The sequence below is a fragment of the Xenopus tropicalis genome, chromosome 2 (genome assembly GCF_000004195.4).
Source record: "Xenopus tropicalis strain Nigerian chromosome 2, UCB_Xtro_10.0, whole genome shotgun sequence".
NCBI lineage: Eukaryota > Metazoa > Chordata > Amphibia > Anura > Pipidae > Xenopus > Xenopus tropicalis.
The window spans coordinates 79,194,415-79,309,711 of record NC_030678.2 but is presented as its reverse complement, the minus strand read 5'-3'; the positions used below and the strand labels follow the sequence as shown (position 1 = coordinate 79,309,711).

General features: G+C 38.9%; 3 protein-coding genes across 7 annotated transcripts; all 3 read right to left on the bottom strand.

Moving 5' to 3' along the window:
• Window positions 1-13,360: 13,360 nt before the first annotated feature.
• Window positions 13,361-27,927, bottom strand: ptafr (platelet activating factor receptor). 3 transcript variants are annotated; one of them, XM_018091192.2, is made up of 3 exons: window positions 20,893-21,835; window positions 15,668-16,660; window positions 13,361-15,132 (listed from the first exon to the last, which is right to left on the bottom strand). In XM_018091192.2, the coding sequence occupies exons 2-3, from the start codon at window positions 16,641-16,643 to the stop codon at window positions 15,077-15,079; spliced, it is 1,032 nt and encodes a 343-aa protein (XP_017946681.1). In that variant the 5' UTR covers window positions 16,644-16,660; window positions 20,893-21,835; the 3' UTR covers window positions 13,361-15,076.
• A 6,944-nt stretch (window positions 27,928-34,871) lies between these two features.
• dnajc8 (DnaJ heat shock protein family (Hsp40) member C8) lies at window positions 34,872-53,857 on the bottom strand. The gene is given in 9 exon segments (NM_001126759.1): window positions 34,872-35,293; window positions 37,819-37,894; window positions 42,679-42,770; window positions 45,977-46,048; window positions 46,332-46,426; window positions 46,693-46,759; window positions 49,591-49,647; window positions 52,656-52,757; window positions 53,755-53,857. Coding segments are annotated over 9 exon segments (753 nt in total). The 5' UTR covers window positions 53,824-53,857; the 3' UTR covers window positions 34,872-35,170.
• Window positions 53,858-68,507: 14,650 nt separating this feature from the next.
• pum1 (pumilio RNA binding family member 1) lies at window positions 68,508-110,324 on the bottom strand. 3 transcript variants are annotated; one of them, XM_002939357.5, is made up of 22 exons: window positions 110,130-110,324; window positions 97,016-97,392; window positions 96,070-96,138; window positions 87,729-87,837; window positions 87,300-87,478; window positions 86,585-86,751; window positions 86,233-86,503; window positions 86,055-86,148; window positions 85,563-85,679; window positions 84,692-84,843; window positions 80,749-80,887; window positions 80,280-80,423; window positions 79,880-80,164; window positions 76,728-76,964; window positions 75,823-76,090; window positions 75,455-75,584; window positions 74,572-74,706; window positions 74,158-74,295; window positions 73,594-73,719; window positions 71,726-71,847; window positions 70,326-70,518; window positions 68,508-70,107 (listed from the first exon to the last, which is right to left on the bottom strand). In XM_002939357.5, the coding sequence occupies exons 2-22, from the start codon at window positions 97,379-97,381 to the stop codon at window positions 69,976-69,978; spliced, it is 3,573 nt and encodes a 1,190-aa protein (XP_002939403.2). In that variant the 5' UTR covers window positions 97,382-97,392; window positions 110,130-110,324; the 3' UTR covers window positions 68,508-69,975. The 3 variants fall into 3 exon arrangements, with proteins under 3 accessions (XP_002939403.2, XP_017946995.1, XP_004911616.1); XM_018091506.2 differs by having other exon boundaries at window positions 85,563-85,667; XM_004911559.4 differs by having other exon boundaries at window positions 69,642-70,107; window positions 85,563-85,664; window positions 110,130-110,323.
• Between the last annotated feature and the right edge of the window lie 4,973 nt (window positions 110,325-115,297).

Genomic DNA, 115,297 nt, shown 5'->3' with positions numbered 1-115,297 from the left:
ACTTATTCCATAAGAGGGAGTGAAAGTTGACTTTTTCTTTAATTTTTTGAGAGTGTGAGTCTGATCTTGATTGTGGGGCTCAATATCTTCCCCTAGACTTTGTAAAATATTTAGTACTTCTCTATCTACATCTTCATCTAGTTGGATGTCAGTAATAGGTTTTTTAAATGCTTTTTTAACAGTATCTTTCTACAGAATAAGTTGAGATCTTTTTCTAATTCAAATGGGTCCCATTGTGGTCAGCATTAAGAATGTGTTTCGACAGATTAACAACTTGTAATGCTGCATTTTTTACCTCTTGAATGGATGTCTCTTGTAACTGTAATTGCGTCTGACTAGGGGTCTGAGGGTTTCTCTTTCTCTTTCCCCCTCCTGATCTTAAATTGCGACTTGGTGGGGGGGAATGTTCTGTTCTGTTTCTTCTTATAAGCGGTCTGTTGTGCCGCTGACGTTCCTCTAAAAAAGGTTTTCTTGATTGACTAGATCTGGGAAGCTCTGTATCAGTATCAGATGTATCTAGGTCTTTCTCATCTCTTGAGACTGAATTCTGTTTTCTGTGTGGCCAAATATATACCTTTCCCATATCAAAGTCTTGCTGATCCCTAAACAGCTTATGTTTTTTTCGCTCTACAATGATAGACTCAAATCTATCTACCTCTGCTATTAATTTGTCATAGCCTCTCTGTACTTCGGATTGACTGGTTAGCAGTTTCTGTTGTAAGGAATCAATCTCCTTTTCAAATTTGTCTAATTTTTCTCTTTCATTGGCGATTAAAATGCCCATTAATTTATAGGAGCATATAGATAGAGTCTCCTCCCATTTCTCTTTGAACTCTGTGTTGGAGAATTCAAATGATGGGTAAATATTAACTCGTAATCCTCTAGGGCAGTGCTGTCCAACTGACTGAGATTAACTGCCCCCCCTGCATGGTTCTCACCTCAGATTCAGGCTGTAATCAGGCTGTATTGTTTAAATATGTAATCCCCTGTGTTGTTCACACCTTTTAATCTCTGCATTGTTCACCCCCTGCAGTGTTCACACCTCAGGCTCAGGCTGTAATCACCCCCATTGTTCCCCTGTTCACACCTCAGGAGCAGTAGAAACCCACAAATAATCCCTGCATACTACAAAAAGAACATATACTGAGGTGGTACTGCAATTAAAAAGTTTTTTTAATATATAGTTATTGTGCAGACTGTAGGAGCACTGCCAGCATTGTGTCACTGTATGCTGCCTATGTGTAGGGCAAGCAGAGTATGGCACACACAGGCAGGGTATGGAAGGCAGAGTATGGCACACACAGGCAGGGTAGGGTAGGCAGAGTATGGCACACACAGGCAGGGTAGGGAAGGCAGAGTATGGCACACACTGGCAGGGTAGGGAAGGCAGAGTATGGCACACACTGGCAGGGTAGGGAAGGCAGAGTATGGCACACAGGCAGGGTAGGGAAGGAAGAGTATGGCACACACATGCAGGGTAGGGCAGGCAGAGTATGGCACACACATGCAGGGTAGGGCAGGCAGAGTATGGCAGGTTTTTGCTGTACTACAACCATTAATATGGATATGGTCATGTGATAACATGGGTGTGGTTTCAAGTGGGTGCGGTTTCAAAAAGGGGAGTGGTCAAAACTGGCTTCCATTATCGGCCCTCCACCACGTAGGTCGGAAAAATTCCGGCCCTCGGTACCACAGAAGTTGGACAGCACTGCTCTAGGGATAAGATTCTGTTTAGTATATTGTTCAAAGAAGTTCATGTTCCACCAACTTTTAGTCTGTTGGAACATCACTTCCTTCAGATCCTTCAGTAGATCATTATTTCCGCTCTTTGGATCATAATTTATGGTTTGGAGAAAATTAAAGACAAATTCTCTTTTCTTTGCTCGTTCCTCTCTCTAATATTGAGAGAGGGAATTTGGTTATATGATTGAGAAATCGTTCTCTGTGACATACTTGGCTTAATCAGAGAAAATGCTGGGTGGTGTGCTGGGGTAGAAAGGGTAAGAAAGACCCACAAAACTTTAACTATATGTTAGGAGAGACCCCGCGCTACAACCCACTTATAGGGTGCTCAATGTGTAATAGAATTTTGCAGAACAAAAGAAGGAAAGACACATATATAACCCTGGCACACCTATAGAACAAATAAAAATTAAATTCTTTATTGGTTATTGATTAAAATCAATTTTAAAATGAAAGAAAAAGCAAGAAAAAGAACTTAAAAATCAAAACCCTATGCCTGAAATTAAATTCTACTGACAAGTCTGTAAGACTAGTCACATTTGTGACATTGCATTTTTAAGTTCTTTTTCTTGCTTTTTCTTTCATTTTAAAATTGATTTTAATCAATAACCAATAAAGAATTTAATTTTTATTTGTTCTATAGGTGTGCCAGGGTTATATATGTGTCTTTCCTTCTTTTGTTCTATATAAAAAACATGGCTGTTGAATTTTCTAAAAGGGAGCTGGCTTTCTCCTGCCCACACATGCTGTGAAAATGGTATCATCATAGCAGTTGCAGGAACACATTGATATTATTATGCTATGGTGATCGCATGTGATTACATTCTTGCTTCACATTTTGATGCCAAAATAATCTTAAAGAGATACTGACACCACAAATGAAACCTTTTGTACATCTATCACAACATTGTTTTTGCATGCTATTTATAATTTTGCCATAAAAGTATTTGCCTGATGCTTTTACATTACCTATCAGATCCCCCATGTTACTCTGTGAGGGGGCAGCCATATTTGTGCAGCAGTAGTCCAGTAGCATTAGAAGCAATAACTGACAGGTTGAGAAGAGACAGTCAGGTTGGCAAAACAGTCAGGTTTAGGAACTTCAAGCAACAATTACTTATAAAAGCAGCCCTATCAGAGCAAAAAATTATCAACATGACCCATATGGAACTTTTTATGTAGATTCAGAATTTTAAAAAGTAATTTTTTCATGTCAGTATCACTTTAAAGGGGGATATATAATAATGTTAAACACTTAGGGGGAGATTTACTAATCCACGAACGCTCCGAGCGTTCGTTCGGCATATTGTCGGCGACTTTTTCGCACCTGCGCTGCTTTTTCGTATTTTTCGCTACTTTTTCTTACTTTGCGACAAAATTTGTGCAACAAAATCGTATTGTCGCGCCGAGTACGAAAGTTTCGGATTCATTCAAGCTTCGGTATCGTGACTTTCCTTGGGCCAGGTTGGAGCTGCACGGTGCCATTGATTCCTATGGGAGGCTTCCAAAATCATGCACAGAAGGATCAAAGTCAGAAAGGTTTTCCTGCATTTTACGATCATTCGGATACGAAAATTTCATGACTTTCAGATCGCCAATACGATATTATCGTGACTAATGAGATTTTTTTGTAAGCATATTCGTGATATTTGTGATCTTAAGAAATTATCTTATCCAATCTGAATTAATCCCATTTGGGATTCGGACTCACGTTTTCATGAATGTGCCCCTTAAGCTGGCCATACACGTGGCGATCTGACGATGTTTTGTGCGACCATCGGTCGCACGAAACATCGTTAGATCCGCCACACACAGTCAGGGCTGAAACAGCAGATAAGGAGGTAGAAACAATAGGATTTCTACCTCCTTCTGCCGATTCAGCCCTGAGGGCAGATTTTGGTCAGGCGCCTTCTATGGCGCCGATCAAGGTTTTCTAACCTGGCCGATCGGCGAGTCGTCCGATATCAGCAGCTTCCTGCGATATCGGTTGACTCGCCGACATGCCATACACGCACCGAATATCGTACGAAACGAGGTTTCGTACGATAGTATCGGTGCGTGTATGGCCAGCTTTAGAGTGCTCTTCTGAGCACATTTTCAATTTATGTTATTTGCTCTTTTAGATTTCTTGATATTAGTAGTTAACTCCTAATATAATGAATGTGCAAGAGAAGCACCCTCTGATGTTTACTCATTTAGAAAGCATCATCTGGCACTTCTCTGATCAGTTCTATTGCTCCTGTCACACGGAAAGATAAAAAAAAACACAAAATAATTATGTTGCAAAAGTGCCTGGGAGAGTGCTTGGAACAATTTTACATTGTTACATGTTTGGGTATATGTTTCCTTTATGAGAAGAGGGAAGAGTGGATGCTTGAGGTTATTATTTTTTCATTATCGTTTTTAAAAATTGTTCTTCTGCATCCTCAACTGTATATTTCCCCTAATGAAAACAACCCACCCACACTGTTTGCCTGTAATGCATTAAAAATCTGTAGTGACGTTTTCTAAGTGGAAATTGAATTTTAAATATATAAAACTGTAAAAAAAAATTGGAATTATGATTTTCCAAAAGAATCTCACTACCTAAAGCATAAAACCTTTAAAAAAATGATTAGGGGAAAGATATAACAGTTGTGACATTTATGCCCAAAAAGCACAACTTTGATCATCTGTCAGTCAAGGGATCTATTATCCAGAATGCTTAGAACCTGGGGTTTTCCAGATCAGTTTTTTTCCATAATTTAAATATCTGCTAAAAATCATTTAAAAATTGAGCCCAATAGGATTATTTTGCCTCTAATATTAATATTATAATTAATGTAACTTAGTTATCATCAAGTACAAGGTACTGTTTTATTATTACAGAGAAAAAGGAAATCATTTTAGGGATGCACCTTATCCACTATTTTAGGATCTGGCCGAACCCCAAATCTTTTGTGAAAGATTAGGCTGAATACACAACCAAATCCAAACCCTAATTTGCATATGCAAATGAGGGCAAGGAAGAGTTAAAATGAACTGCATACTTCAAACATTTTCAACTTCCATGTTTATGAGACAAAAAGTCACGTGATTTTAAGGATTTGGTTCAGCCAGAGGCATGGATTCGGCCAAATCTTGCTGAAAAAGGCTGAATCTTGGCCAAATCCTGGATTCGGTGTATCCCTAAAGGAACAGTCCAGTGTAATGATATACAACCATAATGTTACAATTTAGATTAGAACATTTTCAAGCCTGAAAAATAGTCAAAAGTTTTGTCAGATTCTCATACCTTAAATTTAGTCATAAAACCTCACATGCAGACATCTGTATGCACACAAATACATATACACTAACATGCATATAGGTATTTCAAAATATAGACAATATAGTGCTGCAAATAAAAAATATGCAAACATCTCATAAATTATTAGTGAATTTGTTTCTTGCTGCTGCAGTATTTTATGTTGTCACCAGAGGGAACCTGAGCCATGAAATAGCTTTCATTGGTTCCAAAAACAGTTACAGAATACACTATTTTTGCATTATTGTGACACCATCCATGTCTGAAAACTGCAGCAAAAGGTGTTAATCATAGAAATGGAAGATTCCAGGCTGTTTTTCCTGAACACTTCTCACATGATTGAAGTAAACAGGATTATGTGCAGACTAGGGTCTTGCTGTTCTTAACAATACATCTTATTGAAGTAAGGGCAGCAGTACCATGTGGCCCATCTTGATTCTTTGTGGAGTTGCCCTGTCAGGAGAGAGAGATGATAATTAACTGCCAATATGGTGGCCTCTTGTAGGAAAAGGAGAACCATAGTGCCAGATTAACATATGGGAATAAGTAAAGCAAATATAAGGAGCACAGATTTAGGGGTGGCATGCCGCCCCGCTGCAGCAAAATTTTGAAATTTTCCTCCCATACGGAGCAATGGGGAGAAGTCGATGGGTGTCGATGAATGGGGATGGCCTAGGGGCGCCCGGATAAGAAATCCAGCACTGCTTCTCTGGCAACATTTAAAATGCCACATAAGCCAAAGAACGTCATCTGTGTAAAATATATATATGGAACTGATGGAGTGCTGTCTTACTATGAACTACTTTAAATTTGATGTTATTATCTGCAAGTGAGCGGTACCAGCATGGGGTCAAATGTAGCTCCTGCCTTTGCCAATGTTTTTATGGCCAATTTAGAACAGGCGTACATACTTACCCCTTTTAAAGATGATATTTATGAGTTGTGGTGCTTTACTGATGATTTGTTCCTTTTTTGGATCGGTAGCAGTGAACAATTTTACACCATGACCATCTGAATGTTTACCGACTACTATCAAATTTACAGCACATATCAGTGAGTCTGACTAACAATATAATTGAAACCACTAGCCACCGTAAAACCACTAACAGAAATACATTACTACATTGGCAATCGTGCCATGTGCAAGTATTCCATATGCCCAAATGGTCAGAATGATGAGGAATAAACTCAATTAGGGGAGAGTTGCATGCCCAACTTGATCTAATTACAGGAGTTACACAGAAGGGTTACCCACATCATGAACTATTGGCAAGTAAACAGTATGTACTCACACTAAAGCAGGATAAAGCTCTCTATTGTGAACAATCTTTGGATGTAACTGAAAATGAAAGACTAACTTTTCGAACTACATACTCACATGAGACTTTGGAGATACCTAAGGCAATGATCAATCACTGGACTGTGTTGCAAAAAGATAAAAGCCTACTCCCTTTTTTTAGGAACTATGCACAGATAGCTTACAGAAGGGGATGTAACCTTAGGGATCTGTTGGTGAAATTGGACCCCGCATATTGCTATAGTAAAAGGAACAACCTCCTGCCTTACTAGTTCTAAACTGGGATGTTATAAATGTCTAGACTGTGCCACTTGCGATACATGATGGCAGGATCCAGCTTCACACATCCATATTCAGGAAGACCAATTAATATCCAATACAGACTATCGTGTCTGTCTTAATTTGTGATCTATATTATTAAATGCCCATGTGGCCTGCTCTATATACTGTAGGTAAAACCATTACTTCATTCAGAGACAGAATGGCTAACCACAGATTGGGTATTAAAACTGCTTTGGCCACTGGTAAGGGCAGCAATGCATTTTGTTGAATTTAAACATACACTGGCTAGCTTAAAAAGCATGATTATTGATCACGTTCGCCCCCCCAATTAGGGATGGAGACTGATAAAAATAACTTCTACTACTTGAACTGAGATGGATACTCCGACTGGACATGATTAGTCCTTTTGGTTTCAATGAACTAATCCCTTATGCCCCTTTCTATTTAGTATATGTGACATTATGCTATACTAAATACTGTTATTTATTGTATGGCTCACCCCATGGGACCCAATGGACTTATTTCTGAGTCTAAGATTGACAATTTTTTTATGTTAGCTATTCATTAGACCTTGCTTTTTCTCTTGATACTTTCTATTCTCTTCACACACTCTACTACCACGGTTTTGTGGATGTATCTCTAACTGCACCCCCCTCCCGGGGTGCCTGCTATCTGACTACATCTATCCATTTGTTTTACACTGTCTCCATCTATGCGGTTCTTGTGGTTATCGCTCTTCTGGACATTATTACTTTAATAGTTAGCTCACAATTGGAGTCTACAACTAGCCCCAACGATGGAGTGGTGGTGCTGAGACTCTGTATCCAGCGCTAATTTGTCTGATTAATAATAGGATGAGTCTATAACCATGGCCCCACAATGGAATGGTGGTGTTGAGTCTCCAGAGCTAATTCAACTGATTATTGATATTTGTGAGCTTTATGTAGGCTCTAATAAATGGGCACCGTGCTGGATATGTCACAGCCATGAGATACATTAATGCTTGTTTGGTTAGTATCCAGCGCCTTTACATTATTTATATTTGTTTTGGAATACTTTCAAATTATGTTTAATATATTCTGATTGGCCACCTGTACCATAACCATTAAAGCTGTATACTCTAGGATCTTGCAAAGTACACTATTGGAGCTGCTGGGAAGTGTAGTCTGTGTGATGCTGACCTCCGTACACGTCATTGACACAGCTACTTCGACTCCTCTGTGCCTGTTAGCGATCCAGTGTTGGGTTTCACTTTACACTCTCTGAAAACTCGCTGTTCTGCTGTTTGTTTTTTCAGCATTCCCCTACTCTGCAATGGCTTTTACTCTCTTTTAAGTATCTTCGTCTTTTTTGTTTTAGGTACATTTATGGGCACTGATACAAAGTATCTGATACTATGTAACAACTTTTAACCTTTACTTTATAGCCAATGCACATTATGCTATAAGTTTATTTGTGTGACATTATGTAGTATTTAGTATTAGGTTTTGGTTTTTTTCCTTTCAATTTGTTACGTATTCTTTACACTATAACATCAATTCTGAGTGCCTGCTGTCTCTTTCCTGCCACAAGTGGTTTATTAGGCTTGTTGCTTGATGGATGTGGACTTTGAAAAAGTCCCTTGGTGGGTCAAAATGTCAGTCTCCCTTCAATAAATCTATTTGATATTGGGCATATATTGAATTCCTCCTTCAGATCATATATATATCATACCTCCCAACATTAGAAAAATAGAATGAGGGAGAGAAAGAAATGCTGCACGTAGCGCAGCAAATTTTTTGACCATGTTTGCAACTACACCCCCTAAATACCACTCAAATTTTACTAAATTTGGCTGGTTATTTAAAGTTTGAACACATTTCTGGGGGTTTTGGGTTTGTTTTATGTGTTATTACAGTCTTGCTAAATTGCCCTTTAAGCTGCAAATCTCAGTTCCCCCGAGAGACAATTGTATCTCAGTGCAGGTGTAGCTTGTTACATTTCTGGGCTCTCTGCCAAAAGCCCACTTATTTAACTAAGTTTGAGAAACAATGTATGTAAGTGCAGGTATTGCTTGTTAAAATTTCTGGGCTCTCTGCCGAAAGCTACTTTTTAATTAAGTTTGTATCTTTTTTAGCGTTCAGTGCAGGAGATTAAAGGGAATTGAGGGACTTTTCAGTAAGAATTCGGGACTGCGGGCTGAGCTGTTAAAAGTGGGACTGTCATGCAAAAATCAGGACAGTTGGGAGGTATGGCTTAGAGCAGTGATCCCCAACCAGTGTCTCGTGAGCAACATGTTGCTCCCCAACCCCTTGGATGTTGCTCTCAGTGCCCCCAAACCAGGGAGTTATTTTTGAATTCCTGACTTGGTGGCAAGTTTTGGATGAATAAAAACAAGATTTACAACCAAATAAAGCCCCCTGTAAGCCGATAGAGTGCATAGAGGCCCCTAATAGCCAATCACAGCCCTTATTTGGCTCCTCCATGAACTTTTATGGTGCTTGTGTTGCTCTCCAAGTCTTTTTACATTTGATTGTGGCTCACAAGTAAGAAAAGTTGGGGATCCCTGGCTTAGAGTGTGGTTAGGAAGTGACAGGTAATAAAATACTTTACCTTTTTTGAGAGATTTGTGCAGAGACTGATGTGAATGATGAACCTTAAATGTAAAGTGCAGTGTAATATGTCACTTTTTAAAAGAGTTTATTGAGGAAATGTAGTAAAAGTCTTAGGAGCAGATTTACTAAAACTCTAACATTTGTTATTGTTTTTATTTTAAAATTTGAATAAACTCATTTCTACAAATGTCTCATATTTACTAAAAAGTCTGAACTGAAAAAGCCTGTGCAGGAAAGTGGCAAAAAAAGTCGCAAAATTCAGAATTTTTAGACTTGCCGCATGAAAACTGCGAATTGTTGCTGAGTTACTGCGAGTGTTGAAAATTCAAAACCTTCAAAAAGTTTGGAAGCAAAAGAAGGATCCTCCAGGGAAGGGACATCTGCCATTGATTTCTACATGATCTCGCCAGGTTTTAGCTGGGGAATTGTTGGATTTGGATTTTTAGTCGTTTTGACAAAAAGTAAATCTCGGAAAAGTTGCAATTTTTTTTAGCACTAAATATCCTAACTGGAAAAAAAAGCACAAGCAATCTGACGAGGGAGTGTGGAGAGTTTGGTTTTTGTACTCCTAAAACTGTACGAGGAGAAATGTTTAGAAAATGGGGAGAACAAAGAAAAAGAAGATTGAGAACTAGAAATGGAAGTTTGAGAACAAACTGTTGATTGGAAAAACGTGAAGTCACTGAATAAAATCTGATCTGTTATTGGCTCCGACCACTTTTTCTAACCTTGGACCACAGTTATATAGTAAAAACCACCTTGCAAAGTTTGGGGATTTTAATAGTTTCTGGCAGCAATTTAAATTTCCCCACTGAAAGTCAATGAGTGACATCCGATTGGTGATAGTGTGAGAATGACAGCATTTTAAAGGAAAAGTCAACCCAAAATATAATTTTTTGATAAAATAAATATAAAATAAAGATAATTCTAAGCAACTTTGCAATATACATTCATTACAAATTTGTAATGGTTTTTCTACTTATTTGTATATATAATTGCTATTAGAAGTAGTGTTTGCCTGTCACTTTCTATTCTCTGCCCTGGTGGCTCTGGCATATGAAACAATGTAACACAAGGCTGCAGAATAACGGACCTAACTTGCTGGAGAAGCAAGACCTTTGCAACATTGTTTTAAAAGTAACAACCAGGAGTTCAGCGAATGCTGCTTTCTATAGCAATTACATTTGCTCATAACTTTTAAAGCACTAAAAATGTTCAATAAATTCACATTGGAATTATGTTTTCTTTTGTTAGGCACAAAATTATTTTTGGGGTTGACATGTCCTTTAAATTTAAACCAATTAAATTCAATGGATGAAATCTGATTGGCTGTTAGTGGCCCAATCCACTTTTCCATCCACTTTTTCTAAACTTGAACGACAGTTACCTGACTCCATGACTATGTGAATCAAGTTTGGTTAGTGTAGCCTCAAAGCTGGAAGAGAGCAGTTTAAATTTCCCCATTAAAGTCAATAGTTGAAATTTGATTGGCTGTTGTTGGCTTCTCCCACTTGGGTCATCCAACAAATGTCTATGTTTCATTTGGGGTGACCCCGTGATTATGTTATTGAAGTTTGGGGAGTGTAGCTTCAAAGCTGTAAGACTGGCAGCAGTTTGAAAAATTTCTCAAAGTCAATGTAAAAATTGGGGTGATCGGAGTGGTGCTACAAAAAGACAGAGTGTATGGATATTTCATATACACGAAATGTGCAAAGTTTCATTTAGCATCTAGTACTTTATTTAGGGGAGTGGCTTATAAGCTTGCCCCTATTTATACCTTGTGTGCTATTTCATTATCTTGTTACTTGACAAAGAGGCGGGAGCCTCAAAACGTTGTATTTGACCTGCGTGGTGCAGTAAAGATTTCTTTTTTTCATTATATTAGTCTGGACCTTTTTGTTTTTTCTATATACATTGTCCATAATTTTGGATTAGGTAGTCAGACTAAGTACATTCTATAGTTATCTAGAATGCTCGGGACCAAAGGTATTCCGGATAAGGGGTCTTTCTGTAATTTGGATCTTCATACCTTAAGTCTGCTAAAAAATCAGTAAAACATTAATTAAACCCAATAGGATTATTTTACATCCAGTAAGGATTAATTATATCTTAGTTGGGATCAAATACAAAGCACTGTTTTATTTTTACAGAGAAAAAGGAAATCAGTTTTCAAAATCTGAATTAATTGATTAAAATGGAGTCTATTGGAGACAGGCTTTCCGTAATTTGGAGCTTTCTGGATATCGGGTTTCCGGATAACAGATCCCATACCTGTATATATTTTACTTTTTTGTTTGGATTATTGGCTATTTGGAAATACCTGGCAAAATCAGATGACTGAGCAAATTTTATACTGTACTAATGATTAGCATTTCACCAGAAACTGTAGGAGTCGCTCACTGCTGATATGCACTACAAGCATTTTGCCTTGTGAAATTATGGAAATGCTATGGCTATGGAGCAAGGACTGAGAGGAGACTCAGTGCAGCGTTTCTGTGAGTGCTTATGGCTGTATTTACATAGACCTTTCTGATAAAGCTCACTTAGTTTTTATCTTTCCTTCTTCTATAATAGCATGCAGCTCAGTTTGTCAGAGGGTACTCTGCAGCTCTATATTAATTTGTGTAATATTTTTAGAAGCTAGCAACTAGTAAAGATTCTCTCTACAGCTCTCTTTTCACTTATATACTAAGACTTATATCCTTAACTTCCAAACTGTCTGGATGGAGTTTATTTGTAATATGAAGGCTGTGTATGTTTCCTGTGTTTTGGTAAACTTTTGCAGCCCAAAAAACATTTCCTTTAGTTTAATGGACCATCTGGGATCTGGAAGGTAAACTGGAATGGACAATGAGCTAGGGTCCCTGGTTCCATTGAAAACAACTCTTGACAGTTACTTGCTTTCTACTTTGTGACAACAGTTTGGGGGATTGTTGCAGCACATTCATGCCCCCTGTGAACTAAGCAAAGTTTGTACATCATGGATTTTCTAAGATGGAAGTGGAAGAATTGACATCCCTGCAGAGAGCCCACGGCCTCATGTCAACTGAACACATGGGGGTTGATTCACTAAAGGTTGATAAGCATTATCGCATGTTTTTTTGCGTTCAAAGTGACACAATAAATAACAACCGATTCGTCAAAGTAATTTTGCATGCGTTAAATCAATTAATTTTAACGCATGAGTTAATTTGCACGTAGAAATAATACTAACCCATGATTCACAAACACATAACAAATAAACGCGCTAAATATCGCATTAGTCTGTGCAAAGATTAACACCTACTTGGGACAGGCGGTACTTAAACAAAATTGTGGTTGGTGAGCTTTTGGCAACACAATATGGATGTTGCAGTGGGATTTTTTCAAGTATGTGTTGGCCCTAGAGTGATGCATCCTCCAGTTTTCAGGGAAATGGTCATTTTCAGAAAAGTAGTTTTATGAACATAATGGTTAATGTGTTAAATTGTGCGCTAATATAGAAAGCAGTGAAATATATCGTGCACAGCGGGAATTAACGCACATGCGGAAAATTACGCAAGAAAAATGCTAATCGTGACTTAAACAACACATACAACATCGTGTCTAAAGTAATGCAAGTATCCTTTTAGTGAATCATGCGTTAAGTCGCAAAAAATAAGAAGCGATAACATTTTTAACGCATGCTAAAAATAGCGCTCGTTTTAACGACCTTTAGTGAATCAACCCCATGGGTTGAATTGGAAAACCAACAGCAAGCTTTGCCTCAACCACAACATCAGCTGAATAGAACTAATCCTAACAACGATGTTCCAAAATCTAGTAAAAAGCCTTCCCAGAAGAGTAAAGACTGTTATAGCAGCAAATGGAGGACCAATTGATACCCTTGGTTTGAGAATAAGATGTTGGACAGTCAGGTGTCCAGATACTTTTGGCCATAGAGTTTATAGAAAGAGAGAGTTTATAATTTTGGAAAGCAGTGGAAGCCCAAGTCCTACTAAGCATGAAGAGTGAAATGTTGAATGTTGCATTACATACAATTTATCCACAAAATTACTCAACCTTTTCCCTCCTATGGGAGTCCATCTGTCAATTAAGAATTTGTAATGTGAAAATTGGAACCAGTGTCACTTCATAAATTTAGAAATACTGTATATTTATGCAACAAAACTCAGAACATTCATTAGGAAATTATGTTTATTTTATAAATGAAAAAAAGCGTACATTTCCTTCGTGTCTGTACTAAAGTTTAAAACATTCACATATACTAACAAAGTGCATAAAAGTGTTTGGGTTTGAATTGACTTGCAATTGATACTTCTGCCAATGATCCTTAGGATTATTACCTTCTTTTTTCAGTGCGTAGTGGTAGCAATCAACACCTTATGCCATAGTCCAAAATGTCCCATTAAATATAGAGGATACATTATATGTTTAACATCATGTTCTGTTCTTCAGCATTCTGGGTAAAGCAATTGACTGACAACACTTGCTGCCATTCTCTCACTTTTATCTTGTTTCAGTTTTTCAGCAGCTTACAAATCCTGGGGCTGGACACTGGATGAGCTGCATATTAGGTCCCTGAGCAACATGGTTGATATCTAAATTTAGGAAGACTGGATACAAATTGGCATGCAACCTGTAATGCCAACTCATGACCAGCCATATAAATCTTTCCTGGTCAGATCCGCAAGTGCGAGTCTAAAGCTAATGCCACACGGGCGTATTCTATGGGAGATGGGCTTCCTGTAATTCAGTCATTTTCTGCATAATGCTTTTCCTTCCTTATAACATACCTGTACTGGAATGCTTGGGACCTGGTCATTTGAACCTTAATGAACACACTTACTAGCCTAGTACTATGAATTTAATAGAAAACACTTAAAGGGGATTGAAACCCAGAGTTCTTCCCTGAGCACTTTTGCAATACACATTCATTTTCTATTGTTAGAAGATATTTGCATGTATAGATTGCTAAAAGCAGGTGACTGGCTAAATTGAGAGTGAGTGATGCTAGGGTTAACTGAATACAGTGCATAGAAAATGCATTTAGGTTTGTTGATACTCCGGGCCTTTAAAGTGAATTGTGATTTCAGAAACTACTTAAAATATGAAATTAGTGTAAAATGCAAAAGTGCTTTGAGGATCACTGTGAGTAAGTTAATGTCAATACATGTTTGGAGTTTATGTTTCCTATGATGCAGTAGTGCTGTGTTGTCAAATTTACTGCCCCGAATGCTGTGAATGAAATCTCCAAGCTTACCCAACAGACACAAAGCTGGTGAATCATCCTGAGAGATGTAGTCCAAAATAGCTTAGAAGGACATGAGTTTAACATCCCTGCCATGAAACATTATAAACTATATCATAACAATATAATACAGACATAGTAGGTTGGGAAATAAATAGTTAAGATTGATACATACACATGACATTTTTTGTGGCCTGTCATTTGAGAGCTTGTGAGTTACGTTGTCTTGCTTGTGACCAGTAACCAGTGGTTCCTTAGTTTAATCTAAAATTAAGATAACTATAAGGGGCTTATTATTTTTATTGTGCAGTACAGGTAGCTGAACTAATGAATGACTCAATATTTTAATCACATATGTAGATTGGTAGACAAATTAATGCCCCACAATTTTATTCTTGTATGTAAATAAACCAGTGATTCATTTTAATCATCTTGTATATGGAGACATGAACCAAGTAGTAGCTCATTGTTTTAATTCTGTTTGTGGACAGGTGAACCAATCAATGGAGTAGTATGCTGACTGACTCACCTGTACTCAGGGATAGATATCCTTAAAGCCTGGCAAATAAATTAACTTTGAAAAGTGCATATAGTCTATAGAATTAGACTTGTCATCTAATTTCAGGATTTTCTGATTCCAGCATTCAGGTTGCCAAATTCATTAGTTGAGGATCTTGGTTCACAGGTGGAATGGTTGTTCCTGAGAAGGACACAGAGAGATATATGGAATGTTTCCAGAATACTGTTGAGCTGATACGGTGAAGAAAGAGATAACACTACAACTCTAAAAGCTTTTATGGAGGTTTTTGGTACAATAACACTCAAGATTTAATATAACCTCCAGCTTTCAATTATTCAGAGTTTCAAATAGATCAAGTAAAAAAAATGCAAATATTAACAGCACTTAAAATTAAGCCTTTAGACTCTAAATGTACCTATTTTCTTAAAGCATTTATTTGTTTAAACCTTTATAGAATCAAAAGGCAAATACTAACGAAGCCTTAAGCCAGTCTTCTAGTCATTTATAACATGTGATTTTCTCACAGCAAGGCTTTAGGTTTCCTCTTTTACTTCCCTTACTGTGTTAGCATTAGCAAACTATATCACGTGTTCCCCCACATTATATTTATTAGAAAAAATAGATCATATTTATACACTGGTAATGTTGTCTAGCTTTTCTTTGAATGGCAATGTGGTCTCTAGGTTGGTGTCAGTGGTATTTCTAGACAACTTACGGCTGCTTTTAATGTTCTGAATTCGCTCACTGAGATGTTTCCTGAACTTCTTTGTGAGGAAACAGTAGATGATAGGGTCCAGCATACAGTTGGTGCTCATAAGGCACAGTGTTATTTGATGCGCATTGTTCAGTGTCAAGCGAAACTCACAATCTCTTTCATGCCACATTCTCAATACTGTCAGAGTCCAAGGACCATCTACAATATGGTGGGGTACAAAACATATGACAAAGACAGCCAGTACAGTGACCACCATCCACAAAGCTCTATGTTTCATATCTGAACTTTTCCTCGACTTCACTGGCTGGGTAAGTAATGTTCTGGCAATCACCAGATTGCAGGTTAATATGATTAGAAACACAACAAAAAATGCCCCAACCAGAATAAAATGGATAACAGCCACTGGTTCCCTGTTGTCAATGCTGTATCCTTCAAAACATCGGGTGTAGTTTTGACCATTAATGTTTACTTCATTAGTGCCAGGAAAAATAAGAAAATACAGTGAGCTGGCAAACAAAAGGATCCATACAGCTGCTGAGATACAGATGCCTCTTATTCTTGCTGTGGACTGAGCAGTTTCTACTGGACGTGTTACAGCCTGGAATCGGTTATAGCTTATGACTCCTAGAAATGCCACTGAACAATATGTGTTGAGGAAAAAAAAGCAGCCTGCCACATTGCACAGAAAGGAAGGCATAAACCAGTCTCCTCCGTAATGGTAATAAACAATCCAGAGTGGAAGCGTTACTAAAAACAGCAAGTCTGCAACTGTCAAATTGATCATAAAAATTTTAATTTCACTGAGATTCTTGGCAGGGTAAACTTTGCCAAATATCCACAAGACATAACAGTTGGCAATGAATCCGAAGACAAAAATGATGCTATAGGTCACGGTGAAGAGGGAGTATCTGAACGTGGAATCCACATTACAAGGATCTGTTTTACTTAGGTAGTTTGTAGTTGTCTCTGAAGACATTGTATTCCCGTTTTGCACTAGAATGAAAAAGTAAACAAAACAAGAAAAGTACAGTTAAAAGGGACATATTGTATAAAAAAAACACATGCCGGTGCATTAAAATATTAATATGCTTCTGGTGTTTTTTATTGAAAATTTCTCCAAAAACCCTATTAGTCCAACCCATGTGTTCCACTTCTTGCCACCTCCTTTCCCAGGCACTGTAAGTTAAAAACCAGAATCTAGGCTAACCTAATAGGGAACTGAAGTCTGTCTTTGCTCGAGTGAGTGCAGGACTGTTACTGGCTATCCCCCTCCTACTTTGCTTCTGGCAGGGAACATTAGGGCTCTGGCACACGGGGAGATTAGTCGCCCGCGACAAAACTCCCTGTTCGCGGGCGACTAATCTCCCCGAGTTTGCGGCGGCACGATTTCGCGCAAATTGCCGAAGTTGCCTCGCAAGGCTTTTTCAGCGGTTTGCGCGAAATCGCGCCGCCGCGTGTGCCACCGGCGAAAATATAAGTCGCCGGTGGGATGGCAGGTGAAGGCAACTCGGGGAGATTAGTCGCCCGCGAACAGGGAGACTAATCTCCCTGTGTGCCAGAGCCCTTAGAACACACCCATCCCCCCATGGGAACCATAGCATATCTATAGGGAGCTCCAATAAATGAGTCTCATTTAATGATTATGATTATTTTTATCCCAGAGTGAAACCAGCATCATATATTATTCATTACTGCCTACAAGATTGGGGCAGGGGTTTAGTTATGCAATATGTCTCTTTTAAAGGTAGTGTTTGACCCACTGTTCATAGTGGTGCATGTATCAGTTATCAGAGAATAAAGTCAACATATCATAATAACAATTATTTACCTATTCATCAGTGAAGGTTGTTAAAATGCTGACATGTCAGGAGCAATGTTTAACAAATCTAAAATGAAAGTTACTGATACTGCTGCTAAGATGGCCATAATACACTTTTTAACACAGTGCAATCTAAAACAGCAATACAGGTTGTCATGTGGCTTGGTCACATGCAGGAAACATTGTCCAAACAAAGCCAGTAAAAATCATGTATTAAATACCTGAGACTACAGGTCTCCAACCTTGTGTGGTAGTGAGCCACATTAAATCTAAGAGGTCTTGGAGAGCCACAGCAGAGAAAATAAAGTTCCTGGAGGCTATGATTGGTCTTATGTGGACTACCGACCTACAGCACTAACTGCAAGTTAGTGTCTTTGTGCCATCAAGATTTTCCTCTAAGCCAAGAATTTAAATGTGAGAATGTGTAAAAAGATTCAAAATTCATTGACAATTCTTGACTTTTAAGGGTCCTTATAATACATGGAGGATGCCAAATTGTTTATGCCTATTTGTCACAAAGTGTTGCCAAGGAACCTTTCTGATTAATTATTTTAGAGAAGTGTATTCCTTAGTAGGAAAATTGTTCTATTTCCTTCCTGTAAAAAACAGTTAGCACTTTATATATTTATAACTATATAATACACAAGCCCTGAATATCCTGTAACTTATATCCTTATAAACGGTGCTTAGAGATGTCATCAGTTTTCATCTATGCTTTGTAATTTAATTTCTGTCACAACTCACTAATTCTTGTATATAATAATAAATAATGTACCTCCTGTTATAAAATATGAGGATATTAGAAGACACCTCAGACTTCCTTGACCTGTATAAAAGCACAAGGCCAAAGGTGGTCATGGAACTGCTTGGTGACCTATAACATCCTTATATTTTACAACAGGGGTACATTATTCACTATATATAAATGTATAAGCCTTAGTTATAGAATTAAAAACATGTATGTTTTTGTATAAATCTTCTTTGTAATTGGTTATCAATATAATTATATTTAAATAGACAAAGTATAAGAGAATGTCATATTGCAGTATTATTCTCTATAAACATCAATAAAACAACATGCCTAATTGTTATAGATGCAGCTGCCACTTCTAAAGTGGTGCATCAGATAAGGCACACAATATGGTACCTCACAGTCACACAACTTAAGTGGATAAGTGGGATTCTGCTAAAGAGTTGCTATCACAAACAACTTTTACTTTGGGATTTACCCCCCGGTGCCATTTGGGATTTATCCAGTGACCAACAGAGTTGTCTAACACAGCACGACTGTGTTGGTAACAAATTACCCTAGATACATTGAGGGTTGGACTTGGGTTGGGCTTCTTTGAGTACAATCCAATTTGGCCTACCTCCCTGGTGGGAATGAAGAAACAGCAGCAAATGATCAGGAGGATGCCATTTGTGGCATCCTCCATAATAATTTAAAATATTAATTTACTTTGCAAGAGCATCCATTTAACAGAGAGGAGATAAGGGTTGCCACCTGTCCGGTTTTGACCCGGACAGTCAGAGCTGCCTGCTCGGTTTTCCAAACTAGGAAAATCAAGCAGGAATTGCCTAGATTGACGTGGCAATTGGCCAATCAGTGACAACTATATTATAGCCCCGCAGTGTCAATGGGCGGGGCACGGGGGCACTGCCCCATGACGTTTCACCCAGCCCTGCCCAGCTTTCGTGACAGGGAAAGGTGGTGACACTAGAGGGGATATTGTGAAATATAAAAAAAATTACAATGTCAAAAAAGAGCAAAATATGTTACTGTATATTCTAAAACCCTAGCCAAACAAGTTTAAAACAAAGTTTCATTGGCATGGTTGCTTCCAGATTATCTCTAAGGGAGCAGTCACATGAATATCAGCACATTGCGGTAAAACGGTAAAACTCCCACATGCGTTAGCATTAATAAAGTAACCACAAAATGACTCATTCAGTTATGAATGACATAACTGTTAGGCTCATTTACAAAAGATGGGCAAAGTGCATAAAAGCTGATAAAAGTATGTGTTTTGCCAATCATGAGACATGCTGCTTGCCCCCTCTGACAGTACATGACAGGCAGTTAAAATTATAAACAAATACCGCTACAGCTAAAACACTAATAGACATAACAAATCTTGTTTTTACTTGTGAGATGTGAGAAACGGTTAGGTAGAGAGTTATATGGAAAACATTTAAAGAGTTATATGTGGAAGGTTATATATATGTAGGGAGAGTTATTGAGAGAAGCTGTTGGTGAATAAAGTATGCAAGAGTTTTTGGTAAGCTCCCAGTCCTCACCTGATTAAGCATCTCTTCTCTAGTGTAAACATTCCCAACTTGGCCAGCCTTTCCTCATCACTGAAACCCATTTCTTTTATTAGTTTAATCACTCTTCTTTGGACTCTCCCTATTTCACCAATATAACTTTGAGCACTGGAAACCAAAACTGCGCTGCATATTCTAAATAGAAATGTATCAGTGCATTGTATAGAGAAGAAGAATCCTCTTTTCCACACTACACACTTTTAATACAAGGCAATACCTTACTAGCCCTTCCAAAATGTTGGACCACTAAAAAAAATGTTTTCAAATAAACCTTTTTTATGACCTGTGGAGTGCTGTGCTCCTTATTGAAGATATTTATATATCAGAATATTGAGATGAATAATAAAACAAATGTTAGCTGTTGAAATTAGCAAATACATTTGATATTTTTCTGCTATAGGGTTTATTTTAATATAAACAACAAAATTATTTTCTATGTTTCCTCCATTCACTGAAATAGCACTGACCAACAAAATTAGAGATAAGTATGTGATAAAATGGTATAAAAAATAATAATTACAAATAAAATAAACCTCTTACTATTAATTATGCTAACAATTAAAAACCAGGGTTTGCTAAACTGTCAGTGATAATGAGTCAATATGATATCATTTCTAGTCAGCCTTTACTAGTTACTGTGGGTGGCTATCAGAACATAATTCACCTCATTTAACAACACTTTTTGTGCAACAATTAACTGGGGTTCATTTATTTAAGTGGTCATATTTGCACCAGAGCAGTGACCCATGGCAACCAATCGGTGAATACATTTGTTCAATCAGTAGCAAGAAGAATAATAAAAGTTATGTGATTCGTTTTTTAGTTACTACCCACTGTTAATAAATGAGCCTAGTCTACTTTTACAGTGTACTTATCAGATGAGATTAATTATGTATGTAATATCCCCCGATACATTCCTTTTTACCATTCTGTGTCTACTTTTTTTTACCTTTTCTATAAGTCATTAAAAAAAAAAAAAACACTTTTACAGAATATGCTCCAAACACGCAGGTAAGACTGAGACAATGACGAAGAGCTTGCTGAGTCCCTAATGCATATTAGGAGATGGATGCAGACTTACCTTGTCTTGGCTAATGAGTCTGCAAGAAGTCCAAGCAGGGAGTGATTGTGCCAGATCTATACTCTATGTGCATGCTGCTGATCTTTCAGATAAACTCTCAGCAGGCAGAAGGGTGTGTAAGGGGCAGTGTACAGGAAACCTGCAATTTCCTAGGGGAAAGACTGAAAACAGGGAAGTGAATAAAGAGATGTTTCGCAAGCTTGTACTTTCATGAGGCCGAGAGCTTTTAAAATGAGCCTTCTTATCATATTCACTCAGTATCGGATCTCGTATACCAAGGAGTTGATTGGTAATTTTACAGACCAGAACTTTATTATGATTTTTTCATTTGTGTAACAAAAATACATTGTCCAGTCTTGCTGGACGATTTCAGCAGCACAGAACAATAACTGAAATGTGTTACAAAGAACTTCAGTTAGTCCTCATCTGCTACAGCTTTTATAAGAACTTGTTTTCATCACTGATAATAGGTATATTTCAAAAGGTACTTGGAGAGATCCTATAGGACAACCTTCACATCTTTGCTTTTGTTTTCAAATGTGTAGGTGACTGTTCAAATCTAATGGCTGATTGGTTTCTATGGGCAACATCACCAGGGATGTTGTCTTACACACTTATAATAAACCACAACAGGCTGATTCTTGGGCTGCGGATTGTATGCATTTAAGCAACTATGTAATATGGTGACACGTGACAGCAGGGGATGATAAAACAACTGCAAATATCTCTTAAATGCAAAGTAAGCAAATTGCATTGCCAGTTATATCACCCACCCCAAAGAAAATCCTCAAACACTGACACATAAACATGGTAAAGGGCAGATTTATCAACATTTTGTTTTTCTAATTTGAAATACCTCCAAAACCCAGAAATCTCGAATGTGAGCTTTTTTAAAAAAAACCCTGAACCTATAAATTTTGTTTAACTTGTTCATAAATGACTTAGGGGAGGGTATTACAAGCAATGTTTCAGTGTTTGCAGATGACACAAAACTCTGCAGACCAGTCAATTCTATCCAGGATGTGGCATCCTTGCAGCAGGATCTTGACCAACTGGCAATCTGGGCGGCAAAGTGGCAGATGAGATTTAATGTGGATAAATGTAAGGTAATGCTCCTGGGATGTAAAAATATGCAAGCCACTTATACCCTTAATGGGACTGCACTAGGCAAATTCATAATGGAGAAGGACCTTGGAGTCCTTGTAGATAATAAACTTGGCTGTAGCAAGCAATGCCAGGCAGCAGCTGCAAGGGCAAACAAGGTTTTGAGCTGTATTAAAAGGGGTATAGATTCACAGGAGGAGGGGTATGGTAAAGGTAAAGGTAAGTAAATGGTAAAGGGTATGGAATGTCTCAGTTATGAAGAAAGACTGGGTCTGTTTACACTGGAAAAGAGGCGCTTAAGAGGTGACATGATAACTATGTATAAATATATAAGGGGATCATATAATAACCTTTCTAATGTTTTATTAACCAGTAGGTCCTTCCAACGGACATGAGGGCACCCACTCTGTTTAGAAGAAGGGAGGTTCCATTTAAATATTCGGAAAGGATTTTTTACAGTGAGAGCTGTGAAGTTGTGGAATTCCCTCCCTGAACCAGTCATACTGGCTGATACATTATATAGCTTTAAGAAGGGGCTGGATGGATTCTTAGCAAGTGAGGGAATACAGGGTTATGGGAGATAGCTCTCAGTACAAGTGAGGGAATACAGGGTTATGGGAGATAGCTCTTAGTACAAGTGAGGGAATACAGGGTTATGGGAGATAGCTCTCAGTACAAGTGAGGGAATACAGGGTTATGGGAGATAGCTCTCAGTACAAGTGAGGGAATACAGGGTTATGGGAGATAGCTCTCAGTACAAGTGAGGGAATACAGGGTTATGGGAGATAGCTCTTAGTACAAGTGAGGGAATACAGGGTTATGGGAGATAGCTCTCAGTACAAGTGAGGGAATACAGGGTTATGGGAGATAGCTCTCAGTACAAGTGAGGGAATACAGGGTTATGGGAGATAGCTCTCAGTACAAGTGAGGGAATACAGGGTTATGGGAGATAGCTCTCAGTACAAGTGAGGGAATACAGGGTTATGGGAGATAGCTCTCAGTACAAGTGAGGGAATACAGGGTTATGGGAGATAGCTCTGAAGTGAGGGAATACAGGGTTATGGGAGATAGCTCTTAGTACAAGTGAGGGAATACAGGGTTATGGGAGATAGCTCTTAGTACAGGGAAAGGTTATGGAATCCAGTGCGGACTGGTCCAATTGCCATCTTGGAGTCAGGAAGGAATTTTTTCCCCTCTGCGGCAAATCAGAGAGGCTTCAGATGGGGTTTTTTGCCTTCCTCTGGATCAACTAGTAGTTAGGCAGGTTATATATAGGCATTATGGTTGAACGTGATGGACGGATGTCTTTTTTCAACCCAATTTACTATGTTACTATGTTACTATTTAAAAAAACCCAACTGGGATGCAGTGAAATCACATTCTACACTTCATTTTTAATACATTTGTGAACTGTTTAATTAACCATGAAAACACAAATCATTTTGGAAAGTCAAATGTTAATTCACTATATTTGCAGCAAAATAAAAACGCCAATTATAGTAAAATCGCAAATTTGAATGTTGATAAATCTGCCTCTCTGTATATTTGAAGGGAAGTTAGCTGTGAAGGAATGTATGCAGTATGATGTAGATTGTGATATTTTAGGCCTTTTTCTTGGAGCCCACTACATGATATTTGAATTACTCTGATGCACTTTCAGTTTTTGGTGTTCCTTTGCTTAACCAAATGCCTGCCTATTTATTAATTAAATGGGTAGTTCACCTTTAATTTTAGTGTAAACATGACATAGATATTCTGAAATATTTTGCAACTGTTTCTGTCTTTACCACCTGCCCTAAAGTCTCTCTGTCCCTACTGCCCACCCTAAAGCAGCCCTGTCCTTGCCCTTTTCTTACTGCCTGACCTAAATCAGCTCTGTCCTTACTGCCTGCCCTAAATCAGCTCTGTCCTTACTGCCTGCCCTAAATCAGCTCTGTCCTTACTGCCTGCCCTAAATCAGCTCTGTCCTTACTGCCTGCCCTAAATCAGCTCTGTCCTTACTGCCTGCCCTAAAGCAGCTCTGTCCTTACTGCCTGCCCTAAATCAGCTCTGTCCTTACAGCCTGCCCTAAAGCAGCTCTGTCCTTACTGCCTGCCCTAAATCAGCTCTGTCCTTACTGCCTGCCCTAAAGCAGCTCTGTCCTTACTGCCTGCCCTAAAGCAGCTCTGTCCTTACTGCCTGCCCTAAATCAGCTCTGTCCTTACTGCCTGCCCTAAAGCAGCTCTGTCATTACTGCCTGCCCTAAAGCAGCTCTGTCCTTACTGCCTGCCCTAAAGCAGCTCTGTCCTTACTGCCTGCCCTAAAGCAGCTCTGTCCTTACTGCCTGCCCTAAATCAGCTCTGTCCTTACTGCCTGCCCTAAATCAGCTCTGTCCTTACTGCCTGCCCTAAAGCAGCTCTGTCCTTACTGCCTGCCCTAAATCAGCTCTGTCCTTACTGCCTGCCCTAAATCAGCTCTGTCCTTACTGCCTGCCCTAAAGCAGCTCTGTCCTTACTGCCTGCCCTAAATCAGCTCTGTCCTTACTGCCTGCCCTAAATCAGCTCTGTCCTTACTGCCTGCCCTAAATCAGCTCTGTCCTTACTACCTGCCCTAAAGCAGGCAAGGAGGACAGGGCTGCGACTCCTGATGCTGCTGTCTTTATTGAGTGCCAGATTTTTATCCAAAGAGCAGCAAACCCCCCGGATTCCTAAATGACCCCTTACACCTTTAAAAATACATTTTCTTATTATTTCTTGCATTGGTGCACAACAATGACATATATAATAATTGCATATTCATCTTCCACTCTCATTTATTTTTCAGATCAATAGAAATAGATGGAGAAAGCATTTAATCAATTTGTCAGTTATCAAGTCATAATTATTTTTTTTGTATAATGAACTGTAAGACCGAAACACAGGCAACACACTAGTCCCCTTTATATACAGCATTTTACTTCTCTTTAACCATCTTTCCTCATTACATGGAGCAGGTGGGTGATTTCTAACAAATATATTTGCTGTTTTCTAATTAATTCCTAGAAGACAGTTTCAGTGCTGAACACCAATGAATACTGATACAGCAACTCTTCCACATTGTACATATAGGGTCAGACTGAATTCAATAAGAAAAAGTGATCTCCTAATTTTCAATTTCCCGATTGAATTTTTATGGGATAAACCACCAGATATGTTTTTCTTGCTGAACTGAATCTGACCCATAGTTGGCTAATGTAAGAAAGAACAGGAATCTAATATGTTTCTAGCCAATAAAAAAGGTACAGCTTTTTCCATTGAATTGACCATTTCCCTTGAAAGTTGGGAAGTGTGCAATTTAAAAAAGGATGTAAATAAAATAAATAAGCGTTTCAGTGTAACTTTCCTCTTATTAAAGGCCTCTTTCCTTGACTTGGTACTGACTTTTTAGAGACCAGTTTAAGTCAGGACTGCTACCTAAATGTTTTCTTGTATAATGTCTGGTTTCCTAATTTTCTTTGTAAAGAATCTAGTTACAATAGTCAGAATAATAAATACTGTTAATAACATTCATTATTATTACAATGAACATGGATTTGTAAAACACCAACATATTCTGCAGCACTGTACAACTGAACTCAATACAGCTTACAGTCTAAAAGATACCAAGATACTGCATGTGAAATGTCATGGACCATGTAAGATTTCCAAATACTTTTAACTCAGTATTGTGCCCAGTATGCTATAGACCCTAAAGGAGCCTATTTAATAACATTGGAGACATTACCGGTGATGTTGCCAATAGCAACCAATTCGATATTGCTTTTCTTCTCTAACTTGTAGGTGACAGTTCCAATCTAATTGCTTATAGGTGGCTATGGGCGGTGAATTTTCTTTTTTTAAGGTTAATAAATAAACCCCAAGGGTTCCAACTGCACCTGAGTGTAGGTGCCCATAAACTGCGTTCTTCTTTGTCTTCAGGTTTTAATAAAGATCATCAACCTGTCCATTGTTCAGAACTATTTAAAATGTAGACACACAGAGTACAATTTCTCTATAAGTTTAAGCACCCAAAAATCACTACAGCAGAGCCTTGATTTATTTTTATAGAAATAAAATCTCATTTATTATTCATTAGTGCTCAAAATAACAACTTTTCCTTCATAAAAATAGTTCGCCCCTCAGGCCTATTAATATGTAAGAAATATATATATGTCTGCATTGATGCAATTTTAACATTCTCTTTTCACCAAGAATCTATGCAGAGTTTTATAATACAGTTACAGTCAGTGTTGTAACTGGAAGTTTCTGAGCCCTGCAGCAGAATTAGGTCCCCCAAGCTTTGTGAATAGGCCATTTTCCTATAAACACAATATAAATCAGTACCCTGCAAACAGAAACCCCCATAATTCCTCGGCCCAATAAATGAACTAACAAGAGTTACAGAATGAAACAAATCAGTAGTGTGCCCTGCTGACAAGTGCATATAAGCTAAATGTTTGGCAAGAGATGGGTGCCACCTGGAACAGCCTGGTTTTACAAGGGGATGTCTAGTTCAAAATGTACAGGTCCAGGTTTTTTTACAACACTGAAATATCAGCTCAGTAGCATCCAAGTGATGTCTTAGCCCTTGGGTTGCCACATTTTTAGAATAAACTTACTGGACAGTGAGGGGGAGGAGTGACGTGCTGCCTTGGCAAAAGGGGTGAAGCTATGATGTCACGTACGTCACAAGAAGGATAAGGAAGGAGGAAAAGGAAGAGAAATGGTAAATCTTGGGCAGGTTCTGGGCAGATCAAGGGCTTAAGGGGTGGATTGGGGGATTAAGGGGGCAGGCCAGGTGCTGAACTTCAGGGTATTGCAAATTTACCAGCAGCTACGAGTCCCTGCCTTGGGGACTAAGCCGGCAAAATAACAGCTGGGTGGCAACCCTATTTAGCAGTACCCCGAAATCACAACTTTATTCCAAACTTCACAGACCCAGCCCTTGACGTCAGAGTTTCACTCCCAACATCATCATCTTCCCACCTCCCAATGTCATTGATTGTCCCATGTCTTTGTCCAGATTTTGCAGCAAAGGCAACAAACCTCACTGTACAGCTTATGTATATTTAAAATTTTTTACATATTTAAATAGAACAAAATAAATAAATAAATAAATAGAACTTACTAGGGGGCTGATTTACTAACTCACGAATCCGACCCGAATTGGAAAAGTTCCGACTTGAAAACGAACATTTTGCGACTTTTTCGTATTTGTTGCGATTTTTTCGGCTTCTTTACGAATTTTTCGTTACCAATACGATTTTTGCGTAAAAACGCGAGTTTTTCGTAGCCATTACGAAAGTTGCGTAAAAAGTTGAGCTTTTTTCGTAGCGTTAAAACTTACGCGAAAAGTTGCGCATTTTTTGTAGCGTTAAAACTTAAAAGGTGCAAAGTTTCGCGTAAGTTTTAACGCTACGAAAAAAGCGCAACTTTTTGCGCAAGTTTTAACGCTACGAAAAATCGCCAGATTTTACGCAACTTTCGTAATGGCTACGAAAAACTCGCGTTTTTACGCAAAAATCGTATTGGTAACGAAAAATTCGTAAAGAAGCCGAAAAAATCGCAAAATACCGATCATTACGAAAAAAACGCAATCGGACTCATTTCGACCCGTTCGTGGGTAAGTAAATCAGCCCCCAGGTGTCACTTTGGGAATAAAACAATTTTAAAATATTGAAACTGCTTATCAGTCTCACTGGTTCCCCACTGGTTCTTCTATTCCCCCTAACCTTCTATTCCCCCGTAATCACAGGGACAGGCTCTGCTATATCTGTATGGTTATGATGAAGGTAACAGGCTTTAGCTTAAGAAGAGCAGAGTGTAGAAGCTCAGTCTTACCTTAACAGTAGAACCTCTGAGAATGAAACAAGTTCCACCTGAGAATTGCTTAAGGGTAATGCACAATCTGCAATTCCTAATAAGTGTGTGAGCAGGCTCATGTAATGCCACTGAATCACTTACTGGAAATTCACACCTATCTTGCTTTTGATGTATGTTTTGCCTCTGGGTATAAGGTTTATGTATACAAAGTATATACATAGTAACATTGTTTAACTTGCTTAATTTTATATATATATATTTCCAAAATGGACAGCACACATAACAAAAGTGCAAAGATCTATTGTATAAAATGATCACATCATAATTTTACTGTACACATAAGAACTGCTATATTATATTTCAACGTGCTCGTGGATAAAATAGAACAAAAAATTACTTATTAAACAACTACATCTATTTGTTTCAACTCACTAGGGATCATCATCAGGATATAAAATACGAAGTGATTTTTTTTATTCTGTTAACCAGAATGCCTAAGATTTAATTTGTGTTATCATGCTTTAAACCAAATTTAAAAGAAAAACATTTAAACACTGAAAAATAGATTTCATTTTATTTAAATTAGGAGTCTATGGGAAATAGCAATGCTGTAAGCTGGAGCTTTCTGTATTATATTCTGTATATCCCATACCCTGATAGTGCTTTTGCTGAACTCTTTCCATGATTTTTTTTTTTAGTATTTTGAGCAATAATTACATTTGATTATTCGGTTAATTAAAGGGTTTTTATAAACATATGCTACAGGAATGCAGCTCCACCCTCCTTTGTGTTTCCTGTTTCTTTTTATAAAATGCTTCATGTTTTAGTGTAGCAATATTCAACTCCAGTGTCTTTTAGGGCCAGAATCAGCATAGCCCAAAGCTATATTTTTGTACTAATATCAATATAACCTTTATCTCATAGGAATAAGAAACATTATACAAAACATAATCGTTTACACATTTTGGAGGAATCTGATAAAAGTTGCTTGTGTGTGGCTGCTCACGCATTAAAAAAAATTAGCTCTTGTACTTATGTTGCTTTCAGAGACAATCAGAGTCATGAGACACAAGTGTTGTCCAAACTGCCCAGACAGGCACGGACTGGCAATCTGTGAATTCCTGCAAATGCCAGAGGGGCTGCTGTAAAATGCCATTGACAGTCACTATTTATTGGACTGGTGGGGAGGGGGGCTGACTGGGCCTCTGTGTACTGGAAATGCCAGGGCCTATTTTAATTCCAGTCACAAATAATGTATTTGATTACACCAATGGTAAACCAAGACAAAGTTTGTCTCCTAAACAAACCTGTTTTCACAAAACAACTGCTATCTGAGATAATAAAACACCCAAGAGCCATTTTCACTTTTATATTGATATTCTAGTAAATCATTACATTTTGCCCTTGGAGGCACAGTAACAGAAAAAAGAAACCAGAAAAGCCAGTGTAGGCAGAAAAGCATGTTGTAACCTATGACTCCACCTACTTGATTTCCTCTTACGTTAGTAACTGGTTGCCCGTGGCATTAGGGAACTACAGTAAGTATTGCTCAGTATGTCTACACTGGATTTGGGATTTTCCACTTGTTGTTTCTCTTTGTCATTAGAAGATGGCAAAAAGCAGCCCTGTTTTTATGTATATACTGGCTACTCAGTATCGCTTTACTTATAAAAATGCAACATTTCTGTACTAGAGTAGATATCTCTTATCTGTCCTCCCTCTGTTGGGAAATAAATCTGTAGGTCACAAGAGGCCAAAGTCTTCCATCTGTGCTATAGTCCATGGCTGTTCATAAATCTGTATTCGGGCCAGTGGCTTGCTTGCTATCATTATTTTTTTAACAGAATACAAATAGACTGAATACCACCTGACACCCAAACTCAGCTGATCCAAAATAAAATTCAATTTTCTAACACCTATCATGCAAACTATTGTCTTATTTCATGATTTTAAGTTTAGAGCATCTCACTGCAGTTTTCTTCAAAAGACTTTCAGTCAAAAGACTGGGGGTCCATTTGGAGAGGTTAAACTTGATAGACTATAGTCTTTGTTAATCCAACTTAACCATGTAGCTATGTAACTGTGGGGCTGATTTATCAATTTTCTTTATAGCTCTGTTCCAGGGATTTTAGATTTAGCCAGGGCAGCCCAGGACAAAGGTCTTATTGATGGAATACTGAGGCTTCCCAACAGATTTGTGGCAGTGCTACATTTTAACAGGAGAACCTGAAAGAAATAAGACAGGCAGGAAAGAAATGAGGGATCATATACAAAGTCTATACTTAAGTCTAGGTAATTTACCATGCCCTCCCCCATACATTTTCAGTGTAATTTTAGCTGCATTCAAATAGGCAGCCACAGTTGCTCCAGTTCTGTAAAGACAATTGCAGTTATTATTATTATTATTATTAACATTTATTTATAAAGCGCCAACATATTCCGCAGCACTGTACAATAAGTGGGTTTCATACATTGGACATACAGAGTAGTTATGTGTTTTTACATGTTGGATGCAAGTTACTTGCAATATTGTTAGACTCGGGTCAGTTTCTGGCAAGTGGCCCTAAAATTACATTTGCACCTGTTGCATTACTGTTGTACCTACTGCATATCTCCCAACATTTGAAAGAGGGATGATCTGCCGCATGAAGCTTAGTTAAAAAAAAAAAAAAAAAAAAAGGGTTGACAAAGTCCACTTTATGCTAACACCTCCAAATACCGCACCCATTTTACAAAGACATTTAAAAACACAACCTTTATCCATGGTTGGAATGGCAGCAATAGATGTACATGTATGGGGTCCATTATCTGGAAACCCATTATCCAGAAAGTTCAGAATTATGGAAAGGCCATCTGCCATAGTCTCCATTATAAGCAAATAATTCTAATTTTTGAAAATGATTTTCTTTTTCTCTGTATTAATAAAACAGAACCTTGTACTTGATCCCAACTAAGATACAATTAATCCTTATTCGAGGCAAAACAATCCTATTGGGTTTATTCAATATTTAAATGACTTTTAGCAGACGTAAGGTATGGAGATCCAAATCATGGAAAGATCCCTTATACAGAAAACCCCAGGTCCCGAGCATTCTGGATAACAGGTCCCATACCTGTACAAAGGGTGAGATTCCTCCAGCATTTCATGACACAAACATTGCCCAGACAATGACCCTGAGCGGGGAAGGGTGGCCTTTTGAGGAAGATAATTTTAAATCCTTTAAAGCTCAGCATTTCTCCAGCATAACAGGCAGGGAGGCTTTCATGAAATTAGATGACAATAGCAGGAGAGGCAGTGTATGTCTATGATGCACAGTCACAATGTTTTCATATAAAGTTTCCCTTTATCCTATATCGACTTCAATGCTGTGTAAGTGGGTCTTTGCTGAAAAGCACATTGCACTTGCTTTCACCAATGAGAAATCTATTACAGCACAGTACAATTGGGAGACCAAGAGCCAATATATTCTTCAACAACCATATAATTTATGCTCTAAATGACATGGGGATAGAGATGTCTGCTTGCACATTGCCTGTCTGTGTTATCCTCTGCAGTCTGTCTGAATCCTCTGTATTGCTCTGTGCCCTTACTAAGCTTGTGTAACAATAATGCAACCAACACAACATGCAGGAGAGCACAGCTGCCTACATAGTACTTAAGTGAACTGGCAGCAGAGCCTTTTCTGCTATATTAATCAGTTACATTTCAACAATGAACCACTTAAACATGGGTATACCTAAGAAGCAAAGGTTTTATGGGCTCCAGCTGGTGGGCCCTTGGCTTCCCAGTCCAACACTGAATTTGTGTCTGTGAGGATAATGTTTTGGGCAGTAAGAAAAGTTTTTAAAATAGAGAAAATATCAAACTTAGAAAGTTTTACACATTATTTGATCAAACTAGCCTTTTAATGGCAGTAGGCCTAATGGCATTAGCAGAAGAAATTAGAGGAAACATTTATTATAAATACAATGGTGCACATTCATCTTAAGAAAACTATGAAAAGTACAATGTGGATATTAAATGTGAATGACTACAATTGCAATGTATATTCACTCAATATCATAACATCAACCATTTACCAATCAACATGGTCTTTGTTGTAAAAACTGCATCACTCCCCTTTCATAGCAATAAAACCACCTATATTTCACATATGGAACAGAAGTGAAGTTTCGGACCATGCTGGTCCTTTCTCAAGCTAACCAGCATGGTCCAAAACATTGCTTCTGTGCCATATGTGAAATAAAGGTGGTTTTATTGCTATGAAAGGGGAGTTCTGCAATTCTTACCCCTAGATCCTCATCCCCTACTAACACTCCCTTTCCCACCCCTTTTTTCTTTGGGAATCAAGATATGTAATATTGAAATGCATGCATATTTTTTAACATCAATATTCACCATTTCTTGCATTGGAAAACTCAGTAAAAAACTGTTTCAACAGTGGGGGCATGCTATCTGCTATTTGACACATCAGGAGACAACAGGGTATATACTGTAGGTCAACAGTTGGCTAAACTGTTCATAGTGGGGGCAGATAGGAAAACTAACTTTGTTACCAAGTATTGGAGCGCATTGTGTAGGTGTGCTTTAAAAAGTAGTGTTTTTTGCTGATTCGTTGAAAATGTCTCCAAAAGCCCTAATAGTCCCACCCATCTGTGACCATTATTACACATAGTATTCATTTTTAGGACAAAATGAAACGAGCACCATATATTATTCATAACTGCATACAAGATTGGAGGTTTTTTTCATTTATCCTATATGTCTCCTTTAAATACAGCACTACCAAAGATTTTTTTTTTTTTTTTTTTTTTAGAGCCAACTGGGCATACATTTTCCACTATGCATTAGTCTCACTGTAATAATAAACACATATAATACGTGGAACTTTTCAGAATGGTCATAGGATCATTATAAAATACCGTAATGCACTAAAAATGTCCTTTTAGAGGTTGGAGTATATCCTTTTAGGCAAATGCCACAGAGGGCTGATTTGTGGCCTGCATATAAACACAGGCTGAAAATCAGCCCCTATGCTTGCATCAGCCTTTCCCGGTGCCTGCACACAGCCATTGCGTTGGGCTGGGTGCGCACACACACACACACAGCGGATTTCGATGCTGAAATGCATACTTGCGTTTTGGTGCAGAAATTCATTTTGTGTGCCTGTGTTTATCTGCCAGCTGAGCTCTATGTGGTATTAGCCTTAAAGGTGGCCATACGGCACAGACAACGGGCCTGTCTGACCAACATCTGGCCTGAAATCACGCAGATCTCGATTGTGCAGGTTTGATTTTTCTGTCACATTGGGGAGCGTATGGGCTCCTTGATGCAGTCCCCAAACAGATGGTGCCTATATACGCCGTTCTAATTAGTCTGATATCACCAAGCGAGCAATGGAACTCTAAATGTGCTGTCACCATGTTGTAAAATACAGTAAATATAAATATATATATATTTTTTTGACTGTTATAATGAAAGTTGCCACATACATTAGAAAGAAACACAGCAAATAAAATTTCTGCCAAGAAAATAAGGGAAGTTGAGGGTAGTTGGGTGGAAACATTGCACAACGTTCCTAGGCATAAAAGCAGTTTCTGCTAAACATACTGTAGCAATGTATACATTGTGCTTCCCACACTTCGTTATACCATTCACGTAATCATTTTCTGTTCACTAGTATGTTTGAACACACATTGGTGTTCACTGTAAGTGCTTGAAATGGTGATTAACCAGTGCCAATACAAACTGGTACTTTGGCAATTAGTGAGTGGTGAGCAACTTTCCTTTAGCTGGCACCAGTGCAGGTGCAATTTTCCAACCATTTGCGGCACTGATGATGCTGCAAGTGTGTGACTTATTAGGTGCAAGCTAGGTGGCAAGTGATTTTTGGCCTACACATAAGCCTCATTTTGCAGAAGCTATAGGGTCATTTAGAGGAAGGCAGTAAACAATCTATTTTTTTGTCTGCACTTTGCACCCTCTTGTGTGACCTTGTGTCACACATACTGAAACAGTAATACAAGCACTGACACTTATTCATATGCACTTTCATAAGCTTACAGTATATCTTACCAATAGGTACTGTCAGACTTCTACGGTTTTCTAAGAGACCACAGAAACATTTAGCTGAGCTGGTGACATAAGCAGCAAACACATTATTTAGTGTTTCTAATTTCCCAAATTATATTTTTCTATTTATTAATATATTTCTATTACTGTCACTTTCAGTTACAGAAAAATATTCAATCTAGATTAGGTAATTGCTTTATACATAAGTGTCAGTATTTAGAAAATGTGGCTATGGTGAAGGCTGTAGAAAAGAACAAGAATTAATTATGTCAGATACAAGGCTGTGATCATGGGTGCATTCTTGCATTAAAAATAAACCTATAGGAAAGCCATTAACACAGATAACAAAACTTGCTAATTATTTATGCTTATAAATGCACATTCATAGACACTTTGCAGCCAAATCATGACTATGTTTTCTGTAAAACCCAAATTGAAAGCAATAGTATTTATGCTGAATGGGTGTGTTTAAGAGACACAAGAAAAAAAGGACTTTGACTTGAACAACATCACATTTACAAGCACTAAAAATAACCAGCATGATAAGACACCTGACCAACTTTCATTTTTATCTGCTCATGCTTCCTTCAAGCAGAGCAAGGCCTTATAAAGTTCTAGGGGCTGCAGATTCCTTTGATTGTCACCTTTATATACTTTTGAAGTAAATATTCCCAAACAAAAGTAAAGGACAAAGAAAGTTCTCAGTAGGAGCTCAGTAGCAAGGCTGCTTTAAATAGTGTTGCTTACTCCTACTGCACAGTTTTCTTATGTCCCCAGATGCTGCGACAATGTCAATGAGCCCCTAAGTTTTTGGTCCCCTGTGCCATAAACATGGCTTAAGAAAATCTAATGTGGTTTTACTACCTGAAAATGTACCCAGTGGCATTCATTTGCAGTTTTCATCTCAAGCAAACAATGATTTTTACACATGGGCGGGGTTTCATTAGTGTATGCATACACAATTCAGAAGTTTCTATGCAATGGACTTCTAAATATTTCCTTTAATGTCACACTTCTAATGTACAATGGCTAGTTGACATCAAACGATAATGGTACAAAACATTAAATTACAAGCAATTCCCCGCCAAAAAAAAAAAAAAAAAAAAAAGCATTAAAAGGAACGGCTCAACTGTACAAAAGGGGAGTAAAGTTTAAGTGTCCCTGCCACCAGCAGATAGCATGAAATGCTGGCATCAGACAGGGAACTTAAATAAAAGGTATATAAGCAGTTCATAGAAACCAAAGTAGGGCATATTCTGTGTGCGGGGTGGGACAGGAAGAGTCACTCTCTTTGCTCCATCTTCACTTTTGGTGGTTTTAAAAAGGTCCTCGACTTTTTTTCTTTTTTGCCTTTTTTGTGGGCTTGGAAGCTCCGCCAGCTATCCACTCGCCCATCTCTACTTTCCTAACAGAAGAAATAAAAAATGTTAATATAATCAAACAGTGCAGTCAGAATATTTTCTTTTCATACCTGCTATGCATCTCTAGTTTTCATAAGATGCTTTACCTTAAAAAACGAGGTGGGCAAAATCAATCTGTCCCCCTTAGTTTCAAAAGCCTTTATTACTGCATGCACACTTTAGTTTGTTTATCATGCCCTTTGGTTTAATTATATTCTCACAGCTTAATAGGCTTTCTGGTTCCAATAAACCTGCACCTTATATGTTAAACCTGAAAAAGTGTGTAAGATCCCAGTAGACTGAAATATGCACTAAAAACACCAAAGGGGGTGAGAACCAGAAGGGGAAAAAAGCTTACAGCTCAAATTACTAACTAAAACAGAGTAACTGACCGTTGATTGCAGTTACAGGAAACCATGCCATGAGGCAACCATTTAATTTCCATTAGAGAGTTGTATCACAGAGAACTAGTAACCTACTGAAAACAAAGTGCAAACAAAGGAAAAACTCAAACATTATCTGTCATCTGATGGCTCAAGCTGGCACACACACCACAAAACATGCGCATTCCATATAACAACTCTGTTAATGCTTATAAATAGGTCTCCAGTTGCACCCTAAACTGGAGAGGTGGAGTCACCTCAGCTGAGGTACGTCTACATGACTGTTGCTTAATGGATGACTCCTTTTACCACATTCATGCACAAGCTGAGGGGATTGCAATTCTTTACAAAAAGGTAGTAGGTGACAATTTCAGCCATATTGCCGTCTACTTTTCTAGAGAAAACTCACAGCCAAAAAAAAACAACAACCCACAGTTAGACTGAAATTTTTTTAAAGCTTGATTACTTTCTGTGATTAGAGACTATTAGTCTAGTGATTATAACGACCTGGTCAATTTCTCTTCTTTTCTTTTTTTGTAACTAAAAGTTTTATTGTTTTTTATGCATGATGGTTGTAACAGGCATTCAATAGGTCAATAATGATAATGTAACAATACATTTATGTGGATCAAGTAAGTTGAAATTAAAATATACTGTACTGTTGCCCTGCACTGGTAAAATTTGTATGTTTGCCTCAGAAACCTTACTATAGTTTATATAAACACTGCTCTGTTGCCATGGGGGCTGGCCTATAGTCTTAAAAAAAAGGAGAAAAGGCACAGGTTACCTAGTAGGTAACAGATAAGTTCTGCAAAATACAATGAGATTCAGTTATCTGTCTGTGCCTTTTCTCCTTTTTTCAGACTGAATGCCTGCCACCATGGCTACACAGCAGCTTATTACCTAAACTATAGTAGTATTACACATACACACATTATAACACACCAGATTTACCAGTGCAGGGCAAAAATACAGAGTATTTTCATTACTTTAAAATACTTTTATATTTTGGTGTTACTGTTCCTTTAAGAAAGAGATGTAAATCAACTGTACCTCACCAATAATTCATATGGAGCAGCTTTGGCCAATACCTATAAAGAGCCACTTACTCAGGGGTACTTTTCTTGAGCCCACTTATGCAGAGCATTAATTACTTTCTTCAGTCAGAAAGAAAATAACCCTAATAAGGTCATTCTGGGTATATAAAAATGTTGGTAGCGGTTTAAGGGGTATATTTATCATGCGGTGTAAAAAGTGGAGTAAAACATTACTGGTGATGTTGCGCATAGCAGCCAATCAGATGCTTTGCTTTGGTTTTCTAACCGTTTAAATCTTATTTCTGATTGGTTGCCCTGGGCAACATCACTGGTAATACTTTACTCCACTTTTGACACAGCATGATAAATATACCCCTAAGTCACGTGTAGACCAAACAATGTTTTCACTGTGATTTACATCTGAGTAGTGCTATGTCTTTATTCCCCTTCCCTATGAAGGGGTACTTGACATGCAATAGCCACAGATCTGAATGTTGCCCCACTGTCAGAAAGGGTCTTGCAACAAGTTGTCTTCTTTTTCCTAAGCACTTTAATAACTGCAGACCTGTGATTTCCAATCTGTTCAGTTGTGGCAGTTGTATTGCCCACATAGACAAGTGATAATGTAAATCACAAATAAAGAAGTACTAGTAGTAAAGTCTTTCTTTACCTAGGTATCCCTGAGACTTTATTCCACCTATACCCAACATAAGTCAACATAATTCATGGAGACTGATAGATAAAATCCCGTTCCAGGCAAAGGCTGCCTTAGGGACACATTTTTTAAAAGTCTTTAAAGATGCAGAGGTTGCAGTGAGTATCAAGCGGAAATTGCTTGGTAGCTGCTGTGTTGTTACTTTTTTACACGAACACAGCAAACTGCAAATCTTTGCTAAATGTGAGAAATCCGCTTAAAATTCCTTGGCACCCAGATAAAATGCTCTAATATATCTGGAATATCATCACACCTGATCGTTATACACCTGAAGTATGCAATGGTTATGGCCTTTGGTTACTGACCCTAAATAAATGGTTATGGTTAATAACCCTAAAATATAGGGTGACTTCAGTCTGCCAATGGGAAGTCCGGATAATAGACTTACTACATACCTCAAAATTTTTCTGCCACTCTCTTTCCCTTTTGGCTTTTTCTTGAGTTTCTATTTCTTCTTCTCTCTGCCTCTTCCTGTTGGGAAAAATAAGAAAGACGAAAAAGACAGAATTATAATAATTTAAAATAAAATTATTGCTTTAAACATATGGCTAATATCACTAATGCTATGCCCTCCTGAATATTATTTAATAAAGCAGTGATATACAGTTTGGGAACCCCTCTCAGCCTGCATAATAATTTACTCCAGTTTCAACAAATAAGATAACAGTGGTATGTCTTTCATTTCCCACGAACATCCGAGTATGGGGGAGTTTTCTGAACAAAGATTTTTAGTGAAGCAGTATTTAGTTGCATGAAATTAAATCAAATGTGAAAAACTGGCTGTGCAAAAATGTAGGTACCCTTGTAATTTTGCCAATTTTAATGTATGTAACTGCTCAATACTGATTACAGGCAACACCAAATTGGTTGGATTAGCTTGTTAAGCCTTGAACATAGGCAGGTGTGTCCAATCATAAGAAAAAGTATTTAAGGTGGCCAATTGCAACTTGTGCTTCTGTTTGACTCTCCTCTGTAGAGCAACAGCATGGGATCCTCAAAGCAACTCTCAAAGGATCTGAAAACAAAGATTGTTCAGTATCATGGTTTAGGGCAGGGGTGTCAAACTCAATCACATAAGGGGGCCGAAATCTAAAACACATGCTAAATTGCGGGCCAAATTTTTTATTAATATACTTAGTAAGATACTAAGGGGTATATTTATCACAATGTGTAAAAAGTGGAGTAAGACATTACCGGTGATGTTGCTTATAGCAGCCAATAGATGATTTGCTACTGTTGAAATCTGATTACTGATTGGATGCCCTGGGCAACATTACTGGTAATGCTTTACTCCACTTTTTACACAGCATGATAAATATACCCCTTAGTCTTAGGGGTATATTTATCATGCTGTGTAAAAAGTGGAGTAAAACATTAGAGGTGATGTTGCTCATAGCAGTCAATCAGATGCTTTGGTTTGGTTTTTGAACTGTTGAAATTTAATTGCTGATTGGTTGCCCTGGGCAACATCACCGGTAAAGCTTCACTCCACTTTTTACACAGCATACCTTAGTTACTGTGTGAGGAAAATGGAAATTGATCAGGCTGGATGGTCAGACACACTCACCAAGGGCCACATAAAATAGCCAGGTGGGCCGGATTTGGCCCCCGGGCCTTGTGTCTGACATATATGGTTTAGGGCAGTGCTGTCCCCCTCTGTGTGGCCCCTCACCTGTCTGGCTGCTTTGATGGCTTACCTTTGTGTAAGCTTTAAATAGTATCAGTACTGTGTTTAACTGGCCCCCTGCATTGCTCACACCTCAGATTCAGTCTGTAAACCCCCTGTATTGTTTAAAAATGTAATCCTCTGTGTTGTTCACACCTCAGGCTCAGGCTGTAATCACCCACATTGTTCACCTGTTCACACCTCAGACAGACTGTATGAGCAGTAGAAACCCACAAATAAACCCTGCACACTACAAAATAATATTTAATATATAGCTATTGTGCAGACTGTAGGAGCACTGCCATCATTATTTCACTGTATGCTGCCTGTGTGTGCATAATCTGCCTGCCCTATGCTGCCTGTGATTGCCATACACACAGGCAGCATAGGGCAGGCAGAGTATGGCACACACAGGCATGGTAGGGTAGACAGAATATGGTACACACAGGCAGGGTAGGGCAGGCAGAGTATGGCTTACACAGGCAGCATAGGGCAGGCAGAGTAAGGCATACACAGGCAGGGTAGGGCAGGCAGAGTATGGCAGACACGCAGCATAGGGCAGGCAGAGTATGGCACACACAGGCAGGGAAGGGAAGGCAGAGTATGGCAGGTTTATGCTGTACTACCACCATTAATATGGGTATGGTCATGTGATAACACGGGTGTGGTTTCAAGTGGGTGTGGTTTAAAAACAGGGAGTGGTCAAAACTGGCTTCCATTATTAAAAATTCCAGCCCTCGGTACCACAAAAGTTGGACAGCACTGGTTTAGGGGAAGGCTACAAAAAGTTTTTTTTTTTAAACTGTAAGGAATGTAATTAGGAAATGGAAGGCCACAGGCACAGTTGCTGTAAAACCCAGGTCTGGCAGGTGAAGAAAAATACAGGAGCAGCATATGCAGAGGATTGTGAGAATGGTTACAGACAACCAAAGACCTGCAAGAACATCTTGCTGCAGATGGTGTATCTGTACATCATTCTACAATTCAGCGCACTTTACACAAAGAATATCTGCATAGCAGGGTGATGAGAAGGAATCCCTTTCTACACTCACGCCACAAACAGTCACTTGTTGTATGCAAAAGCTCATTTAGACAAGCCACAGTCATTTTGGAACAAAGTGCTTTGGACTGATGCAACAAAAATTGAGTTATTTGGACATTCCAAGAAGACAATGACCCTAAACACAGTTTGAAATCTACAAAGGCATTTATGCAGAGGGAGAAGTACAATATTCTGGCCGTCACAGTCCCCTGACTTGAATATCATCAAAAATCTATGGGATGATTTGAAGCAGGCTGTCCATGCTCGGCAGCCATCAAATTTAACTGAACTGGAGAGATTTTGTATTGACGCCTGGTGAAAAATACCGCCATCCAGAATCCAGACACTCATCAAAGGCTATAGGAGGCATCTAGAGTCTGTAACATTTGCAAAAGGAGGCTCAACTAAGTATTGATGTAATATCTCTGTTGGGGTGCCCAAATGTATGCACCTGTCCAATTTTGTTATGATGCATACTGCATATTTCCTGTTAATCTAATAAACTTTATGTCACTGTTGAAATATTACTGTTTCCATAAGGCATGTTATATAATAAAAGAAAGTTGCTACTTTTAAAAGCTCAGCCAATGATAAGCAAAACTCCAAAGAATTAAGAGGGCTTCACAAACGTTTTCCTATGATTGCATAACAAAATATAACCCCACCCCAGCATTTGTTAAATAGTAGTAATTTTCCAAAACGGATTAAAAAATGGATTCCTTGTTGAATCATGATGAAGTACAAAGTGAAGAAGTGACTCATTGCCCACACAACCTCAATAAGTGGGGGAGGGCACAGGAAATGGTTCAAAAATGTCTTTATGACAACAGATACAAATGAGGATGTAAAGGGAAGAGTCAACTCCTCTTCACTTTCTGCAGTTCTGGTTGTTTGGGCTGTTAGTCCAAATAAATGAAACCATGCAATGATAATTATGCAATGTTTAAGTCCATTCATACAGCACTTATCTGAAAGGCCTTCGGGCCAATCAGTCAGATACTATGCAAGATCGGCCAGTGTATGCCCACCTTAAAAGCAAAAGCCCTCTGCGCATTCTTTCAATCTTTTAACCACAAGTATGGATTACACCCATGAGACTTTGGGGTGAATTCACAAAAGTGGAGGTAGCCCTTTTTTGGTGTAAAAGTGGTAGAAAAACTGGTGGAAAACACTTTCTCCAGATTCACAAACAAAAATCCGCCTAAATTCCGACTCAACCGCCACTTTTCCATTTTTGTTGAAAGACGGTTTACAGACACTTTTGTGAATTTGTCGTTTAAACGACATTTATACAATGTTTTAACAACATTTTTCCCCGACATTTTCAAAATGGAGTAAAGCTCAGTGTAACTCTGTCAGCCAATTCTAAGCTTTTCTGTTTTGTTTCCCCCAGTCTCCATTTCACACCTAAGGTAGGGGCCCCATTGGGGGATCATTGACTTATTAATGGCGATTAGCAGCCTATTGTTAGGCGACAAGTTTCTGTCTAACCCTAGAACAAATAGGTGCAAAAAGCCTCATTAACATTTTATAAACAAGTAAAACGGATTAAAAAAGTTTAATGTATATCTTATATATAAAAAGTTTTTACCTCACATTTGCATGATTATGCCAGTTTTAGCTTAATCAATGAGGCAATAATAACATTGTGTGAATCTATTGTAAACATTTTTATTAAAAGGAAAAGTAAAGCCTCCCAGGCAAAGTTTTGGTTTTAGCTGCAGTGCCCCCTCTTTAATCACTTCACTGACATTTGCCACAACTGTGCCCCCATAGCATGTCCAGAACTACAGAGCTGCTTGACAGCATTGGTCCCAACCTGTTCCCAGCAGCCATCTTGGTGATCAGCAAACAGCACATACACACTGGCACCCAAACTGGTATATTGGGGTACAGGGTCGGAATGGCCCAACAGGGCACTAGATAAAAACTCAGTGGGCCCTAGTCTTGTTGGACATGTTGGTGTGTGGGTTGGATTGCTGCTGACCAGTAATGAGTAGGAGCTGGAGAAGAAGGTATATAGACCCTTAAATCTTGTTACAGGAGTGGAATTACACAGCAATATAGAAAACATTAGAAAGCCCAATTATCCTAAAAAATTATGTATAGTTTCCCTGGGCAAACTAAAATTACCCTTCAGGAAATGCCCCCAATGTGAAATAACAAATGGCATATGAAATGCAAAATCCTGCTGTAGATGTGGGACTGGGTTTGATGGCACCGACAGATTTACTAAGAGCTAAAGGCAAATTCATAAAAAGAGAGTCAGGAAAATGACAAAATCTGAAAACTGTCTGTTTAAAAGACAAATTCACAAAAGCGGAGGTAGAGGTTTGTGAATTAGGTGGAAAATCCAACAAATCTATCTCCACTTTTATTTTGTCTCAATATCATCACTTTTGTGAATTCCCCCCAATGGGTCTCACTATCCACCTAGGCTAAAACTGAAACAAAACTATTCTAAAGAATCTAAAATAAGATAAAATTAATTAATGGCTGTTGATCTGTAGGATAATTTAATTATAGTTAAGAAAGCAAATCACATACCGTTCATGCATATCCTTTGCTTCTCTCTCTTTTCGTTTGATTTCAAGCTCTGCAAAGAGCTTCATAGTCTGTTTGTACACAGCTTGTTTGAACTGTAGTAAAAAGGAAAGATAATAGATAAGTAGTCCTAACACTACAAATATTTTATAATATTGCAGGCTATGGCACATACAGTATCTGTACATAGCATGCTGCAGCAGTGGTAATAAATATCTCAGAAGATTGTTGGTTTTTGGTTTGACCTACTTGATGCACAAAGATGGCTTATGCAAGACTGCTTGCCAATTAAACAAAATTGAAAACATGCCTCTAATGAATAGTTATTTTGCTGAATATGTCAGCTGGAGTGGTGTCAAGGTGACATCTATAGGTCTGGACCCTGCCACATAGTAGGAAGCGTGAAACTGTCAACTGTTTGGGAAAGGCCATTTTTTCTTTAAGCATAACAATGCTCCAATGCACTAAGCGAGGTTCATAAAGAATGGATTTACCTCAAACCAGCTAAACACTTGTGGAATTAAGTGAAAAGCAGACCAAGAACCAGTCCTGAACACAAACATCAGTGCCCAACCTAATACTCTTCTGGCTCAAAGTCTACCAACAATGTTCCTACAAGTAGAGAAAAGATTTCTGGATACCATTAAAAACATGGTGTAGCGGTAAGCTGCAAGGACAAAACCAGTACTAGATGCAACTCACTATAAAGTGAATTGTGGCTGTTTCATGTTTTCTTGAGTAGTAAATGTCCTTATTACTTTTTAATGAGCAGCATCCAGCTTTGCCTGTGCCAGAATATGGGGAGAGGTGAACCATTTTATGCAATCATCACCTCTTTATTATTACCAAGTTTCAAATAGTTGATCCTGACAGACATATGATATTTATTTGGTGTGATAAAATAAAGTCTTACGTTTGTCCACATCAAGTAACCCATAGCAACCAGATTTTTTTTTCACAAACAGCTTATCAATAAGTGCTACCTGCTAATTGATTGCTATGGGTTACTATACAAACAGCAAACTTCACACCATTTGTTACATTACCCCATAGTATTATACATGCTTTTTTTTTGTATATTGTATCTTTAAAAGGTATTGCCATGTCATTATGATTTTTTTTTTTTAATTACAGTACTACACACTTTAAAAGCATTTTCCAAAGCCTTACATTTTCCAAATGTCCACAAGAATTTTAGAGTACTGGCTCTCAGTGCCCCCTAACCAGGTAGTTATTTTTGAATTCCTGACTTGGTGGCAAGTTTTAGTTGAATTAATGCAAGATTTACTACCAAATAAAGCCTTTTGTAAGCTAATAGGTAGCCTCTATCCACACTAATAGTCAATCTTAGCCCTTATTTGGCACCTCCATGAACTTTTCTGATGTTGTGTTGCTCTCCAAGTCTTTTTACAACTGACTGTGGCACATAAGTAAGAATGGTTGGGGACCCCTGCTTTAATGTATTTCATAATGCTAGATAGGTTTTCCCCTTTTGTTTAGCATAACAGGGTTAAAAAGGATAAGACGACACTACAGAAAGAGGAAGGAAGAGCATGCGGGTTGGCATTAAAACACTGTGGGGAAGAGCAAAGTAAGTAAAACGAACTGAAAAATAATTGTTAACTAGCCCACCAATATACATTAAACCTTTTTTAATTTGTAAATGTAAAGCGCTTTCATAAAAGATCTGTAAAATAGGGTGTATTATGTTTTTACCATTAATATCTATAAACATTAGCTCTAATACCTATCTACAAGTGGTTGCATTTCAACAACCCCCTAACCAATCACATAGGAGACCTAAAATATGCAGGATATGTTAGTGAAAGCTGGTTTTGGCTCTAACAAGAAGGACAGACAGATGACACTGGCACATAGGAAGGATGGAATGTACCCATGTTTGGGATGTGCACAATGTGGTTGTGTAATAAATGGCTCCACATTTAGTCATCCAAAATCTGGTAAAACGTATAACATAAGAGGGTATTATACATGTTCCACTAGTTATGTAATTTATTATATTAAACGTCCATGTGGACGAATGTATGTAGGAGAGACAATACAACCAATGGGGGATCATATTCCCCAGCATCACTCCACAATCAGGAATGAAGAAGTTAAATTGCCTGTTCCGCATCATTTTATACAAGCAGGACATATGGTCTCTCAAATGTGATATGCTGTGATAAAATGAATACTGGTACTTAGGCGTGGAGGTAATATAGAATTATATTTATATGTAAAATTATTTCTAGCTGTGTTATCACCTCACCTTGTATCTTGTACCCTTATAGACTGGCAAGGCCCTCTTTACCTTCTATATAGATTAGTACTGGTATGGGAACCATTATCCAGAAACCTGTTATCTAGAAAGTTCAGAATTATGGGAAGGCCATCTCCCATAGACTCCATTTTAATCAAATAATTCACATTATTAAAAAATTTCTTTTTTCTCAGTAAGAACAAAACAGTACCTTGTACTTGATCCTAGAGCTGGGCGGTATGACCAAAAATTTATATCATGGTATTTTTCAAAATGATATCGGTGTCACGGTATTTGACGGTATTTTTTTTTTCATGCATGATTAGGTGTTAACCCCATTTCCTAATAAATTAGATAATAATTACTGCAGTATTGAAAATCAGAGTCAGGCAAGCGAAAGATCGGCAACAGAAAGTCGTAAGGTAAATCAGGCAGGCTTAGTTTCCCAGGCAAGGCCGCAGACAACATAGCACAGAAGAAGGCGTTTGATAGCTTTAAATACCCCCCACGCATGCGCAGAACCGGCGCCGTCAGCGTGTCGTGGACGCGCACGCTTTGACATGTACGTGCGCTTTGACGCACGCGCACCTGGACAACGGGACGCGCGCACGCAAGGAGGCCTGCGAGACCGGGCCACACGGGTGAGTACCCTGACACCCCGGTATTGCGGTATCTGAAAAATGAATATAGTTTTAAAAAAAAAAACACCGGCATTCGGTATTAAACGGTATATCGCCCAGCCCTACTTCATCCCAACTAATATTTAATTAATTCTTATTGGAGGCAAAACAATCCTATTGGATTAAAGTTTAAATTATTTTTTAATAGACAAATTATGGAGATCCAAACTACAGAAAGACCCCAAGTCACAAGCATTCAGGAGAACAGGTCCCATACTTGTATTCGTATGCAATTTGTATAACTGATTTTAGGTCTGCACTTTCCTTTGCAAAGATGCCTGTATTTGCCACTTCACTCCACCGAGAGAGGGTGAAGAGTAGTTCTTTATTAGCCACAAAGACCTGCTGTTCAACTTACCACTTCAGGGTCATCTTCTTCAACTATTACTGATTTCCCTTCCTTCTTCAACTGTTTTTTTTTTTCTTTTGCCTAAACAGTAAATAAATTGACATTAGATTTTAAAGGATTAGAGACTATACACTTTTTTTCTGGAGCTTAACCTTTGGTTCTCAACCAGTGTGTCCAAAACTGGCTTTGAACTGCAGCTATTGCATGGGTTTTGAACTGTTCAGTCAAATAAACTGGATCATATGGGCAGTAAATTAAAAACTAAATTAGTTTCATACTGCCAGGCTCCACCACTCCACATTGTTGGGTGATTTTATTTTTAGCCCAGAAAACAGATGACATTTTAGTGAAACAATGCACTTACAATATGCTCAACATATTCATATCCAGCTTGGATGACATCTAGCGCCCTCTTTTTCTGCTCTGGATCTAGGAGACTCTTATAGGCTTTGTCTACAGCTGCAAAGGAAAGGTAAGAAGATAAACAAAAATGTAGTGGTTAAGAAGAAAAGTGAGGGGTGGTTATTTGCACGTATTAGAAAAAAAACAATGCACATGTTTAAGAATGTGGCATGGAGTAAAATGAAATTGAGGAGAGGGAACAGGGAGAAAAAAACAAAATATAATACCAAAAAAATTAAAAAGTAATTAGAAATAATAAGGAAGAAGGCAACTACATAAAACACTATACTGGGAGATGGCATTTAAGAAACCTATTTGTCTACCTTCAAAAGCTTTCTGGGCTCTGTCAACATCATCTTGATTTTTATCCGGGTGCACAAGTATTGATAACTAAATGGAAATAGCAAATTAATTTACAAAAATTCACATAGTTAAATAAATATTAGCACACCAAACAAATGATCATTAACACATAAGGTAGGTAGAAGCCTCAATAATGCTAAAAAGCTACAGCTACAAAAATGAGACCATCTTGCTTTATAGCAGGCAATTTTTAGAAATGTTACCAATGCAGTAAAGCAACTTTCTGCATGTCATTCACTGCTGCTTGAAATGCACTAGAAAATTCACTAGAAAAAGTAAAAGCTGGCAGGGGCACTTGTGAGGTGTGATCCAATATGACCGCATTCTGAGGTTGCTCCTCACCTGCATGGCCTAAATGATCCATATGATCACCTTACAGCAGTACAAAGAGGAACTGTGATAACCGCTCATACTTTTTGAATCCTGGTGATCCTATTTATGGCAAATTGGTGACACAATTGAGAGCAGAAGGGACTGCCTGCCATAGGCATTCGACCACAGAGAAGAGGAGCTCTTTTAACTAAGCCTAAGAACTCTGATCCAGTAGAAATGGGCTTTCATGACGATTCCTGGTTTGCGCCCAATACCGCACCAGATCCCACCAGATCTCAAGAATGGCTCAAAGTTGATGCATCCCTTCTTGATAAATTCAAGGAGCTACTACAGCCACAACATCTCTAAGCAGCTTCACGAATTAGGCCAACACACTGAAATGCTGGAGCATAAATTTGATGATATTGATATTACCACAGTCTTAGATGCCATCAAGCAGGATATACAAGACCTCCACAAACATTTTAAAACTAAAGGCGCAGATAATTGTTTGTGCAGAAATAACTATACAGACATATAATATGTATAATAATAATAACTATACATCAGTTGTTAAAGCTATCCTTCGAGACCTACATCTACATCATCACCAAATGCCGACAGCTATGTTACAAGCAGTATGCCAGCAGGGACCCAATTTATGCCGACCTTGCACCTGCCACATTACAAAAAAGCTAATCTCTTTCACCAGTCACTAAAGGTGGGCATACACATTAAGATCCACTCGTTTGGCGAGGTCACCAAGCAAGCGGACCTTCTGCCGATCCCCACCTACGGGTGGGCGATATCGGGCAAATGCGGGTTAATTCGATTGTTCGGCCCTTGGGGCCCCTACACGGGCCGATAAGTTGCCGAATCGGTCTAAGGGACCGATATCGGCAGCTACAATCGGCCTGTGTATGGCCACCTTAAGACATTACAAACCAGACAAGTCCTCCTTTTCCTAGATACCTACCTAGTACTGGACAGAATTTCTTACTCACTTGCTAGGGGTAATAGTAGGATTTTCTCAAGCTAGTCTTATATTTTGTGGAGATTTCAATCTGATATCTGATGGAATTCCATTGGCAACTTACATCTATTTCTATTCTAGGTGTTAACATAAGTTACCTGAAGCAATTATATCACACTAATTAACCTAATCTCTTTATAACACTCACTAAACTCTTGGAAGACTGGAGCAAATATCAAATCTCATGAATAGGAAAGATTTGGGCAAGATGACCTTGCTCCCCAAACTGCTATATTATTGTAGGACACTTCCAATTCCAGTCAATTGTGCTGACCTGAAGCATTTTGAAGCCAAACTAATCTCATTTGCCCTAGGATCAGCCGCACAGTATTATATAGACGTAGAGATTCGGGAGAGTTGGTGTTTCCATATCTCTACACTTTCTATAAAGCAGCTCAACTGCTTGCCATCCCTTTGCTTCATTGTAATATCTCAGGCCCCTCTTTGGGTCCCATTTAGAAAGCACCTTTACATCTGAACCATGAGTCTGGATGCAAAAAAATTCAGCACCTTGGTCTGGGCAGCTACCACTTACAACATGGGACTCCGTTGCCAAAAAGTACATCCTTTTTTCTCCCACATATATCTGCAGCACCACTATTTTAAAATCCCCTTTTTACACCAGGCTTCCAACCCAGGCTCTTCCTATGGTGGACCCAGCATAAACTAGAATAAATGCTATACTATACTATAAACTTCAAGCATCCCACCCATGTTAGAAACTAACCCTCAATCCCAGAAGGCATCCTTCTTTGAAATGTGGACCCCTGACAACCAGAGAGCTGCAGAAATTCCAAACTGGAGAGCTGCTGAACAAAAAGCTAAATAATTCAAAAACCACATAAAATAAAAAACAACAACCAATTGCAAATTGTCTCAGAATATCACCATCTGCATCATACTTAAAATTAATTCAAAGGTGAACAACCCTTAAAGGAACAATTCACCCTATCGCATACACGTGTCACCCCCTTCCCCAGTGATTGTACTTTTCCTTCTCCATTAAGGTGGCATATACGGGCTGTTAAATGGAGACTTGGTCCCTCCAGTTGTACCAAAGTCTAATTCTCTACTTGGTACTTAAGAGTCTGTGATTTTTTTACATGTGCAGACTTGCAAATATAGAATTTCATGGGTTTTTGGTCAAGGCAACTGCCAGTTAAAGAGTTGCGATATGTACTTAACCAACACGGTGACATTAAGAGCATTTTTATTGTAGCGTGTAAGCCAATAGCAAGCAATCAGATCTTTGCTTTTGTTTTCTAACCGTTCAAATCTCATTTCCGATTGGCTGCTATGGGCAACATCACCGATGGCACACTATAATATATATGCCCCAGTTCTTTCCTAGAGAGTAGCAGACATAAGGGGGATACTGTTTATTCATTGTCTTTTTTCAATAAATTAAAACATTATAAAGAACATTAAAATAAATTTTGTAATCACTGTATATGGGAATTGTGTCATAACCCTTTTAAGCTAACAAGGCAATACCTTAAAAGATTAAGCTTACCTGTCGAAATCTCTTCTTGACTTCCTCATCTGTTACTTCTGGATCAATCTGAAGGACCTACAAGATTACAATGTATTCTAATTATTAATTTCATCGCAATGCAGAGATGAAAACTTATGTCAACTATGAACTACAGTACCCATTCATACAGGGAGAAATATAGGTTGATGGGACCAAAGCACTAAAAGGTTAATGCAAGTTGGGAGCTTAGCCAGATATTGATCATGCTGGGCTGAAAATCCCATAGGACAGGCACTGCATCAGGCTCTAGAAGATGCAGTTTGCCACTAATAGTTCTGTGAGGGCTCACCAAACAATTGGATCTGCCATGCATGGTTACCTCTACTTTCAAGAAATTCTGTGCACCACCAAATATGAAAAGCTGTGGAAATCATCACTTAACAATGGAACTGGTAAGCAGGGCTGCCATCAGAAATCACTGGGCCCCGTACAACATAGTTTTTAGGGCCCCCCTGCCCCTGCAAACAGTGGGCCAGCCACATTGGACTGGTGGTCTTGGGGCAGGCAGCCATATTGTGTAGTGCGTGTAAGAATGATAAGCAAGTCTCAGACACCAGAGCTCCTGCCCTCCCTTACAAACTCTGCAGCTCACTTACATCAAGACCCTAAAAACCCACCGGGAGAGCAGGACAACTGCACCCTCCCCCCTCCGATTGTGGCCCTGCTTGTAAGGCTGGGGTTGCATTATACTGTAACCCTAAGGAATTCTGGTAGAAGGAAAGCCCTAGAGTTATAAACGCAGGGGCATAACATAGTTACATAGGGTTGAAAAAAGACCAGTGTCCATCAAGTTCAACCCATCCAAGTAAACCCAGCACACTTAACCCACACCTACCAATCTATACACTCACATACATACACTATATATACAACCACTAGTACTAACTGTAGATATTAGTATCACAATAGCCTTGGATATTCTGATTGATCAAGAACTCATCCAGGCCCCTCTTAAAGGCATTAACAGAATCTGCCATTACCACATCACTAGGAAGGGCATTCCATAACCTCACTGCCCTCACCGTGAAAAACCACCTACGCTGCTTCAATAAATAACCCTGTGCATAAATACATTTCTCTTCCAGCAAACTGGAAAATGAGGTTCAATATTGACAAGTGCAAAGTTATGCACTTTGGTAGAAATAATTTAACCGCGAACTATCTCCTGAATGGTAGTTTGTTGGGGGTATCCTTAATTGAGAAGGATGTAGGGGTTTTTGTAGATAACAAGTTGTCTAATTCCAGGCAGTGTCATTCTGTGGCTACTAAAGCAAATAAAGTGCTGTCTTGCATAAAAAAGGGCATTGACTGAAGGGATGAGAACATAATTTTGCCTCTTTATAGGTCCCTGGTAAGGCCTCACCTTGAATATGCAGTGCAGTTTTGGGCTCCAGTCCTTAAGAAGGATATTAATGAGCTGGAGAGAGTGCAGAGACATTCAACTAAACTGGTAAAGGGGATGGAAAATTTAAGCTATGAGGTTAGACTGTCGAGGTTGGGGTTGTTTTCTCTGGAAAGAGGCGCTTGCAAGGGGACAGGATTACTCTGTACAAGTACATTAGAGGGGATTATAGGCAGATAGAGGATGTTCTTTTTTCCCATAAAAGCGATCAACGCATCAGAGGCCACCCCTTTAGATTACAGGAATGGAGCTTCCATTTGAAGCAGCGTAGGTGGTTTTTCACAGTGAGGGCAGTGAGGCTGTGGAATGCCCTTCCTAGAGATGTGGTAATGGCAGATTCTGTTAATGCCTTTAAGAGGGGCCTGGATAAGTTTTTGAACAAGCAGAATATCCAAGGCTATTGTGATACTAATATCTACAGTTAGTATTAGTGGTTGTATATATATAGTTTATGTATGTGAGTGTATAGATTGGTAAGTATAGGTTGTGTGTGCTGGGTTTACTTGGATGGGTTGAACTTGATGGACTATGGTCTTTTTTCAACCCTATGTAACTATATGATTCTCTGAGACTGGAGAAACAAGTATATATTATTCAGAAAACAATTTAATTTCTCAGTCTCAGCATTTGATATGTGGTCTTTGTACTATTTGCAATAATATATTGGGTTTAAATGATTTGCAAATCATCCCATTCTCTATTTTTTACATTTTAGTATCCCAACTTTTTTGAAAAAGGGATTGTATGAGCTTGTGCAAGCTTATGTGCTAACATGACCTGTAGAAATACAACACCAGAAACAAATATTAATTATCAGTGCATTCAGGACAAATGACTTCAAATAACTTTAGCAACATCATTACCATTTTAAAAAAAAATTATATATAATATGAACATGTTAAATACAATTCATAGCGCATATTCGCCCGCTGCCTGGCTGTGTGGGGCATCGTTGGGAAGATATGGGCAAGTAACGAACTGGCTGCCTGTGTGGGGCTGCCCAGGCTTATTGCTTCCCTGCTGGGTACAGTTATGTACGGGGCTTGTCCCCCCTGCTATACTTAGTGGGGGAGGGAGCCGGCAGGGGCGACTGGCCTGTGAGCCGCTCATACAGGGGCCCCTTGCAGGAAGGACATGTGTGGGAGAGCGCCCTGTTGCCTGTGCAGACAGAGCAGGCAGTGTGTAGCGCACAGGCAGGGGGGGCGCAATACACAAACTGAAGTGGGGGGGGGGGTAGGCTTTATGCATAAATGCTAGTGACTCCCAGCACCCTTGGACTGCTGTTAGTGTGGGGATGTGGGAGTAGTAGTTCATTCTCTTTTGTATTGGGCTGTCCCGCTATGTTGTAGAGTTATAACAGCCTGTATATATCATATGCGTGCGCGCGACATCGTAAGCGACGCATCATTGTACCATTAAGAGAAGCCACAGTATGCTCCCACTTGTGAGTTTTTCTGTGGACCTCTATTCATAGTGTACCTTCTCCCATGTAACTGGGGGAGTCGGCTTATACTCGAGTCAATACGTTTTTCCAGTTTTCTTAGGTAAAATTAGGTACCTCGGCTTATATTCGGATCGGCTTATACTCGAGTATATACGGTACCTATAATTTACTAGCTGCAGTCCTTAAATAAAGATTTACCTCAAAAGGGTTTAAGTTAAAGTAGGATGACCCAGGTCTAATCAGTCTTTCTATCTGCTGCTTTGGGGTTAATACAGAATCACGTTTTTCAATTTGCTTAACCTGTGAAAAAATGAGAAATAATTATGTTATTGGCTAAAAAAAATGTAAGTGCTTTGTTTGAAATGAATAATGCACAAAAGCCACACAAACGAGAAATAAATACAAAGGATGTGATTTGAATGCATCAAACTATAAAAGGGCTATCACTTTTTTTATGCATGGCCTCTTTAATAAACACATTTTTAAATCACATATTGCAGCTTGAACCTGCTTGTGACTGAACCTAGGTTGAGGACTATTCAAACATTTATTCTCCGACAGGCATGGGCCATAAAGTAAGGGCAATTCTGCACTATCATTGGTTTTAGCAGATAATGTGCCAGCTTGAACAAATGTATGAATATTTCGATTTATAAACGCACTGCTTATGAATGCAGCACAATACATTTAATAAAACAAAGTTGGGTCAATAAAATAATACAAATACAGTCAGATAAAGAGTGCTACTAAAGTCCACTAGTATAATTATAAGAGATACAATATTTATGTTGTGCAACATACTTGAAGCTCAGGTGGACTCTTTTGCCCCACATATGCACATTAGCCACTGAAGCCAAAGACCATGTGGGGGCCACTTTTACTTTATGGCTGGTTTAACAGACAGCATTTTACAACCCCAGCAAGTATGAGGCTGCTAAAGCAGTTTTGCTAGGCAGCATATTTCTGCATTACCAATTGAATCAGTGGGGATGCTGGGAATCGTAGTTAAATAAACAAATTGCGCATGCTTTTAACACTTTCTCATAATAATAGCTTCCCTTGTAGCAAGCCTAGTCACTTTGCACCATACATGTTGATAGTTTTGCAACCGATGGAAGCCACAAACTACAGCGTTCCCGTTCTTCAAATGTATATTACCGCCGCATTTATGACCTAAGCTCCATTTCTCCGTTCAAGCAAGTACATTTCTTCTTGCCTAGATTTTATTTTTGTAATTCCGGCTATAATTTTACCAAAATTAGCTTGGTGTTAAGCTCTTCCACTACAAACACTTTACCTCGGTGTAAAACGTCGAAAACAGATCATCCACTGAACCGGACGGACCGCCAGACCCGGGAGCCGCCATCTTGCCGCCAAGCACAGACGAACGTAAGGCAACACGTAACCTGACGCTAGGTGGAACGGTAGATCCCAGACTGTTACGTACTGACTAGCGCTACGTGCGCGTAACACATGTTGTCGTCACGTGATTCATAATGGCTCACAGAGCAAGATAATTGATTTTGTGTGGTCTTTCAAATAGCAATAAATTGTACTTTGAGAGCATACAGCCTAATTGCATGAAGGGATCGACTATTTTAAACTCACAGTATCTGATTATTTTACCTTATTCCCTCAATTAGTCACTTTAGAGTTCCATCACAACTAACACTAACTGGCTCCTACTTTCTAGTCCAACTTCTGCCTACTATAATTCTTTGGCATCCAAGTCCCATACCTCCCAAAATTTGAAAAATGAAAAGAGGGACAATTTTGGTCACGCCCACTTTTGTGGCCACGCCCCAATTACCACACCCCATTAAAAAAAAAAATACTCCTTTTATATAGATGAAATGGCGGGATCAGACGCAAATGTGCTATACCCTCATACTGTACTACCTAAGGAAACCAATATAGCAACTCCTACATATAAATACAAATATAGAGAGAAGGCAGTCAGTTATAAGTGAGTTATAACTATGTATCAGCTTTGTCCCCCCCATACACTGTAGCCCCCCATACACAGGAGCCCCCCATACACAGGTGCCCCCTATCCACAGGTGCCCCCCCATACACAGTAGCCCCCCATACACAGGAGCCCCCTATACAAAGTAGCCCCCCCCATACATAGTAGCCCCTATACACAGTACCCCCCATGCACAGTATCCCCCCAATACACAGTATCCCCCTAATGCACAGAGCCTCCATACATGCTGCTGCTTCTTCTTCTGCAGCGGCTCCTCTATATATGCGGCTCCTTGTTCGGCGGTGCCAGGCCCTTTTATTAGGTTGCGTGCGTGCTTGCTTGTGACGTCAATACGCACGGGCGCAACCTTTTTGACCATATGCCTTCTTTGTAATAATACCTTTCAACATTTAAAAAATGCAAAGAAAGAGAAAAAGAAATGGGGCACCTAGTGCTGCAAATTTTTTTTTTGACCATGCCTGTTTTATTGCAACTACACCCCCTAAATACCACACTCATTTTTCAAGATTTGGCAGGTTATTTAAAGGGGATATATACCATAAATTTTTACAATGCACTAAACCATGTCAAATAACGTAAAATAGAAGGAAGTGCTTTTATTTTAATACCTTTGGGTTCAAATATGTCCATAACTGCTTGAAAACTGCTCTACCCAGACCTTATGCCAGCTTCCACTGTTCCAGCTTCCAGTTTTAGGAGGTAAAATGCTTTCAAAACATCTTTATTTCGGCATCATTTAACATTTTGAGGGAGGATGAATATTATAACTGAATATGAACTTTATATAAAATGTCTCCTTTAAAGAAGGAAAGGCTAAGTCACTTGGGGGTCCCAAAGTGTTAGGCACCCCCAAGTGACTTTAATCGCTTACCTTTTACCCCAGGCTGGTGCCCCTGTTAGGAGAAAACCACACCAGCCCGGGGTAGCTACGAGCGTGGTCTCCTCTTCCTTCTTTGCACGCTTGCACATGCACAGTAGAGTGAAAAGCTGAACTTAAACAAAAAAGTCCGCTTTGCACTCTACTGCGCATGTACCGGCCCAGGGATTTTGCCGACAGAAGGAAGAGGGAAAACTCGCTGCAGGTACCCCAGGCTGGTGCAGTTTTCTCCTTTCCGTCTCCTTTAAAGTTTGAACACATTTCTGGGGGTTGTGAGTTTTTGTTTTATGTGTTATTACAGTTTTGCTAATGAAGGTGTAATTGCTTTTTAAGCTGCAAGTCTCAGTTCCCCCAAGAGACCTGTTTATCTAAGGGAGGTGTTGAATGTTGAGTATTCTGGGCTCTCTGCCAAAAGCCTACTTATCTAGTTAAGTTTGAGAAACTTTGTATCTTTTTTGGCATTCACAGCAGAAGATCAAAGGGAAATTAGGGACTGTTCAGACTGAGGGCTGAGCTGTTAAATTGGGACTGTCCCATGAAAATTGGTAGGTATTGTTCCTACTCCAGAGCTGTCAATCCCCCCAATTTTTTATGGAGTTACCTGATTTTGCCTTCTCTCCCTTGGTCTCCTGTCACCCAGTAGTATTCTCATAATCTTTTGGCTATCCCCTAAAGTTTGCGTCAAATTTTTCACACGCATGTGCAGTAAGCAGTCAGTGACAGCATCCAAAGAATTTGTGCATGCCGTGATGTCACTTCCAGAAGTGCACATATGTGCATGACATCACTTCCACATACGAGGAAAACATTTTTGTCCCCCCCCCCCGGTTTACTTGTCTCCAGGTTGACAGCTCTGCTACTCACACTTCTCTAACTTATAGAAATTTCACCTCTCAGTTACAACAGGCCTCTGCGAAGCCTATTCTTAAAGGGCAATGAAAGGTTAAATAAAACTCTCTCTAATTCTTTGGCATGCTTTGGTCTCATTTACAGTGATTAGTTATTCCATCATCCCTTTTGGCATTCTGTAGGAAATGTGCTGCTTGAAGCTATTGAGTGCAGAAGTTGGCTGATGTCACCCAAATAACTGTGCATTTTATTTGATTCTTTGACACTTAGCTCTTACCCTCAAATTTAATAAAAGGTACTAAGTTTGCCCAGAAGCAACCAATAAAATGTTTTCTTTTAAACAGGTGACCAGTCAATGCTTCCTGCTAATAGGTTGCTATGGGTTACTGCTCCTGGGCAAACTTAGTGTCTTTTATTACATAACCCCATTAGTCTTTAATGTATTTATTATTAAATCAACCCATTTGTTCTTTTCATTTATTGTTCTGCAGTACAGAAATGCATTCATAAGTAGCAGTATATAAATAAATATGTACATGCAAAGTTACAGTGAACTCCCTCTGAAGTGACATTGGCAGGCAAATAACTGTATTAGGGTGATGACACAAAACATTTCCGATGTTTAAAGAAGTTGTTCCCACAGTATTTCCATTCAACTCAATGAAAAGGTATGTTCAGGTGCTTTGATGGTCCTTAAGAGCCCTGTGTGCCATCACCAGAGAAGAGAAGCGAAAAAGAAGAGCCACACTCGCATGCCAAAAGGCTAGCCAGAACCCCTTTATATTCAGCCTATATGTGAATGGACTAGAAACATTATGATAGTTAAGGTACCACCTTTCTGATACTGGCCTTTGTATATTTTTCTCTTTTTGTCCTTATTAATAACATTGGGTGCAAACATAATCTTTACTAGCCAGGTAGCAACCCTATGGTCAGTGGTGGAAAAATTCCACATTAATAAAAAGCACAACAAGGTACAGGAGAATAGGAGTTGATTTTTTTGACAGGTTAAGTCTGTTGTGGTTGCTGTGGCAATGGTGAAGATGATCTTCTTTGCACTTAGCAGGGCTGTGAAGTAAGTACATAAATCCTTTGACTCCTCATGTACAGGCCCAGATTTGTGGTGAGGCCACAAAGGCCCAGGCCTAGGGCGGCATGCCACCCCGCCGCGGCAAAATTTTGACATTTTGCTTCCATACGTAGCAATGGGGACCTCTCCCCACTGCTCCATATGGGAGTTTAAAATTTTGTGCATGCGTGCGTGGAGAGGGGCACAGAATGGGGGCGGCCTCTGGGCACCCGTAATAGAAATCTGGCGCTGCTCGTGTATTTTTCATGTTGAGTAAAAGAAATACAACATACAAGGCATTTCATTACTACCAAGGCTCAACAAAGCAATTTTAAAGCTATATGAAGATGGTGTCTTCTTTTGGGAACATAACAAAGAACTAATGGCTAGGAAGCTGACACACTGTCCAATTTGGTTTTCAAGCCTGTCACTGCCAATATAAATGAGGATACTGTTCAAGTTTGGGCCTAAATCTATAACTAAGCCCATGTCATTGTGGCTTTTTATTTTATTTATTAAAGAAACTGCAAACATTCCTTAAATCTAAAGTTTAAATTAAGATAAAGGATAAAACCAATAAGGTTGTAATAGCTCAGCTGGACTTCACACTAGTAAAACAACTAAGCACTGGGCTTTATTCTTACAGCAGAGACATACTTTATTATCTTGGGTTGAAAAACCCAACATACTGTTCTTTGACTTTAGCTTATTCTTCCACTTTTTCTTCTTCTTCTTCTTAGCGCCCCCCCATTTTCTAAACACTACTCCTCCTACAGTTTTAGGGGTACAGCACCCAAACTCCCCACACTACTTCGCCCTATAGCAGAGCAGGTTGCTTGTGCTTTTCTAAGCGATCCCATCCCCCCAATTTTCCATTGACTTTGACAGGGAAGATTTTCAAACTGCTGCCACACTTACAGTTTTGAAGCTACACCCCCCCCCCAAACTTGAATAACATAATCATGGGATCACCCCAAATGATACAGCGATATTTGTTGGATGACCCACAGTTGGAGGGGCCAACAACAGCCAATCAAATTTCACCCACTGACTTTAATGGGGAAATTTAAACTGCTGCCAATCTTACAGCTTTGAGGCTACACTCCACAAACTTGAATCACACAGTCATGGGGTCAGCCTGAATGAAAATATGATGATTGTTGGATGCCCAAAAGTGGGCGGATTTCACCAGATTTCAACCTGCTGCCTTTCTCACAGGAATTTCATTCAGTGACTTCACGTTTTTCAAACCAACATGAAGTTTGTTCTCAAACTTCTCTTTCTAGTTATGACTGGTATGTATGGCCTGGGTGGGTTAACAGCAGGCAGGGCACAGTCATGTCAGCTCTAGGGAGAACCATAAAAAGTAAAATTAATAGGCAACTATACTTTCTTTTTTTAGTGAGGGTGACAAAATAGAGACCAAACTGTATAGGAAAGTAAGGGATTGTACTGGTTTGAGAGAAAGGCAATAAAAGAGAATGGGTTAGTGATGCCAGGAATCAGGCAAGTGATGTTGATAGAGAGCAGTTACTTATATAGAAAGAATGTTTTGGACCTTTTCCTTATAGATTTAATTTTTATACCAGGTATAATACAGCAGCTTATAACATAAGGAACATTATACATAAACATTGAAGGGTCCTATCAGCTGATGCCATTCTTGGGGGTTACACAAGATTGAAATCCGAAATAAATTTTAGTAAATCCAAAACTTTGAGGAATTTTTTAGCACCATCAAATATTTGTAATAAAAAGAATTCACCAATTAATGCCTTAGGGGTACAAAGTACATATAAATGTGGTAAAAAGAGATGCAGTACTTGTGTTTTCATAGCTCCCAAAAATTATCAATAGAAGGAATTTGCACAAAGAACCTTTTTATTAATTGCTGGTCCATATATGTGGTGTATCTTTTAATTTGTCCATGTGGTAAATTTTATGTGGGTAGAACCATTAGAGCGGTAGGCACTAGAATTGGTGAGCATGTACGTAACATTAAAGCAGGTAAGACTAATCATGGGATTTCACAACATTTTAAAGAGGCGCATTTATGCAATCCCACAGGATTAGTTTTTATAGGTCTAGAACAAATCTCCCCAGGTATAAGAGGGGGGGGATCGTTTCACTAAGTTGAGACAGTGAGAGACGTTTTGGATCTTTAAGTTGAATACCTTACAACCCCAGGGTCTCAATGTCGATATTGATTTGGCTGCGTTTTAGCTTGCATAAAAATGTTTTTATAGTTCACCTACATTGGTTTCTTTTAGTGGTTTTCTATGATGTTATTGTTTTAAAATGTTTTTAAATATATAGTTTTAATTATAGTATATTTTAGAACTACAATAGTTTTAGACGAACATGTCAAGAAATGTAAGATATTTTGATATAATTTTTTACTGTACATTTTTTCAGCCGGTACAGCATTGTGATAATTTACTCCAGTAATTTAATTTTCTTTGAGGGAGATATATGATTTGTCATCCCATATAGATACCTGGCATTTCCCAGATTACGGACGCATCTCCTTTGTCCAGTTTAGGTCAAACCATTAGCTCGGTAGTGCGCATGAGCATTAGGGTTCAGGTTCACTTCCTGTTGATAGTGAAGCAAAAAACATGCATTTAAACAGTTTATGAGTTAGGGTTTATTCTTTTCTTTTGTGCTCCTGAGGAAGCGTGACGAATATCACGTGAAACGTGTTGCGCCATAGCCATATTGGATTAATATTGCTGTTGGAACTGGATTCTGATATGCTTCATTCTAATTCATGCTTGTGAGTGGCCTGCATTGTACTTTTAATAAATTGTGTTACACTGTATATATTCTTTTTCCTTTTTTATTGCATCGTTGGAGAGAAGAAGTATATTAACCTTTAACTGTTGGATCTTCTGTTGAAGATGTTCTGATCTTCTTTTTGGCATAAGAATGGTTAAAGTCTGGTGAGTGCGTACATTTACTTAACCATCCGGGTGGAGGTTTTTAAGTTGCACCAAGTTCTTTATAAAAAAATCTTTATGTGTCACATATGCACTTAGGGGAACATTTATTAATGCACGAATGATCCGAGCATGTTTTCTGCGACAATTTCATACCTTGCGACGAAATTTGTGCAACAAAATCGTATTGTCGGATTCATTCAAGCTTTGTGACTTTCCTTGGGCCAGGTTGGAGCTGCAGAGTGCCATTGATTCCTATGGGAGGCTTCCAAAACCATGCACAGAAGGATCAAAGTCAGGAAGGTTTTCCTGCTGTTTACAATCGTACGGTACGAAAATTTTGGATCGCCAATACGATATTATCGTGAGTAATACAATTTTTTCGTAAGCATTTTCTTGATATTTGCGATCTTCAGAATTATTGAATTGGGAATTTTTCCCATTCGGGATTCAAACTCGTGATTTGATGAATGTAGCCCTTAGGGTGTAATATCTTGTATTTAACGTATTGCACCTTTCATTTTATTTTCCATGCGCTTCCTATATGTTTGTTTTGGATAAGTATGCTTTCTTGCCTGTTTCTGTGGGACCGGCTCACACCTCCCCGTACACCACCAGCACCAGGTCTTGGTTGAGATAAAATGTTAATGTGACCTTGGGAAGGTGAGATGGAATCGTGCGGAGGAACACTTTATCCTGATGGAATATTGTCCAAGCTTGTAGGTGTGACAAAGCTGCCAGATCTGAAACTCTCCCAGCTGAGCAAATAGGGCATCGGAACGTGTGAAATCAGCTGTTTTGTGTAGGTAGAACTTAGCGCCCTTACAGCGTCCAGAGAATGTAAATGCTTTTCTCGACTAGTGGCCGGTTTAGGGCAGAAAGATGTCAGAATTATCTCTTGGTTGAGATAAAATGTTAATGTGACCTTGGGAAGGTGAGATGGAATCGTGCGGAGGAACACTTTATCCTGATGGAATATTGTCCAAGCTTGTAGGTGTGACAAAGCTGCCAGATCTGAAACTCTCCCAGCTGAGCAGATTGTGAGGAGGAAGGCTGTTTTCCAAGAGGGCCCTGAGTACTAAATTGAGGTCCTAAGGGGGAACCGGATCTCTCAATGGTGGTCGGATCTTTTGGAATACCTGGAAAAACAATTTAACTTCAGGTAGACCTGCCCACTGTTTATGGAACAGAGCTGAAAGGGCAGAAGTCTGAACCTTCAGTGCTGAAGTATTTACTTGTTTGTCGACCCCGTCTTGTAAGAAATCCAGAATGTGAGTGGATACACACGATTGCCAAGGTATATTGCGTTATACAAAAAGAAAGAGGGAGAGGAATGTGAAATAAACAAACCTCAAATGGATTTCATGAAATAAATTCAGTAAAATAGTTATCTTAACTGACTCAAAAAATAATTGGAATATAGTCAATGATTGAGCCAAAATTTGGTCCCTAATATACATCAAAGCAGTAAAGGTTATATATATATGTACCCAGTATCGGGCTAGGCCCGGGTGTTCAAACCCCGAGCCCGACGCAAGGTTCAAAAAAGATCATTCAATAATATACGGACAAAGAAATCCAAGTAGCTCACCAAAAGCCAATGGTGGTCCGGGTGCTCAAGGCCCCGAACCCACAGCTGAAAGGGAAAATTCTCCAAGGTTGAACGTGGGACATCCAGCACTCCGGACTCATGAAAACTGCTAAAATCCAAAGTTTATTCCTTCATGTTTAAAACAAATAAACGCCTGACGCGTTTCGTGCCCTTTAGGGCACTTAATCATAGGCAAACACTAATAGATACAAATGACTTTAAATAGAGCAAACAATATGACGTAGAAGGAGGTAAGGCTGGATAAACCACGCCCTCTCCTGGTATTTAAAAAGACAGACATGAGAAATAAATCACAAGCAAAAATTCCTTTTTAGCAGGGTTCATCTAAGGTGACACCCACTCTAGGGTTAATAATTAGTTATATGTATGGATATATAAATATAATACAGATTCAATGAATTAAAAATTAATGGATAAAATTACATGAATGAATAATAAATAGTAAACACATAAGTATACGTATGAATAAATAGGTCAATAGAATAGATAAATACCTAAAGAAAAAGCCTCATTTCTTGAATGCATACATATATTGAATGGATATTCGTACTAAATTTGAAGCCACAGAAAGCTTCTGCGAAACCTCCCTCTTTGATGAAGGTGAGTTCAAGTTAAACATAGCAACTGACATCAAAGATAGAATTTAGACCGACAGGGTAGCGAGTATTGAGGATGAAGATCCACTTCATTTCTAAACGTAACAATTTTGAAAGCCTGTCTGAATCTCTTTCATCCACTAGTACTCTATCAATCACTTGTATTTGTAACATAGAAATGTTCGAATCGCAACAATGTTTAAAATGCCTTGCCACAGGACTTCTATCATTACTAGTAATAATATGTCTAATGTGTTCCCGCATCCTGTTCTTTAAAGGGCGGGTAGTACAACCCACATATTGAATGTGACAATTAGCACATGTCAAAAGATAAACAACAAACTGCGTGTTGCAATTTGCATAAAAAGACATATCAAATGTTCTTCCAGTCACTGAACTACAGAAACTGGTGGATTGCTTAATGTAAGTACAAGTCATACATTTCCTTGCACCACAAATGTATGTTCCTTTTGTTTCTAACCAAGTTTTTTTTTCTTTTAGTAGGTTGTGAGCGCCAAAGGGTAGGGGAAAGAGCATTACCTAGAGTTGGAGCCCTTCGTGCTACAACCCTGCATCCATCTCCTAACAATATGGCTAGATCAGGGTCGTTGTAAAGTACCGGGATAAGGCTATTTACTATATGTTTAATCTGATAGAATTGATTGCTAAAACTCGTGACAAAAATCGGTGTTGTTCCCCCAATATTCCTCTCATTTCTATTAAAAATGGGCCTTTTTCTCTGATCGTTATCATAGTTACTGTTATTTTTATTATTGTTGTTATTATTAGTAACTTCAAGTGAACCTCTATTTTCACGATTGGTAACTCCCATTTTCCTTGTGTTACTAAAAAGATCTGATCTCCTAAGGTATAATGCTTTCGTAAATGCCACCAATAGAGATCGAAGAGTGTAACCTCGCTCAAGAAATCTGTCCCGTAACAGTAGGGACTGTTCGACAAAAGCCTTATCTGTGCTGCAGTTCCTACGTAAACGAATGAACTGCCTCAATGGAATACCTTTGAATAAGTGACCCGGGTGGCAGGAATCTGCCCTCAATAGGGAATTGCCTGCACACGCTTTCCTATAAACTGAAGTTTCAATCTTAGAGTTTACAATAGATAAATGTAAGTCCAAAGATGAAATTCGCTAGTGAACCTCAAGTTCAGAGCATTAGTGTTTAATTCTTCTACAAAACTAGTGAATTCATTCTCCGATCCCTGCCAAATGAACAGGAGGTCGTCGACATATGTTTTATAAAAAATAATGTGACGTACGTGATCAAGAATTCACTAGTTTTGTAGAAGAATTAAACACTAATGCTCTGAACTTGACTGGAAGAACATTTGATATGTCTTTTTATGCAAATTGCAACACGCAGTTTGTTGTTTATCTTTTGACATGTGCTAATTGTCACATTCAATATGTGGGTTGTACTACCCGCCCTTTAAAGAACAGGATGCGGGAACACATTAGACATATTATTACTAGTAATGATAGAAGTCCTGTGGCAAGGCATTTTAAACATTGTTGCGATTCGAACATTTCTATGTTACAAATACAAGTGATTGATAGAGTACTAGTGGATGAAAGAGATTCAGACAGGCTTTCAAAATTGTTACGTTTAGAAATGAAGTGGATCTTCATCCTCAATACTCGCTACCCTGTCGGTCTAAATTCTATCTTTGATGTCAGTTGCTATGTTTAACTTGAACTCACCTTCATCAAAGAGGGAGGTTTCGCAGAAGCTTTCTGTGGCTTCAAATTTAGTACGAATATCCATTCAATATATGTATGCATTCATGAAATGAGGCTTTTTCTTTAGGTATTTATCTATTCTATTGACCTATTTATTCATACGTATACTTATGTGTTTACTATTTATTATTCATTCATGTAATTTTATCCATTAATTTTTAATTCATTGAATCTGTATTATATTTATATATCCATACATATAACTAATTATTAACCCTAGAGTGGGTGTCACCTTAGATGAACTCTGCTAAAAAGGAATTTTTGCTTGTGATTTATTTCTCATGTCTGTCTTTTTAAATACCAGGAGAGGGCGTGGTTTATCCAGCCTTACCTCCTTCTACGTCATATTGTTTGCTCTATTTAAAGTCATTTGTATCTATTAGTGTTTGCCTATGATTAAGTGCCCTAAAGGGCACGAAACGCGTCAGGCGTTTATTTGTTTTAAACATGAAGGAATAAACTTTGGATTTTAGCAGTTTTCATGAGTCCGGAGTGCTGGATGTCCCACGTTCAACCTCAAGGTATATTGCGTGCCTGACTCCACCCACTGGATGTGTAGACTGTTTCTTTGCCGCAATTAAGGTATGGATTACTTGGTTTGAGAATCCTTCCTCTTTCCATAATATGGTTTCAACATCCAAGCCGTTAAATTCAGCTTGTATATGTTCTCCGCCTTTGCTGGAGATCTGCAGATCGGGGGAAGCGTCCATGGCTGCTCCACCGACATCTGAATTAATTCTGCAAACCACGCTCATGGTGGGAATCTTTTTTCTCCTGATCTTGTGTAACAGTCGAGGGATCAGTGGTATGGTGTACGTGTAAGCTAGTTGACAGTGCCATGGAGTTGTGAGCGCGTCCACTCCTTCCGCCTCAGGGTCGTGGACTTTTGACAGAAATATTGGGGTCTGAGCGTTGAATCGCAATGCCATGATGTCTAGACATGATAGGACCCATTTGTTTACAATCTGTTGGAAGATCTCTGGTTTGAGTTTCCATTCTCCTGGGTCCAGCGTGGTGCGACTCAGATAGTCCGCTTCCCAGTTCTGAATGCCTGGGATGAACACTGCCGATAGGAGTACTTGGTGTGTTTCTGCCCATGTCAGTACAGATGCACTTCTTGTTCCCCCTTGCCGATTCAAGTAAGCTACAGTGGTGCTGTTGTCGGTTTGGATTTGCACTTCATGTAAGTCTGCCAATGAAGGAGAGCACAGAATTCTGCCTTCAGCTCTAATGTATTGATGTGGAGTTTGAGTTCCTGACGTGACCATGTGCCCTGGCAAACCTTCGGGGGCCAAGTTGCTCCCCATCCTACTCTGCTGGCATCCATTGTGACTATTTCTTGAACTGGACGGTCTCAGCCTTTGCCTTGTTTGAGATTGGTAAGGTGTATCCATCAAAATAGGCTTTGTTTTACCTTGCTGGATAGATTGATCTTTTGGGACAGGTCTTGATGATTTTTGTCCCATAGTTTGGGAACTCCCTTTGGAGTGGTCGGAGATTAAATTTTGAGAATTGTACTGCTTCTATGCTGGCAGCCATGAGGCCCAGCAGTCTGAGAATGCCATGGGCTGATGTCTGGGATTGTAACCTTATGTTTTGAGCCATCTGCATTGGGAAGTGGAAGGAACACTTTTCTGTCCACTGTGTTGATTTGCATGCCTAGGAATTCTAACGCCTGTGTCGGGCTGAGAAGGCTCTTTTTGTCATTGATTAGCCAACCATGTTGCCGTAGTTACCATGTGCGTAGGCACTCTCGGGTGTGGGAATTGGCTTCCTTCTCTGATTGTGCTGTTACTATGAGGTCGTCTAGATAGGCTGTAACGTGAATGCCTTGAAGTCTGAGTACTGCCAACAAGGCTCCTAGAACTTTGGTAAATACCCTCGGGGCTGACGTCAATCCAAATGGTAGGGCTTGAAATTGGAAGTGTGATTGTCCTAGAGCGAACTGGAGGAATCTCTGGTGAAAGGTGTGTTGATAGGAATGTGGAGATATGCATCCTTGATGTTGATTTTTGACATGAATACGTTTGGTGATAGGCTTCTTATGATTGACGGAAGAGACTCCATTTTGAAGCATTCGTATCTTACGAACTTGTTTAGTGGGTTCAAGTTGAGTACTGGGCGAAAGCCTCCATCCTTTTTTGCTACAAGGTGAATGTTTGGGTAACTTCTTCTGGTTGTTTGGATGGGTCATCTGATTCGCTAGACTGACCTTCAGAAGACAATTCCTCATCTGAATCTATGTCACTTATTGACTGGCACAACTGAGAGTCAGAAACTTGTAGATGAGTAGGAGGAAGAGAGTGTTTGCATCTTGTAACCGGTGACAGTGAGCATTTGCGCTTCTTCTTACTACTTTCTGGTAGTGAGTGGGAAGACAGTGTCTGTTGTACAGATGATTGTACTGTGGAATGAATTCAAGATATACATTGTGAAAGGTCAGATGCCACTAAGGGATTTCTGTGTCGCACTAGGTGTTGGCGAGTCATTCATACCTGAAGATGGCTGTTGTGGTCATTTTTGTAGGTTCAGATATGCTCTCATTTTGGCCGGACTCAGTATGGCAATAAAAGGGAGAGTGGTCTCTGGGTTTAAGCAGTATTTTTTACCTGCTTTTTAATTTTTGCTTTCATTTGGCGTGATCTATCAGGTAGATCTGTTTTCTCAATTAGGGATGATAACTCATCATCAGGAGTAGACATATTAGATAATGTACCTTGTATAACTATGGAAACATAAAACAGATGTATTGTGTGGAGAGTGGTAGTGAAACCGTTCTGACTGTACCTCTGCTGGAAGCTGCTGTCTGCAGGTAGGATGCGCAGATAATGGAGTGCGATGCAGCTCAGAAGAAAAATGCACTTTTACAAGGCACCTTATTATGCAGCAGTGCTTGTGGTGTATGATTCCTCTGAGCCCGGGAAGCTGTAGTGTACACTAAGAGCCTAGTAAACATGTAGGCGCATACAAAGAAAGCACGGGAAGACGGCTTGATACCTGATGAAAGGGTGCCTATGATGACATAACTGCGCGCCAGATCGCGGGCTAAACGGGCTCAACCAGGGCAAGGCCCGGGAGCGCACAATGGCTGAGCGAGCTGCGGGGAGCACGCTGTGGGCTCAACCCGTGTGAGCTGCTATAAGCGATGCCCAGGAGCACTCACGAGGGGCTCTACTACAGTCCTAGAACTTCTCTCTGTATGCTTAAGATAGCAGCTGCCATTTTAGCTAGGTCTTAGTAGCTTCTGTGCTGCACCTCTAGCTGCTGATAGCTCAGATTACACATTCTGATGGGAGGGGATATAAATTCTTATGGGAGAGGGAAGCAGAAGAAGGGAGAGGCGAGAGAGCTGAGCAGACTCTGGCCCCTGAATGAAGGATTTTTCTGAGAGAGGAAGTCTGATATTGAAGTACATGTGTACACAAAAGAAGACAAGAAATTCTGTGTTTCTTTTGACATAGGACTCGGTGCAGCTTTTCTGTGAGTGCTTATGGCTAAATTTATATAGACCTTTATGCTAAAGCTAACTTAAGTTTTTACCTTTGCTTCTCCTTTAAACCTGCTTCATGTGCTAGTGGCTAGGGATCATCTTAAATCAGGTTGGACCATTTAGAACAGCCATTATACATATTTGCAGCTAGAAGTACCAATATTTCTCCATTATGTACAACTGCATTTCTACTGCAGCCTTTCAATTAGAATGCACCAAATCCAAAACTCTTTTAGAAAATTTGAAATTCTGGCACAATGGTGCTAGAATGGTAAAATAAAAAAAACTACACTTCAAGTGAAGGAAGAGTTGTGTTCATGATGATTACGCATAACTACTTAATGTATACTAATGTATACTTAATGTACAGTCCTGTGGGGGTCACATTACATTTGTGCAGCTTAGAATTATTCACACAGTGAACATATTTGCCCTGCCTGTTTTTATATTTATAAAGCTGGACAAGGTTGGTGCATTTATTGTGCAAATTGTGAATTCTTATTCGCAGTGCAAATGTCCTTAAAAGCTTTTTAAATATGGCATGTTTGCAAAATTGTGAAATTTTATGCACACACTTTGCGTGAGTTACACCACAACTTTGGTGGTGGAAAAAATATTTGCAAAGAAAAAATTTGCGCTATATTTACACTCAACACACACACAGAGGGCATGGTCCTGCAAACCGCAATCTGATTTGTGAATTTTGTGATTCTCAAAAAAAAGTCAGGCAAAGCAGTACATAATTTAAGTGTTTAGGGGAAAACAACCATTTGTGAAAAAAAATACGCACTGTGCAAATTTTATAAATGACCCCCCTGTGTATTTCTGTGCACATAGGTTATTTTTCAGTGGAAGACCAAATTAAAAGAGCCAGAGAGATTCCAAAGATCTGTAATTTTCAAAATAAAGATCACACATCGTTTATAGACATTCTACACAAAGTACAAAAAATAATTGCTAAATCAGAAGCATCCACAGGGCCAATAACACCCCTTTGCTATTGCCTACCATCTACTCCTTCAGGCAACAGAAAAGGGGAATCTTAATTATACACATACGGTTAGACAAGTGTGCTTGGAAAAATTTCATTTGTAATATACACAAAAGAGGAGGATCTTATGTCTGTTGTAAATATACACCGTTTAACTATTACATTTGTATATTCAAACAAGAAAGAATTAAGTGGACAATATGTTACAGCAACTTACAAGTGAGACAAAATGCAAAACGAAAACGTTATAGTCTGTACAATAAGGAATAACTAACAGTATGTCCAACTGTATAAGGGGGCTGTTTCATGTCACAGATAATCAGAAGATAATTTGCAAACGGCAGATTTAAAAGATTTCTGTGGAGTAAATTCATAATTTATCCAAATTTTTTTTTTTAAAGAGAAATAAAACAAGATTTAAATGGAAACTAAAAAAAGGGGACCAAAAATAACGCAGTTTTGTTTTGTCCAGCTGAAATTACAATTTACAATTTACAACATCACAACTAATATCTGTAGAAGAATTCTGAAAATGCACAGTTTGGCCTAACTTTTTTTTCACTTTTTTTTTTTTTTTGCCTTTTCTCTTACCAAAAAAGGAAGGGGGGTTATGTCGATTTTCAAACTCACATTTACATTACTGAGGTTTTACAAATGTACAATTTTACAGTCAAAAGGGTTTATGTCCACTAACTGCAGGATACATCTGTATTTTAAACATCAAAAAAACTAAAAGAAAAAAATTACTACAAAGTTTTATATATATATGCAAATATCTATATCAAGTATACACTACATATTTATACAAAGCGAAAAATGGGTACGGGGATTAGAATTTTAAGTGGACATGCTAAAGTAAGTCTCTCAAAATCAAAAAATATTCATAAAAAGGGCAGGCGAATGCCTGTCTCAGTACAGCCAAGATTCTGCACAATATAACAGAACTTGCTGGGAAAAGAAGCAAAAAGATGTATATCTAAAGGACAGACAGATATGGAGAACTCTGGTTGAAGAAAGAACGTTAAAAATAAACAAAAGGAGGGGAATAATGTTTTTTGGCATAAAAAAAGTTTTGTTAACTTTTTGGAGTTGGTAGCAAGCAAATTTATTCACATAGGCTCTGAAAGCATACTTGTGCATTCAGTAAAGGGCAGGACATGTACAAGGTATGTACAAGTTATTCTATACAGAATTACAGTGGGGGTTAAGCTGATTTTTTTTTTAAAAAAAATGTTGGGTGTAATAAAATTAAAGACATTTACAAAGTTGGTTGAAAATTAGAATTGCTAATGCGTGATGCTTCTCCCTCCTGATGTTGTGCAGAGATTGGGAGATACATTTGATGGAGATCTCTAAATGATTCCATTTGAGGGTCCACACATTGGACCCAGATCCATGCCGTTTTTCATGTAGTACTTCTCCAACTTGGCCAGGATGTGCTTGCCATACGTGTATTTACGGAGAGTGGCAATATGTGGTCGGATCTAAAGAAAAGAAATATTTTAATTTAATATTGAAGGAAATAAAATTATTCACACTTGTACAGTTCCAGCCTCCCTTCAAATCTGCACTGGCGGCATACTTTAAACCTTCATTGTGTAACAGCTTTGTCCTCAAACTCACAACATACAACACAAATAAGGATGCACTGTACATTTCTTGATGATACAGAGACATTTCCACCACTTTATATAAGGCTCACCTTGTGCATAACAATCTTGCGCTGAGCTGGTTCTGCTACATCGATCATTTTCTGTACAACGTAGTTAGCGTACTGGTCCTTCATCATGGTGTATAAGGCACTATGAGGCCCATCATTCATTGTGCACACCTCGTCTATAAGCATGGCTCTTTCCGTACGAGACGCATGTGTCACACATTTTTCAACTACATTACTGAAAAGGAAGGGAAAAAAAATTAGGTATAAAAATAATTACAGTAAATTTACAATATACACAGCAGCATTGTGTATTCTCTCTGCATTTTTTGTGTACAACCACTAAAATCACAAATATGATTAATACAAATGAGTCAGGTATAAGTATTACCATAAGCTGTAAGGACAGGAATGATTAACCTTCTGTCTTCTGTTGCTAAACTTAAAGTTCTACCAGTTAGAATAGCAACTCAAAAGGAACACGTTAAATTATTTGGAGATTTTCTTAAAGGGACAGTAACACCAAAACAATATATGTGGCAGCATCAGAGAATGTGCTTACCGAAATGTTAGAACCACTTTTCTGCTTGTATATTTTCTGATACATATGGCCTGTCTACTTTCACTCAGTAATAAGTAATTTTATTCCTACAACCTAATATTTGTTCACACCAGGAGAGTGAAGGAGATTAGAGTTATCGGTTTAGCTTTTTTCTCACTCATCTCCTGAACTATTAGTGATTTAGGTACGGACCACTTAATGCTTCAACAGAAAACTGGTATTTGACTGAAAGACCTCAAGTAAAATGTGTTACCTTATACAAATAGTAAAGGTAGCAATAGTTTAATAGTTAAGGACGAAGTTACTACCTGCTTATTGCTATTTAAAGTTATTTTAGTTTTTATAAAATGTGCAGGACACTATTGGGTGTATAAAAATAAATTCCAAATTAGTGACCCAATGTTTTTGGCTGCAATGAGACTTTCCTCAGATTTCCTCTGTTTGGTGTATATATATTTTTTTCAGTCTATGTCACCTTTTAATTAAAGTTTACGCCTAATAGCACAATGAGTATGATGTTTGAAATGCAGGTAGATGTGATATGGCCACTGGTATATGGTCCCTTAGCTCAACTCCAAAAAAAATTATTGGGCCCCTGCCCAAAAAGTGACTACGCTAATGTCTCAAGTAACATTTTCTCCACTGGTGGAGATAATACCAATGTGTTCCCACCCAAGTGTCTGATGGTCTTTTGGCACCGACATCAATGGCAACCAATGATGCTGCAAAAGAACCATGTAATTTCTCCATTACGCCTCTTCAGCATCTATTCAAGGCTGGGCCACCACATTCCAATGTATGGAAAGAAGGAACATTGCATACACACAATTAAAAAAAAAACAACACAAAAATCTTTGTTTTAAATTACACCTCATTTAGGTACCTGGCAAATTTGTGCTGACTCAGGACTAGAACATTTCCACGAATCTCTGCAACAATTTTACTTTTGTCCTCCGGTCGACCATGCTCCAAAACATGCTGGATAACGTAGTTACCATACTGATCCTGAGAGGTCAAACAGATATTTGGAATTATCTTATTAAATAATTTAGTAAAGAGAAGTAGTAATTGTAATGATTGTACTCATTTTCAGACCCATGATAGGAGGTTAAATCCAGAAGAAAACTAAAGTGAAAATGGGAGTATATACTTGGACCACTTAGCTTTTAAGCTACAACTCACAGCATGTCTCTGAAAGCCACGGGTATAACATCTCTTTTGCAGACAAACCATTAAAAGGGATGTAAAGGCAAGACAAAATATTGCATTAACTACTACTCCACCTAAAAAAGCATATTTGCGATAAACTTTAGTTAGACCATTCCAAACCATTTCTTTAAAATTAGTGCTCTGCTGCGGCTCAATTCACCGTTTGTGTCCTTTACTCCCTGGAAGCTGCTTGCAGAAATCCTTCGTCAGCCAGCCAGAGTAGTAAGAAACTATCAGCGCAGCTCTGCATTACAATGGGCAAGGAGGCGGAGTACGGTTGTTTCTCACTGTGGTTAGCCTCAATGATAAACATATAAAAATGACCCAACTCTGATTCCCCACCCTTTTCTATGCAGAGCAGCACAGATTGTATCTTATTTCTCTGTCTAGCCAGCCATCCAAGGATTTCTGCAGGTAGCTTCCAGAGGGAGAGAAGACAAATAAAAATGAGCTGCAGAAGCTCGCTTATTTTAAAGAAATATTGCAGATTTTCTAACTACGGTGTATTACAAATACACTTCTTATTAAAGGAACAGTAACACTAAAAAATGAAAGAGCTTTAAAGTAATAAATATATAATGCACTGTTGCCCTGCACTGGTAAAACTGGTGTGTTTGCTACAGTAACACTATTATAATAAGCTGCTGTGTAGCCATGGGGGCAGCAATTTAAGCTGGAAAAAAGGAGAAAAGGCACAGGTTACATAGCAGATAACAGGTAAGTTCTGCAGAATACAATAGTGTTTTATCTGTTATCTGCTATGTACCTGTGCCTTTTCTCCTTTGAATGGCTGCCTCCATGGCTACATAGCAGCTTATTTATATAAATTATAGTAGACTTTCTGAAGTAAACACACAACTTTTACCAGTGCAGGGCAGCAGCACATTATATTTTAGTTACTTTTATACACTTTCATTTTTGGTGTTACTGTTCCTTTAAGTGGAGAAACAGTAAATGCAATATGTTTTTTGCCTTTACATCCCACTTAAAGGACATCAACCCAAAAAATAATTTTTTGCCTAATAAAGGAAAACATCAAGTAACTTTCCAATATCAATGTATTAAAAATTATTAGTGCTTTAAAAGTTATTTGTAAATGTAATTGCTATAGAAAGCAGAATTTGCTACACTCCTAGTGGTTACTATTTAAACAATGTTGCAAGTGCCAGGCTCCTTCAGCAATTCAGGTCTGTAAAATCTGTTGCCCTGTGTTACATTGTTTCAAGAGTCAGAGCCACTAGGGCAGAGAATAGAAAGGACAGACAGATGCTGCTTTTAATAGCAGCTATATGTGCAAATAACTAAAAAAAACAAATATGTAATGAATGTATATTGCAGTTAAGTTGCTTAGAAGTTTTGGGGTTGACATGTCCTTTAAACTTTGTCACAAGAGTGTCATGAAAAAAAGCGCATTCAAATTATCAATATTTGTCAAATTAAAAGTTCTCTGCAAATTGATTTCAAAGAATTCTCAAAATCTGTACAGTGGTTTATATTTGCACTGACCATTACATTTTTTTTTTTTTAAAACTACTCTGGTACCTGAACAAGCTGTTCCGTGTGCTGGTGTAACTCTTCTAAAATGGGCAGTGTCTGCTCCGGAAGGCAGTGCTCCAAAATTCGCTGGATCACTCGACAGCCATACGGATGCGTAGAGAGTGCAAATACCTGTGCAGAAAGCAGTGACCAAATAAGCGCCCACACCTTAGTACTACAAATATAGGATTGCTTATCTGGAAACCCATTAGCTAAAAAGCTCACAATAATTGGAAGGTCATCTTCCGTGGAGTGCATTTTAATATACTTTTTAAAAATTATTTATTTTCTCCCTTTCACTTCATGATAACAAATCTAACAAGAATTGATACAGGTTATGAATAATCCTGAATGACATGTTTAATGTTTGCATTTTTTTTTTAGTAGCATTAAGGTTTGGGATGCATATTATGAAAAAACACTATCTAGAAAACCCCAGGCCCAAACATTCCAGATAATAGATCAAATACATTTACTACTTTTTAATTTCTCAAACTTCTTTTTACTTTGCTCCTACATTTGCCTCTTCTTCTGATCTTTTATACCCATTCTTCTCACCCTAGACTGTACCTGGCTCTTGAAGGCATCAATAATGAATTGAAGGGACTGCGGCTGTACACACTCTATGCATTTTTGAACCACATGATTCCCATTCTGGTCCTTTACACACTTCAAGACGTGACCATCCAACTCTCTGACCATTTCATTCTGCCAGAAAAAACGCAAGACTTGGATGAGAATGCAAAGTCAAACAGTTGTTGATACAAGGCTGTTACCCATAGAATACAAACCAACCAACTAATTTATAACAAAACTCTCTCATTTGCAAATAATGTGAAATCAAAAATGCCCACAGTTTAAAAGTTAGGGTTTTGGGGGTGGGGGTAAAGGAATACCACCATGTACTATTTAACAATATGCATGGTTTATTTTTAATGCACTTATGTTGTAGTGTACAACAGGAGAATGAAAAAGTCCACTTACAATAACTTGCTGATCAGGGGGAATAAACTCCAGTGCCTTCTGTATCACCCGACATCCATACATTTGTAGCGCCAGTGAAAGTACATGCCCACGAATCCGTTCAGCAAGAGCAAGCTTCTGTTCTAGGCTGCCAAACTGCATTAAAATAAGAAACACCTGATTAATAAGAACCCAGAGACTGTATTGCTAGACCATATATGTACTCCACTGCAGAACTAGTTACAACTCTCTGCATTCACTTAGGCTCAGTTTAAAAGTCTGTCAGCTGTAAGCCACTCCTTAGAAAATAGTTTTTTAACCACTACCTGCTAAGCAGAATAAATGCCCAGGGACCCCTGCTTACTATAGTCTCTTGAATGCTGGACTTGCATTCTACATTTATAAATGTAGGCCCCTTCTGAGAGCAGCAAGGCCCCCTTGCTGCTGACTATCAGAGAGGTTTTAATCCGAAGTGTGTAAGTCCCTAAAAAGAATGTGAGGAACGACAAAAAACTGATTTCCATGTTAAAATATTCAAGCACTTAAGATATTAATGTCCAAAGTAGGGATGCACTGAATTCACTTTTTTTTGGATTCTGCTGAACCCCTGAATTCTTCATGAAGGATTCGGCCGAATACAGAACCGAATCCGAATTAGCATATGCTAATTAGGTTCCAGAAGGGTTAAATGTTGCTGCGCGTTAAAAAAAATTTCAACTTCCGTGTTTATGTGACAAAAAGTCAGGTGATTTTTTTGGATTCAGGACAAATCCTGCCGAAAAAGGCCGAATCTTGGCCTAATACTGAACCAAATCCTGGATTAGGTGCATCCCTACTCCAAAGTGTTGTAGCATTTAACTAAGCCTTAACAGCTGACTACTGAAAGATGGGGGAATTTGCCAACCTCAAAAAATTTCTGTATGACGTAATTCCCAAATACATCCACCATAAGTTGATAAGCTGCTTGAAGGATCTCGTTGAACACCAGTTGTCTCTCTGCAGGTGTAGCTCGCTCCAGCTTTAACTGTATAAACCTGCAGGAGACCAATAAATAATAACCCATAACATATTAATTTATATACACACACAGTTTTGTTTCAGATCTAGGACCATATATAAATTATAGATAGATAAAAATTATATCTAGCCTTGGACCACTGGTTAGTGGTGGGGCTTTTCTATGTTATACAAAATTTGCAAAGCATATAAAACATCCACTGTATATGAAGACACTCAAGGGCACAAGAGGATGTCAGGAGACAGGTTAATTACCTTGATCCATGCTGGTCTTGGGAAAACTCCATAATGTGGCCAGCAATTTCTCGCAACTGTAAATTTGGGTAGCGGTTGTTCCTGAAATCTTCAAGTAGTCTGCTTCGTCCAGAGGGCATGACATCTGACATTCCATAGCGCAAGCGGGAGGATGGGAAGAGAGTGCTGCTTGGGCTAAACAAGCTAGATGCACTGCTGGCACTTCTGTACTTTGCCTCTGCCCCTGGTGCAGCAGAAATATATCGCCCACTGCCATTTGTTAAACCTCCTATAGTGAAAATTTTGTTTGTTAGCAGTATAAAATACAGAAACTTCTAGCACCAAAAGCAGTCATGTAACAAAGTTTTCTGGAATTAATACTGAAGCATGAAAAAGACTAAGTTGTTACCTGGGATTGATCTTAATATAAACTTTAAAAAAACAAAAACAAACAAAAAAAAAAACCCCATCTCCCTGTATCTCAGAGCCAAATTTATATCGTAAGCTATATGAATGAACTCACTGTACTGAAAACTTTTGCTTAACTTTATATAAACAACACATGAACATTTAGCAGTTGACATATTTTGTTTCAAGTCTCATCCCACTAAAATCAATTATTATGTGAAGGCACTTTACATTATCACTGACCATCCTGGAATTTACAGTCATAGCTGCACTACATAGTACTGCCACCTTCTATACAATTCCAGGCTTTCACAAAAGGTCATGCAGAGATCTTACACCACTGTTTCACATTTACAACAGCTTATTTTGAAGTATGTTTATTTTATGCTCAACGTGATGTTTGCGGTCTCCATTCAGAGTAGTTTGCTATTCTTAAGGAGAATGTGAAGCAGTTTGTATATAGTCTGGATTATATAATGGCATTACTTCAGAAGTTTTTTTTATTTTTTTTTATTTACCAAGATTGAGGCTGGTGGAGGACCCATGAGAAGACAGGGATGGAGGTGGTGTTTGGGAGTGATTGGGACCCTGACTGGGAAGTGGCATTCCCACAGGACCTGGAGAAGATGAAAAGCCCAGTCCATTGTAGAAGCTGTGACCTATGGGTGTCAGACTGCTAGAAGTTCTTTTGTAAATATCACTGCTGCCAGTCAGAGAGTCACGACGAGATCCACTGCCAGTGTTGGAATTCGCAACTATTAAGGGAAAATACAGGTCAAATCACATCATTGTTTCAGAGAGGAGGGGTAAGGAAATACATCTATTTACTATTCTATGCCATTTACCTGTCACAGACTCATAAGGCATAGATTTTTTTTCTAAAAATGTTTTCTAAATAAAAGTCACATTATAGATCTCCCAGCTAAATATTTTCAAACTAAATGGAAACTATCAGCAAGCTTAAAACCCCTATTCCAGTATTTTAAGCTGGTACTGCAGATAGTGCAGTGACAACAGGTAATATATCTCTTGTAAATAGAAACAATATAAAAGAAAACAAGACCCAAGAAGTAAGCACTCAGACTTTAAGAAAAGACCACCAACAAAAATCTTGGGACCCCACATGTTTTGTGTCCGAGGTCCCCAGATGGACACAAGCATGTAGTACAAAAATTTTAGGCTACATCCCTTGTATGTGCTACACAAAGATCAAAACATACGAACAATCATGGGGCAACAGCAGAAGGGATAAATTCGAGATGGGGGCACTAGAGCCAAATATACTTTCCTTCTTTGTCAGAGATTCAGGCTGTTTTGTTAAACTGGCCAAGGCTGGAATTGATAGAACAGAGTACTGTAATGTATTTACTGATTACCTTCCTACAGTAGAGCCATAACACCTTCAAACAAGGAAGGCAAGGTGCATGACATTCTTATATGGGGAAAGAGTTGCAACCATTAAGAGCAATATTTAAGGGTATTTTGGACAAAGAAATGATATTATACTTGTATGTATCTCATGCAAGTCTTTCAACTTTCAAACAAGTGACTCACAAACAGAATGCCCCATAGTACCAGGGTTGGTGGGACCTATTGAAAAGGTGAGTTGCTATGTGGATTGTGTTTTGGCATTCTTTGTAAAAACTATACCATCTTTTACTAAAATCCTTCCTAAGAACTGATGTCCAAAACAGAACTGCATTCTTAAAGTAAAGTCTTCTTGACCCTAATCTGTTGTGCAAATGACAGGGAACTCATGTACTGATGTGAACGACAAAAAATAACTGTAAACACGGTGGCATTACGGTATATATATATATATATTATATTATATATATATATATTATATAGATAATATACAACAATTTTAGCTTAAGCAGACTGACTCCCTACAGCCACAAAGTTTGTTAACCCAAAGTCCAATAAAGGAGGCCCCTAAAACAATTAAAGAGATATACTGTCAGCCTCATCTTTTAGTATTATATCCTCCCTTATTTTAAAAGTTTAGTGCCCCTTTAAAGAGACAGTATAAACACATTTTCAACAAAAGCTTTAAAGGAGAAGGAAAGGTAAAAACTAAATAAGCTTTATCAGTAAGGTTTATGTAAATACATCCATAAGCACTCACAGAAAAGCTGCTATAAGGGCTCTGGCACACGGGGAGATTAGTCGCCCGCGACATAACTCCCTGTTCGCGGGCGACTAATCTCCCCGAGTTGCCATCACCTGCCATCCCACCGGCGAAAATGTAAGTCAACGGTGGGATGGCACACGCGGCGGCGCGATTTCGGCAAATCGCCGAAGTTGCCTCTCCCCGTGTGCCAGAGCCCTAAAAAGGATTTCTTGTCTCCTTTTGTGTAAACATGTTGTTAGGGTATCTGACTTCCTCTCTCAAAAAAATCCTTCATTCCTGGGGCCAGAGTTTGTGCAATTCTCTCCTCTCTCCCCTCCCCTGCTCCCCCCTCCTATAAGAATTCATAAAACTCACTCCCCCCCCCCCCCCCTTAGGAATGTGTAATCTGCGATATAAGGGCTAGACGACTGCAAGCAGAAAGCTATGAAGACCAAGCTAAAATTGCAGCCTCAATCTTAAACAAACCGAGAAAGCTTCTAGGGCACTTTACTCAGGTATGGTAATGCTTTCTGCAAAATAAATAATGTTCTAGGTGGCACTAATGTGGCGAATCTATTGGCACTAAAATGCCAAAATGACTTTCCTTCTCCTTTAATGAATAGGGCTTGTGCTAAACATTCTTTTTCCTATTATATTAAGAAAAATCTATAATTTGCCAGTTTCAGTATTTCCTGATTCTGCAGACCTTCCAGAGGACCTGATTATAAAGGGCTATAAAAGGTTTTCATAACACCTCAAATTTGTGCAATATAATTGAACATAGTTGCCCAATATATTAGGCACCCACCAGTGGAGGGTGCTGTGAAGCTGCATATTTAGCAGTTTTTGAGCAGCCATTGTGGGAGTAGTGAATGAGGCAAGATCCCTGCAGCACATATGATCTGAAGTCTGAACACAGGGTAAAATGACATGGTAGTATATCATAGTCCTGAGCACTAGTACCTTTTTCAGCATTACAGGATATTTTAAACAAATATCTAGCTTTGGGAGCATTCTGGTCAGATACTGCTTATGGGGATTTGAGTGTGGTTCCCATGAGCTACTGGTAGCGACTATCATATACTGACATTTGTTTTGCATTTCATGTGCAAACACTTCCAGGTTGCTAGCTATGAATTATTTTTTTTTTTTTTTTTTTAAGGCCCAACACATTTTTGGATCTTGTTTGTTAATGTCACATTTTGATGTGTATATGTCATGTCTCAGGCTTACCCATGCAGCCAGTAACCCGTTGCCAAAGAACACAATTCATTTGCATTCCTTTTACTATAAGGTCTTGCCTCGTGGGTCATGTTTATTGTTTCTATTTACATGTTTTACCATTACAGCACGCACCATCACCCTTCACAGGTTTAAGCCAGCGTAATGTAAGCTATTATTATGACATAAGTATTTATTCAGCAGTGCTGTCCTTATAATTTTAAAATATGTAAAAACATTTTGTCACAAAGTCTGACTTGCCCCTTTCACAACTTTTTTCAGCAATTTTTTGTTTCTATGACTTATTATTTTAGTGTACATTATGTATAATCTTACCTGCAGTCCCAAATCCACCAAGAGCTGAACTCAGTGTGGCTCCTAAAGAACCGCTGCTGCCAAATCCCAAAGAACTGTTCCCAGGCTGACCAGAGCTCTGTGAGAACAATGAGCTGCTCTGTGAGTTACTGTTCAGAGAGCTGTTGCCATAGAATGAGCTGGATGCTAGATTCTGGTTGCCCTGAGGCTGTGGCTGGCCCTGTGGCTGCTGAGAGTTTAACTGCCGAAAGGGTCCATTAGCGGTACCACCTGGACCATTTGCAGAGGCAGCAGCTGCTGCAACAGCTAGAAAACAAAAAATAAACCTAAATGTCCTAATTGAAATCATAATCAGCAAAATGATCTTGGTACATTTTCTTTCTTAATATATTGTTAATTTAAAATTTCTACAAAGCTGTACCTGCTTGTGCTGCTGAAGGGCTGATGATAACAGGTGCTGGTGCCACTAGACGAACAGGCCCACCCAAACCATTCCTGGCTCCAGTATTCACAACCAGGGCACCTGTCTGATCATAGTAAGCAGCAGGTGCAAGCACAGGGTATCCTAAAATAATGACAAAAATAGAGCATGATTATATTGGCCATAAAATGCTAATTATATTTTCTTTCCAAGAATATGTGGCATGTACAGTGCTGCGGAATATGTTGGTGCTTTATAAATAAATGTTAATAACAATAATAATGTATGCAAGAAGTGTTTTTGTTACTAAATGAAATGAAAGCTTGCAGTATGTACGATTAGTGATAAATCAGCTTGCAGTATGTACGATTAGTGATAAATCAATCTGGTAGCCTCAATGGATTAGCATGTATAGTATAACTGAAGTCTCCATCATTCATATCATATGGATTTTGTACAGTGTACCCACCTGGCATTCCTGCAGCTAGTCCTTGTCCAAAGGCAAGTGCAGAATTCACTGCAGCTGCTGCCACCAGCTGGTCAGTTTGTTGCCCCTGCTGATTTTGGTTGGGTGTTAATGGTCTCTGGTTGCCCCCTGCACGTAGCACCTGTGATACAGAGCAGAGGCAACAAATGGCATTATCGGATATACTGCAAGTTAATAATAGACCCCCCGTATTTCCTGGGAGAGGCTAACAGCAACTGTTGAAAATGGAGGCTTAGCCTTGCCACACTTCTACTTCTACTACCTAGCCTCTCAAATCTACTACATACATTGGTGCCTGGCTCCCAACCCGTATAATCCCAATACACAACTCCAAGCATCCATCCTCCACTCAATAGAAGGCCTAAGCACCTATCCTTTAGACACCACATAGATATGACCAACCTACCACATACGCTACTGACCCCACATAAAGCATGGACCACAGTCTTGAAAACTCTGCACCATCCTTGGCCACTTCTCTCACCCCAACTCCCACTCTGGACTCTGGGCCAACTCGCTTCTACAGACTACACCTATTGGCCACGACTGGGTTTTAAGAAACTTGGCGACCTAACACTTGGTCCTCAGTTTCCCACATACCAAGACCTACAAGACAGAGCCCTGGGAAAGCAGATACAATTTTATAGGTACCGCCAATCAGGCACGCCTTTCACGCACAATTCCACACCCTTCCCCCCACAGTAACCTCTCCATCTCCAGCCAAACTACTATCCAGGCTATATAAAGAGATTATGACAACAATTAAGCCACCCTTTGATCGAGCCTACCGTCTTTGGACGCAAGACATCCCAGAACTAGCACAAGAACAATGGGAGGAAGCCACAGAAAATGCCTATAACTTCCTAATCCCAATAAAGGATAGGCTCATACAGTACAAATTTCTGCACCAAACCTACATAACACCCCTCAAACTGATGAGATTTGGGAGGAGACAGGATGACCTCTGCCCAAGATGTAAATCCCCCGATGCCAACTTCTTTCACATGATTTGGTCCTGTCCCCCCATACATGAATTCTGGTCCAAAATAATGGAAACACTAGCAAGTGAACTGGGTACACCGCATATAGTATACCTAATAACTTGCTTGTTAGGAGTCATAGACGAAATACTATCCACCAACGCGGCTAGAGTTAGGCTGCGTACACTCATGTTCTACGCCAAAAAAACCCAGTAATTATGCACTGGATGGGAGACACCCTCCCCTCCCTAACATTTTGGAGAAGGCTGGTGGATGGAGCTCTTCCCCTTATCAAACTAACCTACAAAACAAGGGGTGCATATGACAAGTTTGACAAGATCTGGGAAAATTGGTATAACCAAGACAATCTGGACGCATAGCATACCCCCTTAAACTAAGGGGTATATTTATCATGCTGTGTAAAAAGCGGAGTGAAGCATTACCAGTGATGTTGCCCAGGGCGACCAATCAGCAATTAGATTTCAACAGTTAGAAAATAAAAGCAAAGCATCTGATTGGCTACTATAAACAACAACACTGGTGACTGGTGACTGACCCGACAGAACTAAACCCAGTCACCTACACTGTGACAACTACAATGCCTAGTAATAGTACCCTTGTCTGTATTGGCCTAAACCTGAATCGACAACATTCCAATGTCAATATATTAAACACTGTTTTGTATTTTTGTTTTGTGATGTTGTAAAAACAATAAAAATTTCATAGGTTTAGAAAAGGAAAAAAAGACATAAAATTCAAAAGATCAGTAAGACAAATTAGGGTGGCAACAGTCTTTGCGACCCTAAGTAAAAAGAAGGGCTTGCAAACCACCAATGAATAAAAAATACCTTAAGACAGTGCTGTCCAACTGGCGGCCCGCGGGCCGCATGTGACCCCCCTCTGTGTGGCCCCCCACCTGTCTGGCTGCTTTGATGGCTTACTCTTGTGTAAGCTTTAAATGGTATCAGTACTGTGATTAACTGCCCCCCTGCATGGTTTTCACCTCAGATTCAGGCTGTAATCAGGCTGTATTGTTTAAATATGTAATCCCCTGTGTTGTTCACACCTTTTAATCTCTGCATTGTTCACCCCCTGCAGTGTTCACACCTCAGGCTCAGGCTGTAATCACCCCCATTGTTCCCCTGTTCACACCTCAGGAGCAGTAGAAACCCACAAATAATCCCTGCATACTACAAAAAGAACATATACTGAGGTGGTACTGCAATTAAAAAGTTTAATATATAGTTATTGTGCAGACTGTATGAGCAGTGCCAGCATTGTGTCACTGTAGGCTGCCTGTGTGTGCCATACACACAGGCAGCATAGGGCAAGCAGAGTATGGCACACACAGGCAGGGTAGGGAAGGCAGAGTATGGCACACACAGGCAGAGTAGGGCAGGCAGAGTATGGCACACACAGGCAAAGTATGGCACAAACCAGCCAAGAATGGCACACACAGTGAAAGTATGGCACGCAGGCAGGGTAGGGCAGGCAGAGTATGGCACACACAGGCAGGGTAGGCAGGCAGAGTATGGCACACAGGCAGGGTAGGGCAGGCAGAGTATGGCAGGTTTTTGCTGTACTACAACCATTAATATGGGTATGGTCATGTGATAACATGGGTGTGGTTTCAAGTGGGTGCGGTTTCAAAAAGGGTAGTGGTCAAAACTGGCTTCCATTATCGGCCCTCCACCACGTAGGTCAGAAAAATTCCGGCCCTCGGTACTACAGAAGTTGGACAGCACTGCCTTAAGAGGTTAACATCTATTTAATAGATTACTCAGTTTCCTATACAGCAGAGGGTTATGTGCTGTGTGGCATATTTAACTGCACTCCCTTAAATACACACTCATTTGAGATTTTTATATACTGAGAATATCTGCAGTCAGTCTTTTTATTGCTTTTTTTGTTCAGCAACTCTCCAGTTTGGAACTTCAGCAGTTATCTGGTTGCTAGGATGCAACAAAGTGGTAGGTTGAATGAGTAACCGCAATATGAATATGAGATGAATGAATAGATTGTCACCTTACAGAGCAACAGGATATTCAACATTTACCCACCAAGTCAAGAAAAATCACACTCAGCATCCCTCAGACCAACTGTATTCCCCAATCCACAGGGAGACTTGCCATGTACATTTTGGAGAAATATCTCATATATTAAGGAAACCTATTATGCTGTTGGTGATGGATTGCCCAATATGTATGTAGGGTCCTGGTGCACATGCCCCAGACTTTTAGCTTGAGGAAAGTTGCAGAAACTATAACTTAAATAGCAGGCTGGAACAAACTGGACCTGGTGCAGACAAAAAAGTGGTTTATATACAAAAAACAGCCTTAGGTGTTTTGTGCCAAAAAAGAGGCACTAAATCATAGGCTGACAACATGCCCCTTAGGCTGATTAAGGCGAAGAGATGTATTTATTTTTTTTTAAATCTAGGTCCAGTTTGTGCCAGCCTGCTTTTTGTGATATTGAAGAAAAAACTGCTGGGAATTTTCCCTTTACTAAACTGTATGGTAATTACTTGGAGCCTGCCAGAGCAGTTGAGGGTCAAGCAACTATTGCTTGAAAAATCTTACCTACATGTTGCCGAGCCCTGATTGCCTGACTCGCAAAGTTCTATGGCAGGGTCCAGGCAATTACCGTGTAAGTCAATATAGGGGCAATTTCCAGCACTCTGACCCAAGTGTGCCACTGCACTTACAGCAAAGAAATTTTCACTTGTTATAAATAACTTATACATTCTAAAATTTGATACCTGAGCAGTTATGGCTTTGTGGCATTCAGTCCTGCTCCCACTGAACAGTTTGTCAGCAGTAGTAGTAAAGGCAGAGCAGTAATATTTTTTTATGTATGCACCATATATAAATATAATAGGATGGGTTGTAGACAATTTTATTCCCAATAAAACAACCAGAGCCAATACTATAACTCAGTGGGCTTACCTGCTGTTGGCCCTGTTGACTCTGTTGATTATTCTGCTGTGAAGCAGAGTTGCTTGCTGCAGCAGCAGCTGCTGCTTGCTGCTGAAAGAGGTTGGCTGGATACACCCCCCAAGGCGTCACTCCATAGTACTGGTGAGGGACAACAGCTGGACCTATGAATAAATGCCAAGCGAGATGAATAACTTCTGCTTTTAAAACCAATATACTAAATCATCACAGCATGCAAACTACATTAGCTTTGGGCCATTATCAATAGACAAAATAATTATTTTCACTCTATATAATATGGGTCAGGCAAATGTATTATTTTCAGAACAATGTTTGGCCATACATAAGGATCGGCAGATCTGAAAGTGTATTCACATAGCCCATAGACATATGTCAGATATACTAACCATCAGCCCACGTATGGCCACTTTACATGATGTAGTCCCTTAGATGAAATATGCAAGCAATAATAAATACCTTTGTTAAATGTATTAATCAAAGGAGTAGCGTTGCCAGATTTAAAATTAACACAAAGGGGTTTTCTACTAAATAAAGTTCAGACGCTAATAGCATCCAATTTAGCTTTCATTTTTCAACAGGTAACGGGTTTTGACTGTTAAAAACTAACTGGGTGATACAGGCAATAGTACCTGTACGATTTATGACTCATGTTCATAAATCAGACCCACAGTGTTGATAGTTCTAACTGTTACCAATGTATAAGATTTTAGAACAATCAGTTGCAAAGTTGTATATATAAGATGTCAAACCATATGGTTGCTGTCTTACCATTACTACCTAGATGCATGAGAAGCCTTTTTTTTGTCAGATATGCTATTTATATATAAGGCACAAAAACTTATCAACAAAGTAGATTACTTACCAAGTGTTGCCGCCGCTGCCAGCCCTGCTGCATAGGGGTCTGTTCCAGGTGGCGCTGCACTTATTATGTAGGGATTTGGAACAAAGGCAGCTGGAGCTAAACCTGCTGAAAACATACCTGTCAGTGAAAACAGACTTCAGTACAAGGGTAACACAAAGCACAATGCCTTGTTACCATGCTTTGATTTTCTGTGTGACACAGTTTTTTTGTCTAGTAGTTATTTTAAGGTAATTTGGAATATCTTAACGATCATTAGGTCATGCTATTGGCAAGATTAATCAAGATGGTCTTTATGGGCTCTATATTCCTTGACAAATTTTACATTTACAAAAGGAAAACTAAACTTGGCAACAACAACTCTATTGTACCTATATTTGTATATGTCAGTGTCACAGAGAGCTGTCTGTGCATGCATCATTATCAAATACAGGTACTACATTTAAAAGAAACTTCTCAGATAAAAGATGTAGTATTTTAGATCTAGTATTTTACCTATGTGTGGCTGATGCGCTGCTGCGAGTGCATACTGTTGTTGTTGTGCAGCTGTCAGCTGCTGAACTGCCAGAGCATTTGGTCTTTGGAATAGCTGTGGAAGGAAGGGTTTGATCAATTTTTTGGTACAAAGACTAAAAATCTTTAGTATTTCATAATATGGCAACAATAGGATTACCTGTTGCTGTGAATTGTAGTCAAATAGGCCCACAGTGGCAGCTCCTGAATCTACTTGTACTTGGTTGCCCTGGTAGTCAAACTGCAGTGGTTCCATGCCAACATGCTCCATGGGATCTATCTGAACACTCTGAGACTCAATGCCACCAAAATCCTCTACTGGTTTGGCACTATTGTTATTAGTCAATTGGGCAAGCACTTCTGAGCCATTCTGGCTGGGCCCAAGGAGGTCTACTTCATTTGATGAGGCTTGACAGTTTCCTGGTGTACGGCTGGAAGGTAGTGATGGTAAAAAGTTAGAGGGGGATTTAGAAGAGCCAAGGAATAATAAGTCCAATATATTTATTCTTTACCTGAAATCCTTTACATCTCCATCAATCCCATTTTGGACTGGTAAGCCATTGGATTTATCCATGCTGTCTACTTCCTCTTTTAGATCTCCTAATTTGTCCCCCTCATAGACACCTTTGTTTTTTTTGTCCACCTTCTCATTTTCATCTCCCTCTGTGTCTCGTGGACCCTAAAAATAAAGCAAATTAAAAATTTTTACTTTCTTACCTAATAACCACTTTTTTTTCATAAAAATGATACAGTAGCCTTTAAAAGGGGAGTTGTATTTTTTTAGTTGTTTTTTTACTCCCTGACTACATCCATGACTGTTATTATAATACCCTAAGATTTAACTTTCAACCATTTTATCTTTCCCAGGAACAGGCCAGTAAGTGCTCTGCCCCCCACTCCAAGAAAAGACCACTGGTGTCGGTGGCTATATATGGGCAAATGCATGTACATAATGAGTGCATGCCAATGCACATCTGTGGAGTTTTGTGTTAATTTATTTACAGTGACAAACAGTTAATTTCTGGGAATTGCCCCCCCAAATTTTTAATTATGGTGGCTGTGTGCCTATAACTAATTCTAAAAGTATCTGTATTTCAAGCAGGAAGCATTTCCATTAAGCTTAACTGCAGGTACCTTGTAAGATTAATCATGGCAACAAACATTACAACCATTTCTATATGTTAACACTGCAAAGATATTAACATACACACAATATATAGCACTTACAAAGGCTCCTTTCCGCAGGCATGAGTCTCCAGGCGAGGAGCTAAGCACATATTCTACCATGCTGACACCCAAGCCACCACTCTCAGATCGAGGGCTTAGAACAGAGTTCACCTCACTGCTGACATGAAAGCCTTGGCCAGGCCTCCGCTGCACCATAATTGGTTGGGAAACTGAATGATCTGTGACAAAAACAAAAAAACAATCCAAAGTGGTGAAAACTAGACAGCTGGACTTTACTTATATTGGAGGATCAATTACATCTCTGCTATCTATCTTTTCCCCACTTGGGGAAGGCTATTATACAACATACCACACATTCATGATATAGGGGTAATGTTTATAAAGTTCTTGGCAATAGCATCTTAGGGCCTTCAGAAGGAAATATATTATTAGAAATACTGCATAAATAAAATGGAAATGTTTACTCACCTGAAGCCCCCCATGTGCTCTCTCGCCACTGGTCCCCAAGAAAAATGCCTTTTGGTCCATCCTTGTTTGAATCATCAGGTTCCCAAAATTTTTTGCCCGTCAACAGTTGCTAGGAGGACAAATATTTTACATTTAAAAAATGTCAAGAAAACGCCCTTTCCTCAAAACATACACAGACTAACCTTAGCCTACAAAGGAACAATTAGTAACTTAATAAGTTATTGGCCTATTACTTTACTATAAACTTTGCCAAGAGATTCTAAAATGAAAACAGAGGTACTTGAACTGTAACCAGAAGGCATTTTTTTAATGTAAGAATGCAGTTTAATGCTCTCCACCGTGCAGCAAGACACATGCTGCTGGGCATTTTTGCCAGTGGCCTTTTTTTTTTATCCCGCAGGACACTGTTAACCGAAATAATTCCTCTTTCTGCATTCAACATTTGTGCTTGTTCCTGTGGATACAGATCCAAGAAGAGAATTAAACCTATTAAGATGTGTTATTGTGCAATGAACCATCCACTGCTTTGGTCTTAGTAAACTGCATTGCTCTCCACAAATTAAAGCTGGCCATACATGAACAAACAGGGTGCCATCTCTGCCAAAAAGATGGATAGCATATGGAGCAACAACCAGGATGGGTGCCTGTCTATAGTTTGCTATATATAAGGTGGTGGTACAGGAATGGGACCTGTTATCCGGAAACCCATTATCCAGAAAGGCCATCACCCATAGACTCCATTTTAAAGGAGAAAGAAAGGTAAAAACTAAGTAAGCTTTATCAGAAAGGTCTATGTAAATAAAGCCATAAGCACTCACAGAAACGCTGCACTGACTTCTCTGAAAAAAGATTAGTTGTGTCTGTAATTCCTGTGCCAGAGAGCAGCTTTCTGTTCTCTGCTCTTTACTGCTCCCCTCTCCCTCAAGAATGCTAAGAACTCACTCCCCCCCCTTAGCCAATCAGCAGGAAGCAGACTCATAGTCTTACTAACTGAGCATGTTCACTTGGGTCTGCATGTCTGTGCAGGAGTGAGGCATTATGGGAACTTTCTTTACACAGCTCAGCGTTTTTTCTTCCTGTTTGGCTTCAGATCTTCTGAACAGGTGAAATATAGGGAGACTTAAGGGCACTATTGAGACAACTGAAGGTATGCCTGCAGCTTGAGATTAACTCTTTACCAGCCTTATCTTCTCCTTTATGGAAATAATTCAGATTTTTTTTTTTTTTTTTTTTAAATGTACTTTTTCTCTGTAATAAAACAGTACTTGATCCCAACTAAGATATAATTAATCCTTATTGGAGGCAAGAAAATCCTATTGGGTTTATTTAATGTTTAAATTATTTTTTTTTAGCAGACTTAAGGTAGGGAGATCCAAATTATGGAAAGCCCCAGGTCCCGAGCATTCTGGATAACAGGTTCCATACCTGTAATTGCTCCAGCTTTGTGCTATACTCCCCCATGTTTCAACTAGGGTACATTCTGTAAAGGCAGGCTCTAGGGATAAACTAAATCTATAATTTTTGGGTATAGTTGAATACTAAATGGTTATGGGAGCAGACAGCTTATGCTAGTGTAGGGGCTAATGGTGGCCATACACGTAGCAATAACGATCTTTCGTGTGACCATTGGTCGCACGAAAGATCGTTCCCACCCTCCACCAACCTTCAGGACTGAATCGTCAGATATGGAGGTAGAAACCATAGAAATTCTACCTCAATCTGCCGATTCAGCGCTAAACGTAGATTTTCAAGACCTTCAATGGCGCTCGATCAAAATCTTTTAACCTGACTGATCGATGAGACGGCAGATATCCACAGCCTTCTGCTATATCGGTCGCCTTTTCGAGCCACAATGCAAGCACCAAAATTATTGTACAAAACCTCATTTCATACGATATACGGTGCATGTATGGATGCAGGCAGCTTATGCTAGTGTAGGGGCAGAAAGCTGATGCTAGTGTAGGGACTACTTTTCAGCCTGCATTAATGGTTATGGGTGCAGGCAGCTGATGCTAGTGTGTAGGGACTACTTTTCAGCCTGCATTAATGGTTATGGGTGCAGGCAGCTGATGCTAGTGTGTAGGGACTACTTCTCAGCCTACATTAATGGTTATGGGTGCAGGCAGCTGATGCTAGTGCGTAGGGACTACTTCTCAGCCTACATTAATGGTTATGGGGGCAGGCAGCTTATGCTAGTGCGTAGGGACTACTTCTCAGTCTACATTAATGGTTATGGGTGCAGGCAGCTGATGCTAGTGTGTAGGGACTACTTCTCAACCTACATTAATGGTTATGGGGGCAGGCAGCTTATGCTAGTGTAGGGGCAGAAAGCTGATGCTAGTGTAGGGACTACTTCTCAGCCTACATTTTTCCACAGGCCAAACATCAGCCTTAAGGTGGCCATACACGCACCGATAATATCGTACGAAACCTCGTTTCGTACGATATTCGGTGTGTGTATTGTATGTCGGCTAGTCGACCGATATCGCAGAAAGCTGCTGATATCGGCCGACTCGCCGATCGGACCAGTTTGAAAATTTTGATCGGGCGCCATAGAAGGTGCCTGACCAAGATCTCCCTTCAGCGCTGAATCGGCAGAAGGAGGTAGAAATCCTATTGTTTCTACCTCCTTACCTGCCGATTCAGCCCTGAATGGTGTGTGGCGGATCTGACGATGTTTCGTTGGTCGCGATCGTCAGGTCGCCACGTGTATGGCCAGCTTTAGTTTCAGTCATGAGTAACTACAGGAAACCCAAGTAAATTAAATTACACTTAGTAACATTCCTTGTATTATGAATTGCTCCTTATCTGTAAAACATAAGTAGCTTTTAAGGAAAGGGACAGTTGATTTACATAGAGCTCAATATCTTACAAGGTGGAAAAGCAAGTCAAAAATAACTGCTGGCACTGCAAAATCAGTCAGAAATAAACCCCTCAGTCTGAGGTGGTAAAAGAATAGCAAATACTGCTAACAAGATGATTCGGTTCTTGCCCAATAGAATTTTTAAACCTGTCTGATAAGATATTTGCTCGATTTTTGGTCAGATATATTTGGTCAGGGTGGAAAGTCGGTGAGGACGAATGGCCATCTTAAGTCTCGGAGATATAATGCCTCTCATAAATTAATATAGGGTCCCCATACCCCACTGGAACTAATCAGTAACCAATACTCAAGCCTTAAAGGATAAAAAAAAAAAGGTTATAGGTTACTAACAACAATATGTTAGATTTGCAAACATTATTTGTTCATTGAATTTCATCTACAATCCACTGGATTATTTACCATACACCAAAATTTTCAGCTTTTCCAGTTTTTACCCTCTTTCATGGTTAAGGTATGGGACCTGTTATACAGAATGCTCGGGACCTGTGGTTTTCCGGATAAGGGATCTTTCCGTAGTTTGGATGTTCATAACTTAAGTCTGCTAAAAATAATTTAAATATTGAATAAACCCAATCGGATTGTTTTGCCTCCAATAAGGATTAAGTTTATCTTAGATGGAATCAAGTACAAGGTACTGTTTTATAATTGCAGAGAAAAAGAAAATCATTTTTTAAAATTAGAATTATTTGCTTTTAAAAGGAGTCTCTGGGAGATGGCCTTTCTGTAATTCAGAACTTTCTGGATAACGGGTTTCTGGATAAGGGATCCCTTACCTGTATTTAAAACTGACCATAAACAGTGAAAATAACTGTTGCAGTGAGTAAAATGTTAACTGTGTTTTTACTTTTTAGTATATGAAAAATTTTCAGCAGAAATTAAATTTTTAGAAATGTGAATATACTGCCTGTTAAAAAAAAAAAACAAGTAAGAAGTTGCCAGTCTTAAAGTCTATTAGCATCAACAAGAAAAAAAAATAAGTTTAAATAAACTAACACTATAAGAAATCAAAAGCATAGCTTTAGCTAACAGTCTAAGTCATCTGAGGTAACAATGTCACAACATAAGTATAGTATAAGCAGTTTGCAGGATTTGTGCCATCGTCTAAGTATTTTTTATGCAGAAACATCACCTCCTCTCCTGCAGGGCTTTACAGAGTAAAACTACTAGTAATATCAGTTATTTTATTGCCAAAGCAAGCTGGCCTAATGCATAGTTTCATGTCCAGTTACTTTTTAATAAACGTTAAAATAGCCTTTTTAAAGTGAGTCAAATATAGTGTTTTGGCACTTTTTAAAAGACATTTAAAAATGCACTTTGCAATGCACCTGAATTAAATGTCACTCTGTAGCAGAAGAAACTTCAACTGATAATTCCAAATGGCAGCAGATAGGAGTGATGTGGTGCTCTAGCGAGAGGATCACTGAGTATATCTTTAATAAATAGAACAGGAGGAACTTAAACTGCAAAATATTGCAAAGTGGCTTATGCTGTTTAGTAGAGCAATAAGCATACTTTGTTACTTTACACCCATTTAGCCAGTTCTTATGCATTTTCTTTCCATAAATTGTATAAACTAAGTTTAATTACATACTTTGTGTACACACACAACATTCCCTGTGTGCATATCTGCAGGAACACACAAGGGCAATTATATTAGTTGACTTTGTAGAGGAAAGCTTGGCAATGGCAAAAAAAAAAAAAAAAAAAAAAAATAGGCAAAAATATATAACAGTGTATAAGACCAGTCTCATAAATGTAGGGCCGTGATAGACTGCCTGTTTGAGTTTTGTTGATCTTCTGCAGTAATTTAGAGTTTTTGGTGTGCAGTCTTGTGAAAAAGATGGCTTTCCCCAACATTCGCTCACCTGACCTTTGTTTGGTTGGACTAACAGGCATCCTACAACTTGGGCCTTGCTCTACATTTTGCATAATACAGCAGTTGTAAATAGCATAAACAAAACAAGAAAAAAAAAAAAAAAGACCTATTTGGTAAGGCTGCCCTAAAATTTTTTTACAGCAATATGGGATATCCTGCATATTGTCTGATTGAAATTCTTTATAATGAGTGAGGTTACTGTCTGAACCCTACATTCTTTCCTTTTCTTCTCGCTTAAATTTTAGTATCGTGTTTAATATGTAAAATTAAGGAGCTTTTATATATAAACACACACATAATTGTACAGTGACTTCTAAGAACAACTCAAGTTCCTAAATACACTATACAGAGTTAGCTAGAGGGTACTAACTGCCCTAATACATTAAAGAGCAACTATCATGATATTTAAATGCAGAGTATAAATAGTTTTTGCAAAAAGATAATTTAAATATTTTTTTTTTTATTCTGTACCATTGTGAAATAATAGCTTAAATTCCCTGCATCCCAGCTTTCTGCAACTTTCCATCGTCCCTAGCGGCAGGCTGCCAAAATCATTGTCGCTGACATATTATATTATATATATATATATATTATATTTGACAAAGGCTGGTGTAACAGCCGAAACGTTAGTTCACTCCTCTGGCAATATTATATATATATATATATATATATATTTCTGTGATGTACTGAAGTATAATTACAAGCCCTTCATACGTTTCAAAGGCTTTTATCGACAATTACATGACATTTATGCAAAGAGTCAGTATTTGCAGTGTTGGCCCTTCTTTTTCAGGACCTCTGCAATTCGACTGGGCATGCTCTCAATCAACTTCTGGGCCAAATCCTGACTGATAGAAACCCATTCTTTCATAATCACTTCTTGGAGTTTGTCAGAACTAGTGGGTTTTGTTTGTCCACCCGCCTCTTGAGGATTGACCACAAGTTCTCAATGGGATTAAGATCTGGGGATTTTCCAGGCCATGGACCCAAAATTTCAACGTTTTGGTCCCCGAGCCACTTAGTTATCACTTTTGCCTTATGGCACGGTGCTCCATCATGCTGGAAAATGCATTGTTCTTCACCAAACTGTTGTTGGATTGTTGGAAGAAGTTGCTGTTGGAGGGTGTTTTGGTACCATTCTTTATTCATGGCTGTGTTTTTGGGCAAAATTGTGAGTGAGCCCACTCCCTTGGATGAGAAGCAACCCCACACATGAATGGTCTCAGGATGCTTTACTGTTGGCATGACACAGGACTGATGGTAGCGCTCACCTTTTCTTCTCCGGACAAGCCTTTTTCCAGATGCCCCAAACAATCGGAAAGCAGCTTCATCTGAGAATATGACTTTGCCCCAGTCCTCAGCAGTCCATTCACCATTCTTTCTGCAGAAGATCAATCTATCCCTGATGTTTTTTTTGGAGAGAAGTGGCTTCTTTGCTGCCCTTCTTGACACCAGGTCATCTTCCAAAAGTCTTCGCCTCACTGTGCGTGCAGATGCACTCACACCTGCCTGCTGCCATTCCTGAGCAAGCTCTGCACTGGTGGCACTCCGATCCCGCAGCTGAATATTCTTTAGGAGACGATCCTGGCACTTGCTGGGCTTTCTTGGACACCCTGAAGCCTTCTTAACAAGAATTGAACCTCTTTCCTTGAAGTTCTTGATGATCCTATAAATTGTTGATTTAGGTGCAATCTTAGTAGCCACAATATCCTTGCCTGTGAAGCCATTTTTATGCAACGCAATGATGGCTGCATGCGTTTCTTTGCAGGTCACCATGGTTAAGAATGGAAGAACAATGATTTCAAGCATCACCCTCCTTTTAACATGTCAAGTCTGCCATTCTAACCCAATCAGCCTGACATAATGATCTCCAGCCTTGTGCTCATAAACATTCTCACCTGAGTTAACAAGACGATTACTGAAATGATCTCAGCAGGTCCTTTAATGACAGCAATGAAATGCAGTGGAAAGGTTTTTTTGGGATTAAGTTAATTTTCGTGGCAAAGAAGGACTATGCAATTCATCTGATCACTCTTCATAACATTCTGGAGTAAATGCAAATTGCTATTATAAAAACTTAAGCAGCAACTTTTCCAATTTCCAATATTTATGTAATTCTCAAAACTTTTGGCCACAACACTTTTGGACACTAACAATGTATAATCCTGCTCCCGTGCAGCTCTTTTCTCACTGTGCCTGGTCTGACATAATAATTTAAACTCTGCATTTAAATTTCATTATATTCCCTTTTAAATATAGCAAGAGGCAGTAGAAACTTTGCCACAATACATCATATAGAATAAGAGAGTTGCTGACATTTCAGTCCACTCTTACCCTTCTAAAAAGCAGTTTTCTTGACTGTTAAAGGTTTCGGCATTTTAAAGATTAAGGGGAATTTAGAAAAAAAATTTATTGCTAAAATGCTCCCATGCCCCACCAAATAGAAGGCATGAAATAGCACCCAAGCAGACATAACAGTGAACTGGAGAAACAATAGCTCGCTGAAAGCAGTTGTATTGTGTTGTTCTGGACAAGTACAGGATCAGGCACAATGCACTTAGATGGCTGACTACATGCTATTACTAAAAAAAAATAAATAATTTATTGGTTCAAGAAAACCATTTTAGAAAGATAGAATTAATTATTTGCAATGTACACATTGTAATTTAGTAATAAAAACTACACTGTAAAAGTTATGACAGAATCCCATGTACTCTGGCTAATACAACAAAGAAACTATTACTTTTACACAGCCTGTGTTAAGACAATACAGTCTAGTCATCCCTAAGGAGGAAAACAACCCCAATGCCTAACAAAAATTTTTTTTGCATGAGAACAGGAATCGATTGTAAGCAATTTTTAATATGTATTTTACATTTAAGAGTTTTAAAAGTTATTTTTGTAAATGAAAGTGAAAGCAATCTTAGAAACAATCAGAAGCAAAGCAGAAGTCAGCTGATTAACAAACCTGGAGAAGAACTGACTTCTGCTTCAATGTTTGAAGTGTTAGATATAAGGAACAGGAAGGTATAAACATTTCTTCTTTCAACTCTAATTACATTTACAATTAGCTTTTGTGTATTCATATTTGCTGTAAAGCTCCAATTACTGTTTAAGCTGAAATAACTTGTTTCCAAATCTATACTGCTTTTAAAACTATAAAACATTTCCAGTTGTTTTCAGGTACAAGTAAGCACTTTCAATTCTGATATCAATATTCCTTTATGGTAAAATATATATAGAACATAAATGCATTGTATAGAAAGGGTTTCAGTTTTAACACCCACCTTTTGAAATTCCCCCACATATGCTAACTCTAAAACCATACATAAAGCACTGAGATTATATTTGTATTCTTCAAACATTGGGGGGCAACAGAAATGGGTAGAAACGTGGTCAGAGACAGAAAAGGAACCAGTCCAAAGACTAAGGGAAAAAAAATTGTCAAAGAACAATGCTAGCTACAACATTTAAGTGCAGGAGAAGGTTACATAACTTCCCATTTGGAAGTAATTTTACTACAGCTACCTCTGCCAGAGTTAAAAAAAAAGTTCAATGCCATATTTTCCAGATTTACTTACTTCTCCCATTGCTCTTCCTTCCAATGCAAGTGCTTGAAAATCATGATTTAGCTCGTCCATTGAACGAACCTAATTTTAATAATAAAACATTTTAGATGTTTAGAACTGCAGTCCTGTCCAATAACTGAAAGATACAGAATGTAATAAAAGGCATTAACAAGGTAGACTAAAACTAATTTGCAGAAAAAAATCTATGCAGCTTTTAAAGGCCCTACATTGCACACTTGCAGAAAAATTCAGCCCAACATTTCTTAAGGCTTTCTAAGACATCACAGATCTCTTAAAAGAAGAAATTCTTTGCTGTGCTCCAAGGCAGTAGGATGAAGTGACATTAAATGCAATCTCAAATGAAATGCTTTGGAGTACTGGATATAATACTTCTCACTTGAAGCCAGACTAACAGTGGGTATATTTTAATATCAAAGTATTATAACCTTAATAAAAAAATAACTACAAAGCACTTTCACTATTCATTTAGCCATCTTGGCTAAACGTTAGTTTTAAAACTACAAAACATTTCCAGTTGTTTTCAGATACAAGTAAGCACTTTCAATTCTGATATCAATATTCCTTTATGGTAAAATATATATAGAACATAAATGCATTTTATAGAAAGGGTTTCAGTTTTAACACCCACCTTTTGAAATTCCCCCACATATGCTAACTTTAAAACCATACATAAAGCACTGAGATTATATTTGTATTCTTCAACACTTGTTTGTAAAACATTGGGGGGCAACAGAAATGGGTAGAAACGTGGTCAGAGACAGAAAAGGAACCAGTCCAAAGACGAATGAAAAAAAAAAAGTGGCAAAAAACACTGCTAGTACAAGTTTAGGAGAAGGTTATATAACTGCCTTTTACTACAGTTATATACCTTAATAAAAAAAATAAACTACAAAGCACTTTCACTATTCATTTAGCCATCTTGGAAGTTTAATGTTACCTGATGCTCTGCGTGGATGTTATCACCAGTGGGCCAGCGATGCTTGCTATTATTGTAACCTCCTCCACCACTCCCGCCACCTCCAAGCTGCTCCCCATGCTGCCTTTGGAAGAAATAATCCACCATGGCGTCATCCTGTGAACGTCCAGCCACTCCCATAGAGCCCCCCACAGGGCTGGCATGGGGTCCTGTTGCCAAGGCAGAATGAGTGGGGGGCTGCAGTGGCTGCTGCTGGCCCACCGGTCCAGAGGTAAGGACCACGGGCATATTGTGGTTAAGGGTTCCTTCTGGGTACTGTTTGAGGTGGGGGCTGAAGGAGTCCTGCCAGAGAACGGTTTTCCTCTTCAAGACACATGCAACGCTCATTCCACCAACACCTAATAATAAAAAAAACTTAAATAAACCGTTTTGCCACCATAATAGATCTATGAGGTTACCAGGTACTGTTTTATTATTACAGAGTAAAAGGAAATAACTTTTACAAATTAGAATAATTTGCTTAAAATGGTTTCTATGGGAGATATTGCGTTTCCATATGTGTACTACATAAAGAATACTAGTATGTCAAATGAACAAATACAGAGATGATTAATTCCAGAGAGATGAGGCACTTTTTAGCCACTCCACAGTGTGTCACAAAAGGCAGTGGCAGGGATTGCAACAGAGTTTATAATCTTTGAAATGCAAGTTGCAGCGTATTAGGACCAATAATTTGGTACATGAAATAAGACTCATTTATAACCTGTGACGCCAATACAACTTAACATTACTCCAGCCTGGAGTGTACCTTCCCAGGCATTAAGTTGGCCATACACGCACTGATATAATTGTATGAAACGTAGTTTTGTACGATTTTTGGACTGTGTGGGGGCTACAAATTATTGACCCAACAATTACTGTACCATGGCCATCACTGATCAGACAGCTTAGAAAGTTTCAGTCGGATAACGATAATATTTGTGCATGTATAGTGTATTCGTCAATGTCCTTGGGTGACCTACAATGCATTTCTGGGACATCAGTTTCGAAAGTTGTCTGGCAATTATTATTGTCAGAACATTCTCAGATTTGTTATTTTTAGGACTTTAACCCTACAATTTCAATCCAAATGTTAGCTTTAGATCATTGCATTTAAACATACAATCGATATTCTAAAATTCTTAATTCTTGAAATTAATTGAAAGTTCATTGAAAGAAGACTAAAATCTGGCCACTTTTAAGCTAATGGTACAAAAGTCATTTTCTTCACTGGTGTATACAATGGACAGCACATTATATGCCTGTCAACGTGAGCACATAGTGGATTTTGGAGAAGAAATGCTAAAGAATTAATTTTCATGCTGAAAGCCATTCAGTGTGTGAGCTGGATAGCAGATGCTGCACTTGTCAGTACACATGTATATTAAGGACAGAAGGCAGTGGATTGGACATTAGCCTCATGTATTTACAAGGTGGTCACCTTAAATCACAAGTGCACAAAATTGTCTAACAAGTTATTACCTTTTACGACACTGCGTATCAAATGCGGATCCAATGTAAATTGGTGGTTTACAACCACTTTGGGCACGTAATAACGTTCCAACCCTGTCGATTTAGTCCTAAAGCAGATTTTGCTCATGCACCTTCAATGGCACCCGATCAAAATCTTTTAACCCGCCCGATCGGCGAGTTATGTGATATGGGTCGCCTCGCTGAGTTGCCCTACACGCGACGAATATCGTAAGAAACGAGGTTTCGTACGATTTTATCGGTGCGTGTATGGCCAGCTTTAAATCAACAAGCCTAAATGTGAAATGATATCAAGAGAATAAGCTACATTTAAAAAAAAAAAAAAAGCATAGAGACAGAGAGAAACAATGCAGATGTTTACATCTATCTTATATCCATTTTTCTCTTTTAGTCAGTCATTAAAGAATGCTAAATAATAACTACAAATAGGGTTAATAAGGTTATAGTGTTCTGCATGCATGTTGTTCTAAAGTAATCCAAAGCTTTGATAAATCTCTAGCTGACGTACATTGGCTAAAGTGGCTTTGGACTGAAAGGAGGGCACATGTTTAAATAACACCCACTGACACAATACTAAAATCCAAGTTTATTTTGGATACATTGAAACAGAATAATCAGACTTTGTGTTTACTATGCCTTTTAGTCAATTGGAGTTTTAACCAGGACATCAATAAGCTGTCTTACTATACAAGCCAGTAAATGTAATTATTTAACCCCTGATTACCAAGAACAAAATTTTTTTAAGTTTCACCAAACACAGTTCTTCTATTAAAATAGCCCAAAGCTATTTTCCATTTAAAGAAAATAATGGGCACAACGCATGGATCAGCGCTTCTGACTTATTACTTTGCTTTGATCCAGGATACTCTTTCAATGAAGTCTACCTCTCGGCATTATACTATACATATAAATTACCAGTACATATTCATTATGTCAGTGTAGGGAAATTAAATATACAAAACAAAATCAAATTATATAGATTATGGGCACAAAGAATAGTTAACAGTCTAAGTGGGAAAATGAAACATAGAAATTTTGAGTAGCAGAAAATTTGCATTTTTTCCATTGGAGAGAATGCTATATATGGAGCTACCCCTTAATAGTTAATGTGTTATATACAGATCACATAAATGTCTACCTTGTTATACTACAACCACTACACATTTCACATTGAATATCTTTATTCCCCCTATAACTAATTTCCAAATTATAGGTCCTAGTAACTACAGCATGCATGCATAGAAATATGCCTTTATATCTATACAAACACACACAGGTATTCATTTAAATGTTTTATGAACTTTTTATGCCTATAAATGTACAATAGGGATATTATTTGGGAGAAATTTTTGTACGTAAGACTACCTAAAACGGCTGTTTAAATTGTGACACAGTAATTATCAGTTTCAGAGCCGATATCGGCTCATTATTTGGAAGTACCTTATTCCAAGGGATAACTTCTACCAATTATAATGTTTGGACATAGATGTCAGCTTAAAACACAAGATGGTTTGTACATTATTATTTTTTATTAACACAGAGCAGGGGCTTCTTTACCTCTTGTACTGGTCAGTATCTGATGTATATACATCCTACTTAAGACAAAGCCCAATTAATTGAATTAACTCATTCTCATGTAGTATCCATTTACTTACTAATTTCTATCTCTCAACAGACCCTTGCGATGGGGCACATTGCAGAGGCCATTTTTATTCTCTGCTCCTATTACAATGTATTTTTATTTAACTAAATGTTTCTTTCTATAGTACTATTCAGCGCATTGTGTATTTCAAAATCATGGCAACAGTTTCTATCTATTTGACAGGTAGATACAAGGTGATAGAGGGGAGAGCAGGACAAACAAAACAGGGTCAATATTTAAATAAAATATTGTATTGTATTGTTGTATTATGTTTGAATGTGACTTCTGAGTAGAGTGGACTTTGATTAGTGTACTAATAGGTGGGCAACTGTCTTTCTATACCATACAGATTTTAGTTCAACATAAATGGGAACACTGAAAATGTATTGACTTCTTTAATTTTGAAAGAAACCAAAATTTCTTTTTATGATAAAGCATAATTCATCATTGTTTTGTAATTGCTATTGACAGCAGTATGAATCTGCTCTTTCACTGTTTACACTGCTGATTCTAAAAAGAATAGTGCAAAATCCAGCTAAGTAGCTCGCCTGTAAAGAAGATTGTAACACAAAGTGCATATTGGTGTCTTGGCTGAAAAAAAATGCGACTTCTGCTACCTACAATGTTTTCAGAGACAGAACCAGCAGCACAGAAAGACAAATAAAGCTTTCAATTGCAATTATATTTAAAAATAAATTTAAACCCACTGGAAAAGTTAAAATAATTTTCTATCATTATGCTAAAACATTTTTTGGGTGGAATTTCCCCTCAGCTGCATCTGGTGCATCAGGTTTACAGATCAGGAACAGTTCATTATACAGTAAGTTTATCTGGGAAGGGAAAATTGATGAAAAACCTTCCACTTTACAATTCCATTGAATAAAATTACTTTAAATTTTACAGTTCACACTGCTTTGTGCAAAAAGAAAAAAAAAAAAATTAAAACAATAAGCGCATAGCATACTTAGTACTGTGCTGTCCAGATTATTAAATGTTGTTGACTAATTACTTTTCATATAGCATATTCGTGGGATGAAATAAATGAAGCCTTTGAGCAGACTGGGAACCATAAAAAGCCTTTATAGGGCCACATTCAGCCTGCGGGCCTTCATTTGGAAAGCCCTGGCTTAGTACAAACTTTATTCATAGAACTAGATGGTATATTGCCCAGTTTATTGAAGGATAACAGATATGGCAAAAAAAAGTGTTCCTTTAAACAGACTGCAATTGGTCAATAACTTCATGCATTCTGCCTGTGTATGGTAATGACCACACATGCTTATTAAACCAGAATCCTTAGGGGCCTACAGGACCTAAGTATGTATATCTTTATTTATAAAGTGCTACTTATGTACGCAGCGCTGTACTGTAGAAGTTACTAAAGTTACTAATCTGTGACCACTTCAGTAGTTTGCTTGCACAAGTAAACATAAGACCCATCTCCAGCAGGCATTTGTGATAACTGTGGCCCTCTCAGGAAGAATAGTGGTGAAAAATACCTCTCTCTTTCAGCAGCTGCTTGCTATTTACTTGAATGAGAAATGCCCTTTCAGGCAGTCTTTGCTCAGGAACAAAGATGGAATGGGAAGCAGTTGCTAGCAAATAGGTATCAGTTTAAATTCCAAACTAAAGAAAGAACAAAACCATTAAAAACTAAAAATTACTAAAATCATAACAAAGAAGCAACACTACCAATTTTTAAAATAAGGTCAGATCACTTGGATTTGTGATCAGAACTGTTCATGCAGTTCTGAATAGCAGACTCTAAACAAAAACTGCCTCTTTCAAAAAACATGCTAAGGACAACACAGCTACTTTCTACAGGACATTCTGCTAGTAATAAAGTAGTTTAAGATATTTCATACAAAGATGACTACATCAGTGATTCATTAACCTAGCGTCTGTAGTGGTTATTTAACGATTGTACAAAAGTGGCTTCCTATTTCATTCAGCAGGGCTGTTAAGTATAACTAAAGTAAACACCTATGCAGCATACTGTATGTTTCCCCATCTGCGATTTACATTATCGCCAATGGGAAGGCATTTGAAGGAGGTTAGTCGTCTGCAGTAGAGGGATTTATCACGTACGACAAATCATCTTGTCTGCATTGCCCTTAGGCTAAGGTCAGATGAGGCTGTTCCTCACCCTGCAAAAATGCAGTCCTTGTGGGTCTGCAACCAGGCTAAAGCTGCGCCTACAGATGCAGACGTCACGGAGAAGACTAAAAATGGTAGTTATACTTTTTGAAGGAGAAGATTACTGTGATAGCTATATTAGGGGTTTGTGTGTTGTGTGGGGCTCTAACATATTTGGTTGGGAAACTGGAGTACCCCTTTAATTTAAGATAAGCAAGACAGTATATACATGAAAAGAAAACAAACTCTTATTTGGATTTTAAAAGCTGCATTTATCTTGCTTGATGAGGGATGGGTTTATCTAGGCAGTAACCTAGCATTCTGTAAACACAGCAGCTTAGTCCTTTTTATCTGAGAGCTGCTTTCAATGAAGTCTGTGCTATCTTCCAAGGCAAAGCTTTTTTTGTTAGTTTTCAGTGTGCTCCACCTGGTGACAGAATGCAGAATTTATTAATAAATACTACATTAAAAAACTGAATAAATAACTAAATAAAAGTAACATGATAAAAAATAAATAAACCAATAGCATCCCTTCAAGTAACCCTAACCCACACAATATAAAACTGATCTATTTATTGGCAAATAGTATAAAGAGGTGTGGGTGATATTGGGCTGATTCGATCGTTTGGCCCTGTGGCCAAATGATCGAATTAGAACGACGGGTATAGGCGCCTTGTTGGTTGGGGGACTGCATCAATGAGCTGATGCGGTCCCTGAACCGACTAATTTTCAAACCTGCCCGATCGAGATCAGGTTGATTTCAGGCCAGATGTCGGTCAGGCGGGCGTGCCGTTAGTGCCCATATACGGGTCGATAAGCTGCCATATCGGTCTACCGATATCGGCAGTTAGAATCGGCCTGTGTATGGCTACCTTAACTCGCCTTTGAGTACCAACCTGTACCCCAATGACTCCTGGGTGCTTTGCAGTGTGGTTGCTGGCTATAAAATTTAAAGATTACATTTCACTTAAATGACCAGGAATGCCCCTTAACATGATTTCACCAATTTGTTGCTTCCCTTTTGCCCATCTGAACGCTATTTTTTTCCCACTAAAGAACGTATTGAAAATCACATTAGGACCACTTCATCCTGGCCACCATTGTCTATCCAACAACACATAAAATACAAATATTAGCCGCAACCGCTAACCAAGTGAAGAGAATGTGATACAGAAGACTGTCTGCTCTTTGAAGTGTATGGACAATTCCGAAATTGGGTTGTGTGAGCACAGGTCATGGTCCTACTGGAGAATGTGGAAGGATGACTATACTTCTGAAGAAAGGTGCTTTATTATGAAGAACCTTCAGCTCTTTTGACTTTTGAAACAGCTTCTTTAATGGGGTTGCCATGTCCTTTAAAAAGTTTTTACGTGGTTTTGGAAAACATTTTTTTTTACAAGGGTGATATACTACACTACATATCTCTTGCTTGTCTGAACTCTCCCCTAGCTTCCAGAGTAAAAATGTTTTTTCTTTAGCTCACAATTTGAATTCTTTCAGATTGCAATCATAATATTATGGTTTGTTTTTTGCCAAAGTCTTTATTTAGATCCAAGCAAATCAAAAAATCATGGATTGGTTACATCCCTAAAATGTTGCAAGAGACAAGTGGTAACTCATACAGTTCAAAAATATTAAATTGGTGTGGCCCTTAAAGGAACAGTAACACTAAAAAATGAAAGAGCTTTAAAGTAATAAAAATATAATGCACTGTTGTCCTGCACTGGTAAAACTGGTGTGTTTGCTACAGTAACACTACTATAATTTATATAATAAGCTGCTGTGTAGCCACGGGGGCAGCCATTCAAGCTGGAAAAAAGGAGAAAAGGCACAGGTTACATAGCAGATAACAGATAAGTTCTGTAGAATACAATAGTGTTTTATCTGTTATCTGCTAGGTGCCTGTGCCTTTTCTCCTTTGAATGGCTGCCTCCATGGCTACACAGCAGCTTATTTATATAAATTATAGTAGACTTTCCGAAGTAAACACATAACTTTTACCAGTGCAGGGCAGCAGCACATTATATTTTAGTTACTTTTATACAATTTATTTTTTTGGTGTTACTGTTCCTTTAAGGGCTGCTGTTTACAAGTAAGTAGATACATATATTTATACACTAGGACTAAAACTACATGTAAATAGTTCCTATACTTCTCAGCTTGCAAAGCCCAAAGAGCTGCTTAAAGGGGTTGTTCACTTTCAATGTCCCAATCTTATTAAACCACCAACAATGCTCTCAGGATGTTAAATCAGTCCTGTGTCTCTGATCAGTTCTCTAAAGGGATGGAAGTGGCCTATTTAGAACCTGACACACTGAGAATTTCTATATGCTTACATCATTGCGTCCAGGCTTTGCCCTCACTTTTTTGGAACAATTCATTGGTTGCTTGTACACTAACCAGCGGCATAAATTGAAAGGACTTTGGTTAATTTCTCCCTTGCAATGGCATAGGCAACCAGGCTTAACATATCATAAATCACAAATTATGTTAGACTTGCAGCACTCTGGAAGCAATGTTAGACTGACAGGAGACACAGCCAATAGGAGTTAAGTCTTCTGCCAGTACTGTGTGTGACATCATAAAAGTAAAGTGCCCATAGGCACCCATAAGAAAAGATCTTGAAAGTACCCATAGACATCGATCTGCTTCTGTCTGCCTCAACTTGAATGCGCTCTGACAAGCAGAACGCAGCCCTGTCTGTGCAAACACAGGTTGGATTTCCATAACAAAATCCATCCCATGCACGTGCTGACAGGCCGATGCCCTGCCTGTCAGAGCGCATACAAGTTGGTGCAAACAGAGAGCGGACCAGTCTTTTCTTTGCTGGTGTAGAAAACACTGTGCATACATGGGGCAATTTTAGATGTTTTTTAGGCCATAGTCTGTAAAAGCGTACAGATGCTAGTCTGGGCAAGTAGCACCTACAGGTGCCTCTACAAATGCTGGTCAGGCAACGGCAACATACTTCTACCTGGGACAGTTTCAGGTACTTTAACACGGCTCAGCCATTATCCACACTCATATGTAACTCATTTGTAAGGTTTTTTTTTTTTTGGGGGGGGGGGGGGGGGGACTAGATGTCAAAACCCAGCTGTCATCACTTGTGACAGGCTGTTTCCAATGCAAGATGCAGGGTGCTTTTTAATAGGGATGCACCAAATCTAGGATTTGGATTGGTATTTGGCAGGATTCAGATTCAGCTGAATCCACGGCCCTGACCAAACCCAATCCTAAAAATCACATGACTTTTTGTCACAAACATGGATGGTGAAAATTTTTCATTGTGCAAGATTTTATCCTTCAAATGCCTAATTAGCATATGCTAATTAGGATTTGATTCAGTATTCTGACAAATCCATTAAAAAGGATTCGGTGTTCGGCTGAATCCAAAAAATTGGATTCGGTGCATCCCTACTTTTTATACCCACTCAAAGGCAAATGCTACACAGGGCAGAAAAACTGATGAAACTGCTGAGGTTTTAATTTTAATCTGTAAATGAATATTGAAGTTCTATATGCCTGTTACTACTATCAATACTACTGCTTATTATACAACTTTTTAATTTTAAAGGAACTGAAAAATATCTCCAAAATTTTTAAACCAGAACAGCAGTAAGGTACCATAATTGTGCCTCTAAACAGAAAAAAACAGCTTTGACAAGAATGTTCAGACGTAATCCTTCTCTTCACTAAGGAACAAAGCCCTCAATACTAATACTGTGCTAAAGTGGGATTTTTCTTCCATAAAATTTCCATTACAACATGCAGCTGATAGGTGTGAATGGAAAAGCTGTAGAAGATAGCCCTTTACAAATTAAACAATCTTGTATGCTATGGAACATGACCAAGTTACATGTAAGCATGTACTAAGCACTGATGTAAAAAGTATGTTCTGAGGTAGAGAGCAAAATCTTTTTACCCACCAAATACAACATTGTAGATGATCAGTTTTGCCATCAGTTATTGAAATTGCACATAAGTTATGGAATTTTAGATTTCTAGGTTCAAACAGCAGGCACAGGGTCTATTTCCTCCATTATTCAACCACTGAACATGTCTCACACAAGCTCACACAATTAACACAATTTAAATTGCAGAGGCTGCTGGCAACCTTACACATTATGCAGTCATATCTTACTCCTCAGTATTGTAATAAATATTTTCCCTATTGTTATAACAAAAACCATAGATGTTGACTTGTTAATGCTTGCTTTGAACTGCCCAAAATTTTAAACTAAAACTAAAGCCACGAATTTCACCAACTTGAAACATCCCTTATTAAAATGACAATGAGTTGTAGATCTCTGCATTAATGACCGTTGTGCACATTTACTGTACTAGCAAAAACCATGACAAAAGAACAGTAGCATATTAAAAATCTTTTGCTACATATATATCTTCCTCTTAACACAGCTTCATCAGAATTGTGCAGTAAACTAATATCAAAGACCCTACATAAAAGCAACTACATAAGTGACATCACTCACAAGCAGAGCCCCTATGTATGGGCATCAGGAAAACTACATACCTTGCAGTGAAGGTACTATTTAGTCTGGCAGGTACAAAAAGTGATTGTGATGGATTTAATTTGCTGCAAATGGACAATATACCAAAGTCCAATACCATATTGTAACCATAAAAGCCACTGATGCTGGTTTGGTTCTCCTTTTATGACATATGGGAAATCAGAACAAGCAAACCATGAGTGGAACAGCTACAATCTAATGGAGAATGTGAACTGACCAGATCTATGGGTGATTTGATTATGTTCAAAAGGAAAATATCAGTCTTTACCATATAAATTAGTCACACCAGCCACAACAAAGTAAAAAGCAACTACAGCTATTTCAAATACTTATCACAGAAGATAGCTGCACTTAATCCTAGAAGTATCTCCTCAACTCATACTTGCACTGAACACTTAAAAACCACTGGCAGTTTAAATACATGTAAAGAATTTTTTTTTATAAAGTAGTACAAACAATGAGCACAAATGTTAAAGCTATATAGATTTAAACATGGAATCTGGAAAAATATCAGTTTGCAATCAATAAGCAATGAAACTTTCATAAAATGTGTGTTTAGCATTGTTTACTTTTTACTGCAGGAGACTTTAGCTAGGGTAAGGACCCAAATTTATTTCCCCACATGGCAGATCACCATGATCCCCCCCAGCAGGAGGTTTAGGACTGCATGGTTTTATTGCAAATTAGTTATGCTACAGCTTTCATACAGAACAAGATAAACTACTGACTACTCTTGTAAACACCCCACAGACAAATCAGAACTATGTGAAAATCCTGTAGAAGCAATGTATAGACCCAAAACTGGAGTTGTCCCCTTAATCTGGCTTAATCATGCAAAGAATGATAACTGATCAACTTTGATTGCCAGATGACTGATCCAATCACAGCTACCATGGACTGAAAACAGTACGCCAATAACTCACATTATTGAGTATAGTAGGTTATGCACCAGGACATGACAGCAGAAATTCCTTCATGCTTTCCACAAAATCCAATCATTTACATGGAGAACCAACCAACTGGATCAGTGGTATTAACCTATATAACTTACGTGACCAACCTGCATGATATTTAGTTTTCTGAGTAAGAACACACACTGAGGTCACATATATAAAACAAAAAAAAAATCTGCCATTTTGTCACAAATGTGAAGACTTTGCCCTTTGGTAGGTACACATTTTAAAAATTGGCAAAAGAAAAAACTTTGAAATGTATAATTTCAGTTATTATTTTCTGAAGTTTAAGTGAGCAAACGCTGTCTCTTCAGATGAAGGTCTGGACAAACATAGAAGGCCCATAGAAGTTCATTTGACTAAAGTACTGCAAAGAATGGCTATAAAGAGTGGATTGCCATAGATATTGCACTCTCTATTCTGTGGGTTACATAAAGACATAACTATGGGCATGCAGACTTTTTAAGGAGTATTGTCATAATATTAGCAAAATGGAATCCAATCTAAGGGGATTTCCCATGTTCCTAAACTAAAGGATAAAAAAAAACAAACAAACAAACAATGCTTGTTGCTTCACTTGCTTCCCCCAAAGAGTGATGGAGCCAAACTATCATGTGCTGCACCAGCCTGGACCAGCCAATATAAGAAAAAGACTGACAGCTACCAATGGAATGTGTATAAAATCATTATGCCAGCTACATTCGTGCAATATCAACATCCGGACGTCCACACATATAAGCAAAGGGTAGAACATGTGATGGGTAGGACTGAAAAAAAAGTATCCCTTTCTAACATTATTTTTCCACACAGGCCCAAATGACTTGCCCCTGACATATAAATACATTAAATAACAAATATTTGCAGCTTCCTACATATATAAGCACAAGTCAAAATAAGCAAGGGACTAGTAAAAATAATGTCACCTGGCAATTTAAGATATAATTAAAGTGCACTTTATACAAGTTAGCACATACTAGCACTACTGTATACTTGATAAAAGCAACATAATCACAGTAAACACAATGATTTTGAAACATGCTGCAAGAAACAATAGTATGTATTTGTGTGTACAATGTATAAGCAAATGCATCAATATGACAGCCTGTAACTCACACAAATATCTACATTCTTGTGTTTTCACAAAAAAAATCACTAAGATCCATAACAAGTAGTGCCATCAATGCCAAATTTTTTTTTTTTTTTTTTTTTAAACAAAGGGAACGGTGAATATCTGCTAACCACTATATATGGCAAATAAAATAAGATTGCCCAGACACACTTTTACAACGTACACATGCAGGCCAGTGCTGTATAACCTGGAAGAGATATAACCTGCAGCCCCCTCGGTTCTTTCTTAATAAGAACTGCCACTGACAAATAAAGGGCCACAAGCAGAATGGACATTTATTTAAAGGCCACACTTAACATTTAATTGGTGTTGTATACAGTGTAATGTTTAAACACAATGTCTAACCAAGTAAAAGGGATACATCAGAAAGAACACAGACGCACAATCCTATGATTATTATATACATATATATGTTATATATATATATATAATATATACCCATACAGACAGACAAACACACACAAACAAGCACTGAAAGTACATACACACAGGGCAGACAAAATGCAAAGAGGTAAACACACCATAAACAAAATAGAGCAGACATTTACTCCCATGATGTATGTTCCCCATAATGTGCTATAGCAAATATCTTTACTGAAATGTATTTCCACATCCTGTGTATGATAAGCAGCATTAGACATCCGGATACAAAGAAACAAAACGTGTGAAACAATAGAGCTGTATTTGGTAGTTATTAGGATCTTATACATGGCATGATCCAGGCAAGTATGTCACAGCCAACATATAAACAAAGGATTAGGACATAGTTGATGCAACCTCACAAAACCCTTCAGTTCTTAGACTCTATAAAGAATAAGGGAATATTCTATATACACGCACAGAACTACCGGTGCCCGTTCTAGGCCCTCAGTAGGATCAGGCAGTAGCCTAGCAGCCTGTGGCCTGTGGCCTTAGAACCCCTCTGGATTGGGGTGGGAGACAATGCCTTCAGCCCCGAAACCAGACAAGCCGCTCACTTAGGCCTACGTGTCACATTTAGGGGTTTAATTTGCTCTAATTCGCGCCCCCTCCTCCTACTCCCGTAACAATAGAGGCCTCAAAACATGGGCAGGGGGAGGACCCAGCGCCGGAGACCGGCCCCTTTTCTAGCGCCCTTCTCCCTCCTACCGGGGCCGTGGGCCCCTAAAATATATACGGCATACGAGAGCTCGCAGTCTCACGTATCCTTCGATCTTTGTTTCAAGTTGATACTCACGGGCGGAGCGGGAGGATGGAGTCGGATTGGGTCAGTGTCTCTCTCTTCCCCCGAAGCCGTCTCCCTACCTCTGCCTCTCACTCCGACAACATGGCGGCGCACTAGGGGGACTGGGAGCCGGCGCGGTGCATCATGGGAGGAGGGAAGGGAGGGCTACGTTACCGTAGCAACCTCGGGGCCTGCTGGGAAACCAGGCCAAAGCAAAGGAGATATGCGTGCATCACACTGTTTCTATATGTGGCATATAGAACTAAGTCGGAAAGACTGGACGAAAGTACTTAGTTGTAAGCGGAGTAGAAAGTGTTACAATTCTAACTCTTCTCGAGAAATGGAGATGTATACTGTATAAAGGTAATAGGGCAAATGTTGTGCTGCTGAATAAATCAGTTCCATATGAATTGCAAAGATAATAGGCGGTAAATAGTATAACTCTGTTCCAGTACAAAAGTAAGTTGTGAATAATTAGGCTTCTAGTTCTTAGTGAATCAGTGCGTTATAGGAAATATTAATTTAGCTGTTCCATAATTTCGAATATGAGAATTCTGAACTGTATAAACTTCTTGACCAGTGTAAAATGCAATCCTTCAGCATCATGTTTTTATATGGCTATGAAACTCCTTGATGGCTCTATCCTCATAATAAACGAATCATCACTATTCTATAAAATATATCCTTATAAATGGGCCTTAGCAAGGGTTGCTGTCCTGTTTTGGCCCAGACAGCCCAGTTTTTCAAGGGGCCATCCGGGCGAAACCTTCTGCCTGGTTTTGATTATACTGAAACCCTCCGAATTGTGTCTGATGGATGCAGTTATCCCACCCCTGACATTATCATGTGGAAATAAACATCATGTGATGATGGTTTGTGTGATGTCATCAAGCATGCCCCTTTGGATTTAAAACCCGGCAAAGGTGGCAACCCTATCCTTAGCAATGCCATAAGATACCAGGTGCTTAATTGTGTAATTTGTCACGACTCATTGAAACATTACAAGTATAAAAATAATATATTCCGTCTTGCAAAATATAAGGCTTGGGGTGGCCAATATGCCAATTTCTGGTGGACCGCGATGAAGCTGGGAATGCAGAAGTGCTGCGTGAATACGTACTTACGCTGCGTTGCACGCTGCTTGATAATGACGCACACTGGTTCTGCATGTCCTTTTTATTTTGCTCTATTTTTAGTTACCAAATGTTGGTTCAGTTTTTCTAGTTCTTGGGTGCTTTGTCCTGTTTGATTCCTGTGTTTTGATCTCTGCCTGTACTGACCCTTTTGCCTGCCCTTCAACTACGTTTCCTGGATCCTAATTTTGTACCTTGCTGCTGGAATGGTTTTGACCTCGGCCTGTTTGTGACTTCTTCTCCTCTCTCTGTACTCCCAATATACGCTTAGGTTTCCTTGCCTGCCCAGAACGATTGCCTTGGTTCTCTCACATTAAATCCTGGCGACATCCGAGTAGCAAAGGGCTCCTCCCAAAGTGAATGGCGGCAGAAGAGTGAGCTCAGACCAGAATCTTGGCATTTGTTCTGGGTTTTGGGATACCACCAATTGGCATGCCCAACTGATAGCTGGTTGAAAATTGGTAACCTTGCTAAATAAGTGGATCTTTAGTTGTATGGCCAAATTAAGAAGGAGCTAAAGTCTGAGAGAAACAAAACTATTTTTGTTTTGCAATCCCAGCAACCTCAGGTCAGTGGACAAAGCTCCAAATCATTTGGTAAAAACAAACTCTTTCCACATGCAATTGATCTGGTTCATCGCTCAGGTTCTAAATCCAGGAGGTTGGTTAGTCAAATTTGATTTAAGGGCCCCTATTTCTTTTAGAATCACCAAAGATTAATCTGTTCTCACCATGGAATCTTACTATTAGTACAGGGCTCTTCCCATCGGTCTTTTGATGTCTCCAAGAGCTTTGGAGCCATCTATCAGACCAAATAATTTTCATCAGCCTGTCAGTATGGGAAAAGATAGAATGTGGCTACAACTCCAAATATCCAGAAGGGAGTGCCTTTGCATTCTCCCGATTGAATTAAGCTGACCACCGCTGCAAGTGAATCAGGTTGGGAAGCTTACATTCTGTCATTCTGTAGAACAGAATCTTTTCAATCTAACGGCAATGCACCTACCTGGTAGAGTTAATATCTTGGCAGACCGGTTAAGCAGAGCTCAGCTGAAACTGGGGAAATGTGAACTGGACATCAAATGGAGACCGCCCACAAGGTTTTGGCTTACCCTATTTATTCTGCCAGTGAAACCACAAAAACACTCAACATTTTAAAGGACATGTAAACCCCACACACAAAAATGTAATCAGTGAACAGCCTCTTTGAAATCTTTCAATACCTGCCACACTGGTTGTCCAGAGGTTAAAGGAGAAGGAAAGGCTAATAAAGAGTTAATCTCAAGCTGCAGGCATACCTTCAGTTGTCTCAATAGTGCCCTTATGTCTCCCCAAATTGCAATCGTTCAGATGATCAGAAGCCAAACAGAAAAAAAAACGCTGAGCTGGGTAAGGAGGATTCCCATAATGCATCGCTCCTGCAAGGACTTGAAGACTTGGATTGTAGGCGGCGCATGCGCAAACGACCCTATGCAGCACAAGCAGGCGCCCCCTTCAGCCCCTGCTCCTCGCTCCTGCACAGATACCAACCGGCACAGTCACACCAAACCCCCCACCCACCGCTCCCCTCCCGTCCCCGCACCTGCTTGCTGTATCCCCGCTACTGCACACACAAGCAGGCAGCGCGTCGCCATGGCAACCGGAGCGTGCCTGCTTGTGCTGAAGGGGAGTGCGCATGGGGAGACAGAGTTTCTTCTGTGCGCATGCTCAGGGGAAAGGGGAAGTGACGGAGGTGCTTCTTAAATGGCGGCGCCAGCCTTACAAATGGAGCAAATGTTTCAATAAGGATTACATCAGTAGGAGATCTCAGCAAAGGAAATTACAGTAGCGTTTTGGGAGGCACCAGGGGGCTTCATCTAAAGGTGTGATAATCTTACAAAGCCTTTCCTTCTCCTTTAATAGTAAGGCTGCAGTGTCCCCTTTATCACTTAGATTTCCTTCTACTCCTCTAACCCACTCAGCCCCCTCCCTCGGGAATTTGATTTGGCTGTTGGCTTGTGGGCATGCTCAGTTGTTCTAAGCTCAGATTACTAAACACGCCTTCCAATCTAGCAGCCAGTGAAGAGATGGCATTGCTGGTTCCCATAGAAACTCAGCTCTAGCTGTCTGCTTTAGTTTTTTTCTCCTAACCTCCTCTCCTTAGCTCAACTTTTATCAAAGACAGTTGTGCCTGTGTGAGCCTGCATTCTTGATTAAATGTATGCTGAATAAGGGTCTGTGTGTGTATATGCTGTTTTCAGATTTAAATGTATCTGATTATGTATCAGAGGAAAAATGGCCGCCAGGTGAAAGCTGCTATTTGCTTTAGGAAAATGTGACTGTGCTAGCAAACGGAGGGGATATATGTAGTATAAATGATGCCATTTGGGTTGGGAAGAGGTGCCCAACTGATATACATTGTAGGTAAATGTAGGCTTTACATGTCCTTTAAAGTGTCTTTTTTGGATTCACTGTCAGAGTAAATGGGGTAAGCTCATATTACTTGGTACAGAGACAGAGACCTTTTATTATACCAATCCAAAGTTCACAAAACTAAAAGCTTGGAAAGGCAAAGAATGATGCTGCTAGCTTCCAGGAACCAGCCACATCTCTGAAATATTGAAAGCAGTTTTCTGAATGGCACACTGCATCCCACAGGGTAAGGAATTTAGTTTAGTGACTCTTGAAAACCAAGTTTCAGCTTTGTCAGTAATAACAGATTTTCCTTGGGCCATTTCTACATTAATCAGTTTTCAAGCTCTGAAGAGGTTAAAACATAAGGTTAAATCAAGAGCTCAACCATGTGACCTAAACTTAGTCCTTCAGGCTCTTACACAGCCACTCTTTCATATCAACCAAGAGATAATTCTGTCAGTCTTCTTTCCTACAGAAGAAGAAACATGGCTCAGTTTAGATGTGCCGGATTCTATCTGGATAGAACTAAATCAATAAGAAAATCCATTAATCTACTCATCATTCCTACAGGACAAAGTTGACTGCCAGGTAAGAGCACAGTTGCTTCTTGAATAAGTCTTGCATCAAATAAGACTACTTATTCAGTGCAGTCCCTTGTTCTAGAGGCATCAATTGAGGCTCATTTTACTAGGGCAGTGGCGGCATCTTGGTCATGCCAAACCCAGACAAATTTTAAGGAGGTCTGCAGGGAGGCAGTATGGTCCTTAATTCCTACATCAAGTCCTACAAGCTTGATTTAAATTCCGCTCATTGGAATAGGTTTCCCACCCTATGCTTGTGGAGGGGAGTCCTATGTACAGTCTATAGAATGGAGGAGGGCAGGAAACATAGATTTATTGATTGTGTGATTTCCTGTCCTTCACATGTCAGGAGGAGTTAACTCTATTGTACCCATACTTCACTTTGGGAAAAAATTGTAAATTATTTTTATATGGAGTTTTGCCTCCTAACATCAGCAAAGTGACATTTCCTTGGAGACCACCCAGTGATCTCTTTAGGTTCTTTTAGCTCAGTGCTCTGCCTGTTCTTTTTTACATTTTTTCCAGCTCTACTCCCACCTTTTCCTCAATATTTTGCTTGGTCCCTTGGAGGGCATCATATTGTTGTGACCTCTTGAGCAGTATGCGTGAACAGTTAAGAAGTTTTGTGTGATTATCCATACATATATTTTTGTGTCCCTACCTGGCTACTTTTTTATCCCACCCAGCTGGAAAATTTTGTTCTGGGGAGAACACTGGCAGTACCATTTGTAACAACCCTGAATTTCACCATTACTAAAAGATTTTGGAGGCTGCATATATGCAGAGGTCATGCTAGATTGGTCAAACTGTACCTTCTCTGCCTGCGTGTGATTAGCCTAATGGGTTTCTGTGTAGATATTACTGAATATCCTTTCAGATTTATCCTTGCTTAAACTGCCAAATGCTTAAGATGGCTGGCTACAACTTTGCCATTGCACACAGCATGCACTATTTGCCCAAAAGGCAAAGTCACTGGGGGCATGGTCTGGCATCACAGGAGAGTGACTAGCTCAAAGTGGTCAGTAACAAATGTTAAATTAGGCATGCCATTAGCAGGAACCCCCTCAAAGAGT

What these genes read in the sequence shown, in the direction of transcription:
- pum1 (XM_002939357.5), bottom strand. Translation starts at nt 97,381, where the DNA reads ATGAGCGTTGCATGTGTCTTGAAGAGGAAAACCGTTCTCTGGCAGGAC. An exon ending in GCCTGCGGAAAGGAGCCTTT is followed by an intron (nt 86,752 to 87,299) that starts GTAAGTGCTATA and finishes CTTTATTTTTAG; the next exon opens with GGTCCACGAGACACAGAGGG. An exon ending in CCCTTCAGCAGCACAAGCAG is followed by an intron (nt 80,165 to 80,279) that starts GTACAGCTTTGT and finishes TTTGTTTTCTAG; the next exon opens with CTGTTGCAGCAGCTGCTGCC.
- ptafr (XM_012956811.3), bottom strand. Translation starts at nt 16,643, where the DNA reads ATGTCTTCAGAGACAACTACAAACTACCTAAGTAAAACAGATCCTTGT.